This window comes from Tinamus guttatus, unplaced genomic scaffold (assembly GCF_059628265.1).
Source record: "Tinamus guttatus ecotype Peru unplaced genomic scaffold, ASM5962826v1 Tinamus_guttatus_pri_ptg000060l, whole genome shotgun sequence".
NCBI classification, from domain to species: domain Eukaryota; kingdom Metazoa; phylum Chordata; class Aves; order Tinamiformes; family Tinamidae; genus Tinamus; species Tinamus guttatus.
The window spans coordinates 9,609,075-9,712,192 of NW_028288594.1; the positions used below are offsets into that span (position 1 = coordinate 9,609,075).

The 103,118-nt window shown below is 43.5% G+C and overlaps 1 protein-coding gene across 1 annotated transcript; it reads left to right on the forward strand.

Moving 5' to 3' along the window:
• The first annotated feature begins 8,037 nt into the window (after positions 1-8,037).
• Positions 8,038-100,783, forward strand: PDIA5 (protein disulfide isomerase family A member 5). Its single transcript, XM_088519554.1, has 17 exons — positions 8,038-8,130; positions 17,847-17,973; positions 21,138-21,225; positions 33,450-33,533; positions 34,264-34,309; positions 40,007-40,099; positions 41,238-41,298; positions 45,100-45,167; positions 49,343-49,434; positions 49,540-49,611; positions 54,237-54,373; positions 70,939-71,009; positions 72,008-72,171; positions 74,665-74,795; positions 89,643-89,713; positions 98,501-98,635; positions 100,498-100,783. The coding sequence occupies exons 1-17, from the start codon at positions 8,053-8,055 to the stop codon at positions 100,576-100,578; spliced, it is 1,599 nt and encodes a 532-aa protein (XP_088375680.1). The 5' UTR covers positions 8,038-8,052; the 3' UTR covers positions 100,579-100,783.
• The last annotated feature ends 2,335 nt before the right edge of the window (positions 100,784-103,118 follow it).

Here is a 103,118-nt window from a genome sequence, read left to right on the forward strand (position 1 = left end):
AGCTTCTGCCTGGCTTGGTGGCCAGTGCAGGGCCGGGCTGGCGAGGAGGATTCCTCCAACGTCCTGGGCTGCTGCAAGGCTGCAATGCAGGAGCTGCCGCAGGTTTTAACCCTGAGAATCCAGGCAAACTTGCTTTGGCTTGTTTTCTTAATCTGAATTTAATTTGGGCCAGTTGCACAAACCCGCACAGGTTCTGGAAAGGGCCCGACTCCGTGGCAAAGGCTGGATGCCTGCTGCAAAGGAGGAGGGAGCTGGAGCTTTTCCAAAGAGGAAGTCAGGATTTTTTGAGGTTCCTTGGATACTAAGCCCAATGCTTGGAGATAATTGAATAACTTTGGAGGACATTTCCCAGAATAAGTAAATTTGAAGCAGGTGCCCAGAATAGAAAACTGCTGCTCATGCAATTTATTTTAGTGAAAAGAAACATGTCTGAAAAAATTAGGTTCTATTGGGTACCTTTTAGCACTTGGTGTGGTTATTGGTTCCACTTACAACATGGTAACTTTACAAACTACTAGAAGGTCCTCTGCTTCTAAAGACACTTCTATTTTATGGATATAGAATTCTTCTATATTCACAAAGAATTAATATTTTTATTCTTGTATAGCTGATGGAGCTACAATATACAAGAGCCAAGATTGAGAGCAATGAGAAAGCCATTGCTGGAGGAAATCAGAGTCATCATTATTTATGCTGTTTATTTTGTTTGTGCTTAAAGGCCAGCTCTATTAAGTAGTCCCTGAAACACCATGACAGACGGTGTCTGGCACAAAGACTGGACAGTCTGAGCAGCAGGAGACGGGATAGTGCATATAGCACACACACAAAGTGGACAAAGTGAAGACAGCGAAGGCCACATTCACTTCAGTCTTTCTTTGGAGGGCTGGGATGGATATCTCATGTAAGACGTCAATTAAGTGGAAAGAAAAGTAATTGAGAAGTGGCTGTTACAGGGAATGGTGGCAAGGAGGTGTCCAGAAAAAAAAAAAAAAAAGGCAGGTATAAGTGAAGCAGAAGTGAAAATCATGTGTTGAAGTGGGAGGACTGGAACAGGCAGCAAATGAGGATGGAGCAAAGGAGTTACAGTCCAAAATCCAGACTGTTACCTGCATGTGCAAAGATCCTGGCTTTGGCTAGGTCCTGCTGGAGTCTCTGGCCACCTCTCCTGCTCAATGTTTTCCCAAGGCCACAGAGAGATACCAGGAAGAGAGGTGCTGCCTGGACAGCCCTGTCACTCTTCTCTCTCTAGGGAACTGTGTTCTTTGGCTTCCCAGAGCCACACTGCAATTCCAGAGACTAAAGCTGAACCCCAGGAGGACAAAAACAGTTTTTCAGCCTCTGTAACCATCTGTCTGATAAGGTTTTTCCAGAAGGCAGGCATTAGGACATCAGTGGTAATGAAGAGAGAGGAAGGAATTCACCTGGCTGGCAGAGTTCCCGCTGAATGTCATTACAATGCTGCAAGGATTTCTTTTATTACAATGTTAGGGTACCTAGAGCTATGCAGAGCTATGGCTAAGTATCTTAATAAATCAGTTGTACTTTTGAAATATGATCTGAAAGAACAGGCAAATCCTACCATGATCCTCCATAGTAGGAAGGTCCAGTGTTATTGTAGAGACCACAAGAGATTTTTACAGTTGAGACTGTTTGTAAATCTCAGTGTTGTACAAACACAGCTGAGGAACTTCCCATTACCAAGCGCACGCATGTTCCAAGAGCAGAAACTGAGAAAAAATAATACTTACTAATGACTTGACTTTCTAGTAATTGCAAGAGCCTTGTGACAGAGCTTTAACAGAACTATGGACTCTTACCTCCTGTTTTCATTCTCGGCCCACAGTTCTTGTGCTGTTCTTGCACCTATGAGACTCACATTAAAGCATCTTTTCCTTGCTGCACAGATAGACCCAAGGAGACTTAAAAGACTGCAGTTTGCCTACGGTGCTGAGCTCCCTCCACTCCTCTGGCTTCCACCTGAGCTCAGCTCCATGCCAAGGTGAACTCCAGATGCACACCAACCTCCTCCCTATAGGGGAAACCTCAGTGTATACTGGCTGGGAGCCATGACATTCCCTATAGAAGTGCTGGTCTGGATGAGCAGACCCATCCCCTGGATGGGCCTCAGGGGATGCCATAAAACTTACCAAAAAGTAAACGTAGTTGCAGCCTCTGTGATGGGCAGTATTGAGGTTGTGCTGCATAAACAACTGGCTTAAAAACAGGAGAAAATCCGTTTCCTTTGCATCTGCCAGTCGCCCTCCCTGCACAACCCCTTTGATGGATATTTCACTGTATGTTTTTCCTTGCTGTTCTCTGTCAACACTTTAATGGTGTCCACTACTGCACTCCTCTGCCTCTCTTCCCTCAGCACTCCATCCTTTTCCCTTCCTCATTTCTTCCTTTTGATTTCAGTATTTTTCTTTCTGCCTCCTTTGTTTTCCCACTGTTCCTCAACTCTTTTCCTTGTTCTATTACTGACTTTTCTTCCTGACATCTGGGGCTCGAGCTAAAACTTGCCGAAGTCAATCCATTACCTTCAAAGAGTTTTGGATCAAGACCTTATTCCCTCTCGCTGCCTGTTTCTTCCACAATCTCTTTTCCTGTGCAGCAGTCTTTGTGGTGTTTCCTTACTGAAAGATGGGTTATTACAATATGCAGGAGGGAAAGGGGTTTAGAGAGAGAAAACTCTAAGAACCTAGTAAATTCCTCACTGAATTGCTAAATTACTATTACTACAGAACTGCAGAAAGCCAAGGGATTTGAGCATAAGTTCTTTTTTTAATACCAGCTTTACCATGAAGCTGCTTTTTTCATATGGTTAAGAGTAGTGGCCCTTGCAGAGAGAGAAGAAAATCCCTCTCACTGAAGTTTGCATTGTTGTATGCAGGACCTAGTGACTGCTTAGTCATATGCTTAATTGTGGCTGCTGATTTTGAGCTCAGACAGTCCTTTAATCATACAAATTAATACCAGGAAAAATGAAAAAGGGGAGGAAAATGTCAAACATATACACTCGATAATTATTGTGATTTCATATAATCAAAGAACACCTCACAAAATATCTACCTAATTTAATATATCTAATATTAATATATTTATATATTTAATGTATGTGTGTGCACATGTGTGTGCATACTCATGTATAAGAAAGGCATAAACAAAATTATCTATCTATATTCAGAAGGGGAACAGTACTGAATATGTATATATTGCATAGAGTGGATATATTTTCACAGGATAGGTATATGAAAAATATTTTAGTAGGACATTATCTGCAGCAAATATATGCTGATGGTTGACTACAAACACATTTTTGGATGTAATATGGAGACAAATGCCCAGCTACTGTAGATGGATGTAGCTGAGCAGATGGATGAGACTGAGGCTAGTAGAGCAAACTCTGTTTTACACCAACCAATATTTTGGTAATATATACCTATCTTTATACTTAGTCCTTCATATGGATGAATATTTTGTGTACCCAGACCATAGTCACTCTGTTCACAAGAAGAGTCCCATCTGCTTCTCTCCTGCAAACAGTTAGCACGAGCTACTTGTGAGCAGCATGGCAGACCTGATCTTGTATGTGAAATTGTGTGCTGAAGACAAACATTTTGCCAGCAGAATAGCCAGCTGGCCCCTGTTACTAGGGCATGTAGGTGCCACCACCATCCAAGGGATTATTCAAGCCCCACTAATGGACCTATTTCTGTTTTGCAGGTGGAGGTGTCGCCCCGCAGTAGGTCATACGACACATAAACCCTCATGCAGGAAACCTGTGATTGAGCTGTGCATGGATTCAGCCTCGAATCTCAGCCTTCTTATTCCCCTCGTCGTTCAACCCTTCTGTGGTGATGCATTAAAGGTAAAACAGCCTGCAAATATTTATAAAGATTCTGCAGATCTCTAGGAAACTGTCTTGACTGCAGCCCTTTGGAAACACACAGTGGTGCTGCAGTCACTGCACAACAGCCAGATTCCAGCAGTTGTTTGAATCTTGTTTAAACCTTTCTCTCAGCAGGTAACTGAAAGACATAAATTATCCACTGACTGCCAGCAAGGTGCCCATAACTATAGAAGGTTTTTATGTTACTCAGGAACACATTATACCTAGCTTTGGATATTCAATGAAAGAAACTACAGTGTTTTTAACAGTAGGGCCACTTAAATGTAAGGGGACATGCGGACCTCAGAAAGCAATAAAAACTGTAATGGAAAATTTCTAGGAGGAAATATTTGGAACTGACTCCTGCAGTATCTACCATTTTTTCCCTCATATATATAAACAGCAACTGTCTACCTGTAGTCCTTGGATTCTACACTAAAGAAAACAACAACAATAAAGTACAAAAGTAGGATTCCCATGAAAGTGCACAGCATGTGAGTATTTCTTCTTTGTAATGTGCATGGTCTGTACAAAAAGTTCACAGTCCCTCAAGACCTCAGAAACGTAAAGGGGTATAACGCAGAAAATGGAAGCACTGAGTTATATGACCACGTACAGCCATATAACCCTATAGCTCATTAAGAGGTATCGCAGCTAGACGCCTTGGGTCGAAGCTCTGTCTTGATTTGCCTTCCTGCCATTCCTGCTGACTGCAGTGAGCGAAATCAGGTGAAAAGCACAGATATATAACAGACTGCAATCCTCCGAGACTCGGGATGTATCTGTGTTGATAGCAAAATAGGGTAAGAAGAGCCTATGCAAAACTATACCACTAGGACGTTTGACCAAAAGAACAATCCTATACATAAGAGATGCACTTTTCCATCTCCAATTTTGGCGTGCTACCGATTTGCCATGGAATTTGTTAGCCCACATGCATGGAAATGCTCTGTGCACAGCCCCCACTGGCAGGTGCTGAGGAGTCTGGAGGAGAGGAACGCTGGCTTGGGGCTCTCGCCTACGACAGACCTCGGCTGCAGAGAGGCCGTGTACAGCTGCGCCTCTTCCCTGAGCCCACTCCCATGCGAGGGCCTGCAGGGGCTGGTCCTGTCTCTTCTCATCATGCATGGAAGAGCTGCTGGAAAGGTCAGGAGGAGCCACGGGCTACGATACCATCAATCTGTTGATGACAACCAGCTCGGATGTCTCTTTCCAGCTCATGCAATCAGTGCCACGACGCAGATGTCACAAAGCTTAGCTCGGAAGAGCTAAGCCCATAGATCAAAACCAGATGGCTGAACCTGAACTAAAGCAAGAAAGAGACAGTGCATGAAGGAAGGAGAACTTTCTGAATTTAAGACAGTGAAGGAATCCTGCTTCCATTTTGGGCAAATGCTATGCAGTTTGGAGTTGTGTTCCCAGTGTTGACCACATGGCCCTTGGATTCAGTTTGACTTGCAGAGTGTTTGGATCTTTTCCTAGCTGCTGTGCTGTCATTTCTGCAGTAAAGGTGACTCATTTTACCATTTGCCAAGAGGTTATTAGAAACTTGTTCAGGTTAAAACAAGAACAAAGGAAAATAAATCATCAGCACACAGGAAGAGTGGAGAGTATCATTCCTTACAGACATACTTACTGTCCCCCCAGTTGTGGTTTTATTCTTGGTAAAATAGGTGTTTTAATTCAGATAGACAAGTAAGGATTAGCAGCCCCAACACAGACTTTGGAAATGATCTGGATCTGAAACTGTCTGGCTTTATAGCCTTGGGCAAATCTTATAATCTCTCTACTACTGTTTTCTGATCTATAATCCAGGGGCAGTAATTCTCTCTTTCCTCACAGTGGTGAATCAATAAATGCTTCTGTAGTGATCTGAGATGCCATATATAAATACTAGGTATTTGTATTATGGAGAGGCAAGCAGCATACAATAATAATGTCAAGTAGATACGAAGTAAAACTTAGGAAGCTGGCAAGTGGCACACTCAGAAACCACTCTAATGAGTTCATTAGCAATGCACGACTGGATTGATTAAGTAATTGCTACTGTGTAAAGCCCTGTCCAGAGCCGATACTTGATATATTATTTTGACCTGAAACAGATGCTCAATGATCTTGTCTTTTAAATTTGGCAATGCATGTTATGCCGATACAAATTATTGGCCAAACTGAAAGAAAGAAGCTGCAGTTATTACATGGATATCCTTTTTCTATTGTTTTATATGTAAGAATGGCAGTTTCGCAAGCTGGATTTTTTTTTGTATAATTCTTTCTGAAACACAGTTTGAAATAACTTATCTTTCTTTTCTCTTTCTTCCTTTTTCTCTTTCTTCCTGAGAACATTTCCTCTTGCCATTAGGATAAAATGTATTTCTGTCAGAAAACAACAATGTCCCAGCATTTTATCCTCTCCTACCACAATGGCAGCACATCCTGTAGGACGATGACACAGCGCAGAAAACCTACCGCATGGAGGTGACTTTTGTATTGTTTAACACCAGAAGTACAGAGTGTCAGAAGATGTAACAATTTTCCACACAAAAGTGTCGCAGGAGGATTCAAACAGTCTTTCAGGGCTGGATATCCTGCTGAGACTAGAGAATGAGTCAGGATAGTTGCATGGAGAAGCCTTTCACCTCGAGCTGGGTATCTGATGTGAACAGCATCGGGAAGGGGTTGCCTATTCCTGGTGGCTTATTTGAAATGGGCTTTAAGTGGGGACCCTGAGCCCATTGCTGGTATGCAGAGTACTGCAGTTTGCAAAGCTGGCACCGGTGATGGCAGTGACCAGCACAGATACCCTCCCAGTAATCCCAGTATGTTTCTTAGGGCACGAAATGGGAGTGCAGAGATCCATAGTATATGCCTTCCAGGTGCAGATACTTGGGCAAAAGGATTATTTGTTTGAGGTCCTTTCGTTGCTGTGTGAAAAGATTCCTACCTTTCCCTTTCCTTCAAGTCTCTCTCCAGCTGTGCTTCCTTCCCCATCCTAAACTCAGTCTGACGGCTCCAGGGCCGTGCTCGTCGTGTAGATTCACTGGCATTTTACGGAGAAGCTAAGTATTACTAACCCCATTTTAAGGCTGGATAACTGAGGCCTTCTGCAAATGGCAAGTGAGGCATAGAATTGTGAAATGATTCGCTAAAGGTTATCCAGCTGTGACAGGAAAGTGTGCATTGCTTCTGCCAGAAAAAAAAAAAAGATGCCACAAAAGTGTAAACGCTAATAGTAATAACTTCCCCTACGTGTGTTTCTGCTTTGCCAAATTACAGCTGTGCCAGGGGACTTGTTAATGTCAATGGTATTCAGTTTTCATGATCACTGCTTGAAGTGATCAGTCAGCTGTATGGGTCTACAAATTGCTCCCTTGAAGCCAACCTCTTAGACGGATGCTCCAGCGACAGTCAGCAGTAAGGATCAGACTCTAAAGGATGCCTTTGATTTTCTTTGATGTTGCTGAGCCAAGGAGGAATTCCGCATGGCTGCTGGGCCGGAGGTGCGGAGCCCTCCTGCCTGAGGAGCCAGTGACAACGTGACTGACCCAGTCGCACACCGAGGTCACTAGCAAGACATCGATGCTCAGCAGAGCCCTGAGCACATCCAGCCTGGGACACAGGCTCGTTTGCTCACCTGGATATGGCCACCATTTGGATAGCGGGATTATGGTGAATGTCACACACAGGGGCGTAGCGGTGAATGCCATGCACACAGTGTTGTGTGAACACCGCACACGGGCTGTTGAGGTACACCTCATGCACAGGGTGTTGTGGTGGACATCCCACACACACGGCTGTGGTGAAGGTCTCACGCAGGAGGTTTATTAGCCCCTTCTGTGGGGCCCGCTGGGCTCTGCTTAGCGTTTTGGTGATAACCACTGAGGCAGTCACTGCGGGCACAGCGGTCCCGGGCTCGCAGCCTTCTTCCACCCACCCCCGCCCTTTTCCCTCCTCCTCCTCCTCCCCTCACGGCGGGCAGTGCCCGGGCGGCGCTGCGGGGCCGGGGCCGCTTCGGGCCGGGCGGGCGGCCGGGCCCCCCCCGCCACCACAGGGCGCGCGGGCCGCACTACAAGTCCCGGCGTGCGGCGGGGCGGGCCGGCGGGCGGTGCAGTGCGCGTGCGCGGCCAGACGTGGCAGCGGTGGCGGCGGCAGCAGCAGCCGCAGCGATGGCTGTGGCGGGGCAGGGCGCGGGGGCTGCGCGGCGCTGCCGCGGGCGCCTCCCGCTGCTGCTGCTCGGGGTGGCGGTGAGTAACGGGACGGGACCCGACGGGACGGGGGGCGCCGCCACCTGCGGGGCGGGGGGCGGGTTCCGTCCCCCACGCGCGCGGCGCCGCCGGAGTTGGGCGAAAGTTGGGGGCGTCCCGGGCCGTCCCGTCCCCCTCGTCTCTTCCCTTCCCCTATGTCCCCCCCTGCGATCCCACTCGTTCCCTCGCTCCGCGGCAGCTCCGCGGCGTCGCCGCCCCGATGTCGCCCTCCGGGGGGAAACGGGACAGCTTTCCTGCTTCCCCCCTTTCCTTTTCCTTTTTTTCCTTAAAATAAGGGGGAATGGGATGGGGGGTCGCCCGGCCGTCGCGGAAGGTCCGGGCGGGCGCGGGGCTGCCCCTACGGGACATAAACGGGGATAGTTCTGGGCGGGTGGAGGATTTACCCTGCTTCACCCCTCCCGAAACCGGGCACCCCCGTTCCCTTCCTGGGCACGAGCTGCCCCCAGTCCCTGTGCGCGGGCCAACGGTTAATAATTAATGGAAAAACCGCGCTAGTTTTCCCTGCGCGCGCGACTCCGAAGCGCGTTTCGGGCCGCAGGACGCCGTGGCGCGCACGCGGCTGGCGCGAGCCCCGCGTGGCACCGCGGGTCGCCCCACGCGCGTCCCGCGGCGTCGCCGGCCGGGGCCACCCCTGTCCCGCGCGGCCGCCTCGCTGCGCAGCCCCGTGCGGGGGAGCCCCGCGAGGCGGCGGCGGCGCCCGGGGCAGCTGGAGCCGGGACAGAGCCCTCCAGAAACGCCGCGGGCGCCAGGGCAGCTTTCCCTGCTCCCTTCTGAGGTTTAAATGCTTCTGTGGGTGATGCCGCGTGCCCTGGGGTAAGCGTGTGCTGCAGAGCAAGTGGAGTTACGAGCAGGCTGAGTTTTCCCTTCGCTTTAAGCAATTACTTGAGATATTTCCTCTCTATCCATTAAGACTGTCAGTCTTGATCTTACTGTACTATTCTCTTTCTGTCAGCATAAGTGTTTTGCTGTGATTTTATCTTTGTAGATTAGAAGACTTTATCCAGGTAAAATAAATCTTTTTTTTTTTTTTCCCCCATGTGAATCTCTTTTCCCTAACCATTTTTGTTGCCCTTCTTTGAACCATCCGTGTTGCAGACCTGCCCTCTATGAGATGAGCAGAGTGAACCTGCCATTGTAAGAGAAATTATATGGTGCCATTATGATTTATTCACATATTCTCTCTTCACCTTCTTAATTTGCCCCAGTGTTTTATTTGCTCTGTGATGCTGCATGCTGAGCAGATGTCTTCATTGAGCTGTTGATTCAGCTAATTCTTTCCCCTTTGCCGTGTTCAAGTAGTTTAAATGATTTCTTCCAATTTGCATTATCTTGCACTTGAAGGTGTGATTTTTCATCTTGAAATATGTAACTCGCTGTACTTCAGGATTAAAAAAAATAGCCTGCAGCTGTGACACTGCAAAGCCTGCTTTTAGATTTTTCTTAGTCAATGTTTGCAAAGCTAGTGAGGCTGTTAAACCAGGGCATATTCGGTATGTGTAGTTAAAGCACAGATAATACAAGCTAGTTGGTAGAACAGGGGCTAATGAGAATGCTGTCTCTCCTCCCTGCCCTTTCTTGCTCAATTTCTCCTGGAGAGACTAATATACCATATTCTTCAGGTGCCCAAATATGATTATTTCTCTGGAAGTGCTGTGTGCCTGTGATGCACTTAGGATATCAGATATTTATGCTGAGAGCTTCTGAAAAATTAGGCTCCTTTCTAAAGTAAGAACTCAAAATGAGAGGTGGCTTCTGAGAATTGAAAGCCTTATCTGTGCGAGGCCTCCTGCGTTCCTAAAAGGAAAACTGCAAAGCTGGGTGAATAAAGCGCTTGAGGATCTTCTGCATGGCAGTGAATCTGGGACACCATGGGGAAGGCGCAGAGCAATCGCCGTGTGCTGTGCGGGCACATTCCTGAGTGAGGCAGTTAAACCACAACGGGGAAGTTGTGGTTTAACTTCAGGGGTTCCTTCTTCTTTTGGAGGATCGAGTGGTTGACCCAATCTCGTGCTTGAAGGACCAGATTCACTGTTGCAGGCATCGGGAAAGAATTTCACAACCAACAAGGTGGATTTTTCCATTTCCTGCAAAGTATGAGGCATTGTCCTGCCTCCGGCAGAGGCCAGCCATGCATCCCGGATACGTTTGCTTTGCAAACACTGACGGAGCGGTATCGCAGAACGACACGGCAAGGAGCAGTTAGTCATCTGAGCGTTGGCTTAAGGGCAGAAACTGAGTCAAGAAGGTTTGGTGACCTTACAGTTTTCAGGAAGTCCTTAAGCTGTCCCCGCAGAAGCACCAGACTGCTCGAATGCCTCCTGACCCAAGTGCTGTTCAAAGCTGAGGTCTTTTTAAAGCACTCTTGGGTGCCGTTACCGTGGTGTCAGGGCTGGGGTTCAGTTTGGGTAGCACCTCTTCCCCTCCAGGAGCTGCTTTGGGAGCCAGGGCTTCTGGGCCTGGCTTTGTCGCATGAGTCTGTGCCTTATGGAATGACATTGTGGATTTGTGGCTTTGGTGCCAAAGCTCCCCTTTACCTCACAGGGGCTCAAATACTGCCTCAAGCTTGGGAGGGTATCTTCAGAAGTGATGTTTCTCCTCAGGGATGTTTTACCATGTCGTGGGCAATGGGTTGTAGAAGAGGTGCTGGTTCTGTTCCACACTCACCACTGGCCATTCCTTCAGTGGTAGATTTTCCTGATCAATAAAATGGGAGTAATGACCCTAGCAGTTCATTACAGGGGTCCTTGGAGGTTTGTGAATGGAAAAAAAATACTATAATTCGCAGCCAGAATCACAAACTAGTATTGCCTTAAATTTCTTGATGTGGGAAGGATCGGTTTGGAAGCAAGTTATGGTTTACTTTGATCCCGTGCTGTTTCAGTCTCATGAATGGGAGAGAACTGCGATGGCAAAGCAAGCCTTTAAATTTCGGTACTTTGCTAGCTGGGAGTAGCTGGTAGCATTCCTGGAGGGCACATTGATTTACAACACTTGCAGAGGAAAGATAACAGAGGTAATTCTGCTGTGGCTGCCTTGGTGTTGTCCTTTCTGTTTGAGAGTTTATAGTCCTGAAGCATATTTGCTGGGTGAGTGGGAATAGGTTCCTTCACACACTGAGAGCTTGTGCAGTGGGATCTGGGAACTCTGGAGCGGTGAATAGCCCTAATGCTGCATCCCTTTGGCCTCTGGCAGATCAGTCCCTCTCTCTGTGAATGTTAGTCCAGCTGTTTAAATTAAGTTTCTTCTCCTTATTCACCTGGCAGAAAAATGGTGAAGATTAATTTTGTTAATATTTGTGCAATGCTCTGAAGATCACAAGTGTAATATAAAATGTGAAGTATTTTTCAGGTGCCATTTTTCACCTTCTCTTCTTTATAAGTCACATTAATAGTGGTTTTGTTGTCTTTTTATAGCCTCTCCTACATGCTTCTTCAGTAGAGGATGCTTCTTCAAAACCCGATTTTTAGTTAGGGATGAGATGGCATATGCCATTCTCACCCCTAGAGTTTCTGAAGTTTCCTGAACAAACACATTGGGAAGTGATATCTGAAACGGGTATTAAACAGGCTGTTAAAGAAATACTGTGCTGCACTAATGCCTGGTTTGAAGAGGAATTGAGCTAAGCATTCATAACGAAAAATTCTTGTCAGTGTTATTAATTGACTGTATTACTGTTAGTTGTTAATTAGTAAATAGTTGTGCAGGTTTTCCTTTGCTACGCATTTTAAAACCAATGATAAACCATATAATTAATTGGCTACAGAGAGCTTTGTAACAACCTTTAATACAAACTATTATGCCTGTGGCTTGTGTTCCTTTTAAAATCCAGTGTTTAAGAACAATATGAACAGTAGAGACCAGTCAAGTCTTGACGTCGTCATGGTATTTTTGCTGTCTTCTATATTTGGAAAGTGAACATTGCAAGTACCCTATTAAGTTGAATGCCTTATTTGTAGCATTCTTCAGTAAGTTTAAAGAATACCAAGACGCTCTTTGTCAGGATTTTAATTTGCCTTCCTCCTTGAACAAAAGAAGATATGACACTTGCCGCTTTCAGTTATGATCCACCACAAGGAAGTGTCCGCAGTTCTGGGGTTTTTCTATTTGCTTAATGGCTTGCGGTGTAAATTAATTGGTCTGAGCTCTGTGGTGAATAGGAGTATGTTCCTCTGTGCAGATCATGGGAATTGAACAAAAACAGAGAGATGTGTCCGAGGGGAGTGTCTGCAAACGCAAATCTGTACCGGGCAGGAACGTGGTGTGTGTATGGTTTAAGTTTATGCTGTCTGTCTTTAATGCAGCTCTTCATCTTTCAGAGTCTCCATTGGATGCTCCTCGCTGCCCCATGCAGTTGTAGGCCCCGGGAATCGGCTCTCCCTGGAGCTGGCGGGCGGCTCCGAGTTGGCTGCAGGTCGTGTGCCGCGAGTGGCCAGCGGGTTGTGCTTTGTGGTTAGGAAGAGATCTCATTGTGGTCCCAGCAGGACTGGAGGGGCTGCTTCGCTTCGCACCGCTGAAGTCTGGCAGCCAAGTGTCACCTCTTCCCTTCTTCTATCCCCCTTCGCAAATTAAAGTCTTAGCAGGCTTTCCTGAAGTACCAGCACCTTGAAGTCCTAGGTAACAGAGATAACCCCATCTCCCCTCATCCAAGTTGATTAAAATGTTTCTAGAGCTATTTTGGATATTAATCATGAATGAAAGCAAGGGACTGTCCTGCTTATCGCTATCCATCTTGGAAGCCATTTGTTACAAATGGCTCAGTGATCAAAGCAGCACAACCTTGCATGTAAATAGCAACAGAAGGAGGGCCGCTCAGTGAAAAGCAAGCAATTGCTGCACAAGGTCAAGAGTGGTTTGTATGATGGAGGAGGAAGATAAAACATCTGCAGTCAAGCTCTGGGCCTTATAAACAAAGGGGCTTTGGATTTGAACACCTTGTATTTTTTACGCTGGAACAAGTTGTGCGGAAGGGGAACAACAGCTTTGTTTTGCTGTTGTACTTACCTGGAGATAGCTTAGACCTGGTATATTCAGCAAGCACGTGCTGCCTGTGCCCTGGGGCCCTGGCAGCTGGGCTGTGGGCTCACAAAACGGGTCACTATGGTGCAGATGTTCCTCCAAACCCACCTTCTGCACATAAGCACAGCCCCTAATGGAAGAACCGAGTAGGAAAGGTGAGATCCAGTCTTGTTCTTGGAATTGCTCGTCTGTTTTGGGTTCCTTTCTGCAGACAGTTTTTTTTCCGAATGGTGTGGTCCAGGAATTGAGTTGTTCTCCTCTTAAGGTAATTAATTATAAGATTAAAGTCTGTAGTCTCTGTTACTGCTCTGAATTTTGAGGCAGATTTGGTGTTCAGATAAATTCCCATAAAATGCCTTGACCATTTCGGGCACAGGTCATTTCATACATACAAGGTCGCTTATTGATCCTATTTACAGTGGATTGCACATTGTTGTCCCAAATTGAGAACAGCATCAATTGGTGATAGAGCTAAGACAGAAGTTAAAATCAATATGTTACTGTAAAATGGGCTTTTAAAAATGTGGTAGGGGTAAGATTATGTTCCTTCCCAGGAGTGGTTATGCTGGAATCAACATGGTTTGCAACAGTTTTGGCTGTTCCTGATGAATGGTTTGCAAGTTGTCTGGGTTGTCTGGCTAATTATACATGCAAGTGTTAGTGTGCCCATAAAAATTGTATGCTGATGTATGGGTTCAGGCACTCCAAGTCACGTATCTGTTTATATTTTTTCAGTGCATAATTTGTGTCCAAGGAAATACATATTTCATGTTCTTGAGCTAGAAATAGGAGTCTGTGTTGTTACGAGGTTAGGATGTTTTTCTGTCTGGTGCACAGAGCTACTCCTCTGATGGTTCCTTTCTGTTTAACTGTATTTTTCTTGCTTTTGATAAAATTTCTCATCCAGGTACTCTGCTTATCCTTAGCAAAAGATTGTGCTGTCCTGATGACTTTGTGAATTTAACTATTCAGTTGAACTAGGAATTGTGTGGGAACCCCAATTAAGATTTATCACAAGCAAATTGAATAATAAATGGAATATATGAAAAGATATTTCCGTGGCTGCTTGAAAGATGGCCCTGTTTTTCTCACCACTGTAGAAAGAGATGGAAAAGAGTAAAAACCTGAGAAATAAGCTCTTCTCTCTCGGATCCTTGGTGATTTTAGGAAGACTTGGCTTGGGGGATGAGCACATTTTTCAGAAGTATCACTCCTGGAAATGTAATTAGCAGTTATTTGCCTGTATTCTCTTTTCCTGAAAACTGAGCTGTCTTGGGTGCCCGTTCTGCACTCGCTGGGGCTGTGAGCGCTTTGCTGCTCTTCAGCGCTTGTACCTTCCTGCAGTTGTGTAAGGAATTGCTGGCATTGTGGGGAAGAAGGGATAACAAAACCCTTTCGACTGATCGGATTCTTCTGCCTGGCTTGCAGCATTGCACTCTTAAAAATATGCATTGATTTGAGCAGCAGAGGCAGAGCTAGAGCACACATGGTTTTGTACCTTGTATTCAAATAGTAAATCTCAGCAGTTTTGAGTTGACTGTCTTGAAGGTTTTAGTTCACCCTGGTTTTATGTAAGAGTCTTTGATGCATCTTAGCTCTGACACCGCAGCTATGTGACTAATGTGTGACCTATACAATACAATTGGTGAAAATAAATTCAGATTGAGATCTTGAGCTGGGGAAAATCCGCAGGCTACGAGTGCTACCGAATTTGTGTTTCATGGTTGGCCCTAACTATGGCTTTTTCTGAGGTCTCCACTAAAGCTGCCTGATTTTGAGGACGCTGGGTAACTGTTGTGGTTACAGCTCCTGGATCCAGCTGTGGATGACGAGGACCCATCATGCTAGGTACTGGGCAAACACAGTCTGAAATGAGACCTTCCTCCAGTTTTACTGCAATTTCTTTTCAGCTTAGCTGTCACAGGGGACACCAGGTGCGACTGTTCCATGTGTCGTTCTTAATACACTTCCTACTTTAAAGGGTGCCAAGGCAGGCAGCTCTTCTTGAAATAGTCCTTCAGGTGAAGTATTTGGAGTCGTTTCTTGACTTTTCAGTGATTGCTACGAATAGATTTTAAAGCTTTAGGATGCTGAAGTGGCAAGAGAGTTTAGCTTGTGTCTTATTTATAAAATTCCATATGTGTGGATATAGCACTTCCTGACGCAAATAAAGAGAGGCTTCCTGCCCAGGAGAGACTGTCTCTTTTCCTGACTTTTTTTAATGATCTCATCTCCGCCTGTGTCCTGGATTCAAACAAAATGCCGTGTGCTTGACAGGGTGCAGCTTTGCTGGTGGGCTCTTCTGCAGAGACCGCGTGTCCCCGTGAATCAAACGGTGCAATACAGGCAAGCGAGCGTGGCCGTGCCTTGGCCATGGCCGTTTTCTGTGCCCAAGGGGTGCCTGATTCCCTTTGGGGGATCTGGCTTCCCAGCTCCCCCTTAATTTCATGCTCTTGCTGCTGTTTGAGGTGCCAGCCCTGGTGGGGCTTGGCCCTGATCTGCACCTTGGTTCTGGAATAGGACATGTTGCCCCGTGACCAGGCCTGGCATCTTCTGCGTGTGACCACCCACCGCTGGTTACTTTGGTGGAGCTGGTGATGAAGGTGTCTGTCCTCATGGGAGCTGTGAGGAAAAGCTTTTGTGTCCTTGGGGAGGGTCTTTAATTCCATCGTCAAAAAAACGCTTCAGCTCTTTGTGTTCATCTTTAGTTTCAGCAAAGTTTAGTTTTAGCCTCTGTGAGTTAAGGCATAAAAGTCTTAAGTCTTGGGTAGGCCAGATGTGAAATTAGAATTCTTTCTTCTTCACCTAAATTAAAAAATATGTATAAATATATGAATTCTAGATTAAAGAGATCTCATGAAGTCCATGTTGGATTAATCCTTGCTGCAAAACCTCTGATTGCAGTGAGTTTTGAGCGTGCATTTGTATGCGTGTGTCACCTCACTTAGTGCAACTATATTTGTCTCCTTTGATTGGCGACACCATGTATTTATCTCAAGAAATATACGTATGACACACGTGCAGCAGCCTGGATATGAAGATTGAGCTCTGGACATCCGGATTTAAAAGAATGAGTGTCTGTCAGCGGCATTAAAGCATCCAGCACGTTCATACTGACAGTAGTGACTGACTTGCAAATGCTGTTGCTTGCAAATGGGTTTTTTTCCCTCTTAACAGTTAGACCATCTAATCAACAAGACTCTTGCGCTGGGAATATTATGTGCACTGGGGGATAACTTGTTCACTCTAAGCCTGTTCAGCCTATTGTGCTTTTATATTTTATATTATGGTAATGCGATCTATAACTTCAGATTCTCAAACGCATCCTGGGACATGTTCGAGCAATGCAGCTATTTCAGCATAGCTTTTTCACTGAACCTTGTGTGTTCCAAAACTCCCTAATCCAGCATGTTTCATAGGAGGCAGGTTTTGTTTCTGTGCTTTGGCAACGTGGTGTTTGCAAATAGCTGAATTTGTAATGAAATATCGTGCCCTGGGCTGAGCGTTTGGCCTTTGATTGGCACAGTGCCCTGTGAGTGCTGCAATCTGTGGTACATGGAATGCAAGAAGAACCTGCTCTTCCTTCTCCTACATCCACTCCGGACACACATTTTACAGCCCGGTTGGAATGAGCCGTGCTAAAAATTAGTACTGTAATTAAGGAAATGTTGAACCTCCTTTGCGTTAGGCAAATGAACTAAAGCTTTTAGCCAAGCAATTAGGTGTTAAGGTTTTGGTATAAGGTGGATGTAAACTAGATAATTTCTCCAGCTAAGCTTCCTATAATCATTCCACTCCATAATGATTCCATGAAGTTATTACAGTGCAGAGGGAAGGCAGCATAGCCTGATGGATAAGAATATTATTATTGAAGATTATTACAGTGTAAATGAGTAGTGAGGTTTCCAGCTGAGGTTATGGCCATTTTTCACTAGAAATTTTGCTTTCTGATAGAATAAAAGATGGTCTCTATTCTGAAGAGGTCATAATCTAACTAGAACAAAAGATGCAACAAAATACATCATTTCTTTGTACTGATGCAGAACTGAGATGCAGTGAGATTAAATGATTTGTCTGTGAGAACAGCGGAAATGTGGCCAGGGGAACCCAGAGCTGGTGCCTGTGGTTGTGGGTGCCTTCGTGTGGGCACCAGCTTGGTTGCAAACTCTGTTTTCCTTTCCCTCGTTTGCTCGATATCATTTTGGTCTGGTTCCACAAGCAGAAGACCTGTAGAGCCATGGAAGTTGGGTGAAGTGCTTGATCAGGCTTGCAAAGCTCTTGCAGGTCTAGGGGCAGGAGTGCTTTCCAAGTGGCAATTTGCTGCTTCTGTTGTGACAGTCTTATTAAATTTGTGTAGGCGTTTTTATCTGATTAAGGGAAAAAACTTGTAAAGCAGCTGACTTTTTAAACAAAAATATGTTTCTTCATATTGTGTTCCTTTCATCTTGCCACTTAGGGCTGTTTTCTGGGAGTGGTAATGCTCCAGTTTCAATAAATCATGTTCATCTTTTCTTAGCTTTTGCTGATCAGATCGATACAATAATTGATTTAAGGAAGTGCATCTCAAGACTGTCAAAAAGGCCAAGGCGATTTCCAAAGCAGTTTGAGCAGTTTGCCTTTGCGTTTCGCCTCTCGGCATGGGAAAAGTTACTAACGTTTCTGGCTCCCTGTGCCTCTAGGTGTTCTTGCCGCCGTTCCTGTCCTCGCTGAAGGTGTCCCCGCTCATAGAGAAAATAAGTGACCACAAGGATTTCAAGAAGCTTCTCAGGACGCGGAATAATGTGCTAGTGCTGTATTCCAAATCTGGTAAGTTCTCCTTTTTCTGAACGTCGCGACTCTTTTGGCCCAGGGGGTTGCATGGATTTGTGAACATCTCTGCATCGTTTCAGGTGCTCTGTAGGTATCTGAAAGGCTTTTTCTGTGTCTGCTGTCTGTCCTGTGTAGTCTTATCTGACTGTACGCTACAGAAACAGAGGCCTCGGAGATTCCTTTGGTTTTGAATTTGAAGACACTTCTTAATTTGCTCTATTAATTTCACTGTCACCTTGGAGAAAATGTACTTTTTTCTGGCTTTATCTCCAAAACATGGCTGCTTGCAATAGCAATCTGCTGGAACTCTCTGCTTGTCACGGTACTTTGCAAGTTTCGGTCTCCTGGTGGCACTGAAAGGCTTAATGAAAGTTATATTATAAGAATGAAACCGTCTTTACTTTGGCATCTTTGTGGGTCCCATGGTTGCCTTTCAACTTTAACTTAGCAAAATACAAAAATTAAAAATCAGCCTCTTGAGAGATGTGCCATTTCTCCCCCTTGCACCTTATGCCACCTGTCCCCTTATATATTTTCTCTATCTCCTCTCTCATTCATGCTGTTCTTTCTCGTCGTTCACTTTTGCTGGTTTCTTCTTCTTTTTGCTGTCATTTGTTCCTTTCTCTCTTTTGTAGCTTATGTACCTTCCTTTCCTGCTGCACCTTTTTTTTTTTTTCTTTCCAATTGTTCTCTTTGTTTGTGGCGAATAATTTGTGGAACCATGTGAAATACAGGACTAGTCTTTAAGCTCCCCATGTAAGTGGAGAATACTGTTGCAGATATAGAATTCACTGAATAGCAGAAAGAAAAAGTCATAGCTAAGTTGCCTTTTAAAATATTGTTTAGATGTATAGGCTTTGATTTTTGTTGTTGTTTCCTTTTCTTTCCTGCAGAGCAATCAATGCAAGGTAATATTTTATTTGGAGGTTATGTTCTGCCTTTTTAGCCTGTGCTATGCTTGTATCTCAAATAAGCACAATGACACCTGCAGAATTACTGTGCAGCAAATGGTGGCAGTATATCATGACCCAATATTTCCCCAAATATCAGATAAGAAAATTTTCAGACAGAAATAGAGATAGAGGTATAATTAACTTTATTTTCTAGAGACATGTTCATTTGCAAATGACTAAATGAGAGTATGTGACTTAAACCTTGTTAAAATATTTAGATTCTGTTATAATGAGAAACTTTGGATCTTCAAAATCGACCAAATGGTTTTGTAGTAACAAGCTCAAAGTGGAATTCATAAAAGAGTTTCTAAAAGTTTTTGATTTTGAAAAGAGCACTCTAGATAAAAAAAAAAAGCATATGTATTGTTCAGCTTTTTAAAGGGAAAAATTTCCTTTTACGCTTAACGTTTTTAGTGGTAGTTCCTTTCATTTTTAGTAGCACAACCAGAACGTTTTGTCTCTGACACTCATCAAATAAATGTTGCCCTATGGGCATCCTTCAAAAGCCATGTTGTGGAGATTTTTTCCCCTCCTGTTTTTATTATTTAATTGGTTGTTTTTAGCAACCTAAAGCCTTGTGTTCAGAATTGGCTGTGTGATTAATGTTTTCTTCTAGAACAGTGATCCTTGCACCATTAGAAAGCTCTTGCCTAACTACTGCACCGTAAGAAAGGAGGGAGGAAGGGGAAAAAAGATGAGAAGAGGCACAGCTCTAATTGCAGGTCCACAGCACTCTGCTGTGATGAGATGTCCAACAACTGATGATATTGCTGGGAAGAGGTCTTTGCTTTTCAGCTGAGCAAAACTAGATCAATGTTCCTACCTCATGCAGAAGAGTTGCTGATCCAGGAGATGTCCTTGCTTACAGGACATGTTTTCCATTCTACCAGATGGATATCCTGCCAGGGTTGCTCAACTAGTGAGTCTTAAGAGAGTCTGATCCCAAACACTTGTGTTAATTTGCCATCTTTATTTAAAAGATGTTTGTCAAGCTGTTCTGCTCTAATTGCATACGAAACATTCCCACACACATCTACGTGCCTGTGTCGGAGAAGAGGTGGCAGTTGCATGGGAGCAGCACTGGGGTGGGAGAGTTTCCTGACAGCTAATGTGCGGAGGCTGGCGTCGCTGATGGCAGCAGGCCCAAGCGAGGGCTGTTGACTACAGAAAAATAATATTTCTGGCTCAGGAGGCTGAGGTATAAATTGTGGAGACTTGGGGATTATTTAAGGGGAACTATCATTACATGCCTGCTTTGCTTGTCTACTCTGACCATGAGCATTTACGTTCTCCCCCATTGGAGACAAGCTACTAGACCTTATGGATTTGCTCTAACCCAGTATAGCCAGTCCTATCTTCATATATCTTACCAGTTGTGGAACAGCAGTGGTATTTAAGTGGATCTGGAGAAGATTTTGAAATTCTATTTTCTGTTTATTGGGATGGGATATAGTTTCAATTATATTTTGGGAGGAAATTGGTATTATGAATCAGAATATCAATCAGTACTTTTCTCCTAAGTGCTCTTGCCTTTTTCCTTTTTTTCCCCCCCTTTCCTCTGTTTATTTTTAACACCGTTTTATAATAGTATTTTGAAAATAAATGTTTTTCAAAGTCTGTGCAGGTGGTGTGGCACTGTAAATAAGTAAAATTTCAATTGGATTTTTATATATTATTGGAAGGACCCTTTCTGGGTGCTCTTGACTAACAGTTTGGAGCTGCAGGCTCCTGCAGGCTGCAGGTTGGTTTGGGTGTTTCCCAGTGATGTTATGAGCATAACGGTGTCCTGTTACCTGTGTATTACAGGGATGGAGCTGAGGCTGGCAGAGACACTAAAAGACTTGCCCTCAAGCAGAGGAAGGTCCTAAATGAGGTGCTGTCATTACCAGACAGTGGTTCAAAGCAGTTAATGCCCTGACATGGGGAAGGGCAGTGATGGATGGAAGCTGGTCTGTGTGAGAGGGCAGTGTAGCCACATGGATATAGGGCAGGATGTCTGCCTGAAGGTGGGACTCTGTTTGTTGTTAAAGGAGGAGGAGGAGAAGGGGAAAGAGCCACAAAACTTCATTTGTAGCTAGCGTTCAGGTTAGAGATGATTTCATTCATTTCTTGTACTTGAGAAAAATGTTTTTCTAGAGCCTCAGAACAAGGGAATGCAACTGCTGTGCTCTTCTACTTGGGGTAATGGTGCTGCTGTTGGTTTTTCAGCTGCTGCTGCGGATAGCTCACTCAGGTTACTGTCCAGTGTGGCCCAGGAGGTGAAGGGACGAGGCACCATCAGCTGGATAGACTGTGGGTATGTGACAAGCTGTTTTCTGGTCTTCTGGGGGGGGATTTTTGTTTATTTTTTCTTCCCTTTTTCTCTTTCCTCTGTTGGATTTTATTGCTGACTTCACTTTTTCTGGTGACCATGTAACTTGCTGCCTAAAAATGAACCCACGTCACCCTGCGCAATTGCTTCATAACTTTAGGAAACGCTTGTGTCACCAACCCTTCTGCCTCAGGCCATTGGTGGGGGCTCGTTCCTTCCCCATGGCTGCTACCGTTTCTTCTCTGACAGCATGTTCTTGTGCCAGAAGCTGGAGACCCCAACCAGCACCTGTTTTCTTGGGGACCCCGTAACATGAAGACTGTGACTGTTCCAGCCCTCCCACAGGCAGGGAAGAGGAGGAATCCTCGTGTGGCACCTCGGCCGTAGGGCAGCGCGGCTCTGCTGCGGCTCTGTGTTGCATGACCGACAGGATGATTGGCTTTGGAGTGTCCCCCCACTAGATAAGGAAGCAGGGAGACTTGCTTTTGAAAGCGTTTGCAAATTTGGGGAGAAATGAGCAGGTGTGTGCTGCCTGCCTATGTGCCTGCCATGGTACGTGGGTCTCAGGTCTGAGTCTTCTCTGGAAAGCACACAGGTCCATTAAATACATCCTCTCGAAACTACCTCCATGCCTCAGAAAGCAGTGACCCAGAGTAAGTTGCTGGTACATCCGAGTTGATGTGTTCTTGTTGTTAGCTAACCTGTCCTGCTTCCTTCCTGCCCCTAGGCAGATAGCTCTCCTGTGGAGTTCTTCGTTTCTGCCTTCTGCTGGGCCAGTCCAACAGCATGGATGTTTTCAGGCCTGCCCAGCTGATGGGGACAGCGCTCCAAATCATCAGCTGGCAGAGAGCCAGACTGCTCCTCTGAGGTCATTCAAGCCTCTACCAGTCCCCACCTGCTGAGAAGTCAGCAAATAAATTACATTTTTCCTGAGGAAAAATGTACCATGTGGAAATACCTGTCATACACCTGAAAACCAGTCTCCTTATCTAATCAAAGCATCAAATTTTGGGTTGTCACTAAGTGTAGAATAGAATAGTAAGTAAGAATAGGATTCTTTGGCCAGCTTCTTGACTTGAGTCTGTAGTCAGCCTTCTTGACTCCAGAATGGTCACTAGACCTTTTTGTGTCTCTAAATTCCCCTTCATTTTAGGCTCCCTCTGTGTTGTGGGGCTTGTTGCATGTGCAACCACTTCTTCAATTCCCAGGATGGTTGAGGCTGTTTGTTTAGCCCTTCAAAATGCTACTATAATACAACTAAGAAATAACCATCTCTGTATTTAGCTCTGGTTTGGGAAGAGAGTATCCAGCATTTGGATCCAGTACTGCTTCTATTCAAAATACCAGGGAGTTTTGGCACTTAATTCAGCAGATCAGTCTCCAAGTTTGTGAGTGGTGGAAGGGAGATATTTTCCTTAGTTTTGCTATAAAATAAACTTTAGTTGCTCAAGTCCTAATACTTTCTGCATTTTCCTTATTGGCAAGTGTTGGCACCTAGAACAGAAGTGTTATATTTACTTGCAAGAAATATATTTTAAAGTCTCTTCCAGGAAATACTTTTAATGCATTTCACAGGAAGCTTGTTACCTGTAGTGCCTTTTGTCTGACCATCATAAATTTCTGGGCAATTATTATCCAATTAAGCTTCTCATCCACAGTGAAAGGTGAGTTATTCCTAGAGAAGTGAAGCTGCCAGGTGAAGGTCATTCTGTAAGAGGTTGGCAGACCTGGAAATAGAGAGCAGATTCCTCAAATCTGCTCCCATTCCAGTACTTTCAAACCCAGATTGCTGTTTGCTGAATGACAAACAGTGCTACAGAGAGGATGTTGTAAACATGGCAGTAGGTGTAATTCGCTTTTGGAAAGATTTGAGTCGCGCATCCTTTTAGATCACTCTTTGGTGGTGGGGGGGTGGAAATAGATTTTCCTATTCCAACTATTTTTCAGAGGTCTCCCTTCTGCTAAATCCTAAAGAAGGAAGTTCCAAAAAGGTTTTTTGAACCTTTTGGGTGGGGTGGGATGAGGTGGGCTGGAAGACTGGTGGCAAAGGACATCCTGATACATGCGGATGAGTGAGGTCTGAATCCGAACCAAGTGTTTTGTCAATCTCTTAGTATGTGTTGATGTAGCTTGCAAGGCAAAAAACAAAAAACAAAGTTTAAAAAGTGGATTTTTTTTTCTTGTCAGTATGTGCTATTGCTGAATTTTTCTACAGGTGTCTGTGTTGTCCCAGCAATAGGATGGAGGCAGCAGCCTGTCGCTGGTCACAGAGGGCTGCTTGTGGGCGCTTTGAGCAGCTGAGTCCTGCCCGAGTTGCTCGAGCTATTCCGCTAGTGCCAGTGAAGCTTATTTGCAAGTCTTCGTGCCGAAACAAACAGCGCACAGATGCAGGGATATTTACAGCACAGGCTCAATTTGTTTTACAAATATTGACAAGAAATGGCTTGTTTGGCAGCAATATTTCACAGGGAATTTTGGCTTTGCTCTTCACACGCCGTTGTAGCGGGCTGCTTTGCCTTCAGCTCCAAGCATTGGCAAGGCTGGCATCCATGCGGAGCTGTGGTTTGTGTCTCTGCTTCCCCGTGGCGATGACAGCAGGCTTTCTCTTTTCTTCAGTGGCTGGGCTTTTTTTCTTTCTTTCTTTTTTTTTTTTTTTTTTTTCCTTCCCTTTTTTCCTACTTTTCAGGAGAAATGAAGAGCACATTGTTCCACTGATGGAGAGCATTAGTAATTGCTGAGTCTTGTCAGTGTGTCCTGCGTTGTGTGTGGCACAGGGCAGCGAGCAGGTTTGTGGCTGCCTGAATTGCTGGCTTATATGGAAACCACACTCCCTTTCCTTGGCTTTTGTTGGGTCTGTGGTTAGAGCTGGGGGTTAAACTAGAGCTTTCACTTCCAGGCTGAGCGGCCTGAGAAAGACCAGGGGAAATAGGTAGTTTCTTATGAGACAGAGTGGAAGAGAAGAGGCTGCTGCTCACTTTCAGTGCCTGGGCTCAGCTGTGAGTGCTGGGGCTGGGAAGTGCCAGGTCCCTGCGCTTTCCTTGCACTTGGGCTTATTTGTGCTTCAGGGCCCTGCGGAACACGATGCACTTGAGAACATTTCCACGTGCGTTGTTGCAAGGACGTCCTTGTTCCACCAGGATGTGAGCCAGGTTCATGGAGGCACATGGAAGGCGACTCCTGCTGAATATCAGCAGTGAGGTGGTTCACGGTGTGAGAGTGGTCACTTGCTCCTGCCTGCTGAGGTAGCACACATGGCTCTGTACGTAGTGGGAAGTAGAGCTCTTCAATTATGAATAGGAGCCACAAATGATGTGAGAAAAATAATTTGTTTTAGCCTTCTCATTAGGAAATCCTAGCTGAGGCGTTTGTTGACTGAACAGTAGTGAGAGAGATGATAGAATATTGAATTAATAATGTCTGCTAAGGTCTGGTTGTCTGTGCAATTTCTTTTTATGGTGTTGGTTTAAACAGAGAGTTTTCTCTTTTTTTATTTATTTCCCCACTATAGTGTGTAGTGCTGACTTATAGCATTGGTAGAGCACAATGTTGCAGCTCCGTAAATCCTCTGGCTGCTCCAAAAAGGCAGATCAGGCTTCTTGCAAGCAAGTGCACTGGGACTTGTGTTAGGAGACACGTGCTGCTAATGAGAGCCGAGAAGACCCAGTTCCTGCTCCTGGCTCTGCCATTGATTAACGGTTGTTATTTTTTCTGTTGAAAAAAAATGTCTATCTTTGCTTTCCAGGCAACTGGGTAAATATTGCCTGATTCATTAGTCAATGTTTGTAAAGAGTTTGGAGAATTTTGAAAGGAAAAATGCTGCAGCAGCACAAATAAGTATTATTCATTTAGTGCATTCATTTGCCATTGGGATAGGCATTTAAGCAAGCAAAGGATTGGATTATTTATTGAATTATTTTTAGTAGCAGTCTGAGACAACTTTTGAAAATGAAAGTGCTTTACTTTCACAGTTTACCATTTCCAGAGTGAAACAGGGAATTGAAAGCTGAAGATGTCTGCAAAGAGAAGGTGTTAGGATGTTGTTTTGTATAACCTCAAAGTCAAGCTGTTGTTAATTGTAACTTCATGCTAGTGAATCTGATTTTAGCAATATCTTCTGGCTCATTATGGAAACTGGTATTTTTGTGAAAGCCCCCATTTGCTCAGCCTTGGGTAATTATTCCCTACTCAGACTTTCATGGTTCCCTTTAATGTAGGTCTCCACCATGGACAAAGCTCTGTGATTCCCATCTGCTGTCACAGTGCATGTGCTTGACTTTAGCACGTCAGACTGCTAGGAAGAGGAAATGCCATCTGGCTAAAATCTCTGACTGATTTTTGGTTGGTTTTAATCCTGTTTTTCTTGTTTTCACGTCCTTTTTGTGTCCAGGTCCTTTTTGTCCCCTTCCTGACACAGGTCTAATCATTGTTAGCAGTTGTTAACAGTTCTGCAACACTTATGTGAAGGTGAGATGTCTTCCACAGCGTCGCCCCCGCAAATCATATTTTGGCTGCTAAAACAGCCCTTTCAAGGCTGCATAGCTAAACCTCAGCTGCTGGCTCAGGAGTTAAACCTCATAAGTCTCCTTTTCTGGGATTTCCCCAAGTTTCCATGTTTATCTGCCTTTTAGATGAAATCTTGCTGCCCAGATTTCTAATGCTTTGGATATAGAAAGGCTTTACCCATACACAATGAGAAGTGAATTTGGTTAATGCCTTGCAATAGGAGAGAGGGATTTTTAGAAATAAGGCTACTGGTAGAGATGGCATTAAGTGTCATTTTGCTCTTTAGTTTCTACCTTCACTCTTATAAAGCCAATAAGAAGTAGGATTTCTTTAAGAAAATAAGTCTACTCATCTTTCTTCCGCACAGCTGAATTTTAAAGCTGGTGAAAAGCTTTGAAATGGCAAATAAAGATGACCAGATCTAATGGAGAGAGTGAGAGAGAGGGAGGAAAAAAAAAGGGGGGGAGGGAAGAAGAAAGAAGAAAGTGTGCTTGCTTGAAGCAACCCCTTAAATCCAAATAGATTCGAATGTCTGGATTTGTCCCTTGCTACAGCCACCATGCAGGTGACAGGCAGTTGTCTGCAGCCCAGGTAGACACAAGGGGCACTTTGCAAGTATAAATTTATTGATAACGTGATCCTCGTGTTGCTGCAGTTTATATGGCAAACTGTGCCTCTGAGGTGCGGATTTTCCATCCCTTCCTCCTCCTGTCTCTTTTGTAACCTGTCTATGTGGTTAGTGCTAATTCGTATTAAAGCTCTCAATTTTACAGTAGGAGTGACTATGCAGGAAGTGCTACTGCATTCTGAAATAATTTTCTTCTTTAAACAAGCCCTTAGTGCCTAAGGTAAACCTATTGGGAGTTGGATTTATTGCACTAATTCAAAAATACAGAGTATTTAACTAAAAGTCTCTATTGCTTACACGTACAAGAGTGGGTTCACATCATAGTTTCAGGCAGCCACAGGTATTCCATGACTCCTTTGCCTAGAATTGCTAATTAACAGTGAGTTTTTAACATTGCTGCTTTCCAAACTAAAGTGAATAGTAGATGAGATAAGATTTAATCAAAAGTCCCTCTGTTTTCTTGCCTTTAATACTTCATTTAAAAATAAACATCTTCTAGTGTACTTTCTAGACCCATAATACAGCTAAAAATAAAAGACATGGTCAAGTGCCGTATCCTACGGCATTCACGTGTGTGTGGATCGTCTTCACGTCAAGTTTAGTGAGAATTCAAAGATGCAGTGAGAGCCCTGTGTCCCCAATCAGGACAGTGTCACCACGTCCTCCTGGGCCCTGATTATGCGTCTTAGATGAGGCCTGGGTAGTGTCTAATGAGGAAGGCTTCTTGTTTATAAAGCATGCACTCTGCTTGGCTAGAAGTTCCTGCAGAGCCTTTGCAGCTCCTTTGAGTGTCTTTGCTGTATTTTGAGCTTGCTGAGTGCACCTAACTAATTTATAGCTCTATGGCAAATACCTTTCCTTATAACTTCCAGACTTTCTGTGAGGCTGGAGCTTATGCTGTAGAGTATTTTCCCATGCTTAATTGTTTTTGTCCTATGATACCTCTGTTACCTTCTAATCTTGGGCTTCTTTCTGCTCTTTTGCTCACTTTTCCTTTTAGGAGGACTAATCTCCAGAGCTTTTGGAAAATACTGCTTTTTGATCTCATTCCTATACATTCTTGGGCTGTCTAATCGTTTTCATTGGATGAGTGGTGGTGCTGGGTTTCTCCAGCATATAGATTATGCCATTTGCAGTCCTGGCACGTTTCAGGGGAGTGTTTGCAGCAGAAAACTGATAGCCGTGTGGGTCACAGAGGGCCTTTTTGCTGAGTTGGGGGGGGGCGGGCGGTGAATCAAGCTTTAAATGCAGATGAGACTGCCCTGTCAATCTGCTAATCCTAATTCTTGATCCTTTCCAGCAAGGAGTTTTCCTTTTGTCCTATGTTTTCTTGTTTCCCCCATTCCCTAACAGATTCAAGCTTTTAATGCATTCCTGTAGGGGCTCATTTGTTTTTTGCTATGGAAACCTGTTACTCTTGTTAGGTGCTTAACAAGTTGATCTCCACAAGCAACCGAGGATGGTGGCTTTTTTTTTTTTTTTTCTTTTTGAGACAAATTCTGCATTTTAAGCTTCCTGTGTTTATTATTACCTCCATGTCCATCTCTCTTGGGTTCTGCCTGCAGGTTCGGAAGCGCCGCTCATGAGCGCGGTATCTAAGTGCCTGTCTGCATGAGAGCTGCTCTGTGCTTTCTGTCTGAGAGGAGGTAGCCATTACCATCCAGCAGCCCTTTGGAGAAGGGCTCTTGCAAGCTAGCCTGACAGTTTGAGAAGGGATTTTTGCTGCTGTTTTTACTCTAATTTCAGATCTTTCAAGAGAGAGCGATACCGAAAGGCCTAGGTTTTCTTTACAGATTCTGAGCAGCTTTATAAATGTGACCTGCTGTAAGCAGCAGCAGTTGTAGCAGCTGCCACCCCAGACTAGGAGGGAGGAGGAAGGCTGATAGGGAAGTGGTGCCACAGTCTGAGGGAAGGAAGCTTTTGCAGCGGTCGGTTTGTTTTCTTTGGGTCAGCAAAGTACACGAGTGCTGTAATGTAAATGGATGGTGCAGTCATTGCTGGAGAGTGGGATTGATGATCAGGAGGAGTGTGGTCAGAATCCCGTATTGTCCAAAAGGGGACAACTAAGGAGTTGCATTTTTGATTTCTAAACCCTGCAGGAGCAAATCTGACTATGACTGACTGCTAACGACTTCCTCTTTCACATCAGATTTTTCTAGTGCAAATATGTGTTCTTATGTGGCTTCAGGAAATTTCTGGCACTGACACCCCTCTTGATCGCTGCTTTTTTGGGTCACAAGCTCAGTTAGTCATCTGGCAGGATCTCAACTCTGTGCTTTCTCAGGATGTGCACCGGGCTGTCCTCTGGAGAGGGTTTTCTCTGGCAGAGAGCCAGAGGGCATCGCCAAGGCTGCACTTTGGGCTGGGAATCCCATTTGATAATTCACTTCTGCAGCTCGTCCAAAGCACAGTTGTAGTTCCCTGGAGTTAGAACTGGAGTTACTCTGCAACATCTGTGTGATGTTTTTTACCGTAAGGTAAGAGATTAAAAGCAATTAAACAGCAGAGGCAAGAGGGAGGGCACGCTGATAACATGACACCCTCGACAGATATCTTTCTTTTAGTACTGAAAGCCCTTCCCAGCTCGGGGAAGCAATGCTATTTTGTGCGCAGCCCGGCGCTGCTCTGCTGCGTTACGCTGCCCTGAGCCCCTTCCTCCTCCTTCCCTGCTCCCCTGGCTGCTGGGGACACTGGCAGTGCTCGTTTTGTGCAGCCCCGGATCAAGCAGAGCCTCAGTGGAGTGGCATCTGCAGGTGCAGCTGATGTAAGTGCCTGAGAAAGCCCAATTTATGTGAATTGTTAATCCCCTACTCCAACTGAGACAGGTACGGATAGAGCAGGTAAAGTCTGTTTACAGACGGAGATCTGTGGCTCGTGTGCAGTTGTGTGATACACTGATAGGGAAACAAGACAGTGTTTATGGAGGCAGATTTACTGACCTCATTAGTTAAATCCTTGCTGTCATAGCGTTTTTTCGTGAGTCGTTTCACCTGTGCCTGGCATCACTGGGGCTGTGGATGAAACAGTGAGGTCTGGTCTGTGTTGCAAGTGTTGGCTGCTGCCAGCACCGTCCTTGGTGATGCAGCTGCATGGCATGTGTGTGCAGCACTAAAACGTTATCAACTTAAGACATGAACCTTTTGTGATGGCATTTTTGCTCTTTCCCGAGAGCAAATTTGACAATCAGATCCTCCCTTCCCAGAGGCCAGTATGGTTATAGGGCTGTTCTCCCTTCCTGGTGAGAAGTCGGTAGTCAAGTGTTACAAGATGCAGCAAATATTTAGGGAGGTTGCAGGAGCTCTTGCCTGTGCTTGGGAGGCAGGAGGTTCAGGCTGCAGATGCTCAGGCTTTCCTGCTTCCATGAGCATGTGCCAGGGCAGTCTCCTTGGCCCTGAGGAGGATGTTTTGCACTGCCACCTCCGGGCAATGTCTTTTATTCAGGATCCAGCAAAGACTGTTTTGTTTTCAGAAACCCACATGGACTTGCTGCAGCCAGACTCCTGGGCCTTGCTGCTCTCTTCCTCTTACGCAGCTTTAGCCTCCGTTCTCATTCGCTCTCCCAGCTGCTGCAGCTCCCTTCCCTGTGCAGGCAGCCATCCATCAGGATGTCCCGCCAGTTCTCCGGCGTTCTGGCCGCCAGCTCCGGGCTGGAGGATCCCGGGGTGCCCACGGGAGCGCCCATGGCTCGTCCCTTCGGGATTGCAGCTCCGCTGCTTCGGCCGCAGGAGGTCAGATCTGCTCGGGGAGCCCCTGGCAGATGGCGGCCTTGGCAGAGCGGCTCCTTTTCCTGCTCCTGCTGCCAGGGCGCTCCAGGGAGCAGTGCGGAAGGGGCTCCTGCCTGCTCCCTCCTAATGCCCTGCGGGCAGAAACGTGTCCCAGTGAGGCACACTGGAACGTGGGTGCTGGGGGCAAAGTAGTCTGCAGTCCGCACCCCCTTTGGCTGGTGTTTTGGATGATTTTCCATGGAAATCTGGCTTATTTGTAGGACTCCCGGGAGGCAAAGCTGGGGCTGTTCAGCACTAGCAGATGAGGGATCTGCTCATGTTTGAATTGCTCTTGATGGAAATGGCAGGAGGGAGCCAAGCCCTGTTCCTGGGGACACGATCACTGACCTCACCCCTCAAGCCAGCATTTCTTGAGCCTGATACTTGCCCTAGGATCTGGGCCTTGGTGCTAGAGTCCAGAATTTGGACGTGTCTTCACCCCCTCCCCACTTCCACCATCTTTATAGCAAACTCTTACTCTGCTACTTCAAATCATATAATTAAATTGTGAGAGCTGTAATCCTAATTATCCTCTCCCATGTGAGAAGACTGCTCTTCAGAGAGAGGCTGTTGGCTGAGATTCAAAGGAGGTGAATCTCAGTGCAGAGATTGCATCTGTGTTGATGTTTACTTGCTGAGGATAAGAGGCATTACCAAGTAGTATCAGAGCAGGTTGCTCTTTGCAGGTTACTGTTATTTTGTCTGCCTGTGCACAAAAGCAGAAGAGGGCCATCACTGCTGTTTCTGTACATCTCCTGGCTATTTCAGGAAAAAAATTACAAAAACAAAGAACACATTAGCAGAGCATCTGAGTTGGCATGTGCAAAAATCTGCACTGATGCATGAAAAAATTACTGATACATATTTAGATGTTCCCTATTCTGGAGATTTGCTCCTTTTCCATTCCTTGCATCAGTGCGTGACAGACTGAATTCCCAATGCACCGGTGCAGAGAATCTGCCCAATAAACAGTAAGAGGCTTCCTGGCACCAACTGCTGCTCTCCTTACCTGTGGTAATGGATGTGCGTTCAGGCGGCTGCACAGATCTCTGCAAATGGAGCAGTCTTGAAAGCAGGCAGGGCTTAGAGGCTGTTTCTTTTTGATGAAACAGCTGTTCTTATCTTTCTTTTTTAATAGAAATGGATGTGAGCAGGAAAGGAGATGGTAGGAATGGGAAAAGTAAGATCTGCTAGCAGCTTGCTCACATGCACATCATCCACAGCGTGAGGCAGCCCTCTCGCAGAGGCATCACAGTTGTTCTTGTTCACCTGGGCCACCTATTTACATTTTTCTTGACAAGGCTGAAATGGCCACGAAGGTAGGTCAGTTTAGGCAAGTACATGCCCAGAGTGGGAAGCATTTTGGGAGCAGTTTTGACATTTACAAACATTGGCCGTGGTGTTGACAGACTTCAGCCTGTCGCCAAACAGTTAACTCCATCAGTGCCCTAAGTTGTTCTGCATGTCCCTAGATCTGTGTCTGGGATGAGTCTGATAAACTAATGCCCCCTCTGAGATTCCAGTCCCTTAGATTTAGCCAATGGGACACATGGAGGACTCTGGATGAGAGGAGCCTGGATGTGCTGGCAGCTGGGTTTGATACTATTGCAGGCTGTCTGCGCAAATTGTGTATTGCAAACCAGCTTCTAGGTGGAAATCTAAATCCAGGCTATTTTGCTTCCTAACCTAGTTTGGTCCTGAGGTGAATGTATCTGCTGTTCAATGGGGAACTGAGATGTTTTAGCTTCCTCTTCCACTGCAGTATGGAGAAAAGCAGATGATAGGATCCTTGCTTGCATCTCCAGCCTCTTGGGGAAGCAAAGCAAGTGCACTTCTGGATTAAAATAACAGGCCTTGGCTGTGCTCTGGCAATGCAGAACACACACTGAGTAGGGCTCCTCAGCGCTTCTGTGCTGTTGAGCTTGCAGGTGCTCCTTGCTCGTGAGGTAGTTGCATGGTCTGTTAGCTCCCTGAAACGCTGAGCTGAGTCTTCAGTGCCTCATTCTGATCTTATGCCTGTGCCCGCAGGCCCCCTCTTCATTTCCATCTACAGCAAGTGTTTGGGCAGTGTCCCCGCAAGGGCGCTCTCCTCACGCAAGCTGCGCGCTTGCCGTGTGCTCTGCCTCACTCCTGTGGAAAGGCAACTGGAGAACATGGGGAGAATTAGCTGCCCGCGTGTTATTTGGTGGGGCTCTTGCAACTCTTGCATCTGGGCTTTCTAAAGTGTCTCTAATCAGCTTAAAGTTGATGGGTTTTCAGTGTTCTCATTTTCTAAATTGATTTATCTATGCATAAGGTACAGGTTGTCCTTTGCTAGAAACAAGTTTCTGAGCTTTTTAATCTTGCTGTTTATCTGTGCAGAGAATGGACTTGCCAATATGAATCTTCCTTTTTATTTATTCATGTAGTATTTCACGCTTTTACTTATCTCATTTTGGTCTTTGACCTCCTTCATATTTGTACCAGTTTGAAGGGTCCGTAGAGCTGCACTTCTCCCTCATTTAGGACAGCAGTTAGGTCTCCTAGGCTCTTATCCTGCCCACCTAAGTGCCCTTCTCTTATCTTTTCCTTAGTTTAATCTGGATTGTGCTGGAAGCTGTTTGCTCTGGTTTACAAATCCTTCAACAGAATCTCCTCCCTGCTGCTACTTGCCTCCTTTTCGAGGGGGTGTGGTGGATGGATCTCCCCTCCACTTGCCTCATGTGGCCAGGAAATGCCTCCTTTATACCTAGAGCGAATGGGAGGGCTGGCCTGGCCAAAGCTTGAATAGGTTTTATTTTCTGTGGCACCTCTTTAAAACTAACTGCTCTGCATCTGAAAGCTCTTGCCCTGGAGAGATTGGGAAGATGTTTCTTTTAGTTGCAGAGTTCTTTTCTGGGGGATACAAAAGCTGACAGGCTCTTTTTCTTTGTGTGCTTTCACAGGCACTGCTCTCTGACCCTCCTGTAATGATAAGATCCTTGAAAACTTGAATTCGAAATTTTCTGTTTATCTTATGGATGTAAAGCCTGCCGAAGTAGTCAGACTTGCTGGCGTGGACTCCTTTTCCACACGATAGGTTCTGATTTTGGAACATGGCCATGAATTTGTTTTAACATAGTCACCTTGTCCTGACCAAACAAAATGTGAACTTAAATTGACTAATGCAGATTTCTATAATGCTTGTCCCACAAACTTAGCTAAAGAGCTTCTAAATTACCACTAGCTGCAACCAATTGCTAGTAAAGAACAAAGTAATAAGTTTTCACTACTGAATGCTTTTGATTTCTTTTTTTTTTTTTGTAACCACTTTTCTTCCAATATGTTTTTTGCAGTGATACTGAAAGCCGAAAATTATGCAAGAAGATGAAAGTAGATCCTAATTCAAAGGAGAAAGGAGTGGAATTACTCCATTATAAGTGAGTGCTGGGCTGGGATTTGTAGCTCCTAATTATTCATGCCCCTGTTAGGACCATTCATTCTCCATGCAGCTCCATGAAGACTTTTTATTTATTTTTCTCTCAACCCTTTCACATTTGAAATTGTTTGCTGTTTCTTCAGTTTGTGAGCATGTGTTACACTAGAAGTTGAGATGAACTCATGTTGCTGTTGAATAGAGTGCACTGAAAGCTTGAGCTGAGCCTAGGAGAGGTGTCTGATGGGCTAGAACTACCCAGAGCAAGGGCTGAGGCTGCAGCTTCAGCTTCTCTGCACTTGCCCGTTGGCTTGTGCCTTGGGCAGGTGGCTTCAAATTTGTGTTGTTTCCTTTCCTGCCCCAAGACAGCACTTTTTGCAAAGTATTTGGAGAAAGACAAGTGAAATGAGAGAGCAAAGGGTTTTTCTCCCTGGAAATAATAGAGGTTGCTACAAATGTATGAGACAGCAAGCAGCTGCATCGCCAAAGAACCTCTGCTAAGGGCATGATCTTGTTAAAGCTTCAGAGTGAAAATTTTCTAGAGACCTATTCACTTTCTATGTGATTTTATTTCACCCTGACGTTTTCTTCACTGTTTTTTCTTGAATTTGCTTAGTTCTATGGCTTTGGCTGGATAATTTTGTCCTGGTTAGTGAGATACTTGGGAGAAGAGCTGTATGATTTCTAGCAACGCTATTGTAAGTTAACTGTATTCCCCACTCCTTATTCAACAGGGATGGTGCATTTCATACTGAATATAACAGAGCTGTCACATTGAAGGTAAATTTAAATATTTGATTATTATTTTTTGTTCTTTGCTAGATATGGGGGAGATATTTGTGAATTCGATATGGCTGTTGATACCTTGTTTCATGTTAAAGGCAGAAGGGGAGGGAGGGAATAGTCATAAGCAGCTGCCAGAATGACCTAGAGATCTTTCTAAAGATCTATTCATCTGCCAACCACAGCTTCAGGAAAGCTGAGATTTTAAGTATTATTAACAACACTGAACCTGTGTTAAACTGTAATGTAGTCTGTGAGCTGTCTTGCAGCTTGGTAACAAATAGGGTTTTTTTTTTTTTTTTTTTTTTTTGTTTATTCGTTCGGATTACAAGATGGCAGTATAACTAAAAGCATTAACTGGAGTGCCTTTTGCTAAGGAGTTCTCTGGGCTTTTTAAGTCTTGTGTTTATACACTTCAATATTTTAAGAGCAGAGTGGCCTTATCTTGGATCTGATTATGGAGGGTAAATTCCTATGGCTATACCCTGGGTACAGCAGGGATAAAATGATCTTCCTTCTCCTTCAAGCTTTGACACAAAGCAACTGGAAGGGAGAAGCTTTTCTGCGAGAGCAAGGGAAGGAAAAATATGTGAAACTTGAAATGAATGCTTGGATTTTAATGGCTGCTGAAACAATAAACTAAAAGAGCAGTAAGCGGGCAGAAAGAACATAGCCTTCCCATATGAAGTCCTGGCAAAGTGCTGTGATTCTCCTTGCAGGAACCTGCAGCCCTGGCTTGCAGAAAATGTTTCTGCTCCTCTCTGATGCAGAGTTTTCATTTCTCTTCCTTCTCCCTCTCAAGCAAACTCGGCCTTTGCACCATCGTCAGTGTCGTAGAGGCTTCATGAAGTCGATCAAGGCTGGTGCACTTACATTCACTGGCCTTTTTTGGTTTGTTCTAGGGATTAGGCTGGGATGAAGGAAGACCTGTGTGAGGTGCTGCATGAACCTGAGTGGCTGCTCCTAAGCAGGCTTTCTGTACCTGCCTTTTACAGACAGATTTTTTGTGGGATGGATGTGTCCAGGGAAGCTCTCTTCAGAAATGCACAGTGGCTGTGTCAGCTGTTCAGCCTGAATTTGGCAGGTTACACATTCTGCAGGCTTCAGGGGGCACAAGGGTGGCTGGGAGAACACAACTGTATCTCTTCTTATCTCCTGCAGTAGAAATCTCGTCTGGGACAAAGAAAGTCAGTGCTAGGTACCCAGCCTAGTCAGCAAATTTTGAGGCTCCTTGTGTTGTTAATAGGAGATGCAGTTAAACTTCTTTCCTCTTGGTGGGTGACAGAGCAAGGGAGACTTATTGGTTGCTTAAATCTGGGGAATTTGAGCGCTCCTTGAAATCTCCTTTCTGCCCTCAGTAAAGCACTGCAACCAGAAATTAGTGCTGTGATTCTTCATGACAGATAAGATCAACTGGAAGGCAGTTGCAGAGCCCCAAGGAGTGCTTTGGCCAAGGCGCAGTTGTAGCAAAACAGGAACTGTGTCACTTGCTCTTTCAGCTGCTGCTGGTTTGCAGTGAGTATTTCCCCCTTCCCTCATGCCCTGGGGCATGCTTGCTGCCTGCTGATGAGGCCGCCGCAGCCCTAGGGTGAGCCCGTGGCCAGGGAGGCAGGACCGGGGTGCAAATGGAAGAGGGTTTTGGAGCTCCCTGCCTCCCTCCGCATGCATGCACACTCCAAAAACTCAATTCCTTCGCAATTCAACCGTCCCCTGTGCGACCAGCTACCAGTAATTTACAGATTAGGCAGCGCATCCAAACTGGACCCTGGTCACTGAACTCCTTTGGCTGCTAACTTGTTCTGCTGCTCACAACTATCTGAATATTATTGTGATTTCTCCCTCTGTGCTATGTCTCCTCCTCGCCTCGTGCACAGACAGTGATGTTGCGTGCCTGCCTTCAGCTCCATTTGCCAAGAAAGTCCCAGTACATTACGAATAGCGAGCAGCAGAACACAGAGATGCAGAGAGTATCAAACCCTTTCTGTGGGCAGGTGGGCAGACTGAAGAGCAGAGAGATTAAAGGATTTGTTTCACATCATTCAGCAAGCCGATGGCAAGAAAACTTGGATTTTTTGTGCTGTCCGGTTGACATATTAACTAGTAGGGTGTTTTGGAGAATAATGAACCCAGCTCTGAGGAGGGAGTGCTTCATAACTTTTAAGAGAGTCCTTCTGAAGTAATCAGCAATTGCATAATTTGACTGATCTGGCTGATAGTGTACTTGGATTTTGAGGAAAGCTTTTCATTTCTTAAACTAAATCCTTATGTAATTAGCAGAGATCCCCTTGTGGGGTAACTGTTAAAAAGGTGAGGAATAAGGACTGGTTCAGGGCTCAATTCGGAGAGAATTTAATAGTCGGAACCTCCTGCTGCTGAGACTTTTGTTGGCATCCGAGCTGCTCGGGGTATCTGAGGAAGGAGGTGGACAGCAAGATGGAAGTTTGATGGAAAATTTCCAGGAATAGGTTTTTGTTTTCTTTTCTTTTTAAGGCAGACTTGTGCAAAAAGCCGGGAAGTTTCTGAGGACACCAAGTAGTTTGTTACTATGACTGCAGGGTAATGAATACAACGTGGGGAAGGACCAGAGTGTACAACAGCTGACACAGTCCATAAACTTCTGGATTGTCAGAAATTGAGAACATTTATCAGTATACTCTGTATACGAGTGATCCTAGTGCAGTTTTTCCTCAGGTATCTGCAGCTGCTTTTGGAGACCCCAGTTTAGATCAGGTCTTTACAGGTATGTCTGTTCTTACGCTGTTGCAGCTGCACTGCTTCCTCAGCTTCCTTTCTTCTATAAGGCTGGTATCCACGTTGTCTTTATTACAGGTTGAAGCCTTTCCTGGAGGGTAGAGTCCAGGGAAATTTTTTTCTCCTAAAATGGAGAAAACTCATTAAAATATAAATCTGCTTAGTACTAATAAAGGGAATAGACTAACCCAATAAATTAGTCCTGCTCTGAACTCTGAATCCTTTTCAAATTTGTTCTTGTAGGTTGCTCATTAAAACTAAGCAGGGTGTGTGTGTGTGAGTGAAATCAAGAAAAGTCTGTTATTAGCATCCCTACTGCATTCTGCTTTGCTGCAGTGAAAAGTACAGGGATGGGTTTTTCCCCCTCTCCCAGGTCATATAAGATGGCCAGCTACTTTGCTGGTAAAACTTGCTTCACTTCTGTGGGGTGGATGGGCTGAAGGCACATCCTTGGGGTCTGCTGAACTGGGCTTAAGGTTCAAAACTGGTGTGTGGGCCCAAGCAGAGCTGCAGCCAGCAGGGTTTGTTGGTCCATAGGGTCAGAGCAGGTCCTAGCCACGCTCTCCTCCAACAGACGTGCAGCTGATTCCTCGTGTGGAGGTTGCTTGAAGTGGCCTGGACCTTGCGCTGAACTCTGTCCCTTCAGCCTGGGGACTGTTGATTTTCTGTGATTAGAAGTGTTATATTTTGTTCGTGTGGTATTGTTTATTTTTTTTTCCTCTTTTTCCCCTCTTTAAAGACGCAGATGAAGTGCTAGCTCTTCACAAAGCAGAGTAATGAGTGCGAGGCAATATACTGCCTATTCTTGCCAAAAGACATTACACATCTATTTTTTTTTCTCTTGGCTGAGAGGGAGAGGCTGGATGAATTAAATCTCTTTAATCCACCATCCTCTAACCACATCTGTTTCTACACAAGTGAACTTGGCACACAGGAATTCTTGAAACTAGCAGAGTCCATCACACTCGTTACTGTTGAAACATTGACCCCCTCTCTCCCCGCCATGTGTAGTTGAGGTCTGTGCAAACTGAGAATGAGCAGAACTTCATTTAGTCTACACTTAAAAACACTATCTCCTGTGTTTTGTCTTCCTCTCCTCTTTTTTCACTGGATATTATTAAGTCTCTTTTCAGCACTGGTTGGGATGCTAATGCCTGTAGTTCTAGTGCTTTTTACAGCTATAACTTGATTTTTTTTTTTTCCCCCCTCTGGTTAGCTCCTTTCTCTACTAATGCCATATTAAAATAAATTTTTACTCTTCAAAGTGGCTGTGGTCCCAACACAACCAAACTCATCCCTTGGGTCTCCTCACTGGGGACATTTAACTCTCTTCTCTCTGGGTATATTAAGTGCTTTGCTTGCTGTCTAGTGACTAATATATATTGCCTCTTGTGATAAGACAAATCTCTTCAGTATTAGCTGAGTGAGTAGACAGAAATGTTAATGCAGTAAATGAGTCCTGCCATAAGCTCTGAATCCTCCCAAGCCTTGCAGAACCAACTGGGATGCAGGAAGAGGAGCTCTCTGTTGAGAAGCTGTTGGGATGTTGTAGCAGAGCAGCCTGGCCAGGGCCGGGAGGTGGGAGAAGCCCCTCTGAGGCTCTTGTGGTGCTGTGTGTTCCCAGGGGCACTGCCAACCTGCGCTGAGAAGGGCCGTTCAGACGTGACCCTTGAAGATGGGTGCCCTGTGTGTGCGTCTGTGCATACACAACTGTCCTTTCTCCAGGTTGGCAGAATGTCCCACGGGCTGGAAAAGGCTTCAGTGAATGACACAACGTTCCTCTTTTTCTGCTGCAACTCCAGGTTCGTTCAGTGCTGTCTCAGTATGGTTCCCCTATCCTTAAATGGAGGATCCCTGCTCAGGGATTTCTCTCCATTCCTGGGAGTTGATGTGTGCAGAGTCCTGCAGACATTGCCATAGAGAAAGAAATGGGGCCAGAGTAAGCAGTGAATGAACATAGAAATCCAAGTTTCCTGCTTCTTAGAGCACAGGCACCCAAGGATTGCAGTGAGTGAGGCTGCAGCTCCCATGTGCAGCTGGAAACAGGGAAAAATGCTACTCACTGTAAACAAAGGAGTTTCATTGACTTCAGAGAACTGGAATTTCCCTCAGGCTCAGTCTGAAATCAGAATCACTCAAGTATTTCTTTATGGTAAAGAGAATATCTGTGATCTGCCAAGTAGAGGTGCTTGGTTTTGTGTCAGTTGGTCAGAACAGTTCTGCATGTGTCTGTACTGTGCTTGTGGAATAGGGCAGCTGCAGAAACATCGCGATTTATAGCTCCCACTTCTGTTGTCGCTTTTTATTGTTACGCTCCTACGTAAAATCCACTGAGCCCATTTTCTAGATAAATGGGTCAGAGGGGGAACTGTTTATGGATTATTCTTCTTTTGACCAAATAAGCAGTTTGATCTGCAAGTCTGGATTTCATTGTTACTCGCCGCGAGCAAAAGCAATGTGCCCTCCATCCAGTCCTGTTGGACTCGAAGGTTGCTTGGGAGCAGTGAAGGGCCTGGGAACCTGACCTCTCCATACAAAGAAATGCTTCCTGCTAAGCCAGGGAGTAGTTGTGGATGTATTGCAGCTCTGGTGCCATTGAAAGAGCCTTCTTGTAGTCTGAGGGAGCATTGAAGCTGCTGTCTGGGTGCTGGTCTACCTCCTCATTGCTCTCCCCAATTTTAGAGTGGACATAGGCACTGGTGAGCTGGGATATCAGTTGTGAAGAATGTCTGCCCCTTTACTTTGTTCATACATCCTATCATTTTGTTCAGCAGCTGGAAGTCTGTGTTCATCTCCAGTATAGCAGAACTATAAGAGTAGAATAGCAAAGATGCTAATCAAAAAGTCATGGCTATTGTTCCCATGACAGGAAGGATTTGAGATAAAAGGCCTTGTGGTTCTCATTCTGTTTGCTTTAAAAACTGTTCTTTCCATTCATTGCAGTCCATGGTGGCCTTTCTGAAGGATCCAGAAGGTGCTCCGTTATGGGAAGAGGATCCCGAAGCCAAAGATGTTGTGCATGTTGACAGTGAAAAGGTATATTACAGGGGAGAGATTCAGTATGTTTTATAAAAGTGTAGAATTTAAGGAGTGGAGATGTTTATGTGAACTCCTAGGGAACCAGTATTTCCTTTCTTTGGAAGAGAAATTTAAAGCACCCAAATTGTGACAAAAATTGCAGACTATGATAATATAGCACAAGGTCTCCTGCTTGCTTCCTTCCGCACTCCCACGTGTGGTCATGGTGTTAGTCTGCTAGCTATACAGCAAGTATCAAAGCATTACAGATATTGTGATGGAAGAGGCCTGTTTGTCTGGGGCAAATGTAGCATGCTGTGGTAAAATAGGTGCAAGTTGGAGAAAAAATACTAGTCTTGTAATTACACGTTATATAGGTTATATGCAGGTTATAAATTAAATTGTTGTGTGCCTGAGGTTGTTACAGGACGTCCGAGCAGATAGGAGCAGAATCCAGATCTTCACTGATTTAACCTTCTATGGCAACTTGCTGCTCACTACTAAGTGGGAAAGCAGCAAATAAGATAAAATTACCTTAAAAAGTCAGTCCCACCACAGAGCTGACCATTATTTTCTCCTTAATAATCAGCTTGGTATTTTGTATCAGTTTTCTAATCTATTGATTTTTTTTAAAAAAAACTTTAATTGATTGGACTTTAGCTGATATTTCATAAAGGGCCTTTTCAATTTTCTAGCTTTCATTTTTAATATTAGAAACAGTTATTTTGACATTTAGTTTTTGTAGAAAGATTAATTTTTAATGTTCACCTTTTGTACTCTTATTACTAGCCATCCAAGACTTTTAAAGCCTTCATCTGGCTTCTCTACCATGCTGGCACTGAAAAATCTATTCTCATGGTTTCTCATAGCCTGGCAAGGTTTCATAGTGTGGTAGCTGGACTTAATAATAAGCAAAATAAGTCTCACTTCATGAATTAGAGTACTCTTCTTCCCCCCGTCCCCAGATGGAGTCAGGAAAGGAAATATTTTTAGTAACAGCCTATTCGGTGAGAACTGGCCAGCCAAGTAAATGAGCCTATGTGCTATTGATAGATATATTTACCTTTTAAAACTTCAAACACAATTAATAATAGGAGATGTTTGTTGTATCTATGTTTTTTTTTATTGATAGCTTATTTTTTTGCTCCTTTGTTAGGAATTGAGAAGACTTCTGAAGAAGGAAGACAAACCCCTTCTGATGATGTTCTACGCCCCATGTAAGTAATCCAGCAAAGACCTCTTGCATCATCTTCATCTTCACTCAGAGATGTCGTGTCAGACTGGTAACCTTGTGTGTGCTTCTTTCAATAATCCTATCCTATCTCATCTTAATCATTCAACTCCTGATGTTGTTCTGACCATTTGTCTTCAGTTTCCCCTAGCTGTCCATTTCTTGCTTCTTAGAGTATCAATATTTTCTTCCTTTATCCCAGTCTTGCTTCTTGTGATGATGACTCAGTCATTGTTCTTTCAAGATGTCACTTACATTTATCCCTTGTTCTTTCTAAATTTATGCTGTACCAGACAGAAATAAGGTAGGAAGAAGAAATAGGAAGAAATAGTGTAGATGTTAAAAGATCTGTTTGGCCCTTTGGCCCGTATGGAACTATAAGCACGTGCGAGAAGCTGGTTCCACACAAGCAGGTATTTTCCCAGGAGACCATGGCTCCAAAAGAAGCTGCATGTGTCCTAACTGCCAGGGGACGAAGCAATGCACTGGTCAGGAGGAAGAGACTCCCCTGCTCTGTTCAGGAGTCAGGACAGGGGCTCCTCCCCATGTTGGCAAGACAATCTCAAGCAAGCAGGGTTTCATCAGAGCAGGGAGGAAAGAATGCGTTGGAGCCATTGCATTTCTTTGGTTACCTTCACCTTACATTGCTGTTACCTTGTCACTGTATTGACCACTTATTCCTGCATTTTGCAAATTTCTAACTGCTTTTTTTTTCCATTTCTTGGTGACAAAGAGACTTTTAGCTCTTTAAAACTGAGTGTTATTGCAGTAGAGTTGTTCTTCAGCTAGAAAGCAGAGGAGCCAGGAGAAAGGAATGAACATGTGACCTAAGCTAGAAAAGCCTCCCAGCTCTGCTCTGATGGTGAAATTGATGTTAGTCATCACTGGCAATTTGCCGGTTATTTCTCTTACGTGTGTCCCATGGCAGCATTTCCTGGTGTTACTCAGTAGTTTTCCTTGGTAATTATTGCCTGAAAAGCCATTCTGCTCTTTTTAGTCTCATTTGAGTACTGCCAAGATGGACAGAAATACCCAAGCCTTTAGCAGATGGATCACAGAGAGAATGTCTTTTCCTTTCCTTCAGTTTGCTGCAGCGCTGTGCCTTCGCACGGGGCCCTGGGACTCCCAGGCACTGCGGCTGCCTTGGTGTCAGCAGGAGGTGACGCGCCTGCTCTGCCCCTCAATTGTCCCTTCAGGGAAGGTGCCAGCCCAGAATCCTCTCAAAATTTACCTCCATCACAAATAATCGTTTCCCACAACTAAGGCTCTTGGAGAAATGCACCTTATCTAACCCTTTGTTCTGTTTGAACTGTTCCCCCAGCAAGCCTCCTTTCAGCTTCTCTCTTTTGAAGCACCAAAATACCTGCTAGTCTTCAGTGCTGCAATTCTGCTGCTGCTTTATAAGCTGCTGTGAAGCAAACCTACTTGTAAGGCTTTCCCCCTGCCCCCCCGCTCTGATTTCACAATTCTTCACTCCCTCATCTTTTATTTAACACACAAGCCCAACTTACTTGGTTCCTGTCCAACTTTTTCTTTTCTTACTCCTGTTCCCCTTCCTCAAGACAAAAGGCATCTAGCAGTTGTGTTGAAAGACTGACTTTGGTAAGCTGAGGTCATTGGTTACTGCCTTTTGGTACAGGTGTAGCATTTCATAGTGGGGAACAGCAAATCAAGGCTGGTTTCCACTGTCTTGTTACTTTTAATGGGTGACTCAGGGAGATGCTTGGCCAGAGAGGACATCAGAGTCTTTGTCAAGGAGGGTGTGGGCAAGACAGCTGCAGTATTTCTCAGCTTTGTTGGAAGCAAGAGGTTTTAGAGTCTGTGGCAGATTCATAGGATGTGGGCTTTGTCATTATATACCAGTGCAGAGGGAGGCAGAAATGGCTGCAAACTTAAATGTCATTTCTTTAATATTTCAGGAATGCTTGGCCTGGGTGAAGCTACTCAGAGCAAAGGCATGCTTTCCTTGAAAGATATTACCTGCCATTTCAAGACTATTCATTGTAGTTTTTGGCCTGTATTATAAAGTCACACAGCACTAAATATGAAAAATTGGGTATTCTTGCAGGCATTTAGATTTATTTGTAGTGTAACTCTCTCACAGATGGCTCCTGCAGGAAATGGTCTGGATTTAGCAACAAAAGGAGCTTTTTATAATGTCTTTGTGCTTGCAGTGCTTACACTGTGCATATAGTGCATTTAAAATGAAATTGTTAAATACTGAAAAACTATATGCATTTAATTAAAAAAATAGTCAAAATGCAAGAATTAATAACAGAAGAAAATGGGACATTTTTACATTACCCTTGTATGCCTGTGTAGGGGCATGTGTTGCTTGATAAAGTTTTGAACTGTATAATGCAGGATTGCATGGGTAAGAGAAATTGTATTGAAGTGGGTTTGGAAGGGCTGAGTTTGAAGCAGCAGCTGAGTTAGGAAGAGAAGGATGATATGTGTGATAGTTGGGTGCGGGAGGCTAATACATGCCTATAATCCAGGATGAAATTCAGGGAATTGGAGGAGGTGGAAGAGGACAAGTGAGGGAGGGATATGAGTAGTTGGGGATATTTGAGGCCTTGGGCTCTTGAAGAGAACAGAAACCAAGAACATTCAGAAGATGCAGTGTTAACTCATATTTTTTGATGTCTATCCAGTGGTTTGGATGAAATTCTAAGACCTCAGTAGGCCTCAGATGAGCGATTTGTGCCTACCAAGAAATCATCACTTTAACGAACTCTGATTTAATGACCTTGTGGACCACTTGAGTAGAGAGATCAAAAGCAGCAAGACCATAGCAATAAGGATTCTCGTTCCTCTGATTAAAGGATGTTCTTCCCACACATACTGATATGATCCCAAACCAGTGGTTGCAAAATCTGTTCCTCCTGTCTTGGAAGATATTTTCAAAGCTCTTGCAGCTCTTTCTTCACCAGAAAATAAATGTTGCCTATTGTCCTGTGGTAGACCCAAGAATCTCTGCAGAAAGCCTGTGCTTGGCTGCTGCCCCCTTTCTCTTGCACAGTCTGCGCTTCCTTCTCTTTCAGTGCACATACATTTTACTTGGCCAGGGTAAAACCTGCTGGCTTACGAGGTGATTTGTTCTTAATCTTTTCAGTCACAGTGCCACACTCCAGCTCTACGTGAATGGTCTTCCTCCTGCTCTTTTCCTCAGCATGTGAAGGTCTTGTCTTAGAAGGGGTGTTACTGCCTCCGAGTTATTGGTTTCCTCAACTAATATAGCACTTCTTAACTTTTGAGGCTTCTTTGATGTGTTTGGGAAATGTGTTTCAACTTAATTTTCAAAGTCTTTTAAGTTAGGCTGGTTCTGGAGTCCCTCATTTCTTTGCCCTCATGTAAAAGTTCCGATTCTGACTTTCTTGGTTACGGCAGCACGTTTGAAACGCAACTAGCTTTCTGCTCGAATTGACAAGCACAGTATCTTCCCTTGACTTCTGAAATATGTGCAAGTTTAATCCTGTGATCCACTCTGGGCTTGGCTCAGAGCCTGGGGAATATGAGGTGGTGGTGATGTTCTTCCCCAAATTTGGTCCAAGAAATTACTTCAAAATTGAATAGCGTGAAAACATGCAAAAATAGCTGTAAATAGCATAAAGTAACTTCCTTAGAAACTAAAAATCTGAAGTATTTAGTGAAATATATTTAAATTGTTTCAGTTCTTTTTACATATATATAAATGTGGTTTTGTGTTTTGGAACACAGTGAGATTCTGTAGAGTAGCCTGAATAGAGCTGTGTGTTACTTACACTTTTTTCTTTTTTTTAATCAGGGTGTGGTGTTTGTAAGAGAATGATGCCATCTTACCAGCAGGCAGCCACAGAACTGAAGGGTAAATATGTAAGTGAGAAGATAAGATTTATATAAATGTAAAAAGTCATTTTACACATTGTGTTTAGTGCAAATGCACTGCAAATGGAAATATTCAATGTGGAGAATTTTTAAGTAAGTCAAAAACAAATAAGAGGCTGTTCCAGATTTCTTTAGGATTCATTTTCTTTGGGTTTTGTTTTATTATTTGTTTCTTTACTTTTAATGCTAAAGGATTAAAACATTAAAGGAGAAACTGTGGCTCTAACCCTGTGTAGTTTTAGATGCCTAACTCCTATTTGCTGAGTTTGTGGTCCTACTGTACTCTGTTGGGTATGGATGAAGGAATGTTTACTATTCTAGGACTGATCAGCTTAATGTTTCATGAAAGGATTGGTAATAATTAATCTGTATGTTCAGTGGAGAATAACAATGTTGTGGCAGGGGATATTGGTTTCCTGAATCAGCATGGTCAATACTTGTAGCAGGTTGAAATCAAAATATGTTTTGACCCTTAAAATCCATTAAGAGCATTCACAATAATTTAGTTATCTGTTTGAACTAATAAGGCATGTTTTCTTTAAGCAAGTCAAAGGCACTCAGTTCAAGATCTGATAATGTACTTTATGTATAATTTACATCAATAATACCTGAACAACCGAAGAAATACGATTGCTGTTTCATGATTTTGCCTGGATTTGGTCTGTTTCTACCTGTTATCCTTCACCTTGAAATTCACAGGTTTCCTCAGGAGAGGCAATTTGTGATGAGGCTAAAGATGAAGCATTGAGATCCTTTGCTAGGGCAGCTCTGGTCAGCACATCGCATAAGCACTGAATGTTGTCAGACTTCCCATGTTCTCCTTTTTTAAATTTATTTTTTGTTTAAGTGTTTTCTCTAAATCCTAATATGCTTAGGGCTACATTCAGTGGGAGTTGCTCGAGTTTATTCAGGGTACAGCACAAGCCTCGGAGACGTTTTCAGGGGCGTTTTGATCTGCCCAGGCAGCGTTCACGGTAAATCTCACCGCAGTGGCAGGTACCCTGAGTCCTTTGCAAAGCAGTTCATGCCCTGCAGAGCAGGAGCATCGTCAGGCTTGCGGGGGGGATAGGAATTAAAAAACTAATCACCTACACGCGTAATGCGAGAGAGAAGGCATATCAAACAACTCTGCATTTTCCTCTTATCTCCAGCCTTGCCACATGCAGTTCTGTTTTATTAAATTCAGACCAGAGAATTTAAGCGCCAGGTCTCCTCCAATTTGTTTCTTTTCTCCTGCTGTTGGGAATGGTCTCTCTGGAGATCTGACCTGATCCTAGCCAGCTAAGTGACAAGGCTGTGGCCCTGTGCTGGTCCTGGCACAGGGCAGTGCTGGCAGCAGCGCAGGCCAGGGATGGGTTGTGTCAGGGTGCTTCTTGTGCAGGATCAGTTCAGGGGAAGGTCCAGTTAGGCCACTCTCCCTGCTTTCTTGCACAGAAACCACTCTGTTGGTCTAAATTTGACCTAATTCACTTCCTGGGTGGGGTGTGTGTTCAGTTTGCCCTTTCTGAAAGTAAATGCATTGTACCTCTCATGGAGTATCCATGGCTTTTCTTAAAGTGATGCTGACCTCTGGGTCAGGTGCTGCTGGACAGTTTACGGTTGGTTTGAATGAGCTGAGGGTTTGTTTTATCCTGACCTGTCATTAACTGTCAGGAAGTGCCAGGCTCAAAAGTGCTTTTTGCTGTTATATAGCCAGGAAATGAAATACAGTGTTGCCTACTTAATAGGTTGTAAAATGAGAAAGGTGAACTGTACCTGCAGCTGGCTGCTGTGTTCTTTTGGGCCTGGTCGTTCCTTGTCAGTGTGGTTACTGAAAGGAAAGCTGGAAGGCATTTACAGTGTGTCATTAAGCATAGAATTTGCATTAAATTACACCCAGCGTGGAAGAAAAAGACCAGCTCCAAACGAGGACGAGGATGGCTTGTCGTCTCCTTGAGATGAGAGATGCCTGTGGCTAGAACAGGGTGCGCTCTGCTCCGTGCCTGGGGACCCGCTGCAGGGAGGGCTGGTGGGCAGCAAAGTGCTTAAGCACCTGCCTAGTTCCCGCTGGCACCACGAGCTCTGCTCAGCAAAGGCAGGTTAGGGGATGCACTTGAGTGCTTTCCTCCTTTGGTGCTTGTCTCAGCTGCTTTTTCATGGAAATCTGAGGCTTTAGAAGCACAAAGCTCTGGCTGTTATTTCAGATGTCAAATAAAGGAAGCCTTTGTTTAATCTAGTTGTTAAACTGCATTCTAGGAAGGATTCAAGTGTTGGTATAATGCTCCAGTCATGGATCTACCCCATTAAGAGAAGTATGAAGCAAGTGAGAAGGGCATTTGGAGGAGAGCAGGAGCCCACAAGGCATGTCCCCAGCTAAGAAAGCTTTGGAGTCTATCTGGATTATAGGTTGCTGGGTGGAGGAGGGTTGAAATACTGTTTGTGTCACTGCAGAGGTGAAAGGGATAAACTGATCCTCCTGTCTACAGGGGAACTGTTGAGAGGTTATGGGCTTAAATTGCGTTCAGGGTCATTCAGTCATTTGCTAAAAGCAAATTAGCCAACCAGGTACCTGGGGTGGTTGAGGTATGCAGGGAGGATGCTGGCCCCGGGTGGTACGTGTGCTTGGCTGCTCTCTGCCAGCCTGGTGTTACATGACATTATAGGCCTGCCAGAGCAATGAAATAACTTTACTCACTAAACTCGAACGGGATTTTTGCAGGGAGGGGTACAGGGAATAGGAGGCTGAAGGGGTGGTTTTATTTTAGGAAATCTAAAGAAAGTGTTAGAGCCAGTTTGGGCTTGCTTTGTTACTCTGAGTCCTTGGGGCATAAAGCTCATATTGACCTGAGATAGCAGTGTGTCCCTCAACACCAGAATCCAGGTTCTTGACTTGTACGGTTCATGGCAGTTCTGTTGGGCCTGGTGAAGTTGTAGAAGAGCAGCTGAAATGCCCGAGAGTGCCCATATAAAACTTAGGAAATCTTCCAATATTTCATGACAAATGCTATGTCTGGTAAGATAATGTATGTGAGGGAACCAGTTAGAGATCCTGATTTATACCATATAAAGGAACCGCTGTGTCTTGATGCTATTGCATTTACCTATCCTCAAGTAGTGACATGAAAGAAAAGGCAAGGGGAGACCTGGGGATAGGTAGCTCATGAATGAAGGCTCCTTGGTTGTTAGAAGCAAAGAAGATTCAAAATAAGAGATTTGACAAGCCATTTTTAATCCTGTTTCTGTATTCCTATCCTTTGAGTTAGCTGTTTTTTACCCTTCCTCAGGATAACAGAGGAAAAACAAAGTACCTTTTGGTGACTTTCCAGTGTGTCCTTAGAAAAGGTTGTCCTTCAAGTTAGGATTTTATACTCTAAGATTTATTTCATGCAAGGTCTGAGCACATTTGGTTGGTCTAAGCAGTTTTCTGCAGTCAGGAACCTATTATTAAATTTTGATGTGATATTTCAGCTGTAAGGAGAAAATCCTGTTTTGGGAGGAGAAAGGAGGAGGAGTTTGATTCAAGAATCTGAAGGCCTAAATCATTTTAGCAGCGATGCCATTAAAACTAAGTTAATCTTGAAGTTGTCTCTTGGCAATGGGCTTGTCGAACAAACTCTGTATGAATCCTGCACCCACAGAAACTCAGAGCTAGTCCCATCTTCAGATCTCCAGGGTGAAGATCCCTTTGGGTAGGGCACAGGATAGGGAGCAACCTCAGGTAAGGGCATGTTTGGAGGAAGGGCTGGCTGGAGGCAGGAAAGGGAAAGGCGAGCCCTGTTTTTTGGGTGAAAGTGAAAATCTCTGTGAGCCAGGTAATATAATGTATTAATGTAGGGCTTGTTGAGAGACCTTTTGGTATTGCTGTTGGTGAGTGATTTTTTTTTTTTTTTTTTTTTAAAAAAAGGGGGTGGGTGCTGACAGGGCAAGCAGGGGTTACAAAGCAGTTGATATGTGCTTTCTGTGGACTGGACTCATGTTACTATTTCTTCTCTTACGCAAAATTAGAAAAAATGTAGTACATTTTAGAGTTCCTAGTACATTTTAGGGTCCCCTTTGCTTTACAGCAGTGTGAATGAAATCAGTATCTGTCCAAAGTTCAGTTGTTTTTAGTTCTTTTTCAAGCTGTTATTTTACTACTGTCTTAAAAGAATCAATACGACTTTTTCTTTTTTTCTTTTTTGCAGGTACTTGCAGGGATGAATGTTTACTCCGCTGAGTTTGAAAGGATAAAGGAGGAATACAATGTCCGGGGATATCCTACAATCTGTTATTTTGAGTCAGTTATGTTTTGCTACTACTTTAGAAATTATACACTTAACTATAATTGTATGTTCTTATCTTCCAGGACAAGTACTAAAACTTGTTTTTGTTGCCTTAATAGGAAAGGAAAGTTCCTGTTCCACTTTGAGAACTACGGTGCTACTGCGACAGATATAGCAGAGTGGCTGAAAAAGTAAGACATTGAACTTTGTGCACTGCACCTCTTACATAGTTTGATGTTTGCAGAATGTAATGGTTTAGGAACAGCCATCTCTCCCTTGTTCTCTCTGCTCAGGAGAGCAAACAGAACTGCCCCACTGAGATTGGTTAAGCTAGGATAGAGAGACTGTGTAAAACTTTGGTTTTTAGGATGTGTGCCTTGCATTTTACAGTTGCATTTCATGTGTAATAGGGGACTGTGTACTGAAATAAATGCCAATAATATGGATTTAATTTCCATTAAAACATGCCAACATAAATTTCCAGTGATCTGTGGTACTCAAACATGATAGATTGTAAGAGGTCTGGGTTTTGCTGAGCTTCTAGAATGTGCACATACCAAGTGAGCAGTTCTCCTTGGTTCTTTGGCCTTTAGATGGAGCCTTAAGAGTGTCTCAAGTAGAGACAAGTTCATGGCACCCCCCATTGCAAGTCATTTTGAAAAAAGAAGCTGTTTCCTGTCATGATGTGAAGTGGTGTTAAAAGCATTTTGTTCTACCCAAAGGCAGCTGTTTGCAGTCATGAATATTTTGTGTGTTTAATGAGCCTGTGGGCCTAGCAGTTCAGAGGGACAGAATAGTGTGTGCATTGTATAGTCATCTTCAGGTGGTGCAAGGGAGCATGTGGTCAGGTAAGAGTGCTTAGGTCCCGTGGTAGTGAAACTAGAGCCTAGTCCCTCAGCTCTTGGGCATTAGGTCATCTTTAAAAACCTCCCTTGTTTGTTTTAGCCAATAAAATAATTTTAAAATGAGGCCAGCATGGGAAGCAAAAACATGAGAAGGACTAGCTAATTGCCAACCAGATGAGTTAGCAAAGCTGGCTGAAGAGTGGAGATGTTTCACTTTACTAGTGGGGACAGGGTAGGGACGTGCACGTGGTCGCAAACAGCATGGGGTCATCAGCAGGAGCAAGCTAAGGGGTTCAGGGCTGGACATGTTCCACCAGGCCAGGGCCCAAGGCTGCAGTGGTAGTAGCATTCCTGTTAGCTTCAGAAGGCACAAATGCTCAAGGAGAGTTCTGCCCTGTGGATCAAGGAGGAGAAATTTGACTGTTGTCCTCAAGCCTCTTCGGGGCCGTTTGGCCATCACATGTGAAGGATCAGCTTGGCAACTGCAGCAGTGCTCAGGAGCTGCTCAGCCCTTGGAGCAGGGATATGCACGTTCACCACCTGTACTTTATTGGGCTCTCTGCCCTGCGAGGATGTGGTTATCTCTTGGCTACCACATGCGAAACATTAGATGCTCAGGGTGTTTTTTTCCCCTCTGTCTGCCCACGTAATATCCAGATAATCCCTATAACATGCACTGCCTTTATATCGGCGCTGTGACGGCAAGTGAACAGAGCTACTGGAGGCAAAGCGAACAGCTGCAAGCTCTTTCCAATGATAATCTCTGCTAACAAGCCACTGTGGGCTTTGGCTGATGTTACAGCAGGCCAGAGTTAAAGACAGCTGTTAGTCCTCACTTAGTGTTCAGTGCAGGCTTATTAGTTTCCCAGAACATGATCTGAGCAGTAGCTCTCTTGCCACTGTTTTTAAGGAAACCATATTCAGAAATTATGCATGCTTGGATTTTGCCAGTAAATGATGTTGCAGTTAGGCCTGTATAGAGGGTAGATCTGCCACATACGTAATATATTATTCTGAGGAATCTTCAGTACAAGTAGACGAATGGTGTTGCAAGGGTTTTGGGAAAGTCAGAGATTGTAATTAGGTGGCTTCAGGGTGTATGTTCTGTGCTTCAGAGTAGTGTAATACTGAAATGCTTATCAGATAACTCTAGCCAGAATTAAACATTATCATATTATTATTTTTTTTCCTATAATACTGGTATCTTGATTGACATCCTCTCACCTCCGTTTGAAGGAGGAGCGGCCTTTTCTGAAAGACACAGAAATACGGTGAAAAGGACAGGAGTTGTAGGCACTAGACATGCACCATGACCAAGTCATGGTTCTAACAGCCTGTCTCTCTTAACATCCCAGCCAGTTCTAACAGCCATTTTGGGAAAGGTGGAATATTTGTGAATAGCTGGGAATAGTTCTGGCAGTTCCTGGTTTCCCAAGCTGTGTTTTGAATGTGAGAGGTGCTTCAGAGCTGGTGGAGCTGGAGGGCAGGGGGAGGCCCCTGTCAAGCCCGCTGCCCTTGGCAGGAGGCTGCTTTGGAGCAGGTGTCAAGACTTGTATTTTTTTTATTTTTATTTTTTTCACTCTTTTTGCTCTCAGAACAAGAGCTGAAATTTTGGGCTCCAACACTTTTTCTGCTGTGTATTGAAGGTGTGTTTTGCTGGAGCTGAAGTGCCCGAATGCATCAGTCTACAGCTTCTTAACCCCTCTTACCTTCCTAATAGACACTGGCTACTGTCTAGTGAAGCCTCAGTTCTTTTTAAGAGGCAATAAAAAGAAACCATCATACGTTCTCACTCCAGCACACAGTGTTATTAGCACGAAAGATGCTATCTTGTGCGTACCACAGGTCTTTTCCTAAAATCGCCCTACTTGCTCAGCAATATCAACCTGGATGGCAGGCAAGCAACACAGCTTCCTGCAATGTCCAGCAAATGCTTAGTTTCTCTTGCTGGATTTATTTTGTTTTCGTGAACTTCTTTTGAGCACTTATTTAGCACCAACTCCTCAGCTAAATCAAGAACTTGTTCTTTGTTCTTAATTAGCTCTTGATGACTCTTCCAGAGTTCTGTCATCCTGTATTGGTATTTAGGTGTTGAATTTGCTTCGTCTTGATTTTAAATGACATTTTAGATTTTGCTTGTTGTCTGCTGCAGGCCTTGAGGTGATTCTTAGCAGCTCCTGTGTAGGCTTATTAGCATGCACAGCATTTTAAATTGGGCCATTTGAATAAACATCCTGTGCCCTGTTTTACTAATTCCTTACTGAAATAGGTCAGGCCAGGCCCCGCTTTCGGCTTTCTCCTGGTGCATTGTGGTGACTGTGTCCATGTTCATCACTTTCTGCGTACTCTTAAGAAACAAACTTCCCTTCCAAATTCATTAAGTGTCACAATGCTCTCTGGAAAGCCCTCATTCTGTCAAGAAGCCTGAAGATTATTGCTGTCTCCTATAGCTTTGTTGAGGAAGCCAAGTGATTGTCAGCTAAATGTTGTGGCCGCGGCCACCTAAGGCACCAGCCCCTTGCACTGTGGGTTCCCTCTCCCGTTGAGGTAGTAAACTTCTGTAGTCAGGGTCCTGTCTCCTTTTCTCTTTCTGCCTGGCAGAATGCAGCTCTGTTCCCTATTTTGATCTTGATTTTTTTCTCTTGGTTCATTTATCATAGGTGTGCATTACAGTTTTGCATGGAATACTTAATATTCTTGAGTTATACCTATTGCCAACATCAACTGAATTCGCTCTCCCTTGTCTGTTATGTCTCTACTGCTTTTTATCAAGCTAAGCTTTCAGCCTAGAAATGAACAAGGCAGGATAAATGAGTTACCCTCTGCTTGCCATTTCTTGTTCCAGGCGGTTAACACAATAATGCATTTTATCAAAAAATAGTACATTTGCTTTTGCCAAAGATGGGGCCACATCCAGACCCGGATTTTGCCAAGGAATTTGGGGAATTCCTTTAGGGTATTTGGGACTCATTACTACAACTGTCAAGAGTAATGTAGCTGCATAGTCTGATTCCAGATGTTCCTATGTTTGGGTGTATTTTGTACAAACTACTTTAATTTATTAAATGTCCAATCAGTGTAGTTTAGTACATATCTGCCAATTTCTCTTTTTGATAATTACAATACGTTAATAAAAGCGACGAGCAACTTTGTTGCCACGTGAGTGCTGAGCTGCTGCAGAGGAGCTTGGGTTCGGTTTCCAGATCTGTCAGTGTGTCTTTGAGCAGTCGTTTTAATCTCTGGCTCTGATCCATCAACGATAGTTAAGCTCGCATGCAATCCTAGCGGAGCCAGTGGAACATGTTGCTTGTCTCTTAGATGAAGCACGTGGCTGAGGGGCTTTGCTGAATCAGGGGTGCAAGCCCTCCACTGAATGCAGGCACAGGGGCGCTCGCCTGGATCCTAGCATTGCTGAGAATAAACCCCTATGTTTCTGGGGAAATGCTCCTCAGGAGCAGGTTGCAGGCAGGTAGATCGTGGCCCCCACATTGCTTCTCTCCCTTTCTCAGCCCTATTCCTGCTGTAGGTAGGTGTTCGAGGTGCCTGGTTAGATTGGCTCTTTCTGCTCAATAATTTTTTCTTTCATTTGTGATGGCTCCTGTGAACTACTAAGTGCAAACGTTGTGGAAATAGGGAGCATCCTGCTGAGCAGGTTAAAAGACTAATACAAAACGCGTCTGTTATTATATTATAAAACTCAAAGCAGTCCGTTTATCTCCCCACTCTATCCCCTTCCGTTTCTGATATGTCCTTATGAGCTTCTTGTGGATTCTTTTTTCTCTTCCCCTGTTTTTATCTAGGTTTTGGCGCTTATCAGTTCTGAGCGGGAGCAATTATAGAAGCCGTTTAGTAGGGATAGCATGTCATATATTGGCATTTACACAAAGTGGTTTCTTGCAGAATTACTTGCAAAAATGATTGCTGTTCAGCAGCAAAGAGCTGCTTTTCAGCTGTGTCTATTTTTCTTGCAGTCCACAGGCACCTCAGCCCCAGGCTCCAGAGACTCCTTGGGCAGATGAGGAAAATGTAGTTTATCACCTGACTGACGAGGACTTTGACAAGTTTATAAAAGATCATTCGTCTGTGCTCGTGATGTTCCACGCACCGTGTGAGTTTGCTTTTTTCTATTCTGTACCCTGCTACAAATGCTTGCTAATAAAATCAATGATAATTTTCTGTGCAGGTTTCTCGGAGCCGTGAGTCCCAGGTCCAGGCTTCTCTCGTTTGTATTGATTCTTAAATACACAGGCATTAAACGCTTGTGAAGTTTCTGGCTTTAAGTTTAGGACAGAGCTTAAGAACTAAGAGCCCTTGACCCCTTGTTTGCTGCTAGTGCTTCAGCTGGGCGCTGGAGTGTCTCACCTCCCCTGCTCTGCTGCGGTTCCTGTTCTCTTGCGATATACGGCGTGGTGGCCTCTGAACCTTGTGCTGAAGTAAGGCAGAACTTTACTGCAGTTTGTGAAATTTGTTTGCCTGTAACTTAGCTAGTTGCACCTACGTAACCGATCCTGCAGATTCTTTGTACTACAGTTGGAGGGTCAGACCCAAACCCACTATGTGGGCTGGTGCACAGCTTCTGTCTCCTCTCACTGCGGCGCTGCCAGCTGCACTGAGATGAGATGTTCATTTTTGGGGTCACAGATTTAAGGCTAGGGCTCTGGAGGCTGCCTGTGCCCTCACAGCTGAGGGGTTTGGCACGGCTGCTGAAATCCTGCTCCTCTTTAATCCGGTAGGAATTAGCACTTTTTTGAAGATCTGCCCATAAGACTGATTCGAAAAACACACCATAATGAATTTTGCTTTTGCCTAATGAAATGTCTAGGGTTTTGAGCTATTGAAGCAGGCAACTGACTGCTGTTTTCTTGCTAACTGGATTGTGCTTAATAATGAATGTGGAACTGGACATAAACACTTAGCTTGAACACTAAGGCGCAAGTAGCAGAACTGATGAAGCAGATTTGCTAAGGGGTCACCCTTCATTTCCCAAATCCTTCCTTCTTCTGGGCTTCCTGGAACTCCTGGAGTGCAGGAGGCAGCAGAGGCTGCTGCTCATCTGGAGCTGCTCCCTTGCTGGTTTGGCAGGGCAACTGCTGCCAAATAGTTGGGAGCTTTGGAGAATGGAGGGAGGGCAGAAATCCACAGGCTGGTCCTACCACCCTTATACCTTTAGAAAGACCAATTAAACAAATACACACAGATATGGCTAAATTTCTAGCAAATCCAAGGTAGTTATGAAGCTGAATAGCATTATTATTTTTTTTAAAACAAGAATAATAAAATTTTAGGGATAACAATGCTGTGTGAACCCTTTGGAGAGGTGAGGCGCTTGTAAGCAGGTACTTTCTGTATTAAGGGGCATTCTGTGCTAAGGTACAGTATTATTTTTGGCAAATGTTTCAAAAGAAATCGAAATTGGGCTGTTGCGGTCTTCTGATAATGTGTTCCAGCTGCTCAAAATTGGAATAAAGAGTGTTTCTTATTGGAACAACTCCATTCTTAAAGGCAACCTGAAAATTTGGGACATGTATGTCTTAATGCATTTAAATTACATTCAGAAAACTTCTATGGGAGAGAGGCAGGTGGTAGTGACATGCCTGCGTGTGGAATCCAGCTTGCAAATGTGCAAGAGATCTGCGCTTGTAAGAATCCTCTGCGGGCATCCTCAGCAGAGAGTGGGCTTGCAAACTAATTAACAGCAGACAGCTATCATAAACAGTTATCTCTCTGATTAAAAGATCTTCTCCAAGCACTTAAATTTGCTAGTGGAGTCACTTTATGAATATTAGCACATAAATTAATGTAGTAAAAGAAGTGCTAAAGACAGAGGATATCTTCTTTGTTGTAACCTTGACAAAGCTTAGACTGTGAGAGTATCTTCTTTTAAACTAACTATTCATTTTAAAAAGGCATGAGAAAAACATACAAAATAGGCCAAGAAGTCAGGATACACTTCCATGTAATTAAGAATAAGCAGGGGGATTTCAACACTGGTCTGGAATTAACAAGTACTTAAAACCCTCTGTCACTGTGCTGGGTTCACGTGCCTTGGAGTGGGGTTTGTTTGTTTTTAATGTACTGTCAATCTTGTGTTCATGAGAAGCTCTTTTGCTAGAGGCAGAATTATGGCACTGGTGCTTTAATTACAGTTCCGTTATAGGCTGGCTAAGGCATTAATAGGCTGGCATTAAAAATGTCTAGGAAATTCCCCTTTCCCCCACCTTAGTGGGGCAGAGAGAGTTGAACCAAATATATCCCTGGTAAAATACTTCCTACCTGCAGGCTTAGGCACCGTGGTGATTATGGCCAACTGTGTCTCCATGCCTGTGGCTCCTCGTGCTCGTCCCTGGGGATAACACTGTAATTATTTACAATCATTTGCTCTTACCAGCCCAATTAAAGATGTCGCTGCATTTTGCATGACGTGCAGTTTAGTGGAACTTGGTTCAGCTAGAGCAGCTCCGTGTGATTTAAATGTATCAGGAAAGTCTGTTACATGCAGCTTTCTCCTCTTGATATCAAAGATTTACAGCTTTTCTGAAAGAGCTTAGAACAGACATGAAATAGCAGATAGGCTGTTTTGAGTCATTACCACTGGCCCTGAGAAACGTGGGTGAGTGGGTGGAGGGGATGAATTCATCCTGCTTTCACTCTGCAGGTCACTTGGGACATGAAGCAGGATTTTTACCCTTCCGAAACTCCTTTGTTAAAGCTCTTAAGAGGATGTTCTGCAAATCTGAATGTTTAGAGTAGGTAAATGATAACTCGGGCAGCTGCGAGTCTGAAGGCGCTCTTCCTCCCTAGCTATCTCGGAAGAGCGTGCGTTGCTGCTCCCTTTTATTCAAGCATTTTGCAGACTTTTGCAATTGCTGGTGGGCATGTTATTATCCCAGGTGTATGTGAGCATCCTGAGCTTGTGTTCAGTGTAGCTATTCATCACACAGCACCTGATGAAGTGGTTTACTTTCTCGCAGGCTTCTCAAGTGTGTTTTTGTGTGATGCTGTTATACCTAGAGACTTTGGTTATGAACTGGGATCTCTTGGAAGATACTTGGTACTGCTGTACCAAAGGAGAGCAAATAAGGGGCCCTTGCCCTCCAAAGATTTGAAATGGTTTCATGAATTGGTCATATTTGCTAATACAAAATGGCACAGTTGTTTTAACAGTCCTATTTCTGAGGCTGTGGCGGAAGACAGATCACTGTGAATAACCATGGGTTGGCCCCACTATGGAATTGGATCACACCAACCAAAGCTATTTATATACCGTGGCACAGAGGCACCTGAATGGTGTATTGTATTGTAGTCTTCTGGCAGCAATGAAAGAAAAGGCTCCATGTCCATATGTGCCTCTTATTGTCCATGTTATAGGCTGATCAGTTTATTTAGATGCCCAGAATGAGAGCTGGGTTCTGAATGTGTCTGAATTTGGTATATATTATTAGTCAAATGTTATTAAATGTTTTAGTGAGATGGGGGCTTGGTGGGACTTAGACTTTCAAAATACTTGAGCACAAACAAAGCATAGTTTTTTTTTTTTTTGCTTGTTTGTTTAACTTTTTTTTTTCCCTTATGTCCACGTCAACCTACTTGCTGAATGAAATGCAATTTTTAAAGTAATGTCTAAAAACTTGCTGAATTACTGGAACCTGCTGTCTTTTTTGGATTGGGTTTTGTCAGAGGAACAAAAGCTCCGTGAATTTCCCTTTCTACTTTTTTTCTGCAGCATTTCTCTCCAAAGTGTGATCTCGGGTCTTGCACAAAATAAGTCTAACCAAGTCACTGATGAGTCAATTCAAATGCTGCCGAAGGATGTTTAAAGTTGTGGACTGAAATTAAAATCAGTAGAGAAATAGGTTTTGAAAGTATCTGCTTTTCATGCATAGGAGTTGCTTTTCATTCTGTTTCATTAATACCAATGACACTGCTAACGCTTTAAAGTGCAACTGCTGCTGTACCTCATGCAGAGTAACCTCCTAGCACCACCACGAGCTCTAACTTGTCCTGATGCATTCAGCGAGTGCAGATCTTCGTAGGCAGCCCCCATTAGCTGGGAATGATCAAGAGCCTCTGATTGCTTGGGGTTGTTTTCACCCCTCAGAGGTAAGTCCACGGTCCTGTAGTGATGCCAAATGTAATGGAGGGAAAAAGTGTAGCACGGCCCTACTTCTACCAGGCGTGTGCATTTGCTTTTTAAAGGACTAAACAGTAAGGTTTTTTTCTTTCCTGCAATGCTTCTGCTTTGTACATAAGCTTACACTTATATTAAACCTGTCTTCTGCCTAGCTCTTTTCAGAGACATTATGTAACTGGCAATTGCAGAACCTAGGGTTAGAAAAAACAAGTCTTTGATGCCCTTAGTGTGTTATTGGAGCTATCACTGTTTTCCTTCCTAGATAAGGAAGGAAGGTGAGAGATACTCAGCCCCCATTCTTTCTCCTTAATGTTTTCTTGGAATCTGATTTGAAGCTGCAGCCCTGATGCACCTCTTCTTGCTTCCTCCTAATGGAAAGGAGTGCAAGAATAAATCTTGACATGATAAAATGCACTGCAATTTTGGTGCTGTTGAAATGTCCATGAAATTCCTCAGATAATTTCTCTCCCGCTATAAACCAGCCCAATAAATTACACAGTTGATGCTTTCTATAACCAAGTATTCAGCTGTACAAGTTTTTAATTGCACTGGGAGCTGTTTTATCAAGTAAGCTTTGAAAAAAAAAAAACTTCACGCCCTTCTTCCCTCCTCCCTCCCATCCATTAAGACTCAAGCTTTTAAGCCACTTTGTGGGCCCATTATTAAGAATACCAGCCAATTAACCCAATACAACATGGGGGCTTCCTGCGTGTAGCCAAGAAGCAGGTTAGATATCTCCCTGAGCAGACACTGTCGTTGGTTTCAGTGAACTTGGTTTTGTTTGATACTGTTGCATGTGGAGAGACTAGAATATGGGAAGCTATTGTTCATTTTATACGAAAAAAAGAAAGATTTTTGTGTGCATATTTTGGTTTTGCTCTAACCAAGTTTTACAATTACAAATGTTCCTTTCAGACCCCAGTTGGTTCCTTGTGAAAGCAAGCTCCGTTGCAGTTAGTGCTAATTGGTACTTCTGTTGGCAGCCTCTACAGAAGGGCCATGGTTTGAAAAGGCTGAAGAATTAATTTACTGTGCAACCTTAAAAACAACAACAAAAACTCCTTCCAGCACAGGTCAGCAGCGCTGTGGCACCTGCAGCCCCTCATAAATAAATAAAATCTTCTGAAGTTTTTTTTTTTTTTTTTTTTTCCCCCACCTGATTCATGATTCGGTCAAAGACACTTTTTTCCCACCTTGCCAGCCCTTAACGGAAACAAATGTAGTTGACACCAGTGAAGGCTAAAGAGTTTTGGCTTATCCAAATAATAAACAGCATTGAATGTGGAACAGATGGAAATACCTTCTGATTTCTTTGGTCCTCACCGTATCTAATGCACTCGTTACTTTAAAATTTTGGCTGTGTCCTGTGACACAACTGTTTTGTATGACTCCTGCCATTTGCCTTTGAGTGCATGAAGACAAAAGTAGGTAGGTGGGAAATCTGTTCTTGTTAGAACCCATGCGAGGAGACTCTTTTTGTCATTTCTAGTGGTTGCTCCTGAGAAGTTTGAACTTACATTTATTGATGGCATCATTTTAGTTCAAGTGGAGAAGACCACCAAAGTCTGTGTTCAGGCCCTGGGCCCATCAGCCAAGCTGGGCACCTTCAGGAAAGAGCCAGGCACCCAACTGGTGTCTGCGTGGGCAGGTCTCAGCTTCCCGGGAGCAGCGTCAGCAGTAGCAGAACTCCCTTCTGCTCGAATGTCCCCGTGTTTGCTGTCTTTGTTTTCAGCTTTCGAAGTTTCTTCTTTCCTTGGTTGAAGACAACTTTGTATGAGAAAGGCTTATGATACTGCAAAAGCATTGAGGACAGGGAGAAGACCACTTTCTCAAAGTGTGCTTTAACTATGCAAAAGGGTCGGGAGTTTAAGTTGAAAGCTTGGCAGGATGGAACCCTCATTCAGGAGTTTGTTCTTGAGTGTCCTGAAAGGTCCTTTTATAAGCTTTGAAAATCAACTCTCAATATAAGCCCTGCTTTTTAAATTGGACTTTTCCTATTGACAGTGCTTTGAAAGTTCCTGTGGCCACCATTCAGTTATGCTGTAATCCCAGGAGAAAAGGCAGGCAGATAGTTTTGTGCCTGTTAGCTGCAGAGTGAAAGGATTACTGGAAATTTTGTGATGTTTGAGAGGTTGCCAGATGCCCTACCTAGCTGATGGCACTAGATTTACTACTCTGTGAGTCTGAACACAGGGATCATGCACGTGTCAGGGTGTGTGTTGTGGGCTTGATCTGTGCCTGTTGGAGCCCGTGTAAGTCCTCTTTCCTCAGAGTAATTGGAGAAAGCTTTGTGCAAGGGAAACTCCTGCTGGACCATCACGTAGGTTGTAGGCAGGGCCTGGCTATGTATCATTTCTTGGTGGGAAGTGCCTGTCTCTGGATTTGGGGACAGGGTGCAATGCCCCAATTGCCTGAAGTCTGAATTGCTGTGCCAGGGCACTCACGTGAGGAGTGTTCAGAGTCTGGATACGCAGGTGAAAAGATCAGCTTCAGTTTGGCATTGCATTTTCTGACTTTTTGCATCCTTGAGATGCTTGACTTTAATGTTGCCTTAATGCATTTTTAATGTATAATAAACTTTCCTGGACAAGCATAATTTGTGCCAACTTTCCATTCATTGTATGTATGTATTTCTTAGCTGAACTCCCTTCCTGGCACGCTCTGGGAACAGATAGATTCTTCACTTCAACCAGATAAATTCTTGGCTCCTGATGCTGCTTCTAGTGAGATGAACAAGTTTTTGGCTGTTGACTTCAGCAAGATAAGGATCGTAAAACTCAGCCTAGATTAATCAATATTTAAAAGCACATAAATCTACAACAGGGTGTTGCTTAACAGGATACGTATTCAAAAATCAACAAAAGAAATCTTGGGGAATGTAAACGGATCCATGCAATGATGTGCCTCATTAAACTAATTACAGTAACAGTTTTCAGTAGGGCTTTTGGGCACATGTGTTAAAGCAAGAGTTATTGAAAATACAGCAAACTAGGAAAATGAAGAACCTGACATAGTAACTTTTCTTTTTAATGACCATCCCACCTACATTTCTTGAGGATTTAGAAATAAAAATCAATGTGGGGTTTTAGTGGTACTTAATGTAAATAAGAAAGAGGAGAGTATAAAATTTCTAATAACTAGATTGAGCAGTAAAATTTGATGGGATACCTAATGAAAGGGGTGAGAGCAGTAGGGACAGTCTATTGCCTCTTGCCTGTCAATCTTTTGATTGTGTATCACACAGTTTGTGTAAGATGATTGCCATTTTGAAGTACTTCATGCTCTTTGAGCAGACTGAAGTCCTAAAAAGGCATAATTCAGTGATTAAAAATGATAGCCTCGGCCTGGGGTTATATATGTTTAGTTCCTTCCTTCAGTTTATGAAACCGTGATCCGCCTCACTTTGTCTCTGTTTCCAGTCTGAGAAGTGGAGATGCCATTTCAACCTGTGTGTGAGTTTTATGTAGTGGTTTACATGTGAACTCTGGGAGCCTCTGGGGTTGCAGTGACTGGTATGGGAAGGCAAATGGTAACTGAAAAGAAAATTGCACAGGCTTCATTGACATGAAGGATGTCGGGTTGTGCCTTCCGTGTTCATTGGCCTGTTGAACAACTTGGTCGTGGTGTTGAGGAAGGACCACGTGTCCTGGACAGGGTGCACTGTGCAAACCCAGCCATGGCTGCTGGGGCTGGTGCTCACAGCTTGGCTGGAATCCGTGCATGGACCATGGCCGGGGACCCTTGGCTTTTTGAGGTTTAGCTTTGTGACAAGACCACCACCGAAAATAGCCTCTCAGTGCTGTTGTAGCCACATTACCTCCAAGACCTGCTGGAGTCACTGGGGAATGGGAAGGGGCTGGAAGCAGAGATTGACTGAATTTCTTATTGTGAATTTGGGAACTGATAAGAGTATGCTGAAGAGGAAAGGATGGAGCTGAACCATAGATATTTGGGTTCTGTTGAATTTGGGAGGTTTGTTCAAAATGCATTGCTGCCTGCTAGGCTCCAGTAGGGAGTGATTAGTTCTCTATTAAAGGCGACATTTAGGAATGCTATTCTAATCAGAAAAATATCTTCCCATAAACGTGTGGCAGGTGGTGTGAAGGGAACGTCAGTTCCTTTGGGAATTTGCTGCTTCATTTCTCCCTTTGCTGTTGCTATCCTTCTCTCCTAAAAAGTCCTTTACCATCTTACTGAGACTGGTGGTTCCCCCAGCTCCTGGGGAAGTGCGGAGTCAGCTGAAAGGTGACAGCAGAAGGAAGGCTGGCCCTGTTCTCCTCCCCTCCTTACGCTGTTTTAGCAGATTATTTAATTATTCATCCAAAGGGTCTTTTAAAGGTCTACTGTAATTGTAGCTGGCCTTTTTGTCTAGTGAAAGTCTTGCTTAGGGATGGATTAATGTCAGCTCGGTAGGGTGGTATGTTTGTTTTGACTGAACATGCACAGCTTGACTGGAGATGAAATCTGCATGAAATACAGAGGCACCAAGCAAAGCACTGAGACTTTTCTTGGGCTTTTGCTGTGGCCTCTGTGTGTGTGGACTGGGTGACTCTATTCCTGCCAACTCGACCTCAGTGTATTTGTAAGCCCTTAAGTCCTAACAGGAGTGAAGCATAACTTATTTTTATAGGTTTACTTTGCTTGCCTCTAATGACTGTTAACGGTGAGAATTAGTTTTAAGAATTAAAGCAGCCAGGTTTATTTCGTCTGAAATAAATTAATTTCCTTGCCTGGATGAACTTAATATATAATGCAGAGCTCACATTTGGAAAGTGCCTTACAATATCTCTGCTATTTGAATCATTACCGGCAGAGTTTTCATTATCAAGTTTATCTTCCTTGGTAATTTATGGCTTGAATTTTTATTATGCTATGGAAGGGAGAATAGGGAACTTATTTTAAAGGGCAAATAACAAGCAGAGAAATTTATAGTGCAAGATTGCTGTCCTGTCTGTCTGCTCCTTGTGCCCTTTCCGATGATGACTTGGCAAGTGATGCTGTCTGAGTTATTCATAAATTAATCCCCTGCTTTGGTATTGAGGTACTGTGCCGATGGTGCAGGGGTATCTTGTGGGGTCCAGGCTGCTTGTGGTCAGTGAGCATCTCACTCTGCTTTCCAGAAGTAGGTGAGTGCCCTGCAGTTGGCAATGACTTCTGTTTGAGCTCTGAACAAAAAGTGCACATTGCTTTCCTCGTGGTGTTTACTCTTATGGGTAATGTGAACATTGCTTTAATGCCCCTATCCCCAAATCTTCAGTTTTGTCTTTGGAATGTGACAGCTTTCCAACAAGATCTTTGTATTACATCCATTTTGCTGATGTTTTGTACAAATTACATCCGAGACGAACATTCACTTGCTGTGCAGTGTCCCTGAGCCCGGGGTCAGGCCTCCCTCGTCTAACCACCCTTATGGGACGTTGGCATTACTAAATTTGAAGTGTAAAATGTTTCTTAGTGGGCTGGGAAGAATGAGGGAAAATTATACATCTTCTTTTCCTTTCCCAAAGCAAAATGTTCCTGATTATCTGGCAGTGGGAGGAGACTCATATTTTGGCTGTGGAAAAAATATGGTATAATCAAGAAGGAAAACGTATGGTGGTGTTTTTCATAAGCTCTCAACAGTTTCACCTTAAGGCAGCCGTGCTATAGTCTCTCGCATTTCAATAAGGGAAGATTAATTTTCAACACCTACTCAAGGCCGTGATCCTCGAAGTTGGTGTAGGAAGTGTAATTCATATCTCCTGGTACCAGCTGAGCCCCCCTCTTTGGCTGCTTTTCCCACCCAGGAGGGATGGTAGGAGGCTCCAGCATTTCCCAGCACTGATTTCTACCAGTTGCACCACATAGCTTTGACTAACAGGCTGTATACATACAGCATAAGCGCCAGTAGCTGGAAGCTGCGCCTGATTTGGAATGAAAATAAGGACTTTTCTGTTGTTTGCCTTTTTATTGAAAGAAAAAGATTAGCCTTAAAAAGTGTTCCTGGCCATGTGCTGGCTTTGGTGCCATGAGAGAGGAGAGTGTATTTTCAAGGGCTAACTTCTGGATGAGCAAGGGTTCCCTGCAGAGTTAAATGCAGAGAGAGGCTGCTCTGTGTGGACCATGTGGAGCAGAAATCTCTGTCTCCACCTCACTCTTAGGGAGCCAGGGGAGGTAACAGCTTGTGGCTGAAGTTAGCTTTGCAGAATATTTTCCCTTTCCCCTTTGAGCCTTTACATCAAAAAAGGGTACCCTCCAGTATGACCAGAAATGAAGGCAGAAGCATCTAAATGAATTTTCTTGTCCTGTGTTATGCAGAAGGTCATAAAAGTCATCGTTCTTTAAATCCTCTGAACGCTGTATTTAGAGCCATTCTTATTTCATCTTTTTCTGTTCTGATTTTCCCTCTGCCATGGTCTGTCTGTTGCTGGCTGAAGGGAGCCATTCTGCTGGAGCTGTGAAAATGGCATGATTGCAGAAAGGATTCCTGGACAATACGCTTGGTTAAGCTCTCTTTTAAGTTTGATGTGATTTATCTTGCATAATGCAGTGGTCTGTGAGTCTCTTCAAACAAACAAGCAAACAGAGAGGGGGGGAATAAAAAATAAAAATAAAATAATAATAATAAAAAAGCTTTAGCTGTCTGAAAGCTGTTGTGCATCTCTTCTGGTGAGCAGCTTCTGAGATGCTCGGGGCAGCAGTTACACTAGCCCGGAGAAGATGATCCAGGTTTGACTGAATGCAGCACCCGCACTTCCCAGGGAGGCTGGCTGGGATGGGGTTGCTGCTGTTGTGGCAAGAGAGAGAGGATGGCCAAATTGCAGGCATTTTCCACCCCTGCTGCGTGGTGTTAAAGGTGGGGATGATGCACCCTCCTGCTCTCCTGTCACTGGGCTGGACTCTGCAGCCCACACCAAGCAGGTATGAAGAAAGGGAAGGATACACCAAACTTCTCTGATCCTTTATGAAGTGAGCTTGTAAGCAAATTCGGATTATGGCCTGTATACAAGGCAATCAAGTTTCATGGGCCATTATAACTATTAAGCAGGTGTGAAACCAGCACAGCCCCACATGCATGCCTGCGGTTACAGGGAGGAAAAGTTGCTTTCAGTATTTATTTGTACATCCTCCTCCCCCCCTTCCCTGACAAATTTGTGGGTGATTTTCTCATCAGATCCCTACATCAGATGTCTGCAATGCAGAAGGTTAAATTATGCAAGCTGTTATAGTTTATGCTCTCCTACAATGGTAAAAGAATTGTAATCTGTCTCATGTCAAACCTTAGAGCTACTCTGTTATATGATGTGATGCATAAGAAATTTCTATGAGTTAAAGACTTTCATGGCAGAGGAGAACACATTCGTTGTCTTGAATAGGTGGTGTGTAGACTGGGGCTATGTGTCATTGCCCTAGCTTCAAGGAATAGTCTTTTTTACCCCCATCCTGCCCACCTACTCTTGCCCTGTGCATATATGATTCAGTGTTAAAAACGGGGCACACGGAAATGCTGGCTGTTCTGCTGTGTTGAGAAATCACTGCTCTGAGATTAAGAATGGAGAAATCCAAGTGGCAGCCCTGTGTTACGTGTCTAGGAAACTAAGGTAGACCTGAAGCTTTTGAGGTGTTTTTTTCCTTCCAAGATGTCTGTAAATCTTCCACGAATTTAGCCTGAACTCCCAATGACCTGCTTGCTAAATGCAGGACATGTTTTGGGCTTCAAAATTGTTTTCCCATTAGGTTAATAGAAGTATTTGTGGTATGCAGCTCTAGATGAATGTGGAGATGGCACGATAATGATACATCGGTGGTACATGATAGCAGTATCAAAGCAGCCTACCAATTTAATGATTCTTTAAAATCTTTATTTGCAATTTAGTTTGTCTCTAGGATTCTTCACGTCAGAAATTCCTTATCTGCAGTTACCTGGATGTTGGCCTTTATCTCTAGCTTGTCACGTACCTTCCTTCACTTCTGATCCTCAGCCAAGGTTGTGCTGAAATGAGAAGACGTGACTGAAAGCTCGGTGTTTGTTTATGTAGCCATAATAACCTGAAAGAAGTAAACAATAGATGACAAAGAATCAGAGAGATTTATGTTCTGGAGACAGCAGTGTGTTCTGCATATGCAGTAGCCTAGTTAATGCTGAGTCCCTTTCTGCCTGTTCTTTTCAGACAAAACTTTATATTTTTAATGATGGAAGTGTTTGCATTAGTAGCTCACTTTTGCAACCGTTTGGAACAACTGCACACAGTGAATCTACACAGTGGTGCCAAACAGGCTACAGATGTTTATTAGGGAAAAATGCTGCATTTCTATTTAGTGAAAACAGTGTTTTCTGTGCAAGAGACTCAGTTCTGTCCCTGAAATCTTAAAGCCGTGTAAGATGTCCTAGAGAAGAGTGTCTGTTAACAATATGTATCTTACAGGTGAGGAGGAAAGTGTGGCGGTGACCCTGTTGTTACACCCTTCTAGAGGGGAAGACATGAAGCAATCTGATTCCCATAATAATGGTCATCTGCCTTGACCCACTGTCTATAGTGGTGGGCCAATAACAGCGACCTACCTCTCCGCGGCTCCCCGCACCATCCTGATGTCTGTGCAATTTCTTGTGCTAGAAGAGAAGCTGCTACCCAGCCTTTTAATTCAGGGTTTGAAAGTGGAAATTACAGTTGCCTCTGTGTGTCCACGTTCGCCTCTGCGCTCAGGTGTGACCTTGCTGTGGGCAGGATGAAGTGCACGTTGAGCTGCGTCCCCTGGTAGGGGGTGGCCGCCCTGGAGCGCCCTGGAGATCCTCGTCACCGCTCCCAGGTGCAGCTGAGCCGTGTGGCAGCAGCCGCGTGGAAGGAGGGAGCTGCTTGTCTGCCTGGCTACGTAGTGCAAACAAGAACATTGATTGTAAATGAGCTGAGAAACAACTCTTACTCATTTCAGCATCTGTTTTAAAAGCAATTAGCAAGAGCCTGTCTTCTGCTAGATGTCCTTGCACTGATTTTTATAAACTTTGACTTTTTTCTTGTCTTTTAATATTGCTGCTTTACACTTGCTCTGTGTACTCTTTTCCCCTTGGACACCATGGAGCCTTGCAGACTCAGGTGTCCTTCTGTGTGTGCAGAGCAAAATGATGCATTGAGAGGTCAAAGGGGTTGTCCAGCAAGTGTGCTGTGCCCAGGACTGGTTCCATCCCCCAGGATGGAGATCAGCTCTTACCTTCACCTCGTGGCAGCTCCCTGTGCCTTGTCATCAGGGAACGGGGCTGCGGCCTGCAGCGCTCTCCTCTCCTCTGCTTGCTCCCCGCAGCCTTGACCAAGAAGGACCTGAAGGGCTTCAGTGGTCCTGGGAGGCTGCAGGGCACCCTTGAAGTTAATGGTAACCTTTCTCCTCCGGGATTGAACAAATCACTTCCCTTTTTTAGATTTTTACTTTTAATGCCAGTATGCTCTTAAGAGTAGTGTCTCTCCTAAGAATACACCTATCAAAGATGCTTGCTGCAAAGGCTGTTGGCCTGCATTCGCGATCCCGGCAGACTTTAAGCAGCACATTGTAGTATCTGGGTTAAGGAACTGCAGATTGTTGTTATTTTCCTGTTCTTTCTTTCTTCTTTTTAATGAATAGAGAATATAAGCAGAGAAGGTTAGCACAGAGGTGTACAGCTGCTGCTGAACAGCATGATGGACCATTCAAAAGAAAGGCAATCCTTGTGCTTCTTAAATGGCTTTTTCATTGGCCTTGAAAATTTAATGACAATACTCGGAAGATTATTGAAAGGCAGGATAAATAATCCTGGGAGAGGTTAATTGATTTGCAACCTGTAGATCTGACTTTTAACTCAAATCTCTCCTTCACTCAATGGTAGGTGAAAGCAGGCAGTAGAATGCAGAAGAAGGAAATGGCAATAATTTCTTAAAGATGGCCAGGTAGGAGCCATCTATTCATCTATACATCACTCTTACTGTGGGAGAAGCTCTTGGGATTTGTTTTCCTATTTCGGATTCAGTGGAACATGGTGGCTTTTTTTCCATATTAGTGTATCTTGCTATTTTCTGTCATTGGTGGAACAAGCATTGCATGAGAAAGCGTGGAGAGCCGCAGATTGTACTTAAGCATCTTCAGAAACCAGGTCTTTCTTCCCCTTGAGTGAGGAAGCTTTATGAAAGTATTAGCATGAAGTTCATGAAAGAATCTAGCACTGTGATGCTTTGAGTATCTTTCTCAAATGCTTTGGGTTGTTTGTTTAATTTCCACGGCAAAGTATACCTAACATTCCCCCCCCCCCCCGGCCCCATACACACACACACTTCCACTTGAACTGATTTGTTACTGCTTTGTGATCAGATTTGATATTAATGATTGTGGAATAGAATTTAGGCCTTGTGTGCGTGCAGCAAGCATGAGTGCATAGCTTGGAGTTTATTCTGATTGGGGAGCAAACTCTGTAAAATCTACCAAGGTAAAGGTGCCCCTGCAAAAAAAGGGTTTCCTTCTAACTCATTTGAGCTAGCTAACTCGGTCAAGTTCCCGGGTGTCTGAGCCAATATGGTCAACCTCATCTTTATTAAGAATGGGAAAAAGCACAAAATGGATAAAGCTCCCTGCTTCTAAAAGGAGAAATAAATTGGGCAGGTGTCAGAGCTGTGGGCTTGTTCCACAGCCACAGACCTGCAAGTTTTCTATGGGTGACAAATAAATTATTTTGCCTCCTTCTTTCATGTTGTTAACCAAGAGCAGTACTGAGACCCTAAGTTGTCCTCAGCCTTTTCCAGCTTCCTCCCAAGTTCATGTCTGTGGCCGTCACCTGAGGCTGGGCCCTGTGAGCTTTCGCTACCAGGTGAGGAGCAAATCGACCTCCTGCCGCTCTGAGATCAGTTTGTTCTGCCGCTTCTACCCCATGAAAACCCTGCTTTTGCTCACAAGAAGGATGCGGGTTTTTTAATGTTGCAATTGCTGTATAAACTGCTAACCAGCACAGACCTCAGCTGGTGTTCAAATGAGAGTTCAGTATGGGACAAACCACTTGGGTATTTTCCTCAATTCTTAGGTGGGATTTATAGACTCCATTCAGTTGCATAATCTGTGCCACGGCTGCAGCCATGACTGTCCTTACAAAAGCGCCAAGGCAGCGTTTGGGGATGTGCTGCAGCAGCCGGAGCTCTGCTGAAGTCCCCTTTTGCTTCGGGGAACTTGCACCTTCATGTCCTGTCACTTCTAGGCTGTGAACGCTCTTCAGCTTGTGCTCTATAAAACATGCTTGTCTGCTTGACTTCAGGTGTAGCTTTGTGTCTGCTGCCTGTGTCATTCATCCCGTTAGTGGGAACTGACGCAGTGCTGACATTCAGAGTCTTTGGGTTATTTTCTTTTAAACAATGGTATAAAAATTGTGGCAGCCCTTTTGCTGAAGCTCTGTTGAAACGGATTTCTGACCGCAGTTTCAGATACGCCTCTGAAAAGCTCAGCGACGTGTGGGCTTCCGAGCGCGCTTTCCAGCGGGAGCAGCCCGGAGCGTGGAGCGGAGCGAACGGGAGCACGGCCCGGCCAGGGCCGTGTCGCGACGGGGCAGGCGAACGCCTGGTGTCCCCTGGGTCACCTCTACCTGCGGGCACCCCCGCCAGGTCTCTGTCCCTGCTCCCTGTCCTCATTGCCGTCCTGCGGGCACCGCGGTGGCGCTTGGCAGGTGTGGAAGGAGCTGCGGGAGGGCGATGACGGAGGCTGCCCCGAGGGCCGCGGCGGGTCGCGCTGGTGCTGCTCAAGTGTAGCTTGGCGTGGCGGCTGAAACCGCGCTCGCTCGCGTGCAGCTTGCTTGCAAGCCTGGAAGGACTTGCACTAGATGAAAGCAGTTTCACTTGCACCCAAATAACTTGTTTCAAGCTTGCTTTTCTCGCTCGTGCATTCATTTTACTTTATTGTAATGTCAGCACTTAGCAATGAAGTAATGGGAGATCTCTGGAGAACTTTGCACAAGCGGGAGAGCTCCATTATCTCAGCTTTACAGGCCTCGCTTATGTTGGGAACATATGTGCTGGTGTAATTACACTGATGTGATTAAATCAGTGCAAGTCTCTGCTACAGGGGCCTGCTGCACCAATATAAAGTAGGGCTTATTATCAGTGCAGTTTAATTCAAATTACATTACCTAATTAAGCTGTGCCTCAGCTTAAATTGAGCAAATCACGTGAGAGGCTGTGTTGTTTCTATTTAAGAAATAGAATAGATAAAGATTTGGAAACGGAAATAGGTGATGCTGTATCTTCCCCCAAAGCAAGCCAGAAGTGATGAGCTTAATGAGTTGATTGTGTTCATAGTGTGTAATGGTAGCAAAAAAGTGTGGGTGTGAATGCAGGGAGGGAGGTTGTTATTTTTTAGTAAACTAAATTCTTTGCTTAAATGGTGGTGACCAGTCTGGAAATGATTCTAAATCGTACTAACATGTTAAAAGGAATCAAGTAAACTCATGCTGAATTCTAGTAAATCTCTACCACATGGCTTTGGATTTTGATAATGAGCGGATGGGTCAATGAATAACCATGGCGTGTACAATTTAATTGGATAGATCTTCCTTTTTTTGGCAGGGTGTGGGCACTGTAAGAAAATGAAACCAGAATATGAGAAGGCTGCAAAGTTTCTCCATGCAACCAGTGATGTAAGCTAATTTTCTTTATTATATCCTTAAAATAATCAGTAATAAATAACTGGAGTAATAAAAGTGACTTTTTTTCCTACAACAAACTCAGCTGTTCTCATCCTCCCACAGGACCCTTCAAAATGTGCTTCCAAAGTACGGTCTCATCGCTAATGCATGAGCCCTGCCAAAGTTTTAGAAAGAACATTCTGTCTTGAATGAAAACAAAATTGAAAAATGTTTATGTATTCTGCTGTAGGCCTTATACATAATGTGATCAAATCCAAAACGGATTTTTTCCTTGTTATTTAAAGACATTGAGTGTGCAGAAATAAGGGGTTTTATTTATAAATTAGATCTGGGGGGGAAAAAGACAAAAGGGGTCCATCGGTCCATCCCTCTTTCAGATATCCTGGTTTTATGATTCTGTCACTCCATTGTAGGTGCTCCAACACTTACCTCCAATGACTGGTTGGAGAACAGAGTCCCAGGAACATGGTGATCACTGTTACTGATACAGTCTTGCTTTGTATGTTTCATGAAGGAGAAGAAACCAAATTATCTCCCCCAACCTTTATGTATCTTTAGTGGAACTACCTGGATTCCCTTTATAATTGTTGAAGGAGAGAGATGTAGGAGAGAGGAGGAAAAAAAAAATGAATCGCATCCCAGCAGTGTCTCTTCTCCCTTGACTGTGAAAATGCCTGCAAATTAGAGAAAGGTGAATTCGTCTTGAAATAACTTTTAACGACGTTCCTTTCTCTGGGAGAAGTGGATGGATTTGGTGGCAGGGAGGGGGTGCTGCTCCTGAGAGCAGCTCTTAAGTTCTTACCAAGTGTGACAGGGAAATCTGGTCAGGAAAGAAAGATAATAGGTAACACACTGATTGTATTAGTGTTATTAGATATTCTTTCCTGCTGTTGCCTTGCTGTGCTTCCATAGTGTGAGCCTGAGAAGCACCCAGGCTGGACGAGCGCGGGTGCGTTGCTGTGATTTACAGGTGGCCGTTTCTGTTCCAGAGCCCGGGTGTCCTTGCAGCAGTAGACGCTACCATCAACAAGGCACTAGCAGAGAGGTACCACATCTCAGGATTTCCTACTTTGAAGTATTTTAAGGATGGAGAGGAGAAATACACTCTGCCACACCTCAGAACAAAGAAGAAGATCATTGACTGGCTACTGAAGTAAGTATTAAGAGTCTGAGACTGCGTTCAGGCTCGTGGCTATTGGCTCCTGGAGATTGCTTTTGCAAGGAAGTAAATTTTAAACCTGGCTTCATCGACTGCTTAAATCCCTTGCTAACAAAAACAAATTGAATTCTAGTAACCAAAGTCATATGAACATATATGATAATTATGGTCTTTAATAAACCAAATCCTTTATTTGCTGTGGGGTTTTTCGTAGCTGTCCTGGTAATTCTTTCCCCAAATAAATATTTTTCAAATATACCCTAAGCCTCTCTCTACGGGGAAGGAATACCAATGGCTCTGAAAAATAAACAGAACAATTGTTCTTCCCTCTTTATATTAAGCAGCAGGTTTCATTATTTAGCTACTGAAATTCTGTAGTTGTACTTTCCCTCTCCAGCAATTTCAGAATCAATGTGTAGACAACCAGTTATGTGGGACTGAAGGAAGGCCAGTGAGACCAACAAAACAGCACCTTTCTTGTACTTCCCAACTTTTCCTGGGAGGTGTGCTAAATTATGCAGAATTATGTTTGGGGTATGATAAAAATAATCTAATTTCAAAGGGGGAAAATAGCTGGTATAATTCTCTTAAAGGATTAGGGAATTAGATATGTAATTTATTTAAGTTCAGTAAGCATAGTATATTTTCCATATTATTCAATGAGAAAAATGCATCTGTGTTTTATGACATTTTAAAGTCATTTTAACTATTAAGCACAGGTCATATGAGGAATATAATCTTAATTTTTCCACCCCCTGTCTGGTTTTGTTTGGTGGCTGTCATTGTCAAGTGCCTCGAGTCAAGCAGGAAATACAGCCTGGGAGCATCTTTGTAGCATGTTGGGAAGTTTTGTCTTTTTTTTTTTTTTTTTTAATCTTTGGACCTAACATGTCCTTGGCCGCTTTGCCTGTTCAAGCTCGAGGATGCTTTGTCAGTAATGGATACTAATCACCATTCTGTTTCCCCTAGACGTTTCCTGGAGCATTTTTAGTACCAGCTAAGGGGTGTTGGGTAGGCAGCGAGGCTGGTGCTGCATGTTCATGTTAGTGGCCACGTTGGTTTGCAGTGATGAAGAGGGTCATCTCTTTCAAATCCAGCTGTGCCACTGGAAGACTTCTGCCTACAGCCTTAGGGCATCAGGAACACAGGAAGAAACAGAGATTGTCTCCTCCCTAGTGCCAGCCGCCCTTCCAAGTAGGGACAGAAAGAAAGGAGGCTCCTTATTTTCAGATCTGGAGTAAAACTGTCACAGCGCCAATGAAACTGGTGGGAAATGGGTTGTGTCTGGGTGGAACTAAAATTACGTTTTTGGAAAAACCTGTCCAAGTTGAGCGGTCTAGTCACAGGGGAGGATGTTTCAGCCTCGGTCCCCAGTGTGTCTGTGGTGCCTGTTCTCTGCGCAGCCCTGTGGTGTCGTTAGCAGCACCAGAGCGGCTGGTTTCAGACTTGCTCGGAGAGGCCTGTGTGAGATGAAGTCGCACACGTGGCTGTAGCCGTGACCGATGGGAGCTCACACCAGCCGTGCTCATGTGGCCCTTCAGACCAGCTGTCCCAGTTCCTTACTCACAAGGGACAAAGGCTACTGGTGGAAATATGGTGGCTGTCCACCAAAGGACCTTGAAAAGAACTCTAAAATTTGAGGTTTTCTCCACTTAATTTTTATGTCCCTGATCCAACTTAAAATGGTGTCATTCAAAGTGACAGGAAAGTCTGAAAAGCTAATTTATTACCAAGGCAACATATGAAGGTCTTTATACCTTGGCTTCATTCTGCTGCTCTTATATAAGTAATCACTTATTTAAGATACAGCAGGAATGAATTTAATGAGTCAGAGAGAAGTCTGTGAGCTGGTGAATAGCAGAAGTTTTGTTAGAGCTGCTCTAGATGTGCAGTATTCCTCTGATCTAGTCAGTATGTGCAGTCCTAATTGAAAACCTGACATTCTCTTTATCAGGATAAAATATTCCAGTTCAGTTTCCCCCAGTCTTCCAAATGGAACAATGCTGATTTCTGTATCCAAGTGTTAATATTTGAATTTAAGAGAAGGTCATGAAATTCTCTGTCGAAGTTGGCTTGCTGGTGTTAGAGTGTGCAGCCAGTGTCCGAATGGAAGGTGCTGCCCTGTGTGAGCTGCCGTTGGACCCCGACGCCTTCTGCTCATAGTTCATACCTATGGACACACTCATGTCAGAGCAATGTTCTTCCAGGTAACGGATACGATATAGGACATCTCTGTTCTGCAATCTGATATGCCTGAGTAGCTTGCTTAAACTGTAGTTTTACTGACTTACAGAAATTAACACAGAATGTTGTGGGTTGTGGGGTTTTTGTTTTGGTTACTTGGTCTTGGAAATTTTAAGCACTTTCTTTCCTACTGCAGAGACGTCTTGAAGGGTTATTCTCCCTTGATTCCCTCATGAGTTGCAGTGGCTTTCTGCGAGGTTTCAGAAACACTTTCAAACCAATCTAATTCCCCATCTTTTCTAGTCCAGAGGCGCCACCTCCACCTGAGCCTGCATGGGAAGAAAAGCACACTAGTGTCATCCACCTTGCTGGAGAAGATTTCAGGGAGTCCTTGAAGAAAAAGAAGCACACCCTTGTCATGTTCTATGCGCCATGTGAGTAAAAACCTCTCCAGGTGGTCCAGGTTTGATTAAACTCTACAGCTTATGAAACCCTGAATTAATTCACTTGCTGTCCCCAGACTATGTAGGGATGAAAAGAGGATTCTAAATGTAACTGCATAGGGGACCATCCTTGCCTCTATTGTATGAATCTTCATTAGTGAGAAACAAAACAATGCGCAATGTTTATTTAAAGAGTGATTGTGCTAATGCAGACACTAAAGCAGGCAGGGAAACAAAAAAGAAAACGGATGTGTTTTCCTCTGCTGCATTTCATGGTCCACGTAACAAAATGCAATCCATTATAACAGTACAATGGACACATAGAGCCTGGCTCATTAGTGCAGCACTTCAGTAATGAAATCGATAGAGTGGTGCAGGGAGAATCAGTCCCCCACAGGCTGAGAACAAATTCTGATGGAATTTTGTCGGTAATAAATCTACATTTAAATTGCCACCTGGATTATGAACATAGCCTCCCTGTCCCAAACTATTTTGCATACATCACCTGCACCCTCCCTTTTAGAAGTCCCTGAGCATATTTCATGTATTTTCATATTCAAGTTTTGAATCGAGCTTTTTTTAAGTTAGGAGAATGGGAGGAAAATGATTCCCTCCCCCCTCCTTCATTTTAAATGATGTCTTAAGATATATCCCATATGCAGGTACTATTGTTTCTGGATATTCCTTCTGATTCTTGTGGTATTACTGAAACTAGAAGAATTGTCTCTCTTCTTCCATCTTGTCCTAGGGGAAGTCAGGTTCAATCCAGGTTCTTCACTTTCGGGGGGGACTGTCAGAGGGAGAAGATGAATCTGGCACTTGATATTAAATAGATTAATTTTGCAGGAGAAAATGCTTCCCCATCGCATTGACTGCAATTTATTGATAACCTTTCGACAGTAGTTACTAACTTGTTCCCATAAAAATGAAGTTTTCTTTTTTTCAGAAAGGGAGAGAAGGCTCAGATCCTTAATTTTTAATCAGTCAGCTTTTTATTTTGCTTTTCTGTTAGAGAATTAAACATGAGTGCTTTTGGGCACCCGTAAAGCCCTGCTGGATATGGGATGCGGAGAGAAGGGAGGAGTTGAATTCAGAAGGGAGATTTCTGGAAGGCTGTAAAAGAAAAGGGAAAGGGACTTAATCCTTTCTCGACTCCAGTTCCCACCATCTATTGACTAAAAATTGCCCATGTGCCAGGAATTTCTGATTCATGGAGCTCAACTAGGTAAGAGCAAGTTGTAGCTTCAAAATCCAATGAGATGGTAGGAGTTAGAAATTTGCTGTCTCTTGAGTTCTCTTTACCCAATGAGCCGTCTCTGTGGAGAAGAGAGAGCTCTTAGTCCCCTGTTCTTCAGCTGCAACTCTTTAAGGCACTTAAGTTTTTTGTCTTTTTCTCTCTTTTATAAACAGTGCTTATAAGAAAGACAGTAAGTGCAATGAATATGTAGCTCTGGGAGTTGAAAGCAGGAATCAAGTAGCCTGATGGGCAAATTATGACACAATTTTTTGAAGGTTGAATCCCACCCTTTATGCCAAGAGTGGTGAATACAGATCAGCCTTGCCCTGTGTGTACTAATGTTCTGTAAGAGCAAGACTGGCATGACTTGAGACTGCTGGGTGCGTTGAGACTCTCCTTCGGGCACCTTCTTCTTGCACCATTTGGATACAGTGCTGCATGAGACCACCCCTCTACAAGACAAATGTTAACTGAAACCACCACTTCTGGACTTTACGTAACTCCTCAGACAGCGCTGCTGCTGTGTTGTCTTATGTGGGTCATGCACAGTTTCCGATGTGTCAAATTTGTTCTCTCTAAATTTGAAAGTGCCTCTGTGCAAAGCATAATGCACGCACAGCACTCGAGTGCAACAAGCCTGTCCTTTATTGGGTGCAGTGGGAAGCAGGAAATGAATATTTTAAGTCTCTAGTTTGTGAAATAATTATTAATGCAGAACAGTACAAATCATTCTGTTTTTCTGCTTTTCTGCAGTGATAATGTGCCTCCTGCTAAATTTGATAGATTAGCTTTTGTTTACCGTTTTTCTCAATCCGGAGACCTCTTGCAGCTTACAGTACCAATTAGTCTTAACATGCTTATTTTGGTGCAGAAGGAGCACTGCTAAAATTGCCAGGTCCCATTATATCCAATAATTTTATTCTTCTATTCAGATCCACATCTTAGGTCAATGCAGGCTCACAGTATGTTACTCCGTTCACTTGTGACTCTGTGGCAGTATTTCTTACGCTTACACATATGCTGAGATATTTTAAGATTGGGGGTGTATGCATTATAAAACATGTTTATATATAAATATTTATGTTAAGAAATGTATTTCTTCTGTCATTAGAATTTAAAGCAGTAAGTTGAATATTTTGACCTTTTTAAAGCTTTCAGTTAGAATGACAAACCTTTAGGGAAAGGCCACTGATTTATATCTTACATGTGAATTAAAATGAAATCTGGCTTTTCTGTGGCAACTTCTGGCCCAAATCGTTTAGTCTGTGTAAGAAAACCATCAATCTGCTGTTGTGCAGATAACTTGGGACTGAACTGAGGGATGAACTGAGCGGTGTTTCACAGTGATTTAGCTCTAGGATAGAATAGTGCTGTATCCGACTGGAAAAGATGGGGAACTCGTTAGTCCATCACACTGAAGATGGTCAAAGCATAAAGGTTACCTGGTAACTGGTAAAGGTAAACTGGTAAAGGTAAACCTGGTGCTTGGAGAGTCTTTTAAAGACTGTGAGTGTGAATAAAAACTCTTGAAACTGCTGCAAAAATCTCACTGCTATGGATTTGGCACTCACAGTGAGAATGATGTTCTTGATTTCACGTTTCGTTCTTCCCCCATGGCATTTCCATGCACCGTAATGCCCAATTTGGAGCAAGGGCCAGCAGTACAGGCAGTTGGTCACCGCTGACTTGGGACGAAGTGCTAGTTGCGGTAGACCTGATACTGGATGCTACCACTTACTCCAAGTTTCCTATGTAACTGATTGATTTGTGCAGAAAAGAACAGAGGAGCCAACTAGTCTTAAGTTTGGTCTCATGCACATACTCAGCCCCGCATGGGGATGGTTGGGTTTTGGGGGCTGTGGACCCAACTGTCGAGAAGAGATGCAGCCCAGAGCAGCGCGGAGCTGCTCCCAGGCGAGCCCAGGAGCGAGCGCGCCGCGCTGCCGTGGCCAGCGCTGGTTCCTAGATCCACAGCAGGAGGTGCAGGAGGATCTGGGGCAACCTGTTGGACTTGGTGCTGCTTCTGAACGAGCTGACTTTTCTTTCTTGTTTCTCTTAGGTCCTCTCTGTTTGTTCATGTAGCGCATCTGATTGTGTTCAGTTATCTGCCTTTTTACTTTTATGTGGGCTCTCTCCACTCCATTACCCCGGATAATTAAGACTAGGCTTCCAGTGCAATAGATTTTAACCTGCTCCTACTGTAGCACCGAGAACTGCAAAACAGAAGCAATCGGTTGTTGATTAGTTGTCAGACTCGCAAAGAGCAAAGAAATTGCAGTAAACAAAGTGTCTGCTCATTTGGGGATGTTTTTGTTGCGTTACTCAAACTGAATTAAGGAAAAAAGTCATAATTGGGTGAATCTAGGTCAGCATTTTTCAGTGAAATAAAGAAATATGAATCGGTCAAGGTCGGATTGGATGATCTCCTGACATGCCTCCAAACCTCAGCAATTCCATGATTCTAGGACTACGTTTCGCATTCAAAGGGTATCTTTTACTCTTTGCATCTAGTTATCTATCATTTTCTGTAGATAGCTGTCCAGCAGTGGTTGTTCTTAAGAATTAAGGCCAACATAAAAACATGCTTGTATCATGTTGTGTCGAGAGAGCTACCTCCAGTGATGCTACAAATGAATAGCCTGTGTCAGGAGCAGTAGTTGTGTGATATTGGAATCCAGTATTTAGCAAGTCCGAGTGATGGGAGAGTTGCTTATTTTTTTAATTGGACACTTTTAGCAGAAGGACTTTGTGCTGAGCAAATGCATTCAATTCCTAGTTTCATAAAAACACAAGTTAAGTATTCTTTAAAAAAAAAAAAAATGAGAGGCAATGAAAAGTAATAGGGGGAAAATGCTCCCTTTTAATGTTTTGTAAGGACAGCAGTTGCCAATGCTATTAACTTGCCAAATGACTTCAATTTGTGGGACTCAACAAGGCTTGCAGAATGGATATTTTTAATAAATACTTTGTTGCTGGGAGCTGCTTTCTGGTTTGCCTTTCTGCAAAACTTTTCACTTCACTAGAAATTATTTTTGTCAGCTGGAAAAGGTTATTTTCTGGTACAGCCTGACCCACAGGGGTTATGCAAAGAACACCCAGGATATAAACCTTGCTAAGGTTTATTTTAATGGGGTGTTTTTGTGTTGAGTTAGTGATTATGTGGTGACAAATAAAAGTGCAATTAAGACATTTATCTCCCCTTAGCTTGTCACTTTAACTTTTTTTGTAAGCCTTTTATTTTAGAGGTGGAAGAAATGAATGAGGGTACTTCATCTGTTTTGTACCTGAAGACATTGCAGAAGAGTTTGGGAAGCTGTTTGAGTCTTTTTAAAAAAAACTGTGTGGTTCTGACAAAAAGTAAGCTGTTTTTTCTTTCTTTTTCTTCCTTTTTTTCCCCCTCCAAGTCAAGTAGGAATCTTGACAGAGGCATCATCACTGTCTGATGGGTATTATTGTGGGTAGAAAAAAGGAAGAAATCAGGTGGGGAGTAAATCTCTTTTTTTTTTTTTTTTTAGTCCAAACTGTAAATCAGCCTTTCCCATCCCTGTGCATCTCTTCAGTAGTGCTTAAAATGCTGAAAGCTACAGCAATGTGTATTAATTTTTACCCACAGGTTTTGTTCAAAATGTTGTCATCCTGGTTCTCTATTCCTGTAATCTGGCATGTCTTTTGGAGGAGAAAAAAAAAAAAAAAGGAACAACTTCCAAGCTTCTCCTGTCCAGTTTATTCTTGGAGGAATACCCAACATCAGAAAAGCACTTAGCTGAGAGCCTGTGCCAGAGTGGGTTGCGCTGTGTGCACAGCATGTGCAGATAGTGGCTTGGTGATTAATGCCAACAGACAGGTCCTGTCTGCTCCTCCAGCCCTGCTCCTTGCTGCTAACAGGAGCTGATCAAAAGGCTTTTCTTAAGAAAGCAGTAATGTTTCCTTTTCTTTCCTCCCGATTTGAAGTAGGCTGGACAAAGCTGGCTGCACCAGATCGCTTCCCTTTGCACTGCTCGCAGGAAGGTTTGGTGAGATTAGGCTGTGTTCTGGCTGATCTTCACCGCTGTGATCAAGCAGAATAATTTAGATTGACCATGAGGCTTTAGCCAGTGGCTGATGGCTCCCAAGATTGATCACCAGTTGAGGTCTCAGCACAGAGTCAATCTAGACAGAGGTACTAAAATATCCTGTAGTTAATAGGTCCAACACTTGTTTGATTTCCCGTCTCCAAGCAGTTGTTGAACACAGCAACACAGATGAAGTCAGTATTCTGCAAGGGCCTCAGAATGGCTCACAACAAGCAGTTTTTCCTTCATTTGCAAGCGTATCTTGTTAAGTTTTCATTAGAAGACTCTATGAAGAGTGTTTGAGCAAAATGTGCATGCTTGTAAATGAAGCTTAAGCTATCAAAAATTATTTAAAACATGTTGAACAGAAAGAATCCATTTCGAGGCAAAAGCCCTTGCAGGAAGGATTTTCTGGTTGTTGACTGAGAGAGAAGCTGGGTCTGGGCCCTCTGATAATGAGGTTCCAAATCCTGCGTGGGCTGCATCGCAGAGCTGCGGTTTGTTAGCGCTGCTGGTTCCTGTTTTTTCTCGTGTATTAGTGGGGCTCTCACTGCAGACTCGTGCCAGGGACGTGCCTTCCCGCTGGTGTAAACAGTGCTGATGTGCAGAGCCCATTAACGGGCTGGTTTTGATAAAGGCCTCCTTGATAGAGTGGTCTCTGCAATCAGGCTGTCAGAGCTGCTGCGGGCCCTAGTGCCTGTAGAGGATGTTAATTAGTACCAGGAGAACAGGTTTTGACCACTCTTAGCTCTGAAGTTGAGGCACTTCACTGAGCAACACGTAGCTGTGACAGAAGTGCTCTGAGCAGAGATTAGCTCTAAAACCGCAGGGTTATTGGTGTTGGCCTCAGCTCTGTGCCCAGCTGGGTGGTGACAGAGCTTTTCCCAGCGTCCTGGGGCTGATTAGTGTTAGTTAGTTTTGTTCTGGATGTAACTATTGCTCTTAACCCTCAATCCAGTGGTTGTTTGCTGTGCAGCTTTGTGTCTTCAAGGATTGCTTTGGTGCCAAGTGCTGACTGCTATTGTTATTTGTAATTTGTTGCAATTAGTTTTGTCCTTGCCTTTTTTTTTTTTTTTTTTCCAGTGGGTAAAATAGCCCAGGGATTTGGCGTGAGACCTTTCCCCTCTTGTCACCTTTGCAGTTTGCCCTGTTCTGGTTGTGATTTTGCTGCTGTTCATGTCTCTGTCTCTGGTTTCTAAAGATTTGGGTTTACGTATCCCTCCTCTATATGCCCACAAGGTGCTACAGAAGTGCTGTTAGTGCAGTTTGCACCGAATCCATAGGTAAAGTTGTGGGGTTTTTTATTCAGTGCATGTTATATTCAGTCTGTGAATGAGTATTTTTCAAAGCATAAGAGAATTCAACAGGTGATTTCTCTGCCAGTTTCATGCCATGCAAACTATTATCTAGGTAGGGTTTTGAAGACCACTAAGAGGAGGTTCTAGGTAAGCAGACCACTCAAGAGGGTATCATTCCTATCCCAAATGTCTGCAAGGCAGGCAGGACAGTTCTGCTACGGGGAATAATATTTTTGGCCAAGATGCTCAAAAGCGCCAAAGTAAATTGGACCCCACGCTCCTGTTGGCTTTCAGTAATAAATTGGGTGTCTGCTGATGTTTCATGGGAGAATTGCATCTCTTGCACCCATAGTAGATAAAATTTCCACTTGGCACCACTTTTGGGGTTCACAGCCCTGTCCAAACAACGGTGTCTTTACAACGCCCATGGTATAACTGTGGCAAATACATGCTTCAGGAAATTAAGATGGAGAAGTTGAGTTTGTCTAATAGCAGTACAGTGAGTGTTGACAGCAGAGCTAGGGATACTGCTCAGGAATTCCTAATCCTTAACTTTGTGTGTGTTGGGAAAGTGGTGACAATTCTCCCATCAAAACAGGAAATAGGTCCAAAATGAGCCTTTTAAGAGATCTAGTTGATTAGGTATCCTAAAGGAGAGCCAGGTACATTTGCATCATGTATCTAAAGACTTCTCACCAAGTCCAAAGCAGAATCAAAATTTATTCCCAAAGTTGATAAAGTTAAAAATAAATAAATAAAAATTATAAGATATCAAATATTTTGGAGGGTATGGCTGGGAAGGAGAAAAGGGAAATAAAAAGAACCCCCCAGCATGTTGTGAAATTGGTAGTAGGCTCCTGTCACTGTTGCGAGTAGAGAGGCAGGCCCTACTTGACCTGTTGCTTAACTGAAAACCTCATGACCTTTTTCAAATCAAAGGACAAATCCTTCTCCTCTCAATTATTAATATCTTGTGCCTTGGAAATATGATAATGTTATGTGTCAGGTCATGTCATAAAATGAGCTTTGGTCCCAGATACTCGTTAAAAGGCCCTCCAGTTCTGTACTGGTAGAACAAAAGCAAATTAACCTTTCAGTAACATCCCCAAACGCCTTTCTCAAATCCACCTGCGGCTGCAATAACTCATGTGCCTACGTGAATTGTATTGGTTTAAGCAGTATATCCATTTTCAGCTCTTATCTCTGCAGTTACTGTCCGGGGCCTGCCTTTCCTTGACTGACTGGGTAATATTCTTCTTTTAATTCCAGTTAATCACTTGGAACTCTTGCAGTGGAAGCTGGTTCTGCTTTCCCCTGCAATCTGCAAGCTCCTCTGTTTGCTTTGATTGCTGTACAATGTGCTGCTTTTGCTTCTGCAAAGTCGTAGTCATTTGAAAGGCAGTGATGGAGGGCCCTACCTACCCCTGTTATTTAGCAGGTGATTGTTTTGGCGGGCACCTCGCTGCTGTCCTCAGCTGAACATGGAGGAAGAGGGGGATGGTGATGCCTTTTTGTCTTGGGGCAATTTGAGGGTATTGGTTAAAGTGTTTGAGATCACCCGTTGAGAGGTGCTGAAGGAAGCTGAGGGCTGACCAGGGAGAGGAGCCCTCCCATGGGCAAAGGGTTGAGCACAGGCAGCACCAGTACCATGGTCTCACAGTTTGGTAGCTTTTCAGATCTCCTCCTCTGAGGAGTCAGTCAGGACTTTGCTGTGAAAATACAAACAGTTAAAATCGGTAAATTTTTAATGGAAGCAGTCTACAGCATTAAAATATATGCATATTTAATCTATCTATCTGAAAAACATCTCATGTAAAATAAATGTACAGAGCTTTGTTACTTTAGTTATCACATTTTATTATGTTACAAGATGCTGAAAGCAATCACAGAAACAAGGTGGGTAATATAATACATGTTATGTTTTAATGGTGGGCCAAAAGTATGGGCAGGGCTTGCTGAAGGCAAAATGCCCACTTGGAACTGACAGGGCCGGGAGGGACATGGTGCTGCAGGCCCCCCCAGACAGCACAGGGACATCAGAGCCCTGTCACCTCTGGGGCAGGTCCTGGCCTGGGACAGGCGGCATCAAATGGGGCAGAGAGCCACCAAGTGGAAACATCGGTTTTAGAAAACTATTCCCTTCCAAATCAAATGTCACCGGGGATGGGGAATGGGAATTTCATGTCTGAATTTGACTGGCTTCAGCTCCCAACTAGCTTTAAAGGTTACGTAGCCTTCGTTACCTAGGGAGCTGCTCTGGATGTCTGTCACTTCTTAGCCTTTGGATTTAAGCTGTTGATGCTCTGAGCCTCTTGGCTTCCTTCACCATGAAACGAGGCTTCCAGTCCTGTTGTCCTTCTGGCAGGTCTTTTCTGAGCACACCCCAGCTTGGGAACTTGTTCTGGATCATGAACCCAAAACTACAAACAGTGTTTTGGAAGCGCCAGGCGTAGAGGCTCTCTCCACTTCTCGTTAATATTTTCATTTATGCATTCAGTGAAGTTCCTTCTGACAACTTCATCATTTTTCTAAAAAGGTATATTGCTGGTATTGTTTGGATTTCTTTTGCTTTTAATATATTTAAAGCCCCTTATATACTTAAAACATCATTATTAGCTCTGCTGGCTGCAGATACTGCTTTGATGTCCATTTGCTTCCTTTATCTATTTTGTACAAATTGTTAGCTTTTGATTTATATTCATTAAAAACAGCTTCACCTTTCTTCTATGGGCTATGCTAATACAAATTCCACTCTTAGAAAAACGAATTAACCTTGTATTGTTCAGATGTAGAGAGGTTATATTATATCACTTGGCTTTGTAGTTTCAAATTAAAGCATAAAGTAACTTAAAGGCCTCTTTTTATGTTTAAGCAAACAGAAACCTGTCTTTCCAATATGGAGCTCGATTCCTTAGGCAATTCTGAAAATTTTGCAGAATTTTATTTTAAAGTTAACAAGGTGAATATTGTCCAACAGGGTGCATCTGTTTCACACATACTGCGTTGAAACATCTTTATAATTGCCATCTGGTCCTAATATTTTTCTACGTCTTGGAGTCTTGAGAATATCTAAGTTTTTCTTTTGTGCTTTTGTCACCTCCTCACACTTCGTTTGGTAAAGAAAGAAAGAAAGAAACGAGACTCTGACACTGCTCATCTCCATTTGAATCTTGTGAAGGTGTGCAAGTTATTCACTTGACTGTTCCATTTCTTTAAATGTAGTTATGGGAAATGTTTACGATTATGGATATAATTATGTTATTGCTGGAGTTTTAATGAATTAGTAGCACAACATGTACTTGATTACCCTTTTTGGGGGGTAGGCTTTTTGTTTGTTTGTTTTTGATCAAACGTGTGTGGGTTTTTCTTTTTTTCTTTTTTTTTTTCTTGATTTACCTGCCAAAACAAAATATTTTTCCACAGTCTGTTTTTTTTGTCTCCCTTCCTCTGCAAAATCAGTTTGCCGGGTAACATTAGTGCTTAATATTTTTTTTCTACTTTCATGTGTATTAGCTTTGCTTTTAACATCATCTGAACAAACCTTTTTTGGCATTGTTTTTGGAAACCCCATCGAGCTCTACCCTGCAGTTCTTAAATTTGCTCCTAGCTTGACATTTGGTATTTCTCAGTGTCCCCAGTGTGGTTCAGTGAAGATGTAGCCTGCTTTTATGCTAGCCTCTTCTGACGTTTTTCTGTGTTCAAATCAAATTCTGTTCATTGCTTCCTTTCTTAAAAAGACATGAGAAGATGCCATACGATGCAGTTGTTCCTGCTGTCAGTGAATTCAGTCCACACAAAATAAGCTAGGTCATGTATTTTCCATCACTCCAGCTCCAGGAAACCACTGGCCTCCTTTAAATGTCTCTAGTTAGCAGAGATTTAGCCATGTATTGGAGAGTGCATGGTGGATAAAACCTGTACAAAACACTTGGAGTAAAATTTTGATTTTGTAGTACAAAAGTAAAGCCTAGAACCCCTCTATTGCAGATGTTCTCGTAGGGATCTATGGACCTGCAGCTTGAAGAGGTCCATCCTCTGGTGGTCGGCAGAGCAGATACTGTTGTGTCTACACCGAAGGCTGAACGAGAAGGCCTCAAGTGTGAAGATTGGAGCACAGGGACAGCTGAGAACATCGGGCTGGAGCTGAAGTAAAGCTGTACCATGAGCACATCAGGAACGGAGAACAGCCTTAACACGTGCTCCTGCGTGTGCAGGAGGCTTCAAGCAGGGCTCTCTTGCCCGCCTGCCAGGTGGTGCGAGTGCTCCTGTGTGAGGAAATGCAGTTAGCGTGAGGAGATGAAGGTAGCTCAAGACATTCAAGAGCGGTTAGAGGTTCTGAGAGGCAGGATTGGGATCCTGTGGAAAGACTGGGTATTCCAAGAACGGATTTCTTTCAGCTTTCTCAAGGCAGGCACAGGAAATTACCGTTCAGCTCACATCTGCTGTTAACCCTGATGAGATCAAATTTGACAGTGATCTAAAAAGGAAGAAAGAGCAATTGGTAACACGGAGCACTAGCGCTTGCGTTGGAGGGCTCTGCTCCCACATGAGTCAGTGCTGCTTGCGAAGCTGCTGGGTCCAAGTCCTCCTTTTGGCCTCAGAGGCAGTGTGTGCTTCTACCTTAGCAACCCAGTTATCTAACTGCAACAAAGTGGGATGTATCTTCCCACTGCCTTAATCCGCAGTGACTCAATGTCCTAAACGTACTGCCAACAAGGGGGTAGAACCTTTGACCCTTGATACATCACCAGCACCTTCAAGTACCCCCAATTCAATCACTTTCCATCGCAGCCTATGTGGAAAAGCTTTGAGAAACGCACACACTTTCCTCTCTTCATGTACGCTTTCCTCTCTCCATCCACCAGGCACTGTTTTCTGTCCTTTCTTTTCACATTCAAATCTTGAGGATAGTGTTAACACTTAAAATAAATGTGTGATAGGGGGGTGTGAAAAGGGAAGGGGAAGAACAAGTTTTCCGTCTGTCAAAATGAAGACATCAACCTCTGCTTTTACTTTTTTTTTGCATGTGTGCTTTAAATAGAATGACTGAATTGGGTGACTTCCAAGTGTTTTCTGCATTTGGCAAGCATTTTAAGTTGTAACAGATGAAGTTCTGCTATCCCATATGATATGCTCCTTCCCTCTTTTTTTCGGTGACTCCTTGAAACTCCTTGGGAATACAGCGCAGGATTCACATCTGCTCTGTGGATAGATGTCCAAGGCTAGCAAAATGCCTACTGGACTTGGAGTTAACTCTGCCAAAAGCCATATGGTTGTGTTTTGGTTTTGCAACTACACTGCAGTAAAGAAAGGATGGTGGGCCAAATGAGAAGTGAAGGGAGGAGGGATGGAGCTTCAGATCAGTAAACAAGGGTAATTTTTGGAGTTTGGTATCCGAAGGGGAAGATGAGCAGGAGATCAGAGAAGCATAAGTAAAGCTGTGAACAAAGATCCCTTTATTAGGTGTTCTAAATTGCATGGCGCTCCCCTCTGCTGTTGACCACAACCTCAGAGAATATTTAGTTTTGCCCTACATTTTTTCCAAACACCATAACAATTTAGGTAATTTTATGCTTTCTTTTGACCTTAATCGATGTGCATCCTTGCTGGGAGCACTGCTCAAAGCCCTTCTGATGCCACCTACTGAGCTCTGTGCAGCAGTGTTCGCTCACTGGGATGGCAGGGCCGTGGGTCAGCTGCCTGGCGCTCCCCTGAAACTCCTCTGAAGTTACCAGCCAAATCTCCAGCAGTTTTTTTAATGACCATCTCTTGGCCGTTGTAAAATGGCCACTTGAATTTTTAATAGCAGTTGGACTTTTTTGGGACTGAAAGAACATGCTTCCTGTTCAGTTTTGGGATGTCTTGAGAGCAGGAGAAACTCTTAACTTCCTAGAATTTCGATGAGGGCTTAGAGTGAGAATTTACCAAATACTCCGATTTCTACAGATCCAGCACACCAGAAGCTGGGAAACCTGTTGACCTCTGTGTGTTGTAAAGGTTTTGGGGTGTGGGACAGGAATGGAAAGACCTAAAGCCTTGTATTTCTCTTGCAGTATATTTTACTGAGGGTTTGAAAGCTTCTGTTTGCTGAAATCTAAATCTTCAGCTCGGGATCCCAAGCAGAGAGAGAGCTCTGCAAGGTTGAGGCCTTTGCGTTGCAGCTGGGCATGCTTTCCTGTAAACTGCAGTGTTTAAGCTTATGGGCTAGGAGAAATGTTACAGTTATGAGTGCCTAATTTTTCCTCATATTTTGTCTCTGAAATTGTTTTTTGGTATTGTGACCGGCAGTGCTGAATTCTGATTTACTTTTTGTAGAGTAATATCAACAGACCAACTGAGGCTGTCACCCCACACTGCAGGATATTACACAAAATGTGTCAAGAGCCAGCCCTGACCCGGAGGCTTTTCTGTTCCAGCAGATAGGCAGGCAAATAGTGGGAGAGAAAACAGGTCACCAAAACAGGTTGATGGACATGGGAACGGCGCCTGATAGCCTCAAGCACTAACCACCTCCTCCTCCTCTCCCTTCTTGACCATTTTCTCTCTGACAAATGCCAAACTGCTCAACAAAGTTCATAGTTTGCAAGCTGCAGAGGACATGTACTATCTCCCGCTGAAACACTGCTGCCTTGGGAAAAGATGCTGCATGGAGAGTGTGAGGATCTTAAAGGTGACTTTGTGGAAGGGCCTCAGTTTCTTAGGAACTGTCCTTTTGACTTTCAGTGGGATTTATTTTTTGCAGTGCTTTTAAAATCCCACCCTGAAGAAAAAATATTCTGAAATTCCAAGCAGTGCTTGTAAGCAATGGTATTCCATCCATGATGAAAGGGATGTGCAGCTTATCCTTTGTGAAAGAGTGTGCGGCATTTATGCCGAGATAACCATTTTTCTTGTCACCTAAAAGATGGTGCATTTTATGAGACAGGGGCTTTAAGCCTCCTAAGAGGTTGTTCTGTGCTGGCTTAAAAATAATATGGCCACTTGTTTGCCAGTATTTTACAATGATGAGCAGCAGTAACATAAGCTGTAATTGGAGCTTGTGAGCAGCTCGCCTGTGCATTGTTTTGTTCTTGTTCAAAAATAATAGCAAGATGAACTCTTGTGCCTGCTTCAATTATACAGATTTGACAGGTTTGTCTGTTCTCCCTGTAAACCCCCTGCATCTAAGTTTAAGAAGAAAAATATATATATATATATTCTAAATAGTTTGTTTGAGTTCAATTTTTTTCACTAAGCAATTTGAAAGAATAATTTGTTATGAATAAGTAGCTTTTCCTTTTTCAAAGCCTTATTTATCACAGAGCATTGTGCAAGTAGTTCAGATTAATCATAGACAATGAGCTCAATTAATTCTTCTGAATTACAAGTGTTCCAATCTGGATCTCAAATCAAGAGAGCAGCTTGTTCCCTTTGGGCGGCTTCCTCTAAAACTGAATAAATTTGGTGTATGTTAAACAAGCAAGGGTCAGACTGGCCTTTTGCAAAGACTGCTGTGGCACGAGCAGGTCTTGGCCAGGCTTCCACGCAGAGCGTTGGGTCCTTGCCTGCTGCCTGCAGAACTCCTCTGGCCTTGCCAGTCCCTTCAAGCCCTGCTGATATGCTTTGAAGGGGCTAGAGACTCCTAGCCCAAGGCTGCACCTCCCTCCTCTGTGTGAAAGATGTGTTGCCTGTTGGACTCGCTCTCCTCCTCCTCCTCCCCTGTGATCCCAATGGCTCTAGACCCAGGAATTTCCAAGCACTTCTAAACCTTCATCTTGGTATTTAATGTGGAGTTTGTCTTCCAGTGACTTCCTTTATGATTTATTGTGGACTCCCTCTCTTCCTGTTTGCAACTGCCCTGTCTTTATTCCTGTTTCCAAATGTTGTTGTATGTGTGGCTATAGCAGTACTAACCTGTGTGGTAATGCCCCCGAGGAGGGACAGCAGCGTGGAAATGGTTTGTCCACTTGTGCCTCCTACGTGACTGGAGATAGCGAAAAGATATTCGCTCTATGGGACATTGCTGAATTGCAAGTACACACTTAAACTGCCAGTTTATAAGTCAGATATATTTAAACATATGCTTAAGTTCATGTAGCTGACAGATGGTCTGCAGACGCCTTGTCCTGCTCTTCCTGGAATGGGAGCACTCTTCCCTAGAATTCTTTTCAGGACCGATTTTCTATTAATTCGCCTGTGTCTCTTGAGTTTGTCCCAGTATCTTATTTACTGCAAATGTTTATGCTGTTTTTTTTCTTCTTGTGTCAAACAGGGTGCCCACACTGTAAAAATGCCATTCCGCACTTTACAACTGCTGCTGAAGTCTTTAAAGAAGATCGAAAGGTAACTTGCTGTTATTCACTTCTGAGATACTTGAGAGCTTTTTCCACCATTTGTACTTTGCAGGCTTTGCTTATTGATAAAGCTGTGGGCTTTTAGTTAAAATAGTGGTTAAGCTAAATAATCTGTGTTTAGGGGCTATATCTTTGGTGTTCGATCTTAGTTATACATTTAACCTATTCTCCATTTCATTTGTTGTCTTTTTCATTTAATTCTTTGTGAAAATCTCTTTCTATGAAGAAAAACACTTCTAATGATTTTTCAATGAAAGACACGAGTACTTTGCATTTTCCCTGTTATCTGCCAGGTTTTGCCAATCGTAAATGAGGTGCACATGTAGAAACTGTAAGCTGTGTGACAATTCCAGAAGACCTCATTCATATAACTAATCTCTGCTTGTATAAATACAATCTACTTATGGAAGGTGACTGAGATGCTGGTGCCCTTCTAGGTCCCTCATGCTTCTGCCTTGATAACACCTTTGGTGGCTGAAGCATACAAGTTAATTCCCTTACATCAGCTGAGCTATATTAACTGAGTGTGTGCATATCTGGGATTAAAGAAAACACATTATTTTATACCTGACATGTTACCTGGTGCCTTGTGCTTGTCCCAGACTAAAAGGATTTGCACAGTTATGGCAACTCAGCAATTCCTAGTAACTTGCTTGGCTGTAATTGCACAGTTATATTGCCATACGCTTGAGAACTCTTCTTCTGGGGAATATTCCTCCAGTGAAGTATTTCAGGTATTTCAGGTTGAGTTTATATGAAATGGGTAATCAAAAAAAAAAATTGTAACTATGTTTTGGTCCCTTCTTGTGGTATTCTTGAGATATTTTTAAATTCCCTGCCTTGTCTCACTCAGTGAAATGATGAGAAAAAAATGGCCAAAAAGAGTCTTCCATTAATGCATTGCAGCACGCGCTTTGCTTGAATCATCTGAGTTACTGGATCTCACCAGGTACCTTGTTAGAAACCTGCTTGTTATCTTTGGCTGAACTGTTTCATTCTGATTTCGGCATTTGTTCTGACTTCATGAATGCCTTGTTTTTAGATGTGGCATGGAAAAGATATGTAGATTTAATAGGGAAATTACGGGCTAGCTTTGAAACAGCTGTATGTTAATCTGCCTACTACCATAAGAGGAAAGAATTTCAGTTGTGGGTTTTTTTTTTTTTTTCCTGTTTGAGTTTTTTTCCTTTTCCCTTGTCATTTTTGTAACTCACACGATGCATAGGATTGCCAAGAGACAAATCATTCCTTTATCACAGAATGCATGAAGTTAGGAGTCCATCAAGTGATGCTGTCTGGCACAGGTCACACATAGAAGATTTAGTGGCACACAAATGTCAGTTTTCTTACTGCTTCCTATAAATGTATGTGTTCAGATTCAGAAATGTTTTGGTAACTTGTTTTGAAGCATCCTTTTTCTCACTTTTCTCTTGGTTCTAAGTGAAGCCTCTCTTTTCTAAACTCATTAAATTTCGCTCTGAGGAGAGGTAGCAAATGTACCAAACAATATGTGACTTGCTTATTAGAGCCCCCAGGATGTATTAGCAGCCGATGTGAATCATAGTGCAGCTTATTGAACATTGTGCTGCCTTGCGAAGCTTTCAGTTTGGGCTGCAGAAGGTTATGAAAGGACTCAAGGAGCAGAACTGTGATTGACAGCTGCAAGTCTCGATCCCAGCTTAAGACTGAAGTGGGGAGGTATTAAATGTAATGAGTTGGAGCAGGAGAGTCAGTAGGGCATATAAAGGCTGGTATAATTTCAAAAAGTGTGTGCAGTTAGGGAAAACGATGTTATTCCACCTCAGGGCCTTATGAAAGTGCCAGGGACTGATTATCAAGGGAACCTTATTTAATTGTTTGACCATAACCCGCCAAAGTGTTTCTTCCTGCCAGTTTGTGTCCATGTGGAAAAGAAAATAAACCTATTTAAAACTCAGAAGGGCACGTGGCTATTCCCACAAACAGCACTGGGCATATTCCCATGCTTCAAATTGACCAGAGCCTTAAAACTTTGGTTAAGTCCTGGAGGATTTCAGACTTCTGCAAAATTGCTGCTTAAAGAAGAGGGAAGAAGTATTTCTTCTTTCAAGAATGTAGAAACAATACTGATTTTAATTTTTAGTCCATAATAGTGGCTTTTATTCTTTTCTTGGGGAAAGTTTTTTAATTTAACAGAGTCTGATAGAATTTAAATAACATATCCTTTTCAGTAGAGATGGTGCTTTAATTAAACATTTAATTCTGCAGAAGCCAAAGAAAAATCTAAAACATTCCAATTCTTGATGTTTATAAATGACATCTTATAAGGCAACCTTTTGGAAACTTTGAGGTTTTGCACAGGAATTTTGAAGATGAGCAGAACATACAGCTGTTAAAGTGTGTCTTTGGCTCTGAAAATTCACAGTAACAGGGTGAATCTGGCAGAAATTCCCCCCCGCGTTCCCGTAGGGATGTGTGTGACGCTGAGAACTTTTTCCATCATCTGCACTGTTGGAGTCAGAGTTTAAAAATGCAGCATTCAAAACATCGGCCCCAAGTGTCAGTTCTTGCTGGCCACATCCCTGCTGGTGGTTTGAGCAGAGCCGTGTGCTCCTAGGGTAACTGGCAGGGCTGCTGCAGAGCTCGGCGCCGGCCGTGTCCAGGGAGGGCTCGGGAATGGAACGGGGCTCCGCATGTTTCCCTGAACCTGGAGGGATTCCCTGGCCGGGTCTCGCTGGTGCTGAAGGGGCTAATGCGGCGAAGCCGTTAGCATCGCGCCTCCAGCTGCTTCACAACAACAACAAAAGGCATCTGGAGCATTCTGGCCTTGGGGAGCTGTGGCCTTTGCTTACAGCTGCTGGGAAACAGCCTTTGGCCTGTGCTTCACAGCTAGAGTCTTGGCAATGACCCGTGTGCTTCAGAAAATGCAAATGAGGGGATTGTCACTGCTGAACAGATTGAAGAGCCTGAAGGCATGTTCACGAACTGCTCCGGAGACTTCGAAAGGGCACCAGCTAAATCTTCCAAAATCTGTATCCTGCCTCTTGGCTGATCCTGAAGCTCATCTTGAAGGAACTGATTTGTGGTGCTCCAGCTTGGATTCAGAGAAGCAAAGCTATTGACTCTTCAAGGCCCCTCATTAACAGGTCTCCAGAATTCCCTAGAAGCAGCCGCTGCTTGACCAGCCTTCTCCAGTTCTGCAGAAGGCTCTTCACACATGTAAGCACTGGTCAAAATCAAAGCAGTGCACTAGGATACAGTGAGTTTGTACAGAATCAGTCAGAGCAGGTGCTGTTGGAAAGACACGGCTTACTGGGTGAGCTGGTTTACCAGCAAGGAGCTGCAATTCAGTGATGAAACGGGTAGGTACTCAATGCATATGGAACACCAGTTTTGCAGACGTTTTTTGATTTGAAGCATGGTTTGCAGTTACAATTACCAACTAAATCACTGTACAGCATCATCTAAATGAGTTAGTATTTGAATTTGGCCAAGAATTTTAACTGTATTTGCTTAAAAAGCATGTGTTGAATTTCTTTTTAATTGGACTCATTAAGTATGATAACGTTAGTACTGTACATTGTGGTGGCTACTAATGGATCTTCCCCTTGCAAATAGAGCTACTTTGAGAACAGCTGATGAATTGCAGCTATGGTAATGCTGCTAGTGTACGCCAGGACATCTAATAATGAATCTTGCGTTTGCAAGGCCATTCACGTTGAAAACAGTAGCTGAATCACAACAAGCCTTAGCAGGCTGGCTCGTTACTGCTGTTAGGATCCATAACAGGTAATATAAATAGAACCCTGCAGAGTAATCATAGAAAAGAGTGTGCATCTGTCTTATTCGTAGATGCTTTTAAGACATTTGGCAACAACAGCCTCTGTCATCTGGAATTGACTGTGCTCTAAAACCACTGCTTGGTATCATTCATTTCCATGCTAAGGATTTACTTTTAATTTTTTAAATCTTATTGTGCATCGTTCCTTTCTTTCTGAATCAATATTCAGTTATTCACTTCCATTTTCATAACAAAAGTCAATATTAGCTCCATGAGAGATTTATTTCTTTGAATCAATAAACTAGAGTGTGGTTGCACATATTTTAACAGGGGAGCAACTAGGATTGCATCAGGTGTTTCTACTGTATCGTCATGTAGTGATTGGGAAACAAACTGTTAAAAATGAAAAGGATTTAGGAATCAGAAATGGGGAATTACCTGAGAGGTCAAAGGATCCCACTTTCAATTTTCTACACACCCATTTGAACTGCTAGATATAATTGTGTTCTTTACCTGCAGGATCCCTCTAGAACAGAGAGTTGTTTTGTAGTTCTGCTGGAACTGTGATGCCCGATGTATGATTAGATGATGCTGCAAATACTCAAATACTCCCCCCCAGAAAAAATAAGGTATCTTCTTTCTGTTACAGTTGTGACACACAAAGATCAATGGTCGCACGTACAGCAGAGCACTACTTTTATTTAAGTCTCTAAATTAAAGCTTCTGATTTTTGCAGCAGCTTGGCATTCTTGAAATTCAGGCCGCTTCATCTGAACAACGTGCCATGCTCTAGTTCTTCTTTAAGAGCTCTTTGGAGCTGGTCATACATCAGCCACTTTCTAAAGTGGCGCAGAGTTAAGCGGGCAACTCTACAGTCAAGCTCCCACTATTCTGGTAAAGCTATAACACTGCTACAGGACTTCCCTTTTAAGACAAAAGTATTTTCCAGTCCCAGATGTTGCTAGAGTCATGTTGAACTTTGCTGCCTGTGAAACAGACAACACTACCTATAGAAATGCCTGCTGACCTGGTCTTGCAGTAAAACCTCCTATGTAAAGCCACGTAGCAGTTGTGTGATGCTACCGGTAACATCAAGAGGGCTGGATGTACTCCAAGGAGTTTCCTCTGGGGTTCAAAGTCTTCCAGCTGATTGTCTTTTCCTTGATAAGTACTTTTGTTGTTGCTGCAGTTATTAGCTAGGGTCGTAAGCAGAGCCTCTGGGGGGGGGAAAAAAAATGATGCATCGTCAATATTACAGCAGTGCAACTATGGCTTATGGAGAATCCATAACCCTGTACAGTTTTATGAGTATTGCAGAAATAGCACTTGGGGTTTGGGGTTTGTTTGTTTGTTTTGCTTTTACTGTATTTCAAAATGGTTTTTGGTTGATTGTCCCTTTGGCTGCAGGAAAGTTAACAAGGCTCAAGAAATGAAATAATCCCTAATAATCAAAGCCAACAAAATACAAACTTTTCTTCTAAAAATTGCTTTTTTGGTGGAAGTTGTTAACATTTTTTCATAATGAATAAATATGTACATAAGAATCTTGCATCCGTGCTAGGAGCATTTCCTGCTGTTACAGATTTGTAGATCTTTTTGTTTGTTTGTTTTTCTTGATGAGGATAAATTTGTACATAATTCTTGAGAGGTGATGCAGAGTTCCTTGGCTGCTGGATGCATTTCATGGGTGCTTAATCTGTCTGAAAATTTTGGTTAAAATATAGTTGGTTTTACCACGCAGCACTATAGTTCTTGCTAGCCTCTGCGTGCCAGTGAACATCCATGCAACTCGTTGCTGATGGGTAGATTTAAAGATAATTTTGGAGAATAATGTTCTCCAGAAGTATTTAACCAAGTTGTGGCAGAGGTTTTGGAGGGTCAGTCAATTTTCCTGACTCAGTTTTCTTCTTTAATGACACAGAAAAAAATAACCACTGATAAGAAGATTGAGACTGAGAGAAGTGTCCCAGCAATCACTGCTCACTTAAGAAAGGTCTCAAAGAAAGACATTTTGGGGATCAATCGGCTGTTTCTTTTCATATGCAGTGTGTGTGTGTATATATATATATATATATATATATATGTATGTATATATATATCAGCATAGTCATGAAGTGACTCACCCTAGCTGAAACTATTGTAGAAAGCTCCTTTATCAGAAATGGAGTTTGTGTTTTCATGGACTGTGGATATTAATCAGAATGAAGCAAAGAGCATCAGTTCTGCTTGCTCAAATTCTTGTATGCGTTGGTGATCAGTTGTCTAAAACCGATAGAATCAAGATTTAAATCGGTCACTTCTTGCAGCAAAGCATACTTCTAGATAGAGTTCTTCTACACTACTTTTGTCTTTTTGTGATGTGGTGTATTCGGTTTTCCACTGAGAGACAGGCAAGACGATTAGAACTGATGATAGCGCATAGAGACAGGGGCAACCTCTATATTTAGGCTGTCTTAACATTCCCCTCTAAAATAATCCTGCAGGCTCTCCTAAGTACCTTTACTCTGCTCCTGTTGGCAGCAGGCATTTGAAATCCAGCCCCAGGATGCAGTCATGGGATTTAGATGTCTCCCTGAAATATTTTTTCAGGTCTGCACGAGTCACAAGTTTTTTGAAAATTGCCATTTCTCTTCTCTCAGCGGCTGTAAAAATAACTGAATGTGAAAGTTCTGCTGAGCTGGGCTCCAGATGACATTTGCAGGAGCAGCAGCGAGCGTGTGTGCAGGAGCTCGCGTCAGGACCGTGACAGAAGATGGCAAACCATGGCAATGTCCTCCAGCCACGCCGCCGGGCCCAGGACGTGCCCTGCGTACCCGTCCCTGCGGGGCCTGTGAGGCAGGTGGAGCCGTGGGCTCCCGTGGCTCCTGCAGGCAGGTTTGGATTCCCTGTGCGCTGCTGTACGGCCCGGCAAAGCGGATTTCCCAGCTTAGGTTTCCACGTGCTGCAGCAGAGCTGTGCCTCAGTCGGCCTGGGGCACCTCGCTCCAGAGCCACCGTCGCTCTCCTGCGCGGAGGCAGCGCCCAGGCTGGGGAGGGCCGCAGGAGGCCGACAGCGCCGTGCGCCTCCGCCGTGCCCTCTCCCGGGCCTCGCTGCGGAGCCGTGTCACAAAAGCCTTTCTATAAATGGAATCGGGCTGTTTGGGCCGACCGAGGCAGCCTTGATGTTTCCACAGAGACGCAGACAAAGAGGCTTCTCTTCCGTCCAGCGTCTTAATAACGTGCGTTCCTAATCTCCACAGCATTATCTAAGAGCAGATGGGTCACCAGTCACCACGGTTTGGCGCCTCTGACTAGCTACAAATATCCGGATGAGCACACACATACCTTCTTCTCCTGGCCATAATTCTGGCTAGCTGCTAAGGTCAGGAAGGCATAAATACGTGGATGAAACCTTTTTGCTCTGTGTTATTCTTAACCTTTCTTTTTAACTGACCCTGAATGAGTAGAAGTTTCTCTGTCTAACTAAAAAAAGGAAAAAAGAAAAAAAAAAGTGATCATACTTATTTTTAATAGCTATCAAGAGTCCTTTTTCTGTAATAACCTTACTAATGTTTAAAACAGGAAAACAGAAAGCAAATATTTAAGGCAAGGCCATTGCATAGTTGATGTAGTGCTTTCCATCTGAAGACAGAGCCAAGTGAGACCTTACTGAGCATTGTCCTATTAGGCTTCTGAAGCCAAAACAAAGCAAGTAAATTAACTGAAGTTGGCTTTGCAAATCTCCTTAATTGCTGCCAGGATAATGAGATCAAGTTTTCTCATTTTGATGGTGTCACCGTGAAACTGGAGGGCACTAGAATATTAAATGATCTTTTAATTACGGAGGAACAGTTCAACCGCGACGCTAAAGCCGTGTGAGCAAAAGGTATTTTGATCAGATTGCTTAAAAGGAGGCTCACAGAGTTAGAAATTTCTAAGTTAAGATGTGGCTGCTATGAAATTAGCACTTGATACCTTGGATTCTGCAAGTGCAAAAATCCCTCCTCTAATTTGTTGTTCTTCGATGTAGCTTGTACCTAAACTTCTAGGCTGCTACGAATAAAAACCTAGGAGCTGCCTTTTCCCTTAGCACCAAAAATGTGAAGGGCAGCCCCTTCTTAATACTGAGCAGGTCCAGCTTTCACGGGGCAGCTGCTCCGGTGAGGGCTGGTCAGGGCTGCGCCGCCTCTCTGTGCTGCGAGCAGCGCGGCCGCCCGGCTCCTGCCGGCGGTTTGTTTGTGTCACAGTAGCATCTAGAGGTTTTCCCAGGAATTGGAAGCGCGTTCTGCTAATGGCTGCACAAACAAACGGTCCCTGCCTGAAAGGACACACCAATGGGGAGGAAAAAAAAAAAAAAAAAAAGGTAGGAAAGGAAATAAGTGATAAGCCTAATTCCGTACTTGCGCTATGCAGAAAACAACATTCTGGCTCCTAACCCATCCCTATTTGACCTTGGGAAGGCTAAGTGGAGTTCACTAAAGCTATTTGGTAGAAATCATTAATCTGTTAATAGCCTGCATAAGTGATCAGCCATGAATGTCCACAGCCAGAAGAGCTTCCATCTCCAGGCATTTGTCATGTCACAGGAAGAAGGCTGTACTAGGTGGGTCATTACTATATATATATATGTATATATATATATATTTATATATATATATTTAATTTGCTAATATAACCTCTAACTTTTCTGTATGGAGTCTCATGTAGTGCTTAATGTGGAGATGAGGAGGGTGATTTCTGCGCTGTGGCTTGAACACACCTTGCAGCTGCACAGGGCAGGTGCTGTGCAGGGCAGTGCAGTGTGATGCTTCCTCAGGCGGGACAGAGCCGTGTCCTTATGGTCCTGTGATTTGGCTTGACCTCCTGATGACCACCTGATCTTCCTCCACAGCTGTGGGATTACAGAAGAGTGTATTTTAGCTGCAGCTGCTGGGTCTAAGTTGCAGCAGAAACTGCCACAAATTAGAGTTTTGCTCTGTCTTCTACAGGCCTTATAGTGGTGGGTTTTTTTGTTTGTTTGTTTTTTTCTTCATTTCAGATTGCCTATGCTGCAGTGGACTGTGCCAAAGAACAGAACCATGACCTGTGTAAGCAGGAGGGGGTTGATGGTTACCCTACCTTTAACTATTACAACTATGGGAAATTTGTGGAAAAATATACTGGAGAGAGAGGGGTAAGTAAGAGTCATCATCTGATAAAGGGAGGAAGGCCTCCCTTCATTTGCCTCTACAAGTTAAATATACAGGATGTGTTTCTGTCATGCTCAACAGATGTTTAACTGCTGCTGTTGCTCACTTACATGGATGAATCATTGCATACCACACCCCTATATATCTCCATGTTAGGAACACACTTGATCTGTTTTGGAAACCTGAGAAGAAAATAGAATGGATTTGGTAATGCTTTGTTTCATGCTTTATTCTTTAAGCTGGAGCCTGCAAGTCAACATGGAGATTCAAGTGAAAATGAAACATTTATTGTGTGAGCTGCTGTTAGGTGCAGAAAGTCCAGAAAATGTTTAAGTTCCTCCTCTCAGTTCTGGGTCTGGATCTCTTGTATACCACAAATGCATTAATTAGTCTGCTGAACTGTGATAAGCCGTCGGTTTTATAGCAAGGCCAAAATGGTCCTTTGAAGACTGGGGGAAGCTAAACAGTTCATCCTCACTTAATCAGATTCACTCCTGGAGCTCAGGGTGGGAAGACCAGTCATGGTGTCTTAGCCCATGGATTGGAATTTCCCTCTCAGCCCCCTCCTGTGGCCAGCTAATGATATGCTGTGAGTTCCATGGGCAGAGATGGCACGGTGTCTTCTGTGGTTGTAAAATGCCCGAGAATAAGGAAGCCATCTAGTTATTTGTGTGCATTCTTTGTCTTAATCTCTTAGAGGGATGTTACTTCTCAACAGTGAGTGATCACTTAGAGAGACCATAGACTACAAGAAAAAACATGGAGTCTTCAAACCATCCAGTGTTTATTTGCTACAAGAGTCTTGGCTGAAAGTCATTGCTGCTCTTGCAGCTCACCGAATTATAGAGGAGCATAAAGAGAGAAAAAAAAAACAAAAAACAAAAAACAAATTCTCGAGTACTTTGGTGGTCAGGAGCTTACAGAAGTCTTCATGGAGCTTTGCCTCCCACTTTTTTCCAACTTTAGGACCACAGTAATTATTGTACTGTGCTGATCCAAGTGTTGTTACTTTTTTTTTTCTCAAACTCATACTTCTGTTTGTTCTCGGTCTCTTTATATTTTCCTTTCTTATCAGGAGTTTCCACTGGTGTATTTCAAGAGTGCTTAACAGCAAAAATGCGTCACGTTGGGTGAGGTGGTTTGCCTAGACAGCTCCGATGTTTGTGTACCAAGGAGCAGTGTGTTCAAACCCATGTGTCCACACCATTACAGCTTTGAGCCTTTTAAAATCCTGGTGAGGGAATCCTTGCCCTGTGTTCCGCCTTTTCCTTGGAGTCAGACCGCAGGAACTGCTGGCATTCAACAGCTTTGAAGATCCAAAATCATAAGTTGTCAAAGTATAGAGGGCAGCATCTAGGCATCCATGTATTAAATTGTTAGACTATAGCTTTGATACCGAATTATTTATTACAGGATTGAAGAACAGTTGTAAATATGGGTGCAGTCACCAAACAATATACTACTATTAAAATGACACATGCAGAATGAAAATGTTTGAGCTTTTTCAACAAAAGGTCATTGATGGCATTTCTGGAGAGATTTTACCTTGTCTTGTGAGGGCTGCTTCATCTGTGTACCCCAACTCTTCAGAGTTTCTCATGAAAAATAGTTGCTTTTGCAGTCTCTGAATATCTTTCCCTTCCATTTCAGTGGAGCAGCAGTGCACTGGGGCACCACATGATGAGGCAATGCAGAAGCAATAACTGTCTTCTAGTTGATAGTCTGCCAGCTTCCTTGTGCCTGTGATACAGAAACTAGAAGAGTTCTTGATGTGTTGTTTTGGTGTAGTGTATTTCTAAAAAAAAAAAAAAAAAAATGACCCATGTTTTTCTTTCTTCAAAAACAGGAGTCTGGATTCATCACTTTCATGCGAACCCTTAGAGAAAGAGACCATGAAAGAGTAGGAAAGAAGAAGGATGAATTGTAATTTCTGCCTCAAAGGAAGCTTTCCGCTGCACTGTGAACGGTTCCAGGTCTATCGTTACTGCACCTGAGACTTCACATACTCTCAAGACAGAGACTTTTTTTTATAAACAGCCATGGCCATTTTGTACAATTTTGAAATAAAATGAAACCACTTGATTTTTAAAAGGAAAATAAATTAGAATGTTGCCATAATGTTTTAAAGAAAACTTAGCATTTTCTCTCATGTGAGATTATGCCCACTGACACTCCTATGCAATATTTTTATAGTCTGTATTGTGTCTGTAGATGATATTGTTTGATGGGGTGTTGTTATTTTTTTTCAGATATTGCAGTATATGTGGAAAAAAAGAGGGTGGGTGGGGGCAATTTTTTTTTTTAAAAAAAAAAACAGTGAAGGAAAAGAGGACTTGTAAGAAACAAGTTTATCCAAATGCAGTTTTCCCTCCTTGTGAAATAGTTACACGTTCTTCAGTGAGATTTGGGGGAACAATCTTATGGTGCTCAGGGATAAATAAAGTATCTGAGTTAATGAAAACATTAACATTGACCAGGCTAGATTTAGTGATTTCATTTTAATCTCTCTACCAGGACTGTTTACGGACCTTTTATAGATCATTTTAATTGTGCAAAAATCAGCACAGCATGGCTAAGAGTCAACCTAAATCCTCCTCCTTTGGCATCCGTATTGTTAAATGCCCCTATAAATTATAGTCAGAGGAATTACTTTATAGTCTATGGGATCACCCATAAAATTTATGATCGGGCCATGTGAAATGAGTGAAAAGTGTTATGTTTGGCTTTCTTGATAAATGCACAATACTTTTGATAATGCCTCGGTTATGTACACTACATGTTTACATTCCAAGACTGTCTCTGTATTCATATGTTGGATTTTTCCTTGCGCTCTTTAAGGAGCTGCATAAAGAATCTTTTTGACAAAGAGTCGTCGCTGTAAAACCTGTGTTAGAAGCAGCAATCAAAACTTACCCTCTGGATGCTTACGTGGAGCTGGAAGTACTTGTGTCATCATAGAAGGGGGAGAGGGAGGAGCAGGAAGGTGTGATTACTTCAAATACAAATAAATTAAAATAAAAAATCACCAGCCTCATCCAGCTTCCCCCCCCCCCAGGCTATTGGAGCACAGATGCGCAGAGGGACATGGGGCTGCGGGTGCCCAGTGCCCGCACGGGCTGGCCAGGGAGCCATCCGAGAGCCTTTTGCAGCAAAGAAATAACTATTTCTTGGGTCCAACATCTGCTTTTTCTCCATTTTCCTTTGCTCGCGTTTTCTTCTACAGGTTTTGTTCCCCGGTGAAGCCCACGCTAATGGGAGGTGAAAGGTGTCCTCTCCTTCGACGCTTCCCCCACTCTTGCCCAATTAAGGGCGCTCGTTAGGCCGCGGGTGCTCGTTAGGCCGCTGCGGCCTGGGTGAGTAGCGCAGGCCGCGCTGGGCCGGGGCAGCGGCCGCTTGGTTGGCCCTGAGGCGCTGAGGCAGGGCCGGAGCCGGGCCGAGCAGCTCCTCCATCAGCACCTGCTGAGGCTCTCGCTGAAAAGGAAGAAAAAATAAAATTCTGCCTCGTAGCACAGAGTACCCTGGCGTGCAGCGAGGTTCATTTAATAAGTTTCTTGCCGTTTTTCCTTCTCTCATAACACGGTTACTTCACGCTGCGTTTAGTGCTTTTGCATAAGAATCAAGGCAGTTCTTTCCTTCAAGCTATCTTCGCATTGGGTAGTGTGCGCTCTGCCCTGAATTTAAGAAATAAATAATATCTACTATGCCATTGGCTTTAAAATTTTTAAATCAGGTTTTGGTGTTTTGTGATTTTTGTTTGGCTTGGTTTAGGTTTTTTTTTTTGCTTACCAGCAGACTACCAAACAGCAAATACGATCACTCCAGAACTTACTGCGGACTTTTTTTGATCTCTGTGAGTCAAAGCAGTTGAAATGAAGAAAAGGAAATACAGTATCCCCAAGTGCTTTAGTGCAGGCTGTGCCTATGTTTGTGTTAATTTGTGCTAAAAAAAAAAAAAAAACGAAACTCCTGCAGCTTGCCAGTGGTGACATCACTTGCCAGGCTCATTCTGAATTATAGGCTTTAGTAAATGTTTAGGGTAGGACAATTACACACTGTGCTTTAGACCTGTAATTCCTTACAGCTGGTTACACCATAATATAAAATTAAGGATTCTCATTTTTCCCTTCAGTATTTTGCCAATTACTTCTTGGACTTAGGCATTTTTTTCCCCTTGGCTAATCATGTGTTATGCACAAATATAAAATATTTTAGAATAATTTACCTTCTGTTACAGGGTTCTGAGTCATCTGGTTTATGGTCTGAATGTTTTTGGAAAAATACAGTTTTGAACACCATAAGCGATTACATGTAGTGGCTGACCAAAAGCCCTAGTTACTGTGAACTAGAGTATATCATGAGCTAGAAGCTTTATTTCCAAGGCTGTTTCATTTTAGCAGACCAGGTTTAAATCTCAGTTACACTGATGTTAATCTGCTGTCTTCAGCAATGCAAAAGTTAGTGTTTGTA

Bases quoted from the DNA above. Each gene is read 5' to 3' on its own strand.
- PDIA5 (XM_088519554.1), top strand. From the start codon at position 8,053: ATGGCTGTGGCGGGGCAGGGCGCGGGGGCTGCGCGGCGCTGCCGCGGG. The intron at 33,534-34,263 runs GTGAGTGCTGGG...CTTATTCAACAG, and splicing joins GTGGAATTACTCCATTATAA to GGATGGTGCATTTCATACTG. The intron at 49,435-49,539 runs GTCAGTTATGTT...TTGCCTTAATAG, and splicing joins CCTACAATCTGTTATTTTGA to GAAAGGAAAGTTCCTGTTCC.